General features: G+C 39.2%; 6 protein-coding genes across 8 annotated transcripts; 3 read left to right on the top strand and 3 right to left on the bottom strand.

The window, feature by feature from the left end:
- Window positions 1-3,925: 3,925 nt before the first annotated feature.
- Window positions 3,926-6,030, bottom strand: LOC139741152 (uncharacterized). Its single transcript, XM_071651740.1, has 2 exons — window positions 5,364-6,030; window positions 3,926-4,225 (listed from the first exon to the last, which is right to left on the bottom strand). The coding sequence occupies exons 1-2, from the start codon at window positions 5,551-5,553 to the stop codon at window positions 4,023-4,025; spliced, it is 393 nt and encodes a 130-aa protein (XP_071507841.1). The 5' UTR covers window positions 5,554-6,030; the 3' UTR covers window positions 3,926-4,022.
- A 3,777-nt stretch (window positions 6,031-9,807) lies between these two features.
- On the top strand, window positions 9,808-23,684 carry LOC139741127 (spliceosome RNA helicase DDX39B). Its single transcript, XM_071651713.1, has 10 exons — window positions 9,808-9,849; window positions 10,677-10,931; window positions 11,420-11,547; window positions 12,092-12,368; window positions 13,681-13,799; window positions 17,204-17,335; window positions 18,425-18,534; window positions 19,329-19,473; window positions 20,330-20,477; window positions 20,864-23,684. The coding sequence occupies exons 2-10, from the start codon at window positions 10,718-10,720 to the stop codon at window positions 20,875-20,877; spliced, it is 1,287 nt and encodes a 428-aa protein (XP_071507814.1). The 5' UTR covers window positions 9,808-9,849; window positions 10,677-10,717; the 3' UTR covers window positions 20,878-23,684.
- A 3,357-nt stretch (window positions 23,685-27,041) lies between these two features.
- Window positions 27,042-37,321, bottom strand: LOC139741139 (uncharacterized). The gene is made up of 3 exons (XM_071651725.1): window positions 36,864-37,321; window positions 32,129-32,277; window positions 27,042-31,837 (listed from the first exon to the last, which is right to left on the bottom strand). Exons 1-3 carry the CDS (start codon window positions 37,319-37,321, stop codon window positions 27,042-27,044), a joined length of 5,403 nt encoding a protein of 1,800 aa, XP_071507826.1.
- A 3,221-nt stretch (window positions 37,322-40,542) lies between these two features.
- On the bottom strand, window positions 40,543-46,351 carry LOC139741151 (prostaglandin E synthase 2-like). The gene is made up of 5 exons (XM_071651739.1): window positions 45,803-46,351; window positions 43,587-43,777; window positions 42,790-42,990; window positions 42,259-42,373; window positions 40,543-41,489 (listed from the first exon to the last, which is right to left on the bottom strand). The coding sequence occupies exons 1-5, from the start codon at window positions 46,349-46,351 to the stop codon at window positions 41,361-41,363; spliced, it is 1,185 nt and encodes a 394-aa protein (XP_071507840.1). The 3' UTR covers window positions 40,543-41,360.
- Window positions 46,352-46,933: 582 nt separating this feature from the next.
- LOC139741153 (transmembrane protein 268-like) lies at window positions 46,934-78,667 on the top strand. Of its 3 annotated transcripts, none has more exons than XM_071651743.1 (11): window positions 46,934-47,040; window positions 51,500-51,547; window positions 61,975-62,586; window positions 63,438-63,482; window positions 68,888-69,000; window positions 69,977-70,246; window positions 71,911-72,021; window positions 74,295-74,330; window positions 75,062-75,127; window positions 76,545-76,676; window positions 78,154-78,667. In XM_071651743.1, the coding sequence occupies exons 1-11, from the start codon at window positions 46,989-46,991 to the stop codon at window positions 78,307-78,309; spliced, it is 1,641 nt and encodes a 546-aa protein (XP_071507844.1). In that variant the 5' UTR covers window positions 46,934-46,988; the 3' UTR covers window positions 78,310-78,667. The 3 variants fall into 3 exon arrangements, with proteins under 3 accessions (XP_071507844.1, XP_071507842.1, XP_071507845.1); XM_071651741.1 differs by having other exon boundaries at window positions 51,497-51,547; XM_071651744.1 differs by lacking the exon at window positions 51,500-51,547.
- A 19,308-nt stretch (window positions 78,668-97,975) lies between these two features.
- LOC139741149 (metal-response element-binding transcription factor 2-like) lies at window positions 97,976-113,051 on the top strand. The gene is made up of 15 exons (XM_071651738.1): window positions 97,976-98,057; window positions 99,257-99,685; window positions 100,389-100,566; window positions 101,257-101,360; window positions 102,914-102,944; window positions 103,424-103,464; window positions 104,008-104,084; window positions 104,700-104,752; window positions 105,338-105,380; window positions 106,084-106,152; window positions 107,332-107,455; window positions 109,842-109,909; window positions 110,319-110,492; window positions 111,613-111,724; window positions 112,361-113,051. The coding sequence occupies exons 2-15, from the start codon at window positions 99,260-99,262 to the stop codon at window positions 112,940-112,942; spliced, it is 2,082 nt and encodes a 693-aa protein (XP_071507839.1). The 5' UTR covers window positions 97,976-98,057; window positions 99,257-99,259; the 3' UTR covers window positions 112,943-113,051.
- The last annotated feature ends 2,554 nt before the right edge of the window (window positions 113,052-115,605 follow it).

The raw sequence follows: 115,605 nt of genomic DNA, 5'->3' as shown, positions 1-115,605 counted from the left end.
TTCACCCGAGTATCGCAAGTTCACCTTCCATGCATTCTAGTAGACTTACCTGAGAACACTGGAAACTTGTCATGGGGGTTAGCTTTGAGAGCTGGGGGCATGGTGTCCATTTGCATATTCCATCACACTGGTAAAAATATCTGCCAAGTACACTGAACTTTATAGAATATTGGACTATGCTCTATCTCTTCTGGTTGTAAATATTGTTGGGGGAATAGGGGCCCCCAGGGGCCCCCAAGGGGAGCATGGTGCCCTGTTGAACAAATTGAGATCTTAATCCCTTGGCATGCTACCTGCCAAGTTTGGTGAATATTCATCGAGGGGTGTTCAAGAAGATTTTCAAGAAGAATATGAACATGTACAATTTTAAGTCCCCATTTGGACCCATCCCACCCCACTGGGTTCGGGGGGGGGGGGGGGGGGGGGGCAACCTTGATTCTGCCATAAACAAACTTGAAACAACAGTCACCAATATACTGAGTTATTGTATTAACTTAGCTCAATCACTACTGGTTCTAGAGAAAATCTGTAAAGATTCCGGGGGGGGGGGGGGGGGGGGGGGGGGGTTGGGCTACCTGCTAAGTTTGGTGAAAACTCATCATGAGATTTTCAAGAAAAAGATACCATGAACATTTACAATTTGGGCCCAGTGTAGGCCCCCTGCCCCCTGCCCCCCCCCCCCCCCCCCCCCTGCCCAGATGGAGCATGGTGCCCATATGATGGGATTGAGATTCTATCCCCCTAGAGATGCTACCTGCCAAGTTTGGTGAAAATTCACTATGGTTTTTATTTTCACGAAAAAGATGAAAATTTACAATTTGGGCCCAATGAAGGCCCCCTGCCCCCCCCCCCCCCAGGTAGAGCATGGTGCCCATATGATGGGATTGAGATTCTAATCCCCCCGGGTACAATTTGGGCCTCATTAGGACCCCTCCCCTGGGTCCCAAGGGGGGCACCCCTGATCCCGCCATGAACAAACTTGAAACTACAGTCATCAATGTACTAACTAATAGTATTAACTTAGCTCTATCACTTCTTGTTCTAGAGAAGAAGAGTTTTTAAGATTCCTTAATTTGGGGGGGGGGGGGCCCAGGTGGGGCATGGTGCCCATTTGAACAAATTGAGATCCTATCCCCCTAGGGATGCTACCTGCCAAGTTTGGTGAAAATCGGTCATGGGGTTCTCAAGAAGAAGATGAAAATATAAAAAGTTTACGCACGACGGACGACGCACGCCTGACGAAGAGCGATCGCAATAGCTCACTTGAGCCTTTGGCTCAGGTGAGCGAAAAACCAACAACCAAAATGCAGGGGCACAGAAGAGATTTAAATCAGGACTTGAATTCTACAAGAGAAAAGCATTGCCTCTATACTGTCTGGAAAGTCTGGAAAACAGTCTTGCATACAGAAAGGCTCATTCACCAAAATAAATAAATTCTCCAAAAGAAATTAAATACAAGCTGTAGTATGTATTATCATGTGTAGTGTAAATATACATGTCCTTTTCGTATTCTTTTTGTCATTCCTCTCCAGATTCTTTCATTATTCCTTGCCCATTCCTCTCCGTGAATGTCACTCTCTTTCTCCCCTACCCATTTTTTAATACTCTTTCTTTCTTTTACTGTGGAAATATTGGACAGGTACTGTATGCTTACACATCACTACAATGCAGTTATAACTCAATGTCACACAAATGGCACGGAAGTGAAGCAAAGGTCTCAGTAGCTGTCACACACACTTACTGATGAGCTGAGTAAGAGAATATTTGCTGAATTGTCGTGATACCATTTTAGAAATTATAAGGATACAGTTTAAACGGAGAATCCACCATATCAACACACATGAAGACAGTAAAGAGAAGACCAAAGACAAGTTCTTTTGTCTATTCTCTGATTATATTCAGCAATATAAGTTCTCCTGAATAGTACTGCATGATCACTAGTTCCTATGTATTGCAACAAAAATATCTCACATGAACAAATATTGGTCACCAAAAAAAAAATTGTATGAGAACAGAACTTCCTTTGTTATGTACCATATTGTATGTGGACAAGATATATCTATGCCACCTACATTTGTATGAGTGATTTATTGCATGGCCATAAAAAGTGAATAATTTTTCCAGTACAGACATCAGGTATTGATTCATTGCTTCAATATCATTGGAATGTCCACTTCATTATATATCACATATTCATATACTGCCCCGCAAGAATATTGTATTTACATGATTAAGAAGAAAACTACTCCAATAAAGTAAACACGTCTCCATGCTACTTACAAAGGAAGTTGTTTCGGCTTGTGAGAGCAGATGAGTAATTCACAGATTCACACACCACTCGACAGATTTCCTCTTCACTTCCTGAATTGTTACTCGGATCCAGACCAACACAGGAAGTGAAACCTCGTGGAATGAGAAACTATGACATCATCAAAGTTTGTGCTGTTAGCATGCCACATCAAATGGGCAACCCGACACTGTCATCTCTACTACATGTATTTGGTTATGATGTCATTTCAATTCTCCTTATATGCTTTAAGCGCGACGTTGCGCTATCATACTCCCTGTGGAAGAACATCAAAATCTGCAAGACTTTTCAAAACTGCTCAGTTTGTCTGGATGTCTAATCTTAAAAGTAAATATTGACAAAACAAAAAATCAGGACATTCTAAATTGTAATGAAACTTGATTCCCCCAACCTTCACTTATCTGTTTCACTACTGACACATTTGCACAGACCCCATAATGACAAAGTAGCTGGGATCGCCAATTTTACCTCAATGTCATTAGTGCCTTGCTGAAATTGTAATGAAAAAGAAACCAGCTAAACACAGCAATGGAAAATCAGGACCTCTGAATTCACCTCGTTAAAAGAGATACATTTGTACCTCATTGGTAATAAGCTCATTACAACAGGGTTTCCCTGTACTCGAGAAGAATTGGCAAAACATTTAGTTTTCTTAGTTTTTTTCCTTGGTTTCAAAAGAAAGATTATGACAAACTTAAAATGACTCATGAAGCATAATCAAGACTCACTTTTCATCGCTAAATTCCTCACTAGAAATCAAGTCAAATGTCAGGTTGAGGGCTCACACAGAATCTCTCACTCTAGTACAGTTTAGGAGGTATCCACTATTAAATCCTGTAGTGCGTCTTCGATCCGTTTCAAGTCAATGTAATAAGGCTACCTCCTCCACAGTCAAGGTAGGCCTGTCAAAGACTGACTGGTTAGGTCTTCTCTTCCGCCCAGTCGTCTCCAGCAACAGGGCTTTGTACATGGTCTGATACCGGCCTGTGCTACAGGGTAGGCCCTACACAAAGTGCTTGGGTCCCATTCTGGTAGTTAAGTCTGGGCTGCATGAAGCCAACAAGGGCTATAATGTGAGCTCATAGGGGGCTTATCATACACGATATGTAGAATAATGAGGGCACTAACAACACAAATTGTCCACACAGAAGCAACATTACAGAATGACAATGACTGTAATTTCATTGTTTGTTATCTTCCGCAATCTTGATACTTTGGCTCTGATTTGTACAGATATGACAATGCATACAGCACTTGCTTTTCCATCACAAAAGTCACAAATAAATGTATATCATATGGAAAACTAAAATGTTTGTTTTGTTGACCCCACTGCACATTCTAATAAAAGAGAAATCCATTTAAACGTACAGTTTTATACCTACATACTCTTTTGGTATGAGAGTTGAATCTCAACGATTTTGATGGCAAGTTGTTCAAATATGATATGCATCCCTACTTGCCATTTGGTTACATAAGATATCTTGACTCCCTTGAACCTTGTTGAACTTTACAGAAGTATTCCAGAGAGCAGTTTGTCTGCAAAGCTAAGCTGGGGTGATCTCATCGGGTCTTTCACTGTTGAGCACTTTGCAGGCACCTACAAGTACACCTGTAAGCCGGGGCTACAATTGTACATGGAGCAACAAGCAGTGGATATGATGACCCAGCCAGGAGGTTTCTTAGTGAAGTTGAGTTATGGTGGCCTCCTGGTCAGTCAGAGCACGGATGACCCTCCAGCTTGACTGTCCATGTCTGTTTGGTCATCTTCTGGTCCCCGTGCCGACACCAGCTCATTATAGTCCTGCCTACTGGCTGCCAGTAATGCTCTCAGCTTTACATTGAGGTCGTCATTCTTCTGTTCCAGTTCGTCAAGACATGAATTGATCTTGTCCATGGTTTCTTCCAGTGCTGTATATTCTGCAAAATAGGGGAAAATATCAGATTTTACTTATCATATTCTCTTAATTGAATTCTTTACTCACATATGTATAAGAAACCCAATAACCATGTATAAACATGGCATTTGCTGTGATTTGTTTCCCACTTCATTCACAGTCATTCAGTTTCTGAGAGCACATGGTGTGTAGTAATTTTCAATGAACATCTCTTAGTGGCACACACTTTGTCCATTATTGGAAAGATAACCACAGAGGGGCATAGAGAAGTGATATACAGTTGTATGCAACATGCTTACATGCAAGACAATAAGAAATAGGTCTTTGAGATATATTACACATGGTCTCTTACTCGCGTAAGGGCCAAGGCATCTGTTGCAAACAAATTAGATCAATCCAAAATATTCAAACCGACAGTAGTTGACCAACTTCATTGGAATGATCATTCACCTGAAGTCCAATGAAAGATTACACAGAAAGAGGATGAACGAGATTATAAGCGCTCGCAGAGTGCAGACCTTTGCCAAGCAGCTCATTTCCATCAAGATAGCATGTTGAAAATCATCCAATTTCCCAATACAATGGATAATGGAAGCTTTTTGTATACGTCAACAGCTTCCAGCTACGCGGTTCCTTTCCCGAGCACGAGCAGAGCATGCGCTTTAGACCACATACATGTACATATAATGTAAGCCTCAAATATGTGTAGCTTTAACTCATTATATCATTGACATTAAAACTCCCAATTGCATAAACCGTATCTGCCAAAACATTTAAAAATTCATTCAAAAATGCATAAAAATCACTACCAAAATTTAATCAGCTAGATTTTCTATTCCTTTGTGTCATTATAAACTTTTCCTGCAAATTTCAATCAAATCTGTTCACAACTTTTTAAGTCTTTTACATTTTGCAAACAGTGCAAACCACAACAACACTGATTAAAACATAACCCCCTCCTTCTTCCTCGTTGGAAGTACTGATCATGCATTCTTTTGCTTGATTAGGCCAAATCGTGATATCGGTCCCCTCTTGCTCTGCGTGTGCGTCTTCACTATGTGCAAAGTCTATGGACGGAGGTTGAAAACAGTCACCGGCTATGCCTGATGAAATGAATGGCGGTGAATGGAGTGGTGGACTATTTCATGATTTAAATTTACCTTCCAAAACCTCTTCACTGACATCTACTTCAATGTCATCATCATCATGAGCATGCTCATCTTGCTCCGACTGCAATTCATTGCCATGGTCATGGAGAACATGATTGGTGTGCGATTCGTCACTGTTTCCGTCTTCCCCATTATCGGGATCCTCCAGAGGTTCAGGATGGTTACTTTCACCATTTGCCATGATGAATGCCTGTGTCTTACACTCGACCTGACTGGCTTTTTGTACTGTGCGCAAGGTCTGTCTCTTGCCGAGACCGAGAAAAGGAAACGGCTGTTACAGTGTTAGTTGGCACGAGCTCCACAACATGCACGGTCACAGCTAACCGCAGCAGCGACCCCAATACGTATGTTACAGCGCCCCGCGCCGGGGTTAGGTCACAGCTCAAGATTAGGCCAAGGGAACTCCGAAGGAAGGTAGGCCACACAACAAATCTGACACTAACACTTTATTGAACGTGCGGGACTGTATGTCGTGCAACAGTCCGTGTCCCAATAGTCAAAGTGTTAGTAATCTCCAGATTCTAGGGTTGCTGACGTGACTGTAGTCCGTCAGAGTGTGTCCTTGGTCGTTCTTCGTACCCGTGTGTGATCAGAACGCTTCAGTTTGAGTTTGGCTGGTGGGTGGCGATGTGGCAAGAGTTTTACTTGTCGGTAGATCAGTCCATGACACTCCGATCAAACGATCGATCATCATTACATTGCACATCTAACACTGCACTGTATGCACACACGTACACTAGCACTCTCGCTTCTCGCGCACCGTACGATCTGGGATCTTTGGTAGTAAGTACCCAGAAGTAGTGGCGGTGCGGTGGTGGTGGTGGTAGTGGGGGCGGGGAGCTGCATGTGCCTCCCACTGCATTTTACAGCTGACAGCTCTATGGTGCCTCCCCGGTTTTTTTTTTCACCATACAAAGCAAAGGAATAGGTGTCATCACTTTGGGTCCCCCACTTTTTTTTTACCCTGTAAGTGCGTTTTAAGTGGCACTAGAGAAAGAAATCGATAGAAACCTTGAAGTGTGAGCGTGGTATAGGACCTATAACGGCTTTGTTTTTTCTCTGTTCCAAAGATCTACAGAGTTGAGCTTTTTGAGCTTGAAAGTTTAAAAAGTTTTTCTTTCTTTCTTTGCTTGTCAGCTGAAGAAACCTGGAAATGGCACCAGAAGCCTGAAGTGCCCCCCCCCCTCACTTTTGAAAACGTCCACACTGGGCATGCCACCAATGACCCTGGGTGACCCCCTGACAACTACTCCTGGACAATCATAACCATCACCCATGTTATTGCGAAAATGAAATGAGCTAGGTTCATTACTTCGAAGTATAAAAATTCTTATTCATTGACCCCGCCACAATTTCGAAGGTTCATTATTCTGAAGGTTCACAGAATTCTAAAATTGAATTAATGTTTGTTATTCCGAAGACTCGTTCATCCTAAAAATGGAAAAAAAAGAAGGTTTGTCAATCCAAAGATGCAGATATATCTAGGCCTAGGCTATAGTGTGTGAACTTGGGAATGGCAAACTTTATTTCAGTTCTGGACTAATGAACCTTCAGAAAAACAAACTGTATAAACACTAAGACTACTAGATCATGCATTGCTGTATTGTAGGCCTATAGGGCGGTGAGTTGGCTCAGTCGGTAGCGCGTCTGCCTCACGATCACGCGGCCCGGGTTCGAACCCGAGTCTGGACTGAGCAATGTTGTGTGTAAACATACCGTCCCCTCTAGCAAGAGGCAAAACACTCTGTCCCTCGGATAGGACATAAAATGGAGGTCCCGTGTATGAGAGAGTCACAGCTCATGCACGTAAAAGATCCCGCTTCATTCATTCATCGCAAAGAGCAGGGTGTCTAACCCGGTGAAGTGGTCCCACCCCACATCCAACTGGACCCCATGGAAGACCAGCTTAGTGTAGCTGAATATGGGCTATCCAGCCATCTTCACAGATGGAAAATGAACAACAACAACAACATACTCTCAAGGAAAATAAACAGGGTCCTACAATACTTGTACCCCCTTCCTTTCGGACAATTATCCCTAGGGATGATTGCCCCATGGACAATTACTTCATCCCCGAACAAATTACTATCCTGATGACCACCCATCACAATCTCCCCTATAATGGAGTATGGACGATACCTGCTCTCATCTAAATTATAAAAGAACATGCATGGGTATAGGTCCCAAAGGGTAAAAATCACTTCCTGAAACAATTCTTCCTAGGTACTGTCTCATTCACTTTTTGAAGCTTGAACCACGTACGTAACACATCAAATCATGTTATCCAAACATGTTAATTTTGTTCATAATGCCGATTAGATATTGCTCAAATAAATTAAGTTACAACGTTGTGGATCTGGGGGGCGTTTCATCAACGAGTTCGTCGGAGTTTTCACCGACGAATTTGCTATCAGCCAATCAGACGCAAGGATTTACACTGACAACTGTCAAAAGCTAATGAAATCCTTGGTCTGATTGGCTGATAGCAAATTTGTCGGTGAAAACTCCGACAAACTCATTGATGAAACGCCCCCCAGGGGGCTGAGCTTAAATATACACATTTCTCAGTTTGACCATGGATGTAAAAGGGTTACCTTTGGCGTGCATTTCATTATTTTTTAGGTGATCCGAGTATCCTCTCTTTCTTTGTTAGTTTTTCTACTTTTTATTTTCTTATGTTATTCATTGTTTTGAGCATTCTACCATCTCTTTTTTATCATTCCCTATACTATGCATCCATATCTCATTTGCCCATTTTATCTTTCCTTATGTATTTTTCTTCTTTCATCTTCTCTTTCAAATTTTCCCGGTCATTCTATTTGTCTTTTCCCCTTCATCTTACTTCCTATATACTCGTTCATATTTCATTATTTTACCACTTCCGGGTTTCATGAGCTAAGAAGCCAAAAAAAAAAAAAAAAAAAAAAACACGTCGGCTCATCTCTTCTCCCCGTCCACTTCCGAGTTTCTTCAGCTGACAAGCAAAAAAAAAAAAGTCCTCAGGTCATTCTCTCCCCTTTCTTCACCTGACAAGCAAAAAAAAAAAAAGATTTAGTGCCACTTATACGTACTTCCGGGTTAAAAAAAGTGTGGGGGGGGGGGGGGGGCCCAAAGTGATGACACCTTATGTATTCCTTTGTGTGGTACAGGGGAAACTCGGTATAACGAACACTGCTATAACGAGATATCGGTTATTACGAGGAAATTTTCCCGGTCCCAAATTTCCTTCCACACAAGTCTATGTAAAATGCTACTCTTATAGCGAGATCGGCTAATACGAAATAACTGCTATAACGAGGTAAATTTTGTGATTTCCAAACAAAGAAAAACATAGCCAATCAAACCTGATATAGCGAGGTAAAGCGAAATGTCTTCGGGTGAAGCTTTACTTCGCCTGTGCTATCATGTTCCGAGATTGTAAAGCTCTATGCGCCAAAAACTGTCTTGTACACACATATTTTCTTCAGTCCACTCTACAACTAGCACCGCATGTTGTACGTGTATGTGTGTGTGTGGGCGCACTGATACATGCAGAAAATGTGGTGGGACGGCCGTATACATGACATCATCATGACGTTTAGCAAGTGTGAGGCAATCTGATGCTGTGATTGGCTTTCTACGTAGGGAATTCCCCATCTTCACACACACGCAGTCATAATGTACATACAAAATGTGTCACACACACACACAGCATTGTGCAGACCATATTCAAGCTTTCCACACACAACACACACCCATACCGTAACCACACACCAATCCACAGACGATCTTCACACAATCGCAAGCAGTTTAGATTTACAAATTCAAACATCTACAATTGATAAGAAAAACATTCTTGATATCGGATTTCATTGGCGAAAAAACATCTTCTTACCCATAAAGGTGAGTAATTACCTCACACACATTACCAAGTTATCAGTATTGATTGAAAGATGATGGGTAGTCCCACATGTGCAAATTAATGTCTTTATGTTATGCCTTCTTTTATGCCTACTGATATAACGAGATATCGGCTATAACGAGGAAAACGACTCGGTCCCGACCATCTCGTTATATCGAGTTTCCACTGTACTACACATGTTGTACACTGTATTGAAGTACATGTAGTAGTCGTTGGGGGGGGGGGCACTGATACGCACGAGTCACGTTACTGACTGTATGTACAGCGTGGGAATTCCCACCTCACCTCCCCATGGTTTACGTCAACCGTACGTACCATACTAAGTACTCGTAGCCAGTACACAAATACATACAGTACGCTGTACTTACTACCAAAAACGCGCGCACGTAAACCGTATCTACTCAGTATGCTAACGGTAAGTACTACCGATCAAACATGCTGCAGCTAGCTACTGGCGTTGCTAGTATGCTGGATCGATCGCGTGCGATGCAGTGCGTGCGCGTGCGTGCGTCTACGTACGTCTCAATTTGGTTGCGTTTGAACAGCTTGAAGAGGGAAGAGAGACTGCTTGAAAACGTAAGTGAAATCCAACTAAATCGCAGATACAACTTATCATTCATCAAAAATATTGAATCATAAAGTACTTTATACATGTATCAAACTATTTCTTGTATTCAGAAGTCGATCGTGATCAATTAGATGCAATGAAAGGAAACTAAATGTTATGTGAAAAGCGTAGCTGATGACCAATCGCACGGACTACTACTATTGGTAGTCACGCAGTAGATGCTTTGTGCAAGATATTGGAAGAAGCAGCAGGCCTGTCCGTACTGTACTGATTAAATGTGTACCTTTTTTTCCCTTTTTCCTGTACTGACCGACAAATTGATATTTTGGGTGACAGATATTATATATACACATGTTTCAGCTTCTCTACGATGTCATTAAGATGCAACTGTAGCCGTGAATAATGAAATTATTGCGATAAACATTGCCGAGTGCAAGCAGAATACTTGAGTAAACGAATAGTGTACCACCACCAGTATAGGCTCCGGGACCGCTCGCTTCTCATAGTGTAGACCCTATGCAATATGCGTACGCATGCGCGTATGCCTGGTTATTTTTTTACTTTTTACAATTTACCTAACATAGGTTGGTTGGAGAGACAGCCCACTTTTAAGAAAACTTTAATTTCCCAGGCATTGGCTACTTCCCTTCAGTTTGCTTTCCATTGTTAAAATCTTTAGACTTTGTACTTTTTCAGGATTTTTTTGAATCATTGTCACAGTGTAGGCCTAAATAAAAATTATTTTTATGTTTAATTTTTGCTGAACAATATGAATTAAATTCAACTCAATACAGAATTACAATTTCTTATCTTTCTAACTTTTGTACTGTCACAGCACAGTTGTACTACAGGTCTACATCATCTCCATACATCAACATGGCTGACGACAACGATCAAGAACTGTTGGACTACGAAGATGATGAGGCACAGGAGACTGCCGATGCAGGTGGAGATGCAGCAGTCAAGCAGCAGAAGGAAGGCAAAGCCAAGGGATACGTATCCATCCACAGTTCCGGGTTCCGTGACTTCTTGCTCAAGCCCGAATTGCTGCGTGCTATTGTAGACTGTGGTTTTGAACATCCGTCAGAAGGTGAATAAGCCTGGCCGAGATGTGAAGTGTGCAATGTGTGTAGAGAGTCAGAACTGCAGCTGTAAACCCACATCCCAGCCAGCCTTTCACAAGCATCATTCACCTTTGTTGTTGTTGTTGTTGTTGTTGTTGCCATTTTTGCCATTGCCTTCCTTATCCAAGGATTTTATCGTAATACCCTGAGTAAGAGAGGGTTGTGTTGTCTGTCACATGTTCTATGAAATGTAAATCGAGTCATTTTCATTAAATTTTTAAGTTTCTGCCAGGTGAAGTATAAAGCAGATAGATACAATCTGTTGATAGGACCGATGGGAATGATAATTGTAGACTCCACTTGCTTGATTTTTGCAAGTTGAGATAAATATTTTGACGCCGGGAAGCCAACCTTAACTCTGAAAATCGTTACTCATGCTTTTTTCAGATAAATCATTTTGTGACTCCATGAAAGTCTAATGCTTAAACATGATATCTTGCTCTTTTATCCACAGTTCAGCATGAATGCATTCCCCAAGCCATTCTTGGTATGGATGTCTTGTGCCAGGCAAAGTCTGGTATGGGTAAGACTGCCGTCTTTGTTTTGGCCACCCTTCAGCAGCTAGACCCAGTTGATGGCCAGGTGAGAAGAACTTTTTTGACACTTGGTGTTTTTTGTACAGTGCACTCCCGTTAAAACGAACACAGTAATAACAAAATTACGGTTACAACGAAGTAAAAATTTAGGCTGCGTCATTATCCAGTCTAACAAAATTTTGATATAGGGCCTAACGAAAGAAAACTGCCTGTCCCGAGGACTTCGTTGTAACAGGAGTCCACTGTATTCCATTCATTATACAGACTCATTGAGAAGTTTTTTTTTTCAGTGTGTAGATGGATTTGGATTAACAAGTGCATTAAGAATGTCAATGTATAGGCATCTGAATTTATGCACAAGGTGGCCCAAGTAGGAACTAGGCATTTATTGGTTAACCCTACACCCAAGTAGATGCAATATTTACAAAGTGAATAGATGAACAAATTAGTGCTTCTGTGACTGTCTTTGCAAATTGTTTGTAATCATGAAACTTGTTCTTTGCATGGGTTTAAGACTAAGTGGGAATATGCCAGGAGGCAAGAATTCAGTTCAGACAAATGAGTAGATATTTCTCTTTTCTCTGCTGCAGGTCTCCGTGTTGGTGATGTGCCACACTCGTGAGCTGGCCTTCCAGATCGCCAAGGAGTATGAGCGCTTCAGCAAGTACATGCCCTCGGTGAAGGTGGGTGTGTTCTTCGGCGGCCTCAGCATCAAGAACGACGAGCAGACGATCAAGACCAACTGCCCCCACATCGTAGTGGGCACGCCGGGCCGCCTGCTGGCCCTAGGGCGCCAGAAGATCCTCAACCTGAAGCAGGTTAAGCACTTCATTCTTGATGAATGCGACAAGATGCTTGAACAGCTTGGTGAGTTTCTGATTTAAAATACTCAAAACAAGAACAATCTTTGTAATTCCATGTGTTCGGTGTAAAAGAGGCAAATTGACAGCTATGCCCTTAGCCTGTTAGTTCCGAGTATACCCAGGCAGCTGTTTTGGGGGAACGCATGCTATAGCAAGATCAAGTCCTTCTCAATGGGTTAATCATAGCAAAACCAATGTTATCATAAGTTCAGTTATAAAGAATCTGTGCCTCTAAGAGTCACCTGCACATGTCTTTATTTATGCTGTTTTTTAACTTTCCATACAGTCATGATGGATTAACCAAAAAATTGTAACAATGCTACAAAGTGTTCAGATGAAAATTACATTTGATATTGATCAGTCATGTGTTATGTACAGTTGGCAGCAAAATTACTCAACCCCCCACGCATTTTCGACATTTTGGCGATAAGAATAACATTGCAACTGCAGACTGTTACTAAATCATTCATGTAGTCAACAGATAGTTTATCACAATTGAATACCGAAACAAAAGTCAAGATTTACTTCATAGTCCATCCAAAATTGCAATCTTCAAACAAAAACCACGTTGCAAAATTATTCAACCCCCTATAAATACACATGGATAAATACACAAATAATGACAAATTAAAAGCCACATGCACATGTTCTGAGGTGAATGCCAAATTTTATTTATCGTCCATCCAAAATTGGAACATTTACATGCACAAAAACAGGTTACAGGTTGTAACGTTACTCAACCCACTAAGGTGTGTCTCTAGTACTTAGTGCAGCACCCATTTGCTGCAATGACCTGCTGTAGACGAGAGGTAAAGTCTCTCACAAGCTTCTGGCAGCGCTCCATGGGGATTTTGGCCCATTCCTCATTGGCAGTGGTCTCCAGGTCAGTAATGCTTGTAGGTCTACATGCTGTAACGTTACAACCTGTTTTTTGTGCATGTAGACGTTCTAATTTGGGATGGACGATAAATAAAATCTGGCATTCACCTCAGAACATGTGCATGTGGCTTTTCATTTGTTATTATTTGTGTATTCATCCATGTGTATATATCCAGGGGGTAAATAGTTTTGCAACGTGGTTTTTGTGTGAAAATTGCAATTTTGGATGGACTATGAAATAAATCTTGACTTTTGTTTCGATATTCAATTGTGATAAACTATCTGTTGACTACGTGAATGATTTAGTAACAGTCTGCAGTTGCAATGTTATTCTTTTCACCAAAATGTCGAAAATGCGTGGGGGGTTGAATAATTTTGCTGCCAACTGTATGTGTAGACATTAATTCCTTGCATATCTTTTTATTCTTTTGTCCTAGACATGAGACGGGATGTGCAGGAGATTTTCCGAATGACGCCCCACGAGAAGCAGGTCATGATGTTCAGCGCCACGCTCAGCAAGGAAGTGCGCCCCGTCTGCAAGAAGTTCATGCAAGATGTAAATATGCCACCTCCCCTCACTTCTCTCACCTCTACACTCGGCACGCCCCCAGTGGCAGAGCTGGCAGCTGACCTCCAGGTCTCGACTGCAGGCTGAGTCGCAGTGGAAGTGCACCTTGCTCTCAATTCCAGGCATCCTTCTGCCTTAGCTCCGTGAGCGGTGACATGGAGCGTCCCACAGGATGATCGTCTCGCTTCACTGGAGTGCTAGTCTAGCTCTCAACCTGTCATCACGGCTATCGTAGATAACACGAGCGCTTTCGTGTCACGCTGTGCCAGATCCTCGCATTTTTCGTCCGTACTATGGCATCTTATTCCGCATTCTAGGCTCTGTTGTCATTTGCGCGTCAGGTTTCACGTCTCTTCAGCATTTTCCAGTTTTAGGGTAAAGTTGTACAGAGGTCACACCATCACCATCTGTATCAGCGTGTTCAATATGTCACATCCTAGGAGCGGATATGTGCATGTGTGTGTGCATTCCGGCCCCACAAGTTGCTTTCCTCCTGGATCATTCAGTCCGTAAATAGCGCGTTCAGTAGCGTAGGATTGCAGCGTAAGAGAATCCAGCCCAGTTAGCTAGTAATAGGTCAGTCACAGCATGCTCTGTTCATCTCGCGTTTATGTTGCATAGAAAATGAGGATGGACTCTGCTTTAGGTCTTCACACACCAAGTTTTAGCAAGGACTCACATACCTCGCCATCAGAAATCAGAATGGAATGTGATAGGTCTACTTCAGCTTGAGTCAACGCGATTAGCTTGTCGTCCTTTTTGTCTGTTAGCTATCACACCAGAACTCTCGCACATGTATTCTCAAAATAGATCCTTCGTGATCAGTCTTCCGCGTATGTTTTCAGTGCGTTGAACTCTCCCGTGAAGTGAACAATAAGATGCCGCTAAGCAGAAAATGGTGGCAGATGGCAGCTTGTGTCCCTGCATTGCCCTGCCTCATCCAGCTGGACTCTCGTTCAAATGATCGGTGTTCAAATCAGAAATGGGAGCGTGGCCTTCTCAAGTCCGATCATGAAGTGTGAATGGCACTGGCAAATCTTGTGGCTGTGTGATATTCACAGAGCATGTGCACACTGTCAAAGCATTTTAGCTACTCTGTGACTGTGTGATTGTATCAATCATAAATTCTACTGATAATAGCTGACTTCATAGCATTATGAATCTCAAGGATTGCTGACTTTAATCTTTAAAGACAGACATATGGGCAGATTAGTTATTCAAATTCTAAAAAATCTTTAGCGTAAAGTGAAGTGTACAGTTTCGGTCGTCATTACTTCTTGATTTAAGCACAACTGTGTCCCACAGAGACTTATTCAAATGCTTACCATGGCTGAATGGCACATTAAGATGGCTGAATAGCAGAATAGATCAGATACAGCAATCAAGAAGAATCTCAAAAGAAAAGTGAATAAACTTGCTTGATTGTCATAAAATTGTGCATTTCTTGCCCATTGATCTTCTTGGCTCTGAGAAAAATGTTTGGATTCTGTGTCTGCAATATCTAGTCAGATGTACTGTTTCAAAGAATTTCCAAACAGGTAGCTTAAAGTGGTAGCAGTTTACCTTGATAATTGAAGAGTAACAAGTTTGCGTGATAACATATTTTTTCTTCACTTTATTTAGCATTTAAGGGGCAAGTAAGACTCACAGGTCAGTCATCAAAAAGCCCAGTCTGTGTTGTATACATTCTGTGATGGTCAGAATAAGTCTTGTTTTACCTTTGTCTGCAAAAGCTCCAGAAAACATTGGTTCTTTGTAATAAGAAATATGTGTCATTTGTTCAAAACTGATTGGAAACTCATTGAGTACCATAAAAATGAACGGCATATTTATTGTGTGTTCTGAGTGTCCCATAAACTTCCAAACAAAGGCTTGAATAGGATAGAAGATAGTTCAGTGCAGAGTACATGTCCTGCAAATTAATTTCAAAGCTGGGTTGAGAAAATTGGAAACAATTGCATCTAAGATTGCCAAGATCAGAACCCAGCCGTGTGCTGTATCAACGTTATGCTAAGTTGCCAAGTGAAAAAGATTCATATTCAACAGTTCTGTGGAGGAAGGGTGTAATTATAGTCAATAGGAAAATTGATTGATTGCGGGAAGAGGGAGGGGAGTGTTTGAAGAGTTGCTTCAGCTGTCAGAAGCATATTCTGTACATCACCATCGCATTTTTTTGTAAGGGAATTTGTTACCGGGTGTGGGTGGATGAAATATTTCAGTTAGTACCAAACTCATGGAGCTTTCTAATGGGTTCATAACCTGAACCTCGCGACAAAGAGTGAATGATTGCAATAGACATGAATGTCACTTTGTGAGGCATTTTGGCAATGGTAGATACAGCATGCTTCAAATAGGAACACAATATTGTAAAGCACAGGTTTGCCAGCTGCATTCCTCTCTCGATGATGGACTGCCAGTGTGTACGTGTGAAGCGAGGAAGTGCAACTTCCTGCGACTTTCTCACAAAAAGTACCACTACAAGTAATTTCCAGCAAGGAAATGTGTCTACTCCGCACAAATGTATCACCCAGCAATGAAGAAATCTGTCCAAAGCGATCCGAAAACTGGGACACTTCTTCACAGTCGTGAAATGAGGAGGACAGGGGATGTCGCTTCGTCGTCTCAAAAGTCTGGCTGAGGGATGCTTCCACGCGGGTACCTAGTGGCTCGTGGGAGAACGGAGGACTCTGTAGAGAGGCTGTAGCGGTGCACTCAACCAACCAGGCCTTTCCTTTGAGATGTGCCCTGGCCCGGTCCAGCCTGGCTCGGCTCTGCGACGAGCTCAGGACCTGCCCCTGGCGATGGTGGTGAACATCGCAGCATACAGAACTGTGCATTCTGCCTCGCATATCGTAGTGGTATCTGGGTGGCGTGAAGGGTTTGTTGGGGGGGGGGGGGGGATCCATTAAAAAAAAAAAGTGTAAGGTATTAACAGAATGGTTGGAATAGGGGAAGAAAGCATAGTCTATTAACCCCTTTGAAATTAACACAGCAGCAAATTCAAGCAGCTTGGCACATTGTTGGGACAGAAATTAGGGTGCTTGTGGTATTTTCTGGAATAGTTCATTGACATCAATTATGTCTCACCAATTTTTGCTTTGCTTCTGATAAGCATAATCCATTCATGTTTCCACATGAACAGTGCTTTACATGGAAGAACGAAACACCAAGCTGCAGTAGTGGGAGATAATACCCACATGTTTTCATAACATAATCTTCTTTTAGGTCATTTTAATTAGACACTCTTTCCCTCTGTTTTTGAGTACCAGTTTTGTTATTGAATGTCTCTAGTGCAGATCAGGGAATATGGGGATATCCAAGGCTGTAGTCCTTATGTGTGTTCAGTTTTGTTTGCATCAGACCCAAGCCTCTGTGTTACCCCCTATCTTTAGCCGATGGAAGTGTACGTCGACGATGAGACCAAGCTGACGCTCCACGGACTGCAGCAGTACTACGTCAAGCTGAAGGACAACGAGAAGAACAGGAAGCTCTTTGATCTCCTTGACATCTTGGAGTTCAACCAGGTCAGTGTGCTCACCCGGTCAGTTAGGATATCATGATTTACTAAGAACCAATGAACGTAACTAGTTTTGGAACTGTGCAGAAGGTCTCTTTCAGCAAAAGTAGAATTGTTTTCATTCATAAGTGGTGTAATTTTTGAACACTTTTGCGAAGTCGCATCATAAATCATTTCAGGTTTCAATGTTTCAGTAACAACAATATAATGTATGTACTCCGTTACAGTGCAATATCACATATTGGTTCATTAAAGTACTTCATATTTTTGTGTGTGATAATGACATACCCCAAATCTTGACCTCTGGCATTTATAGTTAAGAGGAATTGCAGTGCGCTGCAGTGTCAAGAGCAAGGTCAAACAGGGCTTATTAGGAGTGCAAATGCAGTATACAGATGGAAAATGGAAATGACAATTACCTCATCGGCAATTTGCAAGCTTCTCATTGTATGGGATCACAAACACCCAAGATTGTACATTCGGAGTACTGGAGAAGTCTTTGGCCATGTATCCAGTCACACCCATGAGTAGCATTGTGAAATGTTTGCCCCACCCCATTTCATCTTTACAAGGCTTTGGAATATGTGCAGAGTTTGACTTCCTTTGCTTGGGACAATTACATTTTTTTTTTTCATGCACAATTTTTCTGCATATCTTCTTTGTAGACGGGTTACTGATGTTTGTCCCTTCACTTACCTTTTGAGTGAACAATGGGGTTTAACAAATAATTTCACAATTAGACTGTATCTAGCAGACACAAAAGATGGTGCTGATGCTATCAGCATACTTTATTGTATGAGCAATTCCATGAAGGGTAGAAATTGCCTATCCGTCGATCATGTCCAGTCACAAGGAATTTGTTCACCTTAATCATTTGTCCAAACTGTCATAACTACCAATAAAGTGGAGCCATAATGTTAACTCATGTAATGTACATGTTGTACATATCCCTAAGTTCACTTCATGAAAAGTTTTCACCGACTTCGGAACTAGCCCAAGGAATCATGCCGCGTAGAACTCCATTCACGTCAAACGCAAACCAAGTGGATTTTGACAGACTTGATGGTTGATGATGAATTTACCTTCCACACCACAGGTGGTCATATTTGTGAAGAGTGTGCAGCGATGCATTGCCCTTTGCCAGCTGCTGGTAGACCAGAACTTCCCCGCCATCGGCATCCACAGAGCCATGCTTCAGGAGGAAAGGTTAGGAGGCATTCTTTGAGCAGTGATTCCCTAATCCCCTTGTTAAAATAAATTATTTGTTTGTTTGATTGTGTTCTTAGGGGGAAGGGGGAAATGGGGGGGGGGGGGGGGGTTAGCAGGGAGGGGAAAATTGGATGTACATTGTACTGATGAGGGCTCTGTTGCCCATATTAGAAACTTGTGCATAGTTTCTGGTTGAAGAGCGACAGTGACACAACTTTCTCTTGCTATATATTCTTTTTTACTCTGCCCAAAAGGGGTAGGGACATTGCTTTCCGTGCATGCTTTATTTTGAGGACAGTTTATATCAGACTTGGGGAAAATGGAGCAGTGAAATACGGTGATCTGATTCTGATATTGTGCTGCAAAAATTTTGAAAAAAATCATAACTTTCTATAAAAGATTTGTGGTGGAAGAATTGAAGAAGGATTCAAATGTTTAACTAAAAGTATGTCATGTTCATCTGAGAGGTTGCATGTATTTGCACACGATGTGGGATATACCCGAGATCTTTGCATGGCAATCTTCATACTTGTACACCTTGACGCAAATTACATCGCTTGTATGTAGAGCCCATTGTAAAATGCACATATGTGTCTCGCCACTGACAGATTATCAAAGAAAGTTTTATTACTGTAATGCTCATAACTGATAGATCAAGGTGGACCTTGCCCCGATTGTAACATTTTCTGCGCTTGTTTTGCCATTCATAGTTGAAGCTTGAAGACTGTGTCTAGTTGCGGGAGCTGTTATGCTTGCATTTAAACTTGTTGTTTGTACTTTAATTCCACCAGGTTATCGAGATACCAAGCCTTCAAGAACTTCCAGAAGCGCATCCTGGTTGCAACCAATCTCTTTGGACGAGGCATGGACATTGAGAGAGTCAACATTGTGTTCAACTATGACATGCCAGAAGATTCTGACACCTACCTTCACAGGGTATGTGAAATTGTCGACTTTTTCTCCCTGTCGCATATAGCCAATATCGAGCTATTTCACCTCGCAATACCGATATCTGATCGATCGCTTTTGGGACGTATACTTCGGGGTTTTGCGGTTTACCCACGTCACGTCCTTCATCTAAGGATATTTTCCATAATTGTGTCGTTTTGCATCATCAGCCCCGCATTTTACCCGCTTCGCAGAAGAATCCCATTTATCAAATGTAAAGTTTCAGATTAGAAAACAACTCTATTATTCACGAGATTATAAGACAGAATTTGATATGATCTATGAATACTAGTACTTTGTCGTTCAATGTGCGTAAAAGTGTACATTTACACATTGCCCGTTCGTAACCGAAGTTTATATCCCAAGAATTAAAGGTTAAAAAATTAGAGCGCCACACGCGTTCAAATTCGGAGAGATATATGCGATAGGGAGAATTTTGGCTAAGTGTAATCCTTATTAAGTCTTTGTAAACAGTCTGTCTTCTGGTGTGAATGTGTCACTTCCTATTGTAAGAATCCCAGTTAAAATCGCATTAGGAGAAAGCAGTAAACCAGAAACCAGGTTTTTTTGTGCAACCTTAGAAATTCATCCCCATTTGAATGTCACCAATTCATCTGACAAATATGGCCATCTTTAGTCGCACGACTGTCACTTGTGCATAGTCAGTCTGTTGTGTACCAATTAAAGTAACCTACTGTTTGTCTGTACATGCTGTGTACATGCTGCAAAAATGACTGCAGTTTCCTTCAGGTTTCATGTTACCCCATCAGTAAGTCGTGCGTCATTCATCATAATCCCAGTGATTGTGTTGCCTGTAACCAGTGTCTCAATCTCTATGATGCAGGTTGCGAGGGCGGGCCGTTTCGGCACCAAAGGTCTGGCCGTCACGTTTGTCTCAGATGAGGAAGATGCCAAGATCCTCAACGACGTCCAGGATCGGTTCGAGGTCAACATCGGGGAACTACCAGACGAAATCGACATAACCTCTTACAGTGAGTGGACTGCCCTTCCTGCTATTTATAACGTCTGTCTTTGCTTCCAGTCATGAACTGCTGAAGATGTCAGTAGAATTTCTGAGGAAAAGTCCTAAGAGGGTCTGAAATGAAGGGGAAAAAAAGAGATAAAGATTGCCATCTAATTTCAGGCCTTTATTGGGCCTTTCCAGCTCTGTTTTGAAAGTGGCAATATTTGTGTCAATGAAGATGTGTTGGTGTGTGTGCAAGATGATATTATATTAATTTTACAAATTTGTTTCCTGTTTAATCCCTCAGTACTTAATACAGCAAGGATGTGTTTACCATTTCTCATGTTGAGAAATCACAAGACTCACATATGCTGGCATCTTTTCCTTCTCATCTTCTTATCTTCCAATCTGCAGTTGAACAAGCATAGAGCTAGTTGGTCCCTGCAAGAAATTCTCCAAGCCATCAGGATCCGTACAGAATGGCTGGAGCCTCATCATCAGTGTTCACCCAGCAGCTCTTGTGTCTGCTGCGAGCATGGCGAGAAACTCTGTCCCAATGCATATTTATACTTCTGCGTGAAACAAGTGCCCCCCTTCATTTGCTGTTTGCATACATCTGTCAAAGAACTCTGCTCTTTGCCGTTCTGAGCTTCGTGAGGCCCAGCTGACAGTTGGAAGTCAGCAGCTAGACTGCTTGATGACATGCCCAAGAAATTTGACGTCAGAAATGGAAATGTACACACTGTAGTGATTTCACATTGCTCCTCAATTTCAGAAAGCCCTTGAATGTGCCAGAGACTGGGAACTTGTTCACCTACTAACACTAAGTAGTAGTCATACCCAAGTCAGTTCTGCTTGTTAGTCGGACTATTGTGCAAATTTCTTTTGCTGTCATGGATGGAGAAATACTTCTTACAAATGTTTAATTTTTTTTTTCGCTTCTGAGGTGCAGAAATTGTAAATGCCAATAATTGTAATGTAGATAGATTTGGGCGCTATTTTGTGTTTTGTTTCACTGTTATCTCGGTAGTAGATAAGTGCTTTTCTTCTCTGAATTTCAATTGTAGTAAAAGATATGTACAAATTACAGTTTAAATTCAATATTGCAAGACACAGTTGTGCGTCCAGTCCTGTGTGGATCTAGGTCTTTGCATGATTTGTTGTGCTATGAGAAATGACAAGTAAAACCTCAGTATGCTGGTAAAGCCCATTTATTGTCAGACCCAGGTACTCGCATCACCATACCTTTCAATCAAATGTGAAATTATGTATGCATTCTCATTGAATGTAGTGGGTGGAGCTAGATGAAATCTCAGCATTATCAAAGTGAAATAGAGGCTAATCCTTTTTGAGTACAGCCATCTATTACTGTTAGAAAGTTCTGAGGACTAAATGCAATCAAGAAATGTTATGTGAGGTTCTGCATCTAGTTTGTTCTGCAATGTAAGCAACCGCAGGTAAAACTTCAGGTACCGCAAGACATGAAATAAACTTATAAAGCCAATGAACTGATGGCTAGTCTTAACGTAACGAAAAGAGAAGAAAACAAATGTCTGCGTCATGAAAAGAAAAATAGATCTACATCTTGCTTTGTAATATTTAGTTGAATAGGTTCATTCCATTGGTGTTTCAGTTATGTGTGGGTTTTTTTTTTCTGTTGTTTCACTTTCATTCTTGTTACACTTGTTCTGGTGTGAATCACCCCATAACAGCCCTCAACTATGGCTCAGAAGAGTAAACAATGACTTAAATTTTCCCTTCATGGGCGGCTGTAGTTGTGAAAGAAGTTCACATTTATTGAGAAACTGCTCTGCAAGTCCAGAATGGACTGCAGAAGAGTGAGGAAGTAATCGGAAGAATGGATGCCTTCATTGTTTTTAAGTTGACCTTTCCACAGAGATGGTAGAAAGTGCAGGATATGAATGCGCTTGCACATTTGGAGATACCATTTTGTCCAGGGTGTTTGCTAGGTCCAGTATTTCGTCTAAAGAAAACTGACATTATGCGGAGGATGGCACTCAAATATTGTCAAGGAATCCAGTGTAGTGCTTGCAGTTTGTGATACTGTATTAAATCAAAATTGGACAAACCTCCTCCTCCCCAACATGCAAATTGTCCTATTGGGACTTGGAAATATTTATTGGCATGACAAATGATAATAAGAGTTTAATGTAAATTCCCGCAACGACTTTGTACAATGCATATTGTGATTATACCGGGACATCAGCAGTGTGAAAGTGTCCTGACTGCGGGTTTCCATCGTGCTTATTTTTGTTTGCGTTTTTAAATGCAAACTTTTCTTTTTTGCAGGGGGAAGGGAGGGGACAATTTTCATTCACATATGACATATGCTGTTCCCAGGCATCTCGTGTGCATTTTATGTGTGGCCTTAGAACCTTCCAGGAATCTGTAGAGATATTTTATGCCTCCATCTCCCATGTGGAAGCGTTAATGGCAATGTTAGTATGGTTGATCATTATATTGTGAATTGGAAAAAGATGTTCAAACTTTTTTGTTTGTTTTTTTGACTGCCACATACAAGTGATCATGACCACTAGTTTATAAACACAAAGTTTGCAGTCATGGTTGGTTGCAGCCCTTCTATTGCAAGCCATGTGAACCTCACGAAAGTTTTCCTCAAAGTGGTGTCTATTGCATGCAGCAAATGTGAGCTCAAACTACCTCCAGACCCAGGAAAAGATAAATAAATCATTCTTTTTACTCAAATCCTCTGGAGGCAACGGTTGGTTGCTTTGATGCTAGAAAATTATGGGTTAATAAATTTCGAGTGGTAAAATGAGTTTGATTCTGTTCCATTCCCTTCACACTTCTCACCTTCTGGTGTAAGCCCATTGTCAATGCCTCTCTTTTCATTTTGTTTTTCCTCCCCAACCCACCCCATCCCTCTCCCTCTCTTATAAAGAGGGCTCTGGTTTCTCTTCATACTGTCAGGAGATTTTGTGCCAAGATCTATTTCCTATTTTTCGGACCTTTCTGGTAGGGGGGAAGAAAGAAAGGTCTTTGGCCTCGAAACTTTTTTTTTGAGTTCACATTGCGTCATCTCACCCAAAAACTGCAGGCATTTTGAGTGGTCATGGAGATACAGGAATGTTGTCCTTTTGTAAATTTCCTCTCTTTTTTTTTTGTATGACACAAAGATTGATGTATGTAAAGACGTGTGCAGTACACTTTGTTGGAAATAAACATTATAATGACACGTCTCTTTTTGACTGAAGCAGAATTTTGAGATGACTCTTTTTGTTCTGTTTGGTGAATATTGATTTCCTTCTTGCCATCATATGCCCTACTAATGGCTGCGGCATTGATAGCATAAAACATCTGTGTATGGAATGTGGTTGATAAGCAAGTGGATTTTTTTATGGTACTAGTGTATTTACTGCAGCTGTGGAGGGAGTTATGTTTGAGTGTGCAAGTGTTTGTGTGTGCGAATGTCTTGTCGGTTTGTGTCTCTGTTTTGTGTGTTTATATGTGCATGCAGGAATACAGGCCATCTACACTAAGGCCCAAATTCACGAAGGTGGTACAAATGACACCATGGTTTCAACCATGGACAAAAACCATGGAGCGCCAAGTGTCGCATGGAATATTTTGTTACGAAATCAGTCATTTCGTCTATGAAATTATTATTTTGTAACAAAATGATAACATTTTGTAACTAAATGAACATTTCATCCACGAAATGATAATTTCGTTAAAGAAACGGTCAGTTTGTCAACAAAATGACCAATTTCGTAACGAAATATTTCGTGCAACACTTGGCGCTCCATGGTTTTTGTCCATGGTTTAAACCATGGTTTCATTTGTACCTTCGTGAATTCTGGCCAAAGTGTGTTGCAGGTTATTAGTGCTGCTGGTAATACATTGTACATTCACAGCTAGGTGATTATTATTATGTATACGATATATATATATATATATATATATATATATATCTTTTTTTTTATTATTATTATTTTTTTTTTACGTGTACATGTACATTGCATTTTCATTTTCTTTCCTAACTTCTCAGTGTTACAAAAGCCTAGTTACTCTGGAAGCCTGTAGCCATGTTGGAAACACATGCAAATTGTGTTTAATGAACTAAAGTAGTCTTCAGTCAAACAATACAGTACACTCCCGTTGTAATGAACATAGTTATAACGAAATTTCAGATACAACAAAGTAATATTCAGGTCCCAAAGTTATCATCCATGTATTTTTATACTTGATTTGTTCCACTATAAAGAAATTTCGATATAACAAAAGAAAACTGCTGGTCCTGAGTACTTTGTCGTAACAGCTGGGAGTCGCCTGTACTCCTTTCCATTAAAATCTTATTTTAAAAGTGTCTAGGGTACTGCAGTAACATGGGCCACATGTTGTAGTGGGCCACACGATGAACATGCCTTGTCCGCCTTGGACTACTTAACATAACAATGTCGGAATCTCGGAGCTTGGGTATTTGTTCCATGTTCATCGTGTCACTGCCAGCAACCAGGGACAGCCTGGTGGTAGTGTCGCTGCCCCGAAAGCAGTAGATGACAGGTTCGAGTCCCATTGGTTCCTTTTTTCCCGACATGTTTGTTAATTTACAGATCAGCAGTTGCGATCTTAACAAATTTTCATTTGTAGAGGGAGACAAACTGAAGAAACTCAAACCTGAGCCTTCACCCCTCTGAATAATATCTTTCTTTCATTTATCCTATGCCTTGTTCGCCTTGGACTACTTAACATAACAATGTCGGAATCTCGGAGCTTGGGTATTTGTTCCATGTTCATCGTGTCACTGCCGGCAACCAGGGACAGCCTGGTGGTACATGTAGTGTCACTGCCCGGAAAGCAGTAGATGACAGGTTCGAGTCCCACTGGTTCCTTTTTTCCGACACTAATTTACAGATCAGCAGTTGCGATCTTAACAAATTTTCATTTGTAGAGGGAGACAAACTGAAGAAACTCAAACCTGAGTGTAGCTTCACTACATTGGGTGGGATTCGTTCTTGTAAACGCACTGTTGCATCACCGGCACACGACCAGTCGTCAAGAAATAATGAAACACTGTCCAACTCGTTGTTTGCTTGAATCAATAATCCAGGCCTGTCCTGATTTAATGATCGATTCATCAAAACATTCCTTGAAGAATCACAACTGAACATAAATACACCAATGTGTATCACGACGTGAACTTAAGATTCGAACGTGGGATGAAGTGATGTGATGAAGTATAGTGTCGTAGAGAAGTGTCCTGAAAGTGTCTCGAAAGTGTCTCATGGGTGAAGTGGTTCATGGGTGAAGTGGTTCATGGGTGAAGTGTTGCAAGGAAGTGTCATGAAGATTTGAAGTGTCGGGGTGAAGTGGTTTACTGTAACAAAGGAATACATGTATAATACACTTTAATTACACTGTAAATCCCTACTGCAAATTGTGCATAAGCGTCGTTATAGCTCACCTTGTGTATACTTGACTAGTTACTAATAAGTATTAATTGATTATAGTGCAGTAATTAATGAACATAAACACAGCACTTGAACTGAATGATATTTACAATGTAATCGGACAAAGTCTTATAACTTCATCATTCTGAAGGGTTCACTTCATAACTTTCTACAATCATTATATAAACTACCTGTCTAGGTAACACGAACAAAGTGTTTATAATCATTGCATAATACAGTCATAACAATGCATGAAATTATGTGTGTGTGTGTGTGAATCTCCTTCAAATAACTGAGATTTTGACATACAAATTGCTGTAAAGCTTTACTACTACAACTGTACAACTGTACACACCTTTAATCACACCAAATTATAATGACAACAAACATTTCTTCTTATATCACAATTGAATCGGGACAATCATTGATGTGTGGCTGAAATAACAAGTATTAAGCTTCTATCTCAACTTACCAACTGTTTGAGAACCCCAGTCAGTTGTTGCCATACAGTCCCATACTGTATTTTGCAGCCTCCACTGCTTCGTTGGTTCTGACTGCCTTCTATCACCGATAGTTGCACAGTGAAGAAGTGTCAGAAGTGTTGCCTGTTTAAAACCAATTCTCCCTTTTCTCTATACAAATTATATAAAAAACCAGATTTCTAGAAGTGAAACTACTTGAAACAGTGCCGACAGTGGTGCTAAGTGCACTGGGTCGGGCAGATTCCCCTTAGTGATTCATCATCTTGACACGGTTAGTCCTCTTTTGACCTCTGTCATAACCCTTATGACCCACGTCTCTCTATGAATATATCTGAACTATATACATATCAGATCTCCTCTACTGACATCTCATTATTCTGAATGAGTGTAGGCATTATAAGTCAAATACAGAGGAAAAATCACACTTCTGCCGCTACATAACCGGCCCCAATGAGCTAACTTCTTCCAGTTGCTCATTCTCATGAATACTAATTCTAGCGGCAACGTTTAAAATTACAATCAACTTGAATCAAATAAGCACAAACATATTGCCTAATGAATGTACCATGTTATGCACTGAAAATCAAACAACAAATGTAACAATCAAAAGCCTTCACTGAAAGCTACGTATCGCGGCAGTCTCTGCTGTGACAATTGCAGAATCACATATTATTCTTATTACTCATTTGCTTCAAGCAGGCAGAGCTTCGAAATAGGACGTCGGTAGTGTTTTGCACCGACTCTAACCTCCACTTGCCTGACTAGACCGTTTTTGTCGGGGTAGGTGGACACAACTTTGCCCATAGGCCAGTGTCCACGAGAGCTGCTGTCATCTGCCAACAGCACTAAGTCACCAATGGCGAAGTTCCTTTTGGGTTTTGCCCATCTTTGGCGAACTTGTAGGAGCGGCAAGTATTCCTTTACCCATCGCTTCCAGAATTGATCTGCCAAGTGCTGGACCTGACGCCATCTCCTCCGATGGTAACTGTCCTCCTTCGAGAAAGCTCCTGGTGGAAGGGAGGGGTTCTGGCGCAACAGAAGCAGGTGGTTTGGTGTAAGTGGCTCATCGTCGTTCGAGTCCATACTCAATTGGGTGAGTGGCCGGGCGTTCAAGATGGCTTCAACCTCCGTCATCAACGTGGTGAGTGCCTCATCTGTTACCAACTGTTCTTTAAGGAGGCCTGCCAGGATTCTTCTCACAGCCCGTATGACCCTCTCCCAGACTCCCCCCATATGGCTGGCTCCTGGGGGGTTGAATTCCCATTCTATGCCCTTTTGTGTCAGAAACCTTCCGACCTTCTGGGAGTTTAATTGTGTGAGACTTTCTTTGAGCTCACGATACCCGCTCTTGAAGTTGGTACCATTGTCACTGTGGATTTTCTTTGGACGTCCTCGCCTATTGATAAACCTCCTCAGAGCATTTATAAATGAGTCCGTGTCCAATGAGTGCGCTACTTCGAGATGTACTGCTCTCGACGCCAAGCAGGTAAATATCCATCCGTATCGCTTCACCTGGCTTCTTCCTCTCTTGACCTGAAACGGCCCAAAGAAATCCACTCCCGTATTGGTGAAAGGTGGGGCGTTCGGGGTCACTCTTTCTCGTGGTAGATCGGCCATAAACTGTTCTCCTCTTGGGGAGTTTCGCCTTTTGCATTTGAAGCAGTTCCCGATCACCTTACGTACCGTTGCTCCTCCGCGAAGTATCCAGAATTTCTCTCTCAAGGCTGTCCAAGTCATTCCCGCCCCTGAGTGGCCTACTTCCTCATGGAAATGTGAGACTAACAAGTTTGTCACATGATGATCGTGTGGTAATATCAGTGGATGCTTCACATCATCTGAGAGTGGAGCCTTTGCGAGTCTCCCTCCCACTCTCAACACCCCATCATGCACAATGGGATTCAGTTTTGCAAGACGACTTGACCGCTGGAGTTTGACAGAGTCTGCCTTGCTCCTGACTCTCATCTCCTCAGGGAAAGCATGCCTTTGAACGTGCTTGACAATTTCAAGCTCTGCAACTTCCAGCTCCTTCGCTGTGAGGTCGTGTCTCATCTGTCTTGCCAGTGGGTTTCCTGACACCCGCATTCTCAGATATTCCTTGTACCGCAGTATCCACGCTACGCCTCTCTTCAGGCCATTCCATGTGGAATACCGTTCAGTGAGCTTCTGTACAGGATCAGCAGTTGTCAGGTTTACTAGACCCTTTTTGACTTCTGGGTCATTGAGAACTTCTCCGCTTGCTGCCAGGTCATCGTTTTCACCCAAGTCAGTTGGAGGTTGTGGCCAGCATTCTTGGGGTTTCTGTAGGAATTCTGGACCGCATATCCATCTACAGTCACTTGTCATCTCTCTGGCTTGAAGTCCTCTTGATCCATCGTCAGCCGGATTTGACTTGGTGTCCACGTGACGCCATTCAGATGGGTCAGATACACTTTGGATCTTTGTGATACGATTCGCAACGAATGTGTGGAATCTTCTACTCTCATTGCGTATGTACTTCAAAACTGAAGTAGAGTCTGTCCAGTATGTAGTGGTGGAAATCGGTAGCTTGAGTTCTGCTTTGACCACTTCCATCAATGAACATGCCAGTACTGCCGCCGACAATTCTAGTCGCGGTATTGTCATCGTCTTCAATGGACACAGTCTGGTCTTTCCCATGACGAAGGTGCACTTGATGCTTCCATCAGTAGACGTAGTGCGGAGATATACCGCTGCAGCATATCCACGCATAGATGCATCACAAAATGCATGAAGTTCGTACTGACTGACCTCCGACGTTGGTTTTAGACATCTGTCTATGGTGATGCGCTCCAGCTGGGGCAACTCTTCCAGCCACTGCTGCCATCGCATGCATTCAGAATCTCCTACTTCTTCATCCCATCCTAGACCTTTTGCACACATGTCTTGCAGCAGGATCTTGGCTACCAAGATGAATGGTGCTGCAAATCCGAGTGGATCATACAGAGAGCTTGTGATCGAGAGGATTCCACGCCTGGTTGCTGGCTTGTCCTTAACAGACACTCTGAAGCCAAATTGATCAGTTCCAACATTCCACAGTACTCCTAATGTGCGTTCAACAGGCATGTCATCGAGATGCAGATCTAGAATTGAGGTTGATCTTTCAGATACAGGGATAGTCTGGAGAACATCGTGATCATTACTCACCCATTTGGTGAGTCGAAATCCTCCCTTCGAGAGCAACTCTCGCAGGTCGGCGCATAGTTTCACTGCTTCTTCCTTAGTGCCAACTGATGTCAAACAGTCATCGACATAGAAATTTTCTTGTACGGCCTTGACAGCAGCCTCATTTTCGTCTGTTTGGTTGTCTTCTGCTGTCTTGCGTAGGGCATAACCCGCACAACTGGGGGATGAGGTGGCACCAAACAGGTGGACAAGCATCTTGTAGTGTTTCGGCTCCTTAGTGTAGTCTCCACCAGGCCACCACAAAAATCGAAGCGCTTCACAGTCTTCTGGCGTCACTCTTACCTGGTGAAACATGGCTTCTATGTCGGCGACTAAGGCTATCTTCTCTTGCCGGAACCTTGTCAGCACACCAACTAGGCTATTGGTGTAATCTGGTCCCTGCAAGAGTTGACTGTTGAGTGATATGCCCTTGTACTGCGCTGCGCAGTCGAATACCACCCGTGTTTTGTCTGGCTTTCTTGGATGAAGTACCGGATGGTGAGGCAAGTACCAAGTCTTATTGGTTCTATCGTTCCGCGAGTCTCCATCCTGTGGCTCTCCTTGGGCCGTCTTTTCCACTTCTTTGGCATAACCCTTATCCAAGTATCCCTCCATGGTAGCTGTGTACCTTTGGTGGAGCTGGGGATCCCTCTTTAATCTCCTTTTGAGATATTGCAGCCGTGCCTCTGCTTGTGTGAGGTTGTCTGGTAAGCATGGATTTTCATGCCTCCATGGAAGACCCAGCTGATAGTGGCCATCGACCTTGGTGATGGATTGGTCCATTTTAGATCTCGCTCGTTTGTCTTCGAGGGACTCTCCCACCTTGGCACCAAGTGTGGATCCCCCAAAGTCCATGTACCAAAATCGTTCCACCTGCTGCTGAAGTTGCTCATCTTTGTTGTGGACGAAATTCACCTTGAAGTCAGTTTTCCTCTTCGTATTGTTGGTAGGTCCGATCAAGGTCCAACCCAGTGGTGACCTTATGGCGTATGGATCTTTTCTTCCTCCGCGCCGTTCTTCCATGACCCAGAACGCTTCTGGGACGTCACCACCAATTAGCAGCATGACCTCATTATTTTCCATATTTGGGAGTTCTAGCCCCTTGAGATGTGGCCATCTCTCAACATCCTCGGCATGCGGCATGCTACTCTCCGATATTGGTAATTTTTTGACCGTCCAAACTGAGTCAAGTTGGATGAAGTCAGTTTTCCCAATTCCAGTAACAGTCATGTCGACTTCGACACTCATTACTTTGTGATTCTGTTGGTTGATTGTTGTTAGCTCAAGCTCCTTTGCCGACCCTTTGAGTCCTAGCTCCTTGACCAGCCTCTCATCGCACAGGGTGACATCACTTCCCTGGTCAAGAAGTGCACAGGTGGTCACTTCTTTCCCATTTCCGCGTACCTTGACTGGGAGCACCCGAAGACACACTTTGCCTTGTTTTATTGTTGAAAGATTCGTACCCTGAGGTTGAGGGTTATTGTTGCTGGCGCCGGCCCCAGTTTGGTTACTGACACTGCTACTGTCCCGTTGAAAGTGAAGGAGGGTGTGATGTTTCATGCCGCAGCCATCATTTTTACACCTTTGTGAAGACCTGCATTCACTCGCAATGTGAGACGGCTTCAGGCAGTTGTCACACAATCGTTTCCTCCTCACCTCTCGCAGCCTTTCCTTCGGCGTCTTGGCCAGGAAGTCCTTGCACTTGAACAGATCATGGTCCTGTAAACACAATGGGCATTTACGTCTAGGCCGCTCTGTGTTTTCTTTCGTTGGCTGGTTCTCTTCGCAGCCTTGAGTGGAGAAGGAAGTCAGTCTCTTACCACTAGAAGACCTTCCACCCTTCTTTGCTTGACTAACGTCTCTCGTGGACTTACCTATGTTCTGGCCATAGACATTGCTTGCTACTTGTGAATGCTGTTCTATGAACTCCGTCATGTGAGAGAAATTGGGTTCCACACGTGATCGTAGCATTGTCTGAGCACGCTTTGCCCAGTCCACTTGCATGTGAACTGGGAGAATTTGCTGTATCTTCAACAGAGTTTCACTGCTGTTCAAGTTTGCCGCGTGACCCATTTGTGTCAAGGTTATTTCACACTTGCGCATTTGACGAGCAAGCTCCACGAGCTTGGCTCCATCGTTTGGCCGAATTTGGTGCCTATCCAGCACTTCTCTCATCAATGCATTCGTGATCACGTGTGGTTGCCCGTATTGCTCTGCCAGTATCTCCCTGGCTTTCATGTAACCCATGTGAGGGTCCATCAACACACAACACTCAATGCTCTCCTTAGCTTTACCTTCACAAAATTGCACAAGATACATCAATTTCATGCGATCATCGGAAATCTTACTTGCTACATTGATGTCAAAGCTGTTCATGAAATTCCAATATTTGATTGGATCGCCATCGAATGTTATCATATCTGGTTTCGGCATATTCATACTCAACATCAACATATTACACAATTGTGTTGTAGAAACAGTTTCACCTGGTTTCTTGCTATCGAGAGTCTTCTTGTACATCTCACTCTCGACACGAACATTTTCATGTACTACTTGATTGTTAGGTAATTGTACTTCTACGTTACCAAATTCTACGTCTCTCTCTGCAGCGATGTTAGCTGGCTTGCCTTCGTCTGCAATTTCTTGTGCCCAGAATTCAGCTTCCAGGTCGGCATTCTCCTTCTCATTAACAATGTCCATCTCAGCCATGCGTGCTTCCAGTTCTAGCCTTTCTCTATTAACCGGGGGGCCAAAAGCTAAAAACAGAGGTCGAGTTGCACTCTCTCTACAAACTAAGTAGACCATGCTTATTTTCAAGTTTTCATTGTAACAAACAACATTCCACTGGTCTACCTCAAAAAATTTGTTGCGAAAGCCTCCAAATCCAAGATGGCGTCCAAGATGGCCGCCATATTTACTGAATTTGTTATTTAAATGATAGAATTTGACAGAAACATCAAATTTCAACAAATGTGATGTCATATGAAAGAGAATAACATTTTCTACAAGTTGATACCATTTTTGTGGGTTATTGTGATAACTGGATTGAGATTTTAAGGAAAAAACACTCATTTTTTTATATTTTTCTGAAAAAAGGAAAATCATGAAAATGCTCGATTCAGCATAAATCAGAGAAAGACTGAAGGATTATCTTGAAACGCTTCAAGAATTTTGTTTGACATATATTTAATATTTGGAGAAAATTAGGGGTCAGTACCATTTTTGGTTCAGGAGTTATAATGTCTCAAACTTGAAAACTCACTACGTAAGAATGGCCACTTTAGTTGTGACCAAGACCTTGTTGGTCATAAAAAAGTCTGCGCGCACCAAGACTACTACACGCACCACTGGCACTGGCGCTGGTAGCAGCACCAGTAGTGCGTGTAGTAGTCTTGGCAAATGCAGACTTTTTCTTTGACAAACAAGGGTTTGTGCCTGCAAACTAACTTTTCATATCAAGTGGTAGCTCAGGTGATACTGATCGCTATTATTTCAAAGTGGATTGTTCTGAAGCAGATAAGATGAAGCAAACAAAATTTCAAATAGAGATAATAGCTTGAAACTTGGCACCAATCTTGTTATAGCTAGTTTAAGACACTATTTAGATCAACCGCTCAAAAAAAAATCAAGATGACAGCCATCAAAGTTGACATAGTGTATTGCGCCAAATTAAATGTATTATTTCGATTTTGATACAATTATGTCTGTTGTGATATCTTAAACCGTCTTAGGTTTTTATGGACACATTTTTAAAACCAGTGATATTCTACTCTCCGAAAAAGAAAAAACAAATCGAGTGGAAGTTTTTACTTTTGATGTGAGGAGTGAATAACAGAAAACGGTGAATTTAGAGTGAAATTGGAGTGACTTTTGAGTGAAAATGTTCATTTTCACTCATTTTAGAGTGACCTTAGGCAGGGCTCCACACTAACTTTTATTTTTGGTGGCCCAAAGGCAAATATCCGACCTTTTTTGGTGGCCCGATCAGGCCACCAAATTCTTCATTTCTGACATTTCGGTGGCCCGACGTGCGTTTTTGGTGGCCCCGGGCCACCGGACCAACGTTTGGTGTCGAGCCCTGCCTTTGAATAGGGATCACTCGTCACTCTTCGAGTGATCCCCGAGGTCACTCTAAAATAAATGAAAATGAACATTAATTTCACTCTCGAGTGATCCTGATATCTTATATGGGAAAGCATCTACCAATGGCATAAGTTCAGATCAATTGTGACACTATAACCCACATGAAATCAGTCCAAAAACAATGTAAGAAAAATCTCATAACAGTAAATACAGTTTCAGCATGCTTATTTGTAAATGTGAATATACAGCACGAATGATCAATTTGGAAAATTTTATTCGAACAATATACTGAAAAGTAATTTCGCACAACACATTTAAGAGCAAAGTTGAGAAATTGCCGCCATGTCGGATTTTTATTTATTTTTTTTTTTTTGGGGGGGGGGGTTCGGATCAGAAGGGCTTTCAAGGACATCTACGGATCAGACATTATTACACATATACCATCATCATTCACGTTTCTACAACAGCAGAGTAACATACAAGTAAAAAAGCATATCGTATCTTTGATACAGAAGCATTTCTTTTTTTTTCAAAGATTGGGCCTTACCCAAACACTGGAATGAGCTCCACCCCCCCCCCCCCAAAAAAAAAGACCCTCAATATGGTTTACACTAGTACAATATCGTTCGGATGTATAGAAACATGTAATAGACAGAAAGATAAGAAGATTAAAAATATATATCAAATTATAAGTTATAAGTTGAGATTTAACTTTGACGCAACACACTTAAGGTATTGTTTGCCATTGGGAGAGATATCACATTCGATTTATATGTGCAGGTTAGTTGTATTACAAAACATTCTACCATGTAAAAAAATCATAATAAAGCCTAAAACATACGGAGATATCACCATTTCTTTTCAAGAAACCATAACCATGATAACTGTTAACAATTTAGTATTTGAATTTGAATTTGAATTTGAATTTGAATTATATAAAAAAAAAACATTCTTGTCAGATCTATTTAGTACATCTAACAATATTTAGCATTAAATATACTGATTTAAGTTTGTACATTAGTCGTTCTATCCCTAACTCACAGTTTAGAACTATCAATAGCTTGAGGAATTAAGTAAAGCTGGGTTTTTGTTTTACGTGCACTAATGGGAAATAATGCCTTGAACGACAACCTCGATTAATTACCGCCATCTTGAATTTTGTGTGGATACTGTTTTTATCGCTAATTATTACACATTGGAAAAATTTGTGCCAAATTCCAAGCTCCTATCTCTTTTTGGAAAATACTTCCTGTTCAATCTTATCTGCCTCAGAACAATCTACTATGATGAAATGCTACAGTAATAGCGACCAGCGTCACCTACCACTTGGCATGAAAAGTTAGTTTGCATGCAGGTACTTGCAAGTCACTAGATCATTACAGTATTACATGTGACCATGTAAACACATTGTATGCAAAATTTATAATGCATGAATATAATTTTTTCAAGTTTTAGATGTTAACTTGTCAACAGTGTATGATATTGCCTGTAATTCCAGAAATATGAATTATGTCTCAATCTCAGTAAATCTCAATCTCAATCGCAGGTTTCAAAATAATTCTTCAGTTCTTCTTTGATAAATACTAAATCAGCATTTCTTCCTTTTTTCAACAGAATATAAAAATATGGATTCCCCCCCCCCAAAAAAAAAAGAGAAGCAAACAACCCCCCCCCCCAAATTTATCACAATACACAGCTAAAGTGGTATCAACTTTTAGGAAGTTTTGCTCTCCTTCATATGACATCAAATTTGTTGCAATCCGATGTCTCTATGAACAGATGAAATGTTAAATTCAATAAAAATGGCGGCCCTATTGGACCGCATCTGTACTTTGGAGGTTTTTGCAACAAATCTACTGAGGTGTACTTACGGAACATTGCTTAGTATGCTTAATATTATGTATGGTTTTGTTTATATAGAGAGTGGAACTCGAAAAGTGAGCACGATCTTGGATTTGACCCTCTGTGACGTCTTTGGGAACAGATGCGTGCAAATACATATTATGTAAAATGGAGAATTTCAAGTTTGAGACATTATAACTCCTGAACCAAATACAATACTGACCTCCAAATATCGATTATATGGGAAAGATTTTAATTTCTGCATGGTTTTCATAAACATTTTTAATTTAATTTTTTGTAACTATTTAGAGAAATATTCATGGTGCATTCTGAAAAATGTCTCCATAAAAACCTAACATGGTTTGAAATAGCATTAAAATGTTCAGAATATATAAAAACCATATAAATAGACACCAAAACAGACAAAATTGTATAAAAATCGAAATGATACATTTACTTTGGCGCAATACACTATGTCAGCTTTGATGGCCTGCAATCTTGAATTCTTTGAGTGATTGATCCAAATTTTGTTTTAAACTTTCTATAGCAAGGTTATTTCAAGCTTCTACCTCTATTTGAAAGATATTTTGTGCTTCATCTCATCTGCTTCAGAACAATCTACTTTGAAATAATAGCAATCAGCGTCACCTGAGCTACCACTTGGTATGAAAAGTTAGTTTGCAGGCACAAACCCTTGTTTGTCAAAGAAAAAGTCTGCGTTTGCCAAGACTACTACAGGCACCACTGGCACTGCAGTGCCAGTGGTGCGTGTAGTAGTCTTGGCGCGCGCAGGCTTTTTTTACGACCAAGAAAGTCTTGTCACAACTAAAGTGGCCATTTTTACACAGTGAGTTTTCAAGTTTGAGACATTATAACTCCTGAACCGAAAACGGTACTGACCCCTAATTTTCTCCAAATATTAATTATATGTCGACCAAAATTCTTGAGATGTTTCAAGATAATCCTTCAGTCTTTCTTTGATTTATGATGAATCAAGCATTTTCATGATTTTCCTTTTTTTAGAAAAATATCAAAAAATGAGTGTTTTTTCCTTAAAATCTCAATCCAGTTATCACAATAACCCACAAAAATGGTATCAACTTGTAGAAAATTTTATTCTCTTTCATATGACATCAAATTTGTTGAAATCTGATGTTTCAATCAAATTCTATCTTTCAAATAACAAATTCAGTAAATATGGCGGCCATCTTGGACGCCATCTTGGATTTGGAGGCTTTCGCAACAAATTTTTTGAGGTAGACCAGTGGAATGTTGTTTGTTACAACAAAAACTTGAAAATAAGCATGGTCTACTTAGTTTGTAGAGAGAGTGCAACTCACTCGTTAAGTAAGCGACTTTTGGGGGTTTGGCCCTCCGGTTATATCTAGTTTCTGCCTTTCCCTTAGCTGTTCAAGCTTCTTCTGCATGAGCCTCTGCTTTGCCCTGGCCTCGCGGAGCTTCATACTGCTTGTTGTCGAACTCGCAGTGCGGATGGAACGAGCTGATTGGTTCGACCTCACAGATCGGCGCCCATCGTCGTCGTCTCCACCATTCTGCTGTTTCGTCGCTTCCTCCATCCAGCCAGACAGCCGCTTCTGGAACTCCTCTTTATTAAGCCTGTACGACTCAAACTGCTGCATAGCATCCTGTAATTCATCTCCACTAAGCAGAGCAATGTATTGATGGTACTTGTTCTCATAAAGAAGAAACATTCCTTTCAGCTGATCATATTTGTGTTGCACGGCATCCTGATTTTCATAATTCACAAAGAGCTGCTCCAACTCTTTATACCTCCTTGTGAGGTTTCCTAGGTGACCGATACAAGACCGTTTCAGCGCGGTCACTTGCTCCATTGTTGTATCAACAGGGTTAGATTGTTCCATCTTAGTTGTAAGCGTTCAAAGCCAGTTGAAAACTTTAGTTCAAAGCACTTGTAAACTGAAATCCAAAATAGTTGTAAACTCAAATGTAGCTTCACTACATTGGGTGGGATTCGTTCTTGTAAACGCACTGTTGCATCACCGGCACACGACCAGTCGTCAAGAAATAATGAAACACTGTCCAACTCGTTGTTTGCTTGAATCAATAATCCAGGCCTGTCCTGATTTAATGATCGATTCATCAAAACATTCCTTGAAGAATCACAACTGAACATAAATACACCAATGTGTATCACGACGTGAACTTAAGATTCGAACGTGGGATGAAGTGATGTGATGAAGTATAGTGTCGTAGAGAAGTGTCCTGAAAGTGTCTCGAAAGTGTCTCATGGGTGAAGTGGTTCATGGGTGAAGTGGTTCATGGGTGAAGTGTTGCAAGGAAGTGTCATGAAGATTTGAAGTGTCGGGGTGAAGTGGTTTACTGTAACAAAGGAATACATGTATAATACACTTTAATTACACTGTAAATCCCTACTGCAAATTGTGCATAAGCGTCGTTATAGCTCACCTTGTGTATACTTGACTAGTTACTAATAAGTATTAATTGATTATAGTGCAGTAATTAATGAACATAAACACAGCACTTGAACTGAATGATATTTACAATGTAATCGGACAAAGTCTTATAACTTCATCATTCTGAAGGGTTCACTTCATAACTTTCTACAATCATTATATAAACTACCTGTCTAGGTAACACGAACAAAGTGTTTATAATCATTGCATAATACAGTCATAACAATGCATGAAATTATGTGTGTGTGTGTGTGAATCTCCTTCAAATAACTGAGATTTTGACATACAAATTGCTGTAAAGCTTTACTACTACAACTGTACAACTGTACACACCTTTAATCACACCAAATTATAATGACAACAAACATTTCTTCTTATATCACAATTGAATCGGGACAATCATTGATGTGTGGCTGAAATAACAAGTATTAAGCTTCTATCTCAACTTACCAACTGTTTGAGAACCCCAGTCAGTTGTTGCCATACAGTCCCATACTGTATTTTGCAGCCTCCACTGCTTCGTTGGTTCTGACTGCCTTCTATCACCGATAGTTGCACAGTGAAGAAGTGTCAGAAGTGTTGCCTGTTTAAAACCAATTCTCCCTTTTCTCTATACAAATTATATAAAAAACCAGATTTCTAGAAGTGAAACTACTTGAAACAGTGCCGACAGTGGTGCTAAGTGCACTGGGTCGGGCAGATTCCCCTTAGTGATTCATCATCTTGACACGGTTAGTCCTCTTTTGACCTCTGTCATAACCCTTATGACCCACGTCTCTCTATGAATATATCTGAACTATATACATATCAGATCTCCTCTACTGACATCTCATTATTCTGAATGAGTGTAGGCATTATAAGTCAAATACAGAGGAAAAATCACACTTCTGCCGCTACACTGAGAAAATATTTGTACAAGTTACTAATTTGATGAAAATAATGACATAGCAGAATATGATGTGTACCATGGTACAAAGTGAATGGCTATGGTCTACAACATCCATGTGACAGGGCTATCAAGCCCACTGGGTGTATATTAGACCCCCCAGTCATTGACTTTATCAGATTTCTAAAACCGAGACAGTTTTGTGAACACAAAAAGACATCAAACCAGTATTGTTTCACATTGTGTCATATCAATTTATTCAAGAAGTAGATGAAAAAAAAAAAAACAAAATTCACAGCAAAAATGTGAAAATTCCCTATTGCCACTTTCATGGGACAATCTTGTGTATCAAGTTATTGAAATTTACCTTGTATTCACAAATAGATTCACTAATAAACATTTTGTTTTTTCTGCTACTGGGTGTGAACAGGAAGTACCGTGCAGACAACATTTTGATGAGTCTGCTCACAGGCAAGAACACTGTCAAATTTCTTCGTCTTTCTCCTGAACAATTGTAATCTGCCACTTTCTTAGAGGAATATCTTAAGAGCTACTTAGGGGCAGGTAAGCTGCTTTATCAATTTATGGTGTACAATGTATTTCTTTTTTCCATGGGTAATATTTAAGAGCACCTTCACTTTCATATGTTTGCAACCATTACGTCAGATGCATATAATTTTTTGTTTTTTCTTGTTAAAAGACGTACACAGTACATGAAGAAAAGAAAAAAACAAATACAATTCACAAGAACTTCAATTAGGTTAACTAGTGCCAGAGCAACAGATCTACAGGATTTTACAAAAGCTATCTTGGCTTACAAGGCTCACTCCTTAAAAATGCATGTAATACACACATACACACACACTAGCAGGTCTATCTTCCAACCGTTAAGTACAACCTAATGATCTTCTCATAATTTCGTCTAAGCCATCACGATATGGCTGTTACGCATGTCCAGGTCTGATTTTCCATTGGTTAGGAGGAGTTTTCAAAGAGCAGAGACCATCTTTTACTCAATCGACCTGATATGACCACGAAAATATGTGTGTGTAATTGTGTAGGATTCAATATCTGCTGAAACTGCTATCCTCTGTGTTGTACCCCACCTAATACAAGGAATACAAACCTCCATGAGGAGCTATAGATTTACAGTACACGGATTTCCAGCTTGCACAAGGCTGAATGTATTAGAAAGGTTCAGTTGAAAAATCTATAAATGTGAAGACAGAGTGTGTAATAATCTTCCCACATCCACAGTACATTTGTACTGTATATCAAGAAACATTCCATTTTGCTGCAGCACCTACGTCAATTGTGTCACAACGATTACAAATTCTTTGGCTGGCTCAAGTAAAAGCAGTTCCCTGTCTATTCTACACACCACTTTTGTGTCATAATCTGTGGTTCCTATGATTCTGTTCAAAATCAATTCCCATTCTCTGAGGCAATGCAATATGACATCAGTCTTGACCAGAACCTGTAAATAGTAACTAGCTACATTGTATTTGCAAAGGCAGAGCATGTAACACACATGACTTTCAAGCAAAAGAAAATAAGAAAACTCCAAACTTACTGAGAGCACCTCATGATGCAAACTTTACGATGCAACTTATAGACCATCCACTACCCGTATCAGCAAAATCAAACATAACTTCAATGACATGATACACACGACAAGTCGGAAAGCACTGCTTGAAATGGGTTAAACATCTCTGGTATAAATTGTGACAAGCGAGGATAGCTTTGGGTATTCATTTTGCTAAAACAAAAAGTACAAAAACTGGCCAAAACTTAAATCCACATGTGGTTGCTATTGTTGTAGTCAGGGATAAATACAGGAGATAAAAGTATTGGCATGTCATAATGTAAATCTTTCAGTCTTTGATAAAACGACACTTATTTGGAAGATCATACATGAAATACACTCATTCAGTGCAACACTTCACATGAAATACTACTGATGACATGACTTGTGTCTTTGAATATCAAATGAGTGCCTTGTCAAACGAGCAATTCATGGTCTGAGTGCAAATCAGTCTTGGCATCAGCACCTCAAAATTTTATGATATCCGAGAGGTGAATACATTGGAAGTGACAATGCAGGGAAGCTTTGTGAAAAGAAGTCTTTGAAGTATAACAACTTCTGAAGTGATTCAAGGGCAAAATCTCCCTCAGACACTACTTCTGATGACTACATACTCCTCTTGTGCTGCCCAACAACACAGTTTACATCCTACTTCAACAACTTTTTTTTTTCCTGTCAGGTCACTGTCTTTTCACATGCTGTATGCCTCAAATTCAATGTAGTATCAACATAACTGTTCATATATACTAATAAATACTTGCGGAGTTTTGAAATTTGATCCATCGGCACAAAGTGTATCAAGTTTAAATTCTGTTTACATCAACACACATTTTGTACTTTTAAACACTTGCCTGCAATCAAAGAGTGAGTCTCTTTGTCACTCACCAAATTTTAGTGGCAAAAAGAACACTGAGAGAATGTGTTTGCTAAAATATATTTTAGAATCGTCATCTCTGGATCAGCAGTCAACGTGCCCCGGCGTGCGAATTCACAGCTTTCCTCATGCGCTTGTACCACGGCCCGATTTTCGTCATGCTGCACATGTCGTTGAAGGCATCCAGACCTTCGATGGAACTCAGCACACCGTACACAGACTAGAAATGCAAAACAAAATGAACCAATCCTAGATATGTAATACAAATTTAATCGTTTGTTACTTGTATCATTCTCAACCTTTCCTGCAAGTTTCATCCCAATCCGTCAACTACTTTTTAAGTTATTTCGCACACGGACAAACAAACGAACACACAAACCAACGGTAACGAAAACATAACCTCCTCCCTTGGTGGAGGTAAATATAGGAGAAATGACAATTCATACAGAACTAATTGGGCTTTTGTTTTCACTGTATCTGATATGATTTATGTCAGTTCTGAGATAAGCAAATTGCCAATTCTGGTTATTCTCTTGTAGCATTGAGTTTGAGGTTCTATGGTTGCCTTCGTAATAGCAGCAAATTTATAGAAGAGTATTACGGCAAGGAGTGCCACATTCTATAACACATCATTCTAATTTTCATCTCAGCAGACCCAGTAAAAAGGAAATATAAAAATCCCCCTCATCAGGCATGTGAGCTTTAACACAATCATTAAAGCCTATGATACAATATTGTAAGGTTCAGTGTAATCCTATTGTTACCCTGTCCCAAAACACTCAAAATAATGAGATTTACTGGTATGACCCCTTCATAAAGCTACACAGGAGATTATTTTTAGACAGGGGCTTATAATAAGCTTTGTAATGAAATGTAGCCCTTGTCGTCACTGTGCTCATAAGTCTTTTGGTACTTGTAATGTGCAACTGAAACATGCAAAAGAAGAAGAGGTAACAAAACGATTTCAGAACATTTAACATTATTTTTACCAAGTCTGCTAAGTTGGGCTTGGCCCCGCCCATGAAGTCCTGGTCGCCGACGACGCCCATCCAGTCATTGGCTGCATCATACAGCGACTGACGAACGTCATCTTGGATGTTGTACCTGATAATAGATGTAAATGAGGGCAGACAGAAAGAAAGAAATGCACCTTAGGTACATGACACTTTCCACAACACGACACAACACAACGCAGTCACTGCTGTTGTTGTTTTGTTGTTGTAGACATCACAGACTTTGTCCCGAAACTCTTGTACTAGTTAGTATTCTGCAGACAGTGATTAGATTGTGTACTTATGTGTCTGTGTGTGTGTGGATGTGTGTTCATATTGTTTAACATCAATAGCGACAAAGCTACCAAAATGTAATACATCACAATTCATAAATTTCAGCTATTAATGATTATCAATGTCACTGCCACTTACTGACAATTCTCTACTCACTCTCAGAGTACAATCATGATCAAAGGTGAATACATTGGTCTCACCGACACAAAATCATTTGACTTTTCATCCCCTTACTTCTTCTTGAGCCGTTTGGACACAAAGAACATCCCCGCTGCCCCGATGTACTTGATGATGAACTGCTGCATGGTGCCAAAGTTGCCCTTGCTGGAAATGTAGTCAAAGGCCTGGACTGCCTCGGAAGGGGAGCGGTAGATGTTTGGGGGAAGGTTGTGCACCAGGACATCATCCACCCAAGCTCGCCACTTCATCTCGGCTCTGTTTCACACAAGAAGAACAGTTCATTCAGAGCTATCTCACTGGTGGGGAATGAAAACCTGAACAAACTCAGTTAAAACTTTCAAAGTATCATTTAAAGTAGTTTCTTTCTTCTGTAATCACATCTTTTGAGATTTCAAGAGTTGTTTCAAGACCTGTTCCATGGAGATGGAGTATGTATGCCACTACAAAGCAAAAATATCAAACTGCATCAACATTTCATATTTCATTAGAATATGAAACACTTTAACACATCAAATGAATGAATTAGGATGTTTCACTCAGGACACACATAATAAGAAAATTGCACCTTAATGCTGATCATCTTATCAAAACAAAATAGACCAAGTAACCTACCAACGCACCTTCTATACATAATCATATATAACCACTGCATTAGTACGCTCCCCCCTTATTTTTATTTGCCATAACCATTCAATACAGTGCATGGTATAGCTGAAATAATGACATGAATCTTGTTACTGTGCTATTTTCAAACCATAGAAAATAAACATAGCTGTCCAAAGTTATCAGCAGATGTATTCCGTGAATGTGACTACCATGCATTGTCATTTAAGAGGCATGTAAACTCTTACTTTTCAGCCTTGGTGAGGCCTGGCGTTCCAAGCATGATGTTGTATTTGTTGACAAACTCTGATACCTCTTTGCCCTTCTCGTTGGTGAAGGTCATTTTGGGGAAGTAGGAGACGAGGCGATGGAGGTCCTTCTCATCTGTCACCATGAACGACGTCAGGACACTGATGATCACCGAAGAATCATTCATTTGCTGGAGAGAGAGCAAAAAAATCCACAAAATGTCATCAATTGGCTCTAAGGCTAAACAACATTAACGTACAGTTCATCTCCTCCGATTTCTTTTTTTTTTTTAATGACAAGTATATGTCACTATAACTACACAGAAGAAGGAGCAAAACTCAGAAAATTATCACTGCCACAGTGATTATTGCAAAGTGAGCAATTCCTCTTTGAGGGATGGTATAGTTTTTCTTGAGATAAGGATTCAGATTATAACTTTTAGTGAGATAATTACAAACCACTTAAATATGAAATAATGAAAGGCATACAATTCTAAGAGGAATTCAAAGAAGTTTATTTTATGAAATATGGTTTTTGAAATGGCCGAGATATCCAGTCCGAATAGAAGGTGGGACCCACCTTTATTAGGACCACTTTGTTTTGTTTTGCTTTCGGATATCTCGGCCATTACAGAACAGATTTTTATCAAATAAACTCTGGGTTCCTTTTAGAATTCTATGCTTTTTATTATTTCATGTAAGTGGTTTCTATACCATCCCTTTTTACACTTTATGCAGCCCTGCAGGAAAGACTATGGTACAATACTGTGGAGTCATTTCCTGATCAAAATGTCAGTAAAAATTTTATAAAAATGTGAATGAAATTAGACAAGGGGTGAAGCATGGTAAAATCTGGTAGGAAAAAACAAACAAACATTGGCTACTTATAAATTAGGTCACTATGTGAAGTCAGGCTACCTAAAGAGGAAAGGATATTGCTCATTATTCACCATACCTTGCCCTACTGTAGGATGCATTGATTATGAGACAACAAAGAAAATGTACACAGAACAGGAAGCAGAATCATGAAATACATTGCCATAGCAGGTAGTGCTTAGTCTACACTTATTATAACTACACGCAGCCGCTGTCGCGAAGCGACGCGGCTGCACCTCCATTCCCTCGCAGACGTTGTCATTTTTCAGTGTGGTTGTGCGACTCCTTCATAAATATCTTTATTAATCCTGGAAAACTAAAATACAAGGAATTATCGTAATCTATGATAATCATTCAATAATCGGTACACGATTTTTTGTTTAATTACGTCAAAAACTCACCGAAATCTGTGGCTGAAATCAGGTCTGTAAACGTCCTTATTACTTCACACCTCATCTGCGTGTTATTTGAATGGCATTCACTCTCGTATACTACAACGTACAACGTAGGTAGTCGGAGAGCTAGAGGGCGCCTCTCCGACTACCTACGTTGTACGTTGTAGTATACGAGAGTGAATGCCATTCAAATAACACGCAGATGAGGAGTGAAGCAATGAGGACGTTTACAGACCTGATTTCAGCCACAGATTTCGGTGAGTTTTTGACGTAATTAAACAAAAAATCGCATACCGATTATTGAATGATTATCATAGATTACGATAATTCCTTGTATTTTAGTTTTCCACGATTAATAAAGATATTCATGAAGGAGTCGCACAACCACACTGAAAAATGACGTCTGCGAAGGAATGGAGGTGCAGCCGCTGTCCCTACAGCGGCTGCGTGTAGCTACACTTATTACAGGTTCACAGTCTAAAGCAAGTACATCAACAGTCATTTGATTAAGATACATGTAACACTTTAATAGACTTTTTTTTAAAGTTTCTCTTTTTCACATTTACTTTCTTCAGCCAAACAGTGAACATCTGCCTCTAGTCTTTTTAGGCTCCATTTCATTTAATCATGATGACGTCCCTTCTCTGACATCAATTCGCATGAATTTAACCCATTGAGGACGGTTTGATTTTGCTACAACACTCATTTCCCTCAAACACTAGCCCGAGTATACTTGGAAATCGTCCTCAACGGGTTAAAATTACTTGATTTGAAGGTAGATTTTGATCTACTTTTACTAAACCACGATTACTTAGCAGCATTTACACAACACCCTTTTTTAATGGCTGCTTTAAATAGGTACACTGAAACCTCCCCCCCAGCCCCTCCCCCCCCCCAAAAAAAAACAAAAAAACACCAGAGATATCAAAAGCCACTCAGACATACAATGTCCTCCTTGCCAGGTGATCTTTGCAGTAAAATTGGAACCTTCCTGTACTCCGAAAACTTGATTTCTTTCCTGAAGATTGGGTCCACCTCTACGATGGTGTATGGAACTCCGAAGTAATCGAGGTATGCTCGCAATTTGCAGCAGAATGGACACACTTGATACTGATACAGAGTAAGATTGAGTCTTTCCCCATCTTCATGGGATAAAACTCGTGGTCTCCGTTCCATTGGCTGCGATTCATCGCTGCAACGATTGTATGTCTCTTTACGCTGCTTGGCCTGCGGAGAGGGCAATCCCCATGGCTGCGATCCCGGGAAGCCAGCCCATCGCTGAGCAAGGTACGCCCCGCACATGAGACCCGACAAAGCACTCAATGAATTCAAAACAGCAAAGCGATTTCCTGAGATGAAACCGGGATCCCTGAATCGGGAGAAAAGTCTCGCGTCAATCCTTGCTGTTCTACTACAGCCTGCGGCATTTTGTAGGAATAATTTACCAGAAAACTGGCCATACCGCAAAATTGCGTAACGCATGGGCGCCGCCATTTTTATGTTGTAGCGCCATCTACAGGTACTTATTGCGCAACCTTAACCGCGGAGTGAAAACAACTCGTATAAAACTCCGAAATGAGGTAGGCCCACAGGTGCGGCAGCATAGAAGCACCTGCTAATGATACGGGACTGAGAAACATGACCATCGCATTTGTGTTGCAAGTTGCAACGCCCGAATGATGTGGCCGAGTGTCTTTAGTCCCACACGAATGCTGGAGTAGCCGAGTAGCCTGTACTAGCTCTAAAGCAAACAATTTTGCACCTGTAATAGCAGGAGACAGCGTCGTCGTCACCCTCTCTCGTTCGACAGGCGCCGCCACACGCTCCACAGATCAGTGAGATGGTATCCCCGCCCGTATCATCGACTGACGACTGTGGGAAGTCGCATGGCTTGTAAGTTGTAGTAGACTCTGATCTACACACGGATGTGAGACTGCTTGTATCAAAACATAGCCAACCGAACCTGGTGCATAGACTATTCTCGCCGCATAACCGCAGACGTCAAACATTTTATCACTCTTTGGTTTTGGATGAAAACTCGTGGTGAAGATCTCTATCTAACTCTGTGGAAGTATATATCATCAAACTGTGTCGTGACGGTGAACACATCAATACCATTTTCAGGTGAACAATGGACGGCACCATACCCTCTGAGTTTCCTGAAGGTGTCTTTATCGAGAATGGTAAGTTCTGAAACTGAATTCTGAGTTAGCAGGATGGACAATATACCAGTACATTACCACTAACGAGTCAGACTGTCTAGAATGCTAGTTTCAGTAGTATGTTGATCAAAAGATGGGTTTGTATCTTGTCTTGTCGTCGACTAGTCTAGACAGAAAGATCCGTACGTCTGGAGGAGTCTCTTATTTGTTGACGTTAAATTATTTTAAGTCAGAAGTCAGACACAGTCTCCGCGGAGCATATCCCCGACGATCAGATACAGACCGATCTTTCGGTCAAGTCGTCGACTCATCGGGGATGTGTATCACAGAGACTTTGATGGAGGAGAGCCGTAATAAGTACCAAAAAAAAAAAAAAAAAACTCCTCTTACATAAGTCTAGACAGACAGATTTTTCTGTCTGGGTAGTATGGAACCAGTTACTGCTGCCCTTACTTGGCTTGTCTTACTTAGATTCTACTTGTGCTACAGCTACAGTCAAAGGCATGTGACATTAATTTTGACAAAATGTGTAAAAATGTCATTGAGATTGAAGTTTTGATCAATGAACAGGTATTGCCCATGCGGAGCAGAGTTCCCACCCCACCTCCGTCCTGGGTAGGACCTAGAGTAGTCAACCCTGTTTGCGGCAGGGTCAGTTTCATTTATCAATAAAACAGCTAGAAGCTAATGAACATCACATGTGATATTAAAGTCCCACTTTAGAACACAACACAAGCAGGCAAGAGTTCCTTGCAAGTGTTCTCTATGGGAAGTGACACCTGATTGGGCCTTTTCATCAATGAATGAAACGGCCCCTGCTACAAATGGGCAGCCTGTAAAAAGCCTTCCACAAACAGGGTTTACTCTAGTACGTCATTGCTGGATTAAGGTAAAGTGAAGGCAAAGTAGCCTACTTTGTCAAGTAAGTATTCAATAACTATTCCATCAATGGATAGAGGCATGGCCATTATAAACATAGCCAACTGTAAACAGGGTTTTTAACTAACATTCTGTAAACAATATGGCTTTTCTCGTGGGGGAATTAGTTTACTGGTAAAGATCGCATACAATGGATGTAAGCTACTTAAGGCAGATTTAACTGCACATTTGCAAATGTTGCAGCGTACATTCAGTCTGACTGAGTCATATAATTTACAAGCTTTTAATTATTCTAGAACTTTTATTGATCTCTTGGTGGTCTGGGAGACTTAATGTTATTAATTGAGACCCTCGAAAAGAAGGGTGCCTGCAGCATCAGGCAAACAAACAAACAAAAAATATATTTAGGTGATCCAAGTATTAATTCTTATTCTGGTGTCGGGTCTCTGAGGTAAAAATGATTAAAATGATAATGATATTAATGTTTAGTTGGTAAGAGTTCCTTTTGAACCCCCTCCCCCTTAAAAGACAGATTAGCTGTATGGTAGTAATCATTATATATCTTATGGCTGAAAACAATTTTCCCAAACATGTATAGAGTCTATTCAGTTTTGACTTTATAAGGCTTACAAAGTTGGGATAAAAAGATTTGGATGTGCATGTCGGGTTCCAGAGTCCAAGGATACTGTAGCGAAAGATTTTGGGTTATAATTTTTTCTTTCATAATATTTGCCCCCCCCCCCCCCCCCCATTTTTTTTCTCCACCCCAATTAAAGGACTGGTACAGTTTTGGTTGAGTTGAGGATTCAGCTTGTAACTTTTTGTGACATACTAAGAAACCACAGTACATATGAAATGTTAAAGAGCATAATTCTAAGATAAATTCGAAGTTTTCTTGATGGAAAACGCTTTTGAAATGGCTGAGATATCAAAAAACAAACAAAACAAAGTAATCTTTAATAAAAGGTGGGTCCTGCCTTTTATTAGGATCCTTTTGTTTTGAATATATCTCAGCCATTTCAAAACCAACTGTCATCAAATAAACTTTGAATTTCTCTTAGAATTATATGGGTCTTTAACATTTCATAAGAAGTTTCTTATTATCTCAAAAAATTAACATCAAAAGAAGTTGGAAACCTGAAGCCCCATCTCAACCGAAACTGAACCATCCCTTAAAAAGTGTTGCACTATTTTAGAACATTTGTTGATATCATTCAAGAGAAGCAGTAATGACAAGCATGTTGGTTTTGTTAATTACTTATCATTAGTCTTAATCATTCTTAAAAGCAGTTCTCAATAAAAGTTTTTGTAGTAGTGGTGATAGTATGTGGAGCAGCAGTAATGACAAAATCTTTTTTCTTGAGTTGAATTAAAGCATCCACATTGTCTTTTGTGGAAATGTCAGATGAGACAATTTGTAGAAGAAAAAGACTTGTCAGTTCATTGTGGGGAATGGCAGCCCTGGCAGGAATGTGTTGCAACAGACTGTCCAACACTTAATGGCTATTCGCCTTGAACAGGATGTGATATAATGCATAAAGAGTTCCAAAGAAAATATCTACTTTCCGGTATTTAGTACCTAAATGTAGATAAAAATGTTCCTGACTTTTTTCTTTTTAAGAAAGCTCAGGAATTGATGAAGAGTTCATTTTGATTCCTATACTCGTGATGGATCTTTCACATTGTCTGTAAATTTACAGTGACAATAATGGCTTTTTTCACCGAGGATTACTGACACTCTTATGAAAATCCTTAGAAATTATTACAGATTTTAAGTCTTGAATGCACTTATTCGCTCAGAACCTACGTGTATTGTTCATTGCAGAAAATCAGTGCACCATACAGCTGTACACATATCTGAGTAAATTCCTAATCAGAATCGTGACGGTAGTATTTTTCCAAATGCTCATCTTGAATTTGGATACATTTTAGCACTCCCATGCCTTCTTCAAGGACGGCAATACCAATGATAAATACTGATCACTGTCTTTGGAAACTAAAAATTGATATTGTTGATCGATAGTTTGTTTCTTCTTTTGAACAGTGCACATAAAGTGCTAATGTTAGTGGCAATAGATTAGGACGGTGATGAGGAATATAAAGACTGAAAGTGTCCTATCTTATATTTCTTTCCGTAATTTCCCACAAAAGAAGGAATTTTGTTTCCTACATTTTTCCATTTTGCTCAGATATTAACACAACCCCGGCCCCAGCACTACTGGGTAATAAAGGGATCGTATAGTTTGGTTGTACATTTATCACTCCCATGCCTTCTTATAAATGTTTCCTCAGTGACAAGGACAGCAATACCAATGATGGATACTGATCACTGTCTTGGGAAACTAAAAATTGATATTGTTGAGGGATAGTTTGTTTCTTCTTTTGAACAGGGCACATAAAGTGTTAATGTTAGTGGCAATAGATTGGGATGGTGATGAGGAATATAAAGACTGAAAGTGTCCCATTTTATATTTCTTTTGGAACAGTAATTTCCCACGAAGAAGGAATTTTGTTTCCTACATTTTTCCATTTTGCTCAAAAATGTTAACACAACCCCACCCCCAGCACTACTGAGTATTGAGATATCCTATCACACTCTGTGAAGTGTATTAAGTACAGAAAGGGGTGTCATGGTTAACATCAAAGGAAAGCAAGCAGTGCAGTCTGCTGTACAGTGTTTCCACAGTGTAAAGGATTTTTATTGTGTGTGTACTACACAGCAAACAGCCAAGTCTCAAAGGTCGCAATAGGAACTCAAATGGGCACTATAATTCAGTAGTAAGCCTATCTTGTTCGCATTGTGCATACATGTTCAAAGGAATTGTACCGTTTGTGAGTGTATGTATAGTTTGTGTGTCTGTTTGTTTCTTTTCCTTTTTGTTTTAAGAACTGTGCATTTTTCCCCAACACAGGTGGTTGTGCTACAATCTTGTACTCCCTGCAAACAGGTCTTCTATGATTTGTGCAACATGCACTGATTCTTGACAAGAATGCATTTTTATCTTATATGCAAAAGCTATTCTATTGATTATCTCGCATGCACTGTGGTATTTTTATGATGTAGAATGTCTGCAATTCAACCCTCTTCGCCGAGAAAAGATGCCTAGTAAATACAAAAGTAAACAGTGAAAATAAACATTTGCCACTATAATACATCAATTGAAATGTCCACAAGGCTTTGCCAGGGTTTGAGAATGGTATGGCTTGCTATCTGTTCTGCATGAGTGCTTAAAATAGATGGTATTATACCTGAGCAAGGGTAGATACACAGTACACTGTACACAAAATACACTTTTATCTTCTTTCGAATAGAATTCTGTGTATTAAAAATGCTGTGTGCACAATGTGGGCTACACTATTTGATAGCAACAGCCAACAGATTTATGCAGAATGTATAGAAATTGATGTTTTCAAGGTGGAGTATTCTGCAAAGGTGACCTTGACTAAATTAACATTTGATTTGCGAAAATGAAGACCCAACAAATATGATGTACAGCTGTATGTACAGTAGTAGGCCTCTTGTGTAAAACACTGATTCAAAGAGATTGTAATTTGTCACATGACTTTTATCATTCTTTGATGCCACTTTTGTGATCAGCAGAAAAGGATGAAGATGAAGAAGCTTCAGTGACACCAGAACCAGAAAAAGGTAGAACCAAATGTGACCATGTTCCACTCATCCATGAAAATCACCAAAATCACCAAAATCATGTCATTATTTCTCACCCATGCCGAGTGTGGTTTTAGCAAAGAACATTCACGTAGGAGAGAAAGTAGCAAAGTTTTGCTCGTAATGGTTGATACTAAAATGTACCTGGGCAGTGGCATAGGATGCAAAGTTCTATATTGTCAATACCTTCGATAAAGGCAAGCTTATACTAGTATTAAAAATACACTTAATACCTGTAATGGAGAATGTACTCTTATGACACAAGGAAAGATTACCATGTACAGAAATATAGGTGTGTTCTACTCATTCGCTTCACTGACTTTCAAGAATTCGTGCAAAATTGGTAATGAAAAATTGACCCGATTTGTGCTTATTTACTATAACTTCTCCATATCATACAATTGTAGGTCAATAGAATATGCATTGGACCCCCAAATTATGTTAGTTACCCACGCCGATGAAAATCGGCAGGGGGTTATGTAAAGGGTTCCGTATGTTTGTTTGTTTGTTTGTTTGTTTGTTTGTTTGTGTACAAGATAACAAGAGAACGGGTAAACGGATTTGCACGAAATGTTCAGGGAATGTTTGGATATTGACAGGAAAGAATCGATTAGATTTTGGTGATAATCGGTTGACCCTTGCAAATTCTGTGTGACCTTGAAGTTTTGACCCCATGGTATAGTGACCATTCTGAAAATTTCCCGTTTCTCACTTTGCGATTTTCCGCTACCATACGAAGACATAAACTCCCCAACGATCCGACCTCGCTGCTCAAATGTTCGTAAGAATTCCGAAATTTACGTTTAGGCCTATTTGAGGGACTATGTCCTTCTAGATTTATGAAAGTTCGTTCTCCGTCATCACAAACTGGCCCGTATTTTGATGATTTTTCAAATTAACATTGATTGTTTTTTTCGTTGGAGGAGCATTTTGCTCGGTCGCAGTCACACTGCACGATATGCGCGCTCAATGTCAATGCGTGTGCAAGGCCGCTGAAAATGCATCGCGCTCTACACTGTTGGTGCAAAATTGCACCGGGGACGTTGCGGCGCTCGTTGGTGGCCGAATACTGGTGCAGTAGACATTTGCATTCAACCCTTGCATTGAATAATTCCCGTAGACACTAATCATAGGGGTTATTGCCTAGGGGGTACGTAAATTTTGTTTTTCTTTTTTGCTTTTGTGGATACCATCAAAGATCGTACACTCATACGACCTTTGATATTTGATGATTTTTCAAATTAACATTGATTGTTTTTTTCGTTGGAGGAGCATTTTGCTCGGTCGCAGTCACACTGCACGATATGCGTGCTCAATGTCAATGCGTGTGCAAGGCCGCTGAAAATGCATCGCGCTCTACACTGTTGGTGCAAAATTGCACCGGGGACGTTGCGGCGCTCGTTGGTGGCCGAATACTGGTGCAGTAGACATTTGCATTCAACCCTTGCATTGAATAATTCCCGTAGACACTAATCATAGGGGTAATTGCCTAGGGGGTACGTAAATTTTGTTTTTCTTTTTTGCTTTTGTGGATACCATCAAAGATCGTACACTCATACGACCTTTGATATCATCACACTCTCGGCTTGCTATAATCAAAATATCCCGCAAGAAAACGGCGTATTTCTCGATTTTTAGCGCTTTTTCCGCGACCCGTCGCGTAGACAATACTCTTAAAACTGGACTTAATTCGCGCGCGCTTGGAAAAGTTCCAATTCTGCACTTTTGACGGTGGAATTTGGGATTTTCGATGGATTTTTGGAGGAGACTTAAGGACTTTCCTGTACGTGAATGAGTGTTAATACCGTATGTGTAATTATGTGATTTGCGTGTGATGTGACTGTAGAACCAAAGATCGTACACTTCAGTGTACGATCTTTGGTAGAACTCACTGGCTGGTGATAAAGCACACTGGCAATTAAGTGGCCGAATTCTGGTAGATGACCGAATGCACATTATGTTTACCCCGACTTTGTACTTAGGCGTGGGTCTGCCGCCTTTGACGGCCCCTCTCTAGTTCTTTTTTGCTTTTGTGGATACAATCAAAGATCGTACACTCATACGACCTTTGATATTTGATGATTTTTCAAATTAACATTGATTGTTTTTTTCGTTGGAGGAGCATTTTGCTCGGTCGCAGTCACACTGCACGATATGCGTGCTCAATGTCAATGCGTGTGCAAGGCCGCTGAAAATGCATCGCGCTCTACACTGTTGGTGCAAAATTGCACCGGGGAAGTTGCGGCGCTCGTTGGTGGCCGAATACTGGTGCAGTAGACATTTGCATTCAACCCTTGCATTGAATAATTCCCGTAGACACTAATCATAGGGGTAATTGCCTAGGGGGTACGTAAATTTTGTTTTTCTTTTTTGCTTTTGTGGATACCATCAAAGATCGTACACTCATACGACCTTTGATATTTGATGATTTTTCAAATTAACATTGATTGTCTTTTTCGTTGGAGGAGCATTTTGCTCGGTCGCAGTCACACTGCACGATATGCGTGCTCAATGTCAATGCGTGTGCAAGGCCGCTGAAAATGCATCGCGCTCTACACTGTTGGTGCAAAATTGCACCGGGGACGTTGCGGCGCTCGTTGGTGGCCGAATACTGGTGCAGTAGACATTTGCATTCAACCCTTGCATTGAATAATTCCCGTAGGCACTAATCATAGGGGTAATTGCCTAGGGGGTACGTAAATTTTGTTTTTCTTTTTTGCTTTTGTGGATACCATCAAAGATCGTACACTCATACGACCTTTGATATCATCACACTCTCGGCTTGCTATAATCAAAATATCCCGCAAGAAAACGGCGTATTTCTCGATTTTTAGCTCTTTTTCCGCGACCCGTCGCGTAGACAATACTCTTAAAACTGGACTTAATTCGCGCGCGCTTGGAAAAGTTCCGATTCTGCACTTTTGACGGTGGAATTTGGGATTTTCGATGGATTTTTGGAGGAGACTTAAGGACTTTCCTGTACGTGAATGAGTGTTAATACCGTATGTGTAATTATGTGATTTGCGTGTGATGTGACTGTAGAACCAAAGATCGTACACTTCAGTGTACGATCTTTGGTAGAACTCACTGGCTGGTGATAAAGCACACTGGCAATTAAGTGGCCGAATTCTGGTAGATGACCGAATGCACATTATGTTTACCCCGACTTTGTACTTAGGCGTGGGTCTGCCGCCTTTGACGGCCCCTCTCTAGTTTGTGTTAAATTTATTAGCAAAAATATACTTGGTTGCAGACTGTGTGTTTGAAGTTATCATGCTGGTATTAGTGAAGCATAACAAACAAAACTAAGGAACAAAATTGGCAAACATGATCATCAAAAACATAAAGTCATTACTCCAGCCAAACATGAGCTCACCTACCCTCTTCCTTTAGATCCTCAGCTTCATTTTTCTCTCATACACCATTCCTGCCTCCCTCCCCCCCCCCCTCAAAAAAAACAAAACAACAACAACCAACCAAACAAACAAACCCTTCCCTTTGTACTGGTACAAAATAAATTTCCAGGCTAGGCCCATCCACACACAGAGGGTTGTGAGTTTTTTTGTCATGATGCAACATTGTTCACCTCGATGCAACATTGTTCACCTCCATTCAACATGGCCAAAAAACTCACTCGGCTCCAAGCAAAGCTTTTTCAATCTTCCTGAACTGTGCAATGACTGGAATATGAACTGGTTCATCCTCGCTCCATGCCTGATGTGATATGGGAGTCGTATACAACATGTATGGTTGGGGCACCACCTATCGGCAGGGCACCTTCCCATCGGCACCCTGCATATCATGGCTGTTTGCGTATAGAACGAAAAGGTACACGCGGGATTAAGTGTCATTAGCTATAAAGACAATAAAAACGAAGAAACGAAAATCAAACTCAAACAAACCAAGCTAAAAATTACACATCCGCTCAGTAACGAAGCATGGCTGTGAAATTCACGTGTATTACCTATGCTGTGAAATTCACGTGTATACCTATGGAGGGGAGGGGGTGCCGATCGCAAGGTTCCCTTTTTAGCTGCGCGAAGAAAACGGAACGCATGCACTAAAATTGCGCTATTTTAACACGGAGATTCATAATCAACAAGACGGTCACGACATTCAAAAATGCAGTATTTATGGCATATTTGAGGTAAGAATTAGGCGGATTTGTGTTATATTTTTAGAATAAACAAGCTACAGATCCTTAGGGTGATGATACGTGGTACCCCCAACCCTACTATGTGTTAGTGTGTGTAGTTGTGGGTGTGGGTGTGAGTGTGTAGTCCACACTCATTGCGACAGGCAATTATCACAAAGATTAAAACAAAATAAATCAAGATTCAACAGACTCTTAGTCTTACATGAGGAGATCAATATACTGTTAGTTGGTGATTTCTTTGTGTTTATATGCAAGAATGATACATTTTTGCATTGTGTTGTAAAAAGTGGTTTTTGACAGAATATATATAACATGCGAATGAGTCTACTGAACATGTGTGAAAAAAAAAATAAAAGCACAAACCCAATCCAAAACATCTGTGCAAGTGCTTATAACTCTGAATTACATTGTGCTCTGAAGCCATATGGCTGTTAACCTCCATTCCAGACTTACAGTATAATTTTTTGTGTACCCCTTCCTTCTTCAGGCAGGCTGAGGCAGAAAGAGATCAAAAGCCTCCTTTGCAAAACTCATAATGCCATCTTTTTAGCAAAAGACCGCAAGTAACAAATGAGAGTAAAACCAAAGGGTACCTGAGAAAAAATGAAAAGAATCTGTCATTGTATTGACATCAGTGCAATGATTTGATGTCTTGATAAAATAGGCCTACATATTTTTGCAGAATTTGATACTCCAGCAAAATGTGGTACATTCAATCAAGGAGCTTCAGAGTCATTAGTTCAATCTACTAACAACCCTTTAGTTTGATGACGTGTCACTTGCTTCCTTTTGCCAGAGTAAATGTACAATATAAAAGCACCTTGCATTTGAGAGCAACTTGTCTTGTAGTCTCCCTAGCTATGCCATATTATTATTATTATTATTATTATTATTATTATTATTATTATTATTATTATTATTATTATTATTATTATTATTATCATTATTATCATTATTGTTATTATTATGATTATTATTATTGTGATTATTATTATTATTATTATTATTATTATTATTGTGATTATCATTATCATTATTATTATTATTATTATTATTATCATCATTATTATTTGGTCATATAGAGATCTGAGAAATGGTGACTCTTATAAGTCCTGTTTTTAGTTGATGTCTGGAAGAGAGACTAAAGTTACTCCCAGTGCAGCTGAAGATACATTGTACATGTATTCCCTGTTGGCAAATTTGACCCCTCAGACATTCCTTAGTAATTGCTCCTGAGTAATTCAATTGTGGTCATTGTTTAGGAGTGAAAGTGAGTTTTTTTTTTTATAGATTTCATTCTCACATCCTCACACTACAGACATGCAAATCCATCAGAGTGTGTAAAAGTTGTTGCCTGCTGGTGAACTTTCCAGTTACAATGTATTTCTCCTGTACTCCTATTTCCACTGAGATGATTAGAACCAAGGAGGTATTAACCCATTGAGGACGGTTTGATTTTGCTACAACACACATTTCCCACAGACACCCGCCCGAGTATAATCGGGACTCGTCCTCAACGGGTTAATACCTCCTTGTTAGAACTGTATTTTTTTTTTTTTTTTTTTTTTTTTTTTAAGTACAATGAACTCTCAAATGCTACCATGAAACACGTAGTTACCATTAAAATGAAATACTTTTGGTAGAAAGGAAAGCACAAAATAAAGAGGTCTTGTGACAGCTTAGATCAGATATTATGGTTTATAAATGCAGGGAGGTGTGAGAGCCACACCCCCTAGTTTATGTATTCATTCAGCGTGCATTTATTTTCAACTTTTTTTAGCCATAATCAGTGTTTTGGAATGTGATTAGTGCAAAACATGATTGTGTCCTGACTCGACTGTACAAATACGCAGTCCATCAGATGTATAAATTGCAACATTTCAGTTTAATATCTTTCACGTTACCTGTGTCAACGATTCATGTGCCATCATTGCCCTTCCTTCATTTACATAACCTTATACATGTTCTGGTTATTTTTTAATCTGAGCTCTAAGGTCTTCTCAGTTTGATGTACTAATCTTAATTTCATCCATCACAGTGATGAAGCTTGCTATCAATCATAAGTACATTGAACAGGGTATGCACCCCCCCCCCCCAAAAAAAAAAAAAAGTGTGCTGGTAGGTACACATATATTGTATGTACACACATATAAAAAACTTTACTGTGTGCCAAGTTACATAATTTGTATATCATTTCCTATTGATGTTTCACTTATGGAGGCTAAAGCAAATACACAAGTTGTAAACTTGATTTTTGATCAGATGCTAACACTTTAAAATTCAAGCATTGATGAGCAGTTACTGTATTCGTGATAGGTGTTGCAAGTGTGCATCCACCCCTATTTTTATCATGTAGATACAAATTGTACAGGTATGTGCTTTGTGACAGTATACTCATATCCAATTTGCTGGTCTTAATGAAGTATTTACTACATAGGTTCTACTTGTTGAATCTTGATGACACGTGATTGTACAATGTGTAGATATACACAATTGTATATCGAGAGTAACATTCGCAGGAAAAATGCAACACAACATAATTATGTGACCCTGCACCACAAAACAAACAAAAAGTCGCCAGACATGGATTTTTAGTTAGGGGCAGATTCTAAAAGAGCAGACCCTAAGCTTTAAAATGATGTATTACTCAATTCAAATGGACTCTCCTAACCTATCTAAATGTTGGAAAGAAAGCACACACTCTGGAAAATTGTGAACTGAGAAAAGAGGCTCTGAGTAAAGGGTCTATTCAAGCGTTTAATCTTTTCCAAGCCACCCTAGCTGTGCCATGAAAGGGACAAAAAACACGGGAGCGATAACAATGAAGGAATTATCAGATTAAGCTTAAATTAGGGGTGATTTATTAACACATTTTGTCCATGATTAATGACAACTTTCAAAGCAGTAGCATTATCCTTTCAAAAGTTATTAGAGTTGAAAGTGAAGAGTGTGTACAGGATTTTTAAGAAATGAAAAGTGGACTCTATTAGAAACATCTAATCACACTGTAGTTCTACCATGTCTACAATAAAGTGTTTGAGAAAAACTGCTAAAAACACAGTTTCCTGTTTGTTTTATGATCCCAAACTTTAACATAATGTAGAAGAAGACTTGCTCTTTCCGAAAATATGAAAACCTCAATATTGGCAAGGTTGACCCATTTCACCTATTTTCAGTCCTCACACAAATTCACCGTGTGCGACTTTTTGTTTGTTTTGTGATGCACGGTCACATATATAATCAATACACTGTACATGTACTGAACTGCACATGTGAAATACCAAGAGGTTTGCATGTAACGTATACATTGTACATACGGTATGCTTCTGTGCTTGGGACACAGAAACCTGGTCTGTTTACACTGTAAATTTGAAGATACTCAATCTATCATCTGTGTTTGAAGACTACATTATACTGCCACACTATACTAGTCACATCATCCTCCCCCACAAAGATGCATTTCACATTGGATGTGTAGATGAATGAATTGTTGCTTCTTTTTTTTTCAGTGCTATTGATTATGTATGCGTACATTGTATTCAAGTTGTAATTATTTCTAAAGCTGATAGGACTACTCCTACTTTTGACATAATTTATATTATCAAGTGGTGATAAATGATGATGATGATGGTTGTTATCAACCTGATTTATATTCTTGGTGACCATTCATTCTTGTTATTTCCATTGAATGTCATCACTTTTTGTGCAATCAGTGTTGTTTGTCACCATAAATTGATAGAAGCAGTTTATTAGTCACATTCAGTGCACATTACACTGAATCATGTCTATGGAGTTGTATGAAACATTTGCTATCAAATGTTCTTCAGTGTCTTCCAGCTAGCAAAAAACACAAACAAAAACATACAACAAGAACAACTACAACAACAACAACAACAACAACAACAACAACAACAACAACAACAACAACAAAAATCAGTCACGTCAGCCAGGGGATACATACCTAAGTTGTGCTGTCACACTCTTGTCAATAGAGACCAATAAAGTCACAAGTGTCTTACAGCCCCCGCTTTTAGTACATATTATGGCAACACAATGTAAATTCTTTTACCATACAAAATGCACACTTCATCCAGGGAAGTGGTCTCTCTTCTACCTCCCTGCTTCATCCTTCCAGAGTGCAGGTGGAGCATTGTAAAGCTGTTTTGTTTTGTTTTTTCTCCAAGCTTGGATCATATATCACTGCAACACATATTCTACAGTATGAATAGAATATATTATCTCATTTGAAAGTACCAGCATATCATTTCAAGATTTACTGGAGTAGTCTATGAATTCACACCCTTTAACCATGCAAAGATTGCTTTTAATAGAACTTTTATTCATTGTTCACTTTCATAGCATTAGGATTTCCTCATTCATTTTTGTTGTTGTATTTTTGCCTGTGTATTGTATTTCAGGCTGTAGCTGGGGTCACAAAGAACATGCACACTGATTGTAGCATTATGTGATTTACTGTGTGATAAAATTGCAATACATGTACTATATTCTGTCGTTTACTATTCCATCCAGTTACACTGAAGAGAAAAAGTTCTGATAGTTGCCATTTCTGTAGATGACTGATAGTTCATAAGCAAAAGGATTAGATATCATAAAGAAATTGTTGAGTTCATGCCGTCTGTGTCATTTCTTTGCAAGATTTCTGCATCCACTCCCCATTTGATACATGTATGGTACATCACCAATATATGGATACTTATCTGGATACACATAATGCCCCACCACAATAAGAGCTACATTTCTTGTGGATTGAAGCGACAACAACAGCAAAAAAAGTCATGGTGTAAATTCATTCATTTCAGGCAGCATTACATTTGTGTGTCAACTCGATGAGATGGTGTAGATGTCTGTTGTCTTTGTACAGTTTATGACCCCTTTCTATTTTGATCTGATTTATGTACAAAGGGTTTTGTTGATCTACACATCAGAATACAAAGCAGGTCAGACAACCTGTGGTTGGACAGGAAGGACATGAGCAAGAAAATGCCACAAATCTAAGTTTTTGCTATGGCTAGTGCGCTTTGACTTTCGTCCATTGTTATGACTCGTTTGTAGATTGGAGCAAAGACCCGCCACAATATTTCACAGATTAGGGCTCCTGTCTTATCATATTCAGTTTCAAATGACATCTCAACTAGCCAGCCGTCTGATTGCACACAAGATTGATGTGTGTTCAAAGTCAATTGCATGCCTTGACATTTAAGATTTAGGAGGCTTTGGAAGTTCTGTGCGGACTTTAATACCGACACAAAAACTAACAGATGGCTTTAGAAGAATGTCATTTTATTGGTCGTTCAGCAGCATTAATCATTTCAGATCAACAAATATCCAGACATCTGGTGAATGTGGGTGTGTGTTTGTGTACACTGTGTGTACCGGTATTCATATTTCAGTGTTTGGAGCAGTCTACTCTGTGATATATCCTACTCCTACAATTGCATGTGTATGACAGTTTGGAAACTCTGCATTTCATTGTACTGTGAAAGTTATCTTTTGTGTAGAAGAAGAAAAGTGTTGCTATCCTCTAGATCACTCTTATTCTTGACGTACAGTGAGTGCAGCAGTGAAAACAAAGACAAGCAAAATTAAAAAAAAGGACAGTTTGGACGACTGCACTTTAGTTTTCCTTTCATGTCTTTTATATACAGTCATACATTGCACAGCTGCCAGTTTGATGTACCAAATATGCTTCACTGTATGATGCTGCTCTTTAATACACTTTGTATTTGTCTGAAGAAATGTCTTTTCATGTCTTATCTCATTGATTCATCAAAGCATCATTCCCTCTCCGTGAATGATACTGTGTTCAGCTCAGTGCAAGCACTACACTTATCAAATATTAGGGTCCATTCATACAGAACAAAACCAGAGAACCTAATCAATTAGGTTTGTACTGGAAATCCTCAGGTACCATAATACCCATGCCCATTTCAGTGTTAGTTGTGATTGCTTTTCATTCCTTCTATACTTGTCTTTTTTTTATTAATGTAATGTTAGAATGGAGAGATTCAGATATGAGCTTAACATTGTTCACTATGTAATTACTTACTGATCTATTTTGCGTTAGAGACAAATTAGACAGTTTGCCTCGTGATGCAATGGTTATATCTTCGGAAGTTTGTGTCAGGACATTGTTGCAGAAATGCCTGGTTTGCCTTCTATGTGCATTCTTATTTGCGTTGGACCTTAATCATTTTCTGCATTTGGTTCCTCACATCAATGATTTTTGCAGAAAAACTTTTGTACACCGAAGATGTCCAAACGTCTAGTTTCTTGGATGATTGGGACACGGAGGCTGACCAGGGAGGTCGGATGCTAGCCGCGGTAGACAGCGGCGATGACAAGTCCGTCGACAGTCTTCCATTCGTGCCAGATGAGGCCAGCTCCAACCAGACAGCAGCAGACGTCCCCGGGCGCACCCGAGAGGGAGGCATGGCGCCGTCGCTGGTCGGCGAGGAGACCAGCCACGCCTTCTTCTGCTTCGCCTGGGAGGACGACGAGTGGGCCATCAACGTCATCCGCAAGCTGGAGTCACCCGCCTACGGCTTCGGCTGCGAGAACGGCAACCACAAGTGGGACCCCGGCGTGGCGCGCATGGACAAGATCGTCAACATGATCTCGACGTCGAAGAAGCTGGTGCTGCTCATCTCGCCGGACTTCATGCATAGCCCCTGGTGCACCTACGAGAACCTGCGGGCCCTGCGCACCCACTACACCAACACCGCCAAGGTGGTGGTGGTCCTCCTCAGCGACATGGACCTACCGGACTTTCTGGAGGGCATCCCGACTATCAACGCTCTCTCCAGGAACTTTTGGCAACGCTTTGTCGCTGCACTACATCTCGGTGAGTGATGGTGCTCATCGAGGTTAAATTTAGATAATGATTTGCAGGTTCCTTTCAGATGGAAAATGTGCACCACAAATCGAGCAAATCAAGATTTGAAAACACCCCCAGACCTTGATTAACAAGTCAAGATTCTAGAATTGTTTTTACAGTAATTTGCCTCAAACGCAAAAAATAAAATATCTTGATTAGAATTATGATTCTTCTAATAGGGATTACAATCATGATTACAAGAGATTTTTCTACAGTCTGAAAGAGGGTAGAACTCACACCCAAGCAATGGATATGAACGGGCACTTGCCTTTTATATTGGATCCTTGCTCTGATGTCCAAGTGAGAGAAATATATCTTCTTTTAGAGCCCCAATGCAGTTTGCAGCCCTCTTAATCCATGATTACCGTAAGTAGATTATTGGTCACATTGATGCATTTGCCCGCTGATGTTACAGTAATGTGTTGACAGTCGCTGTGAATCAAGTCCGATAAAAGAATTAAGGATAGTATTGGAAACTTTTAGTCTTCACTTGATTGAGTTGTAGGTCTTGTTTTGCTTATATACTTAAAAAATGTAAAATAAATTGACATTGGAAAAAAAAATGAAATGTATGGGAACAAGACATAACCTGTCATGCTTCTAAATTGTAGTAAAAGTTGTTTGCGGCATGGTGATAACAAGACCGGTGATAACAAGACCATCAGAGTCATAAACATTGAATTTGCGTATGTCTAGACAGGTACTGTGTAATGTATTGCCAATGCAGTGTGACTAATGGTCTCTGCTGAATTACAGAGGGGATTTCAGCTTTTCTCATCTATTTTCAAAGTTGTTGTTTTGTTTCTCATGCTTCCCAGGTTCTAGTCTAAGTGCCCATGATGCGTCTGTGAACAACGTGCCTGGTAAGTTGACCTAATTCTGTTGTCGCCTTAAAGCACGGACAGAGGATAGGGGGAAAATACATCTAGAACAAGAGAGACTGGTTTTCTGTTAATTAAAGACAGAGCTACCAAGTCTCATGCATTCTGCTTGAGACTCAAGCATTTAGGGGCCATCTCACGATCTCACGCATGGCACCCATTTTTCTCACGCATCGGGCGAAGTCTGCAACTTGGGCCTATAATAATTAGCATAGCTCAAAAGATTAAAGTGATAGTTGCAATTGAAGGTATATTTCCCTTTTGTCTTTCAAAATAAGTAAAAAATAGTCACTTAAGTACTCAGTATGCACCTGATCGCACCATTAAGAGCTAAGAATTGAAAAAGCTCCCTACACCGTGGGAGGCCACAGGGCCAGGGGGGGGGGGGGGAAACCCCTCCCAGACCCTCGCTCGCGCGCACATTTGCACGCCGAGATGCCGAGTCATGAAAATCTCACTCATAAATTGTTTTTGAACTTGGCATCCCTGTAAAGATATGTGCAAGAATGATCTCATAGTACAGTCATGTGTGTGTGGAAAGTGTAGTGTAGACACAGAGACTGATGATATGCCAAATGCTGACAATCAAATATATCTGTTCCATTTTTTTATGCACACTGAATCATAAATACACTGATCCCAAGTATTCAAATTTATGTTGGTTATGCAAAGTATGCAAAGGTTTCTGCAAGGCGTTTTTGTTGTTGTTATAATTTCATACATAAAGATATTAAAATAAATCGACCATCCAGAATTTAGTCTTTTTAAAAAAATAGAATTAATAGATTCTTGTTACTAAAGCTGTACTGGGGCCTTACAGAAGACCCCCTCCCCCTCCAGTAAATTTCAACCATAAAACACAAGAATCTCATATCACAATGTGACAAACATGTATTCAAACTATAAACAGATGTAGCACTTAGAAAAGAAAAACATGTGTGCTGTGTTAGATCATTTTCCCAGCTTCTGCCAGACATGTTTCCCCCATCCAAACATTTAAAGGGTGCAGTATAGTTTTTGTTGTGATGGGGATTCAGATTTTTAAGTTTTTGAAATATGAAATATGAAATATTAAAGAGCATACAATTCTAACAGGTTTTCAAAGTTTGTTTGATGAAAATTGGTTTCAAAATAGCTGAGATATCCACAAATGAAGTAAAACAAAGTGGCCCTCATGAAAGGTGGGTCCCATCTTTTATTAGAACCTCTTTGTTTTGGGATATCTCAGCCATTTTAAACCAATTTTCATTAATAAACTGTGAATTCCTCTCAGAATTGATATTTCAAAAGCAGTTTCTCATTATGTAATAAAAGTTGGAAACCTGAAGCTCCATCTCAACCAAAACTGTACCATCCCTTTATTAGTTGCTGTGAGAAAGAGAGAGGTTTGTGTAAGTGTTGAATGCAGCTACCTCGTATTTGCTTTGTCCCATTTGGAAAAAAAAAACAACGACTTCAGTGGTGGAGAAATGTCAAGAGTGTTATGCAGGAAGAATGCAGCAGAAATGAGGACATGTGGGAAGGAAGTGGCTTTTCTCTGTCATTTATTCATTGCTCTTTTTTTTTTTTTCACATTGATTTTTCTTCAAAGCAGAATTGCTTCTGGTTGGAATGTTGAAGGAAAGTATGTAGAGTTCCCTGTGCCTTGCCGGAGGTTTCTCTTTTAGTGTGTCACGTCCCATCGAGTTTTGTTGAAGTTTATAGCTCTCTCTGCAAACGCAAGCCATTTGTACTTGATAATTTGAATATTTTATTTATTTATTTTTATGCCTCCGCCACGAAGTGGTGCCGGAGGCATTATGTTTTCGGGTTGTCCGTCCGTCCGTCCTTCCGTCCGTCCGTAATGAATTTTGTGGACAAGGTAACTATCAAAACCTGTTGAGGTATCCTAATGAAACTTGGCATGTATGTGTATTAGGGGGTGAAGTTGTGCCTATCAACTTTTGGATGCACATGGTCAAGGTCAAAGGTCAAAAGGTCAAGGTCAAATACATAAAATGTCACTATTTCCACCATATCTATTGAATGCCTGAAGATATTTTCTTGAAACTTAGTGTATACATGTATTACATAATTAAGATTCTCTGGTGAAAGTTTGGGTCATGAGGTCAAAGGTCAAAGGTCAAAAGGTCAGGGTCAAATACATAAAATTTCACTATTTCCACCATATCTATTGAATGCCTGAAGATATTTTCTTGAAACTTAGTGTATGCATGTATTACCCAATTAAGATTCTCTGGTGAAAGTTTGGGTCATGAGGTCAAAGGTCAAAGGTCAAAAGGTCAAGTAAAAATATTAAAACTTCTTTTTTTTCTCCGTACCTTGGAAAATTGTTCAAGGTATCTTCATGGAACATAGTATATACATGTACTGACTGCAAGTGATTATCTAGATAATGTAGGGTTCATGGGGTCAAAGGTTAGGGGTCAAAGGTCAAGTGCAACACCTCAAAATTTTACTATTTCCCTCATATTTATGCAATACCAGCAGGGTTATTTTTTTTTACACTTGGTGTATGCATGTGTAACCTATTAGAAATTCTCTGGAAAGTTTTTTTTTTAACTTCTTTTATTGCCTCAAAGGTCAAAAGGTCAAAGATCAAGTGAAAGTGCTGAACTAACTTTTTCCTTCATATCTCGGAAGTGGCTCAAGTTATCTTGAAACTTAGTACATATTATGCATGTTCTACCTGAAAGTGATAATCTTATGAATTTTAGGGTCAAGGGCCAGATGAAAATGGTAACAATTTAATATTTAATTCAGAAATTTCACTTTTTCTCCACACCTGTACCTTGAAAATTATTCAATGCCTAAATGTATGAATGGGTCAAAGTCAAGTTACAGTCCTTAAATCCCTAAATACATGCTCTCCTATTCATCCAATTAAACCTAGGTCAAGGAAGGTGAACATTCAACACATTTGTGACAAACTTGTCATTTCAATATTTTGCCAATTTTTTGAAAATGTAATCACACATTGTCCACATGTACTATCTAGACCTATTGGGAAAATCATGCATTATGGCGGAGGCATACCAGTCGCCAAAGCGGCATTTCTAGTTTTTATTTGTAATCTTTTGTCAGGGTAGCCCATTCACCAATACGTACAATCCATGGGGCCTTGAATGATATTTATGAACATTAAATGTACATTAAATAGCAATATGTATATGACTGAAGAAAACATGTACATATTATACATTGCAGAGAAATATAAAAACATATATTGATATGCCATAACATATGTATGAATCTGGCATTATGGTTAGAGCGATATGTATCAACATGCAGCTCACACCACAACCAGGTGTAGCAATGAGAATTCAGTCATTCCCTGAATCTTTTAATGTCTGTATTTTCAGGCATATTCTAGCTGATGTATGATGTATTTGACCATGCATCACAAAACCAACAAAAAGTGGTAGGCCCTGATTTTATGTGAGGACTGCTCAAAATAGGTGAAATGGGACAACCTTGTCAATCTTAAGTTTATTATGAATTCTGAAAGCACAATTCATCTTCTTCATGATTTTTAAATGTTGGGATCATAAAATGAATGGGAAATTGTGTTTGGAGCAGTTTTTGTAGAACACTATTTTGCAGAATAGTGCGATTAGGTATGTCTCTGAGGCTGCTGTTCATTTCAAATACCGTATACACACTCCTCACTTTCGACTCTGATAAATTTTGAAAGGACTATGCTACTGCATTCAAGGTTGGTATCAGTCATGAATATAATGTATTGAATGAGTGTGCAGAATTTCAACTTAATCTGATTACCTCTTCATTGTGGTTGCTGCCGAGTTTTATGTGCAGTTTTTGTTCCATTCGTTGCACAGAGTGCAGCACAGTGAGGTTAAGCACTTGAATATACCCTAAACTTCAAAGCCTCTTTTCTCATTGAACACTTTTGCAGAATGTATACTTTCTTTTCATTATTTATAAAAGTTAGGAAAGCCAATTTGTATTGAGCTATACATCATTTTAAAGCTTAGAGTCTGCTTTTGCAGAATCTGCCTAACTGAAAATCCTTGTCTGGCGACTTTTTGTTGATTTTGTGATGCAGGGTCTACAACTATGTTGCCCTTTTTCCACAACTTGAGTGTTATGTGCTATTAATGCTTGCTATAAAGCACTCAGATCAACTTTAACTTGCCATACCTTTTTTTTTCATGAGAATTCAATAATCCATCCAAATTGACCTAGTTGTATAAAGTTAGCAAGCCCACTCATGTCTAGCAATGCCTCAGACCAACAGGAAGGTTGTGGTGACACAATGGGTATTGGGAGGATTAAGTGATATTTCTGTTCATTTGCAATTGGTTTCCAGGCATCTGTGCCAAGTGGCCAAGAAAGCATTTCGGCATGAATTCATGCTAGGTGAATAAAGCACAGTAAGGGTTAGATTGACACATTGTAAAAGATTGTATGAACCCACTTTTGCCTGTGACCTCCTACAGTGTTGTTGCCTAGCTGTGAGCACTGCTGCCTTTTCAAGCCAGCAGGAATATTTCCAAAACTGAAAGTAAACATTCCATGGCTGTTGGTGAGGTAAACTTTACATCCCCAGCTCAGTGCAGTTTGCATAATGCAAATAGTTCCTGGCACATTTAGTTCCCGACTTTGGTCATTCATCAAACAGGAATATATACTTTGCTGAAGAATATGCAAATAGACAAAGTGGCATGTGCAGTGTACAACAAAGGCAGTGATAAACGATTCTGTCCGTCTGTCGGTCTGTCTATCTATCTATCTATCTATCTATCTATCTATCTATCTATCTATGTATCTATATATTTGTCTATCTATCTCTCTACCTATCTATATGTAGCTCTCTATCTGTCTATCTAGATCTATCTATCTATCAATTAATCTATCCATCTATCTACTGTCACTCTATCTGCCTATCTATCTATCTATCTATCTATCTATCTATCTATTTATTTATCAATCTGTTTATCTATCTATCTGTCTATCTGTCTGTCTATCTGTCTGTCTATCTGTCTGTCTATCTACCTACCTACCTATCAAGCGATATATCTATCTCTTTATCTATCTATCGATTGATCAATCAATCTATCTTTATAGCCCAAGTGGTATGTATGTATACTGTTTTACCGTGGCGGAATCAGAGAGGGGCGCACAGGGCGCATGCCCCCACTTTATTTTTTGTTAAAACAAAAGAAATAAAAAGGAAAAAATGGGTTAGGGGCCCATGCGCCCCCCTGTAATTTCATAAATGCGCCTCCCCTTTGCGGAATTCCTTGATCCTTCCCTGGTTTTTCATACTACTTGTAGTTTGGTTACTTTGATTTTAACAGTAACATTGATCAAGGGGTAGTCATCAATATTATTTGCGTCATTCCTATTGGTATCTTTGCATGCAGCTTTATATAACGGAGCCGAACTTGCAACGATCCGATCCCGTACTGAGTGCTGCTGTAAGGCCAGGTTTGACACCATTTACTGCCCAGATGAACTGGCAAGGAAAGGTGTACAGGTATGCACTCATTCTGGTTAGACTTTCTCATCAAAGACTGGAATATACATGTTAATGGTAGTTGTTCTTTTTACTTCCTATCTGTAGCAGTAAGTAGTTGCCATGCCCCCAGTAGTGTAGTTTGGGAGATCCATTAATATTTTCAAAAAGCTTGGGTTTTTGTTCTTGATAGTGAAATGTGCAAAATCAAGTATCTTATCATCCAAATAAGCGACCTGGAAACAAAGCCAGGTAAATATTGTTTTAAAAAAAAAAGAAGAAGCCCCCAAAACTACTCCAAAGCCGACATGGATATGAATGTGTAGGGTCTGTCTTTCCCATTCTGGTGTCCAATCAGGACTATACCTTGGCAGTAAAGTCATGATATGACTAAAGCCTGCAGCACACCACACGACCTGAGGTCATACGACCTTCCGACTTTCAGTTTGATGTCACCAAACGCCCGAGTGTCAGGTTGTAGGACTAGATCGCATGACCAGATCGGAAGGTTTTGGCATGTTGAATTTTTTTCAAGTGGTCATGCATTCATAGCTAGCTACTAGCTGCACACACACTGTTTGCTAAAGCATGTGGGAAGCAGGCTGCATGATCTAAGGTCAGGTTGCAGAGTGCGTAGTCAGGTCGCATGACCTAGGGGGTGTTTCATCAACGTTTGTCAGTGCTGACAACTTGAATCACCATAGTAACAGTCAGTGACGAGAGCATCTCAGCCAATCAAAACCAAGGATTTTGCTGAAATTGTCAATTGATTTCATCAACGTTTGTCAACACTGACAAACGTTGATGAAACACCCCCCTGGTCTCACGGTCGGAAGGTCGTATGACCTCAGGTTGTGTAGTGTGTGGCTGGCTTAAAATGTTGTAAATCAAAGTGAGGGTACAAACTTGTGAAGTTGCAGTGAGAAAATTTTCTTCCCAAGATCTTCGGGAAATTGTTCCTTGATGGAACTCCCTGTCGCTTGCCTCCCTCGTTCAGGTGCCCCAGCAGGACTACACCTCGGCGATCTCCACCATCTTGGAGGCCCCCAAGATGCGGTGGTACACGCTGTGGTACAGCCGCTTCTTCAGCTCCTCTGTCTGCGCCATCATCTCAGCCCTCATCATCGTCGGCGTCGTGGGCAACCTCAGCGACTTTCACCACCAGAGCGGCCCCCTCCACGTGGGTGCGGCCCTGGCCATCGCCATCGTCCTCTCCGCCGCGGTCGTCGGCCTTCTCCACCTCATCATCTTCTATGAGAAAAGGAAAGTGAGTTTTGTTTGTTTGTTTGTTTGTTTTTGTCTATGTTTACTGTGCCTATCAAAGACCCGGTAGCGTTTTGGACACATTGGTGGTTCAATTGATTTTAATCTTAATTGGGGTACATTCAACAACCATGAATAGCACCCAGGGCCACACGCACACTGGTAACGTTCAGCTTCAGCTGAGCCTGTGTAGAGATCAGTGGTAAAGCTTTACACAATTCATTATGGGGATTCTCCATTATATCTGTCCAGGACCAGCCTCTCCACTCTATGTTATACCCATGCTATCGGGTCTTTAATGAAGGGTTTCAAAAACACTGCAATTTTTTTTTTTCATTCAGCATTAAAGTCCATCTATTTTAATCCCACCCCCCCCCCCCCAAAAAAAAAAAGAAGAAGAAAAGAAATGAATAAATATAAAAAGAAAAAAAAAAACAAACGTAGCCAGTTGAACATTTTGAAGTGAAGTACACAGGAGAAATGGTATGACAATGCAATTCATCCATAAGACTTGAGGAGAGGACCTATCTTTGATACCATCAGACAGATGCCAAAATCATGCATCATATCAGATTTTTACTCATTTACATAGAGAGGCTTTTTGAAGTAGCATCAACAACTTGTGTGAATGCATACTGGAGGGCAATTCTTTGGCAAGATTGCGGACACAGATTTAGGTAACAAGTATTTGCTGTGTACTTGTTACTTTGCATCGATTACTAAATAGATGTAAATATGAGTACACTGCTGACAATATGTCATATAAATGCCTAATCTTCCAAATGGCAGACATAGCCTATTCCCCACAGGTACTTTGTCTTGAAGTTGACAGTTCCTCTGCGTCTGCAGATTAGTGTAGTGCAAGCTGAGGATTGTCTATAGCGAGGCAAGTGCCCTTCATTTTACTTGCAGATTTTGGTCTCTGCAGGCAAGGCAGTGTGTGGGATTACGGCCCCCTCAGACTGTATAAAATATACAGCGGCAGCATGCCCTGTGGTATCTGACCATCTGTAAACAAGGTCTTTGGCACATTCGGCAATGCCTTTTGGAAGGTTTGACAAGAATCCATGGTCTGCATGAGAAGTTGCAAAGAGGATAAATGGTTTCCATGACATATTGCTTGACAGTTTGTATGTTTTTGCAACTTTCAACATTTGTAACAAACTCTACACAGTTGCCCACCACCATGAAAATTAAATTTTGGGTTACCAATAAGACCCCCTTTCAGAATGTACAGATGCACATTTCCTATGGGTCTGCCATGATGCAACTGCTATTCAATTCAATTCAAATGATTTTATTTCCATATAAAGTAATACAGAGCAATATACATAACGCTTACATTAGTACATGATATTCTAAGGAACTTTGAATCACATAAGTTTCATCATAACATGATACAATATTATAATCATATCAACTTTGGTTTTCAGATGAATAAACAAGTAAGCAAGGGAATACAATCTTATTTTGTAACTCTATATGGAAAAGAGAAATCCACAAGAAAAGCACAGCTTGTAAAATTTGTGAATTACTCTAGGAGAAGAGGGCATCTCAAGATCCATCAAGGACTTCATGTATGAAATTTTGATATCCTGCGACTGCTATCATATTAATTACCTGCCTGATTGACAATGTGATGATTATTTGTTTTCTTTTTCCATTCAGCTGGATGGGCTAATTGAGTCGAACTTGTCGAGAGCCAACATGTACTTCAGTAAACACAATCTCCTGGTGGGAATGACTGACAGGTTCTCATGGTGCTGTAATAGAGCTGTGGTATCCTTTTGACAACTACATTTGATATAGAGATACACGCATGTCTGTAGCTTCAATTTTATCTATCTGTCCATCAATCTCTCTATCTTGCCATGTGTTTGCCTGTCTATCTTTCTATCTATCTATCCATCCATCTATTTATATCTCTTGAGTCTATCTATCTATCGATCTATCTATCTATCTATCCATCTATCTATCTGTCTATTTATCTATCCGTCTATCTATCTATCTTTCTTGTCCATCTGTCCACCTGTCTATTTATCTATCCATCTATCTTTCTGTCTTTCTACATGTGTATCTGCCTATTTGTCTATGTCTCAAGCTGTCTGCCTATCCATCTAACTCTCCATCTATCTATCAATCTATTTATTTATATTTATTTATCTATCTATTCTTTCCGTCTATCCACCTGTCTATCTATCAATCCATCCATCTATCCATCCATCCATCTATCTATCTATCTATCCATCTATCTGTCTATCTATCTATCTATCTCTCTATCTATCTATCTGTCTATCTATCTATCTGTCTGTCTATCTATGCTCTCCATCCATCCACCTGTATATGTATGTATATATGTATGTATGTATCTATCCATCTCTATATCTATCTAGCCATCTATCCACACTCCATCTTTCTACTTGTCTGTTTATCTATATCTCCTTCTGTCCACCCATTCATATATAGAAAGATAGACAGATATGTATATATATATATCTGTCCATCTTTCTATCTATCCCACTATGTATCTTCCCTTTCGTGATAGCCCTCTTGAGTGCACAAATACACGGTCATACAGTTTTCTTCATAGTTTGTCTGTCATACCCTGTCTTTATTGTAATAATGCAGAATAAATTACAGAAATAATAATAATAGCTATCATCCATCCATGTATCTGACTGTTTACCTTTAAAGGGGAAAATCCAGTCCAAACATAAGTTAGTCTGATAAGAAAGAGTAAAATATTACGAAGTCAACGGAAAAATTTTGATCTAAATCGGATGAAAAATAAGAAAGTTATGACATTTTGAAGTTTCGCTAATTTTTGAGGAAACCGTTCTTGAACAGTCAATATGAATATGCAAATGGCAAAGTGAGCATGTCATCCCCTCACAACTTGCCATATAGTTTTTACATAAAATTCTGAAATTTCTCCAGTTTTTCATTCAAACGCAATTATGCCCGAGGCTCAAATCCTTGTATATCTAACTGATCACTATTTTGAAGTTATTCAACCAGGGATAACATCATGTTTCAGACTTCAATGACAGAAACATTGAATTTTCGTCATTTTTTTTGTACATGATCAATATGGAAAATTGTGAGGTTATGGCATGGTCAGAAGATCACTCATTTGCACATTTGTATGCACTGTACAAGAACTGTTTTGCAGAAGTCAGCAAAACTTCAAAATTTCATAACTTCCTTATTTTTCATCCGATTTCAGTCAAATTTTTACCCCTGAACTCGTAAGATTTTACTCTTTTTTATCAGACTAACTTAATTTTGGACTGGATTTCCCCTTTAAGTCTATCCATATGTATAGATAGACATATGTATGTATGATGGTGATTTTATGAGAGTGCATGTACCCCCTGTGACCTTGCAGTGATGATTCTTTCCAAATGCTTGCTTGCAAAAAGTGTAAAGTGTGTGTTATGAGAACTATCGAGGTGAAAGATGAGTGTTTTAACTGTAATTCCAATCAGGTTTTGTTATTGTTTTTGTTTTCTAGTCCAGATATAGCAGATGGTGTATATTTGGATGAATCACAGGTGTAATGACTTGACCAATTGCCCATTCAGGGAGTACGTCCAAATGTCTGTGGTGCAGGTGGGAGATTTGGGGAAGGTTTTGTGTGCATGTGTGCATTTCTTGTGTATATGCATGTATCATGTATTGCCTTACTTTATTGACCAGATAAGAAAAATCATCTGATTTATAGTTGATACCACAATCAATTTTTATATTGTTTTTTTTTAATTATTACTGTATTATTATCATTATCATTATTATTATTATTATTATTATTATCATTATTATTGTTATTATTATCATTATTATTATTATCATTATTATTATTATTATTATTATTATTATTATTATTATTATTATTATTATTATTTTTATTATTATTATTATTATTATTATTATTATTATTATTATTATTATTATTTTTATTATTATTATTATTATTATTATTATTATTATTATTATTATTATTATTATTATTTCACAAGAGAGGATCTTATTCCTTGACTACAACTCTGCAGCTTCATTTTGTGTACTTTGATATTACAGAGTGCAGGGTAAGACAATGCTCTCATAAAGTTTCTTAAATTTCACATTTCACAAACTATGTGTTAGATATGGTAACTAGAACTAACCTCTGATCTGCTGTGCTTGACAGGAGTGTCTTGGAAGTTACGCAGTATTTTAGTATATTTCAAAATATTTATAGAATGGAATATGTACAATTCTAGATGTGCCTCTCATTAAAAAATTAGTACACTACAGAAGTGCATACCAAATACATGTACTTAGAAATTTCAGATTTGCTTTACAAGAGACCTACTTTATGTGGCAGTGTGAAGACCCAGAAGTTTTCAACATCATATAATTTTTTGGGTTTGAAAATGGTAATAAATTTCCTTGTAATGACTGCAGTTAAATAGGAAGTCTTGATTTTTGCATGTGCTTTAAGTGACAAAAGTGCCATTACAAAAAAGAATAAAAAGATGTCATGTACGAAAAGTACATCAACAATAAAATTCAAACAATTCAGACACATATTTTCTTGGTATGTTTTAATGTTATGATTGTTCTGTGACAGGACATTTGATTGTATGTTCCAAATGGCATTTTTTTCTGAAATAGAAATATCATAATATGTACTTTTTTTTGTGTGTGAATATTATACACATGACATGGATGATATATGTCCTAGTTGGAAAAAAAGTAATAAAAACATAGAATATGTAATTTCATGAAAATTGAATTAACATTGCTTTCTCTTGTTCTGTTCATATTTCATCCACAGAAAGAAATGATCAAGTTTTTAGGAGAGAATCGAAACAGCGGTGAAACAGATAGCAACGTAAACCAGGTGTGTATGTGTGTATACCAGAATGTTTATGTATGTTGTTTGGTGTGTTTATGTGGTGTGTTTGTTCATTTGTGTATATATGGGAAGGAATAACACTTCTCCTCAGCCATGGTACCTTAAAGAACAAGTTTACCGTAATATTCATCTGGATTGATTGAATACAGCAATATCAGCAGAACACATCAGTAACAGTTTGAGGAAAATCAGACAATCCATTCAAAAGTTATGATTTTTTTTTTAAGTTTCTGCGCTGTCACTGCTGGATGAGAAGACTACTGCAGTGTATGGTGTCACATGTGTAGAACGATATAATAAGGAAAATATGAAGAGAGAAAAAAAAGTACATATTCTCTTGACTTGTTACTGATGTATGTTAAGTGTAATATTATTTCCCCTGCCCTCTGAAAGAGGCAAATCAAATGCTCTTTTATTATGCAAAAAAAAAAGAGAAAGAACATATGTTGATTTTTCTCTATGTTTCTTTATATAATTCTACACATGTGACATCACAAGCTGTAGTAGTCTTCCCATCCAGCGATGACGGCATTGGAACTTAAAAAATTCACAACTTTGTAACGAATTGTCTGATTTCTATCAAACGTCCACTGATGTGTTCTACTCATATTTCTGCAATCTCTTAGTCTTTATGTAAATTAATGTGAACCTGTCCTTTCATCTCTGACAATCCAGAGGCAAACCAGTTACCCGTCGAACCTAGTAATGTTTAGTGAGGGCACTTTGTGTTGCAATTCAATGAGATAACATAAAGTCATAATCATTCAGTGGTCAAGTACTAATATTTGATTACCAAAGGTACTAGGTTGTCGCATATTAATATTCGTTCACAGTAAGCGCATCATGGATCCCATCTTAACTGAATGATTTATAGTGATTTCACCAGAAAGCTCTTGCACAGTTAAAGTAAAAAATAACCACCCTAAACATATTGCATTGATTCCCCTGGCTTTGATATGTCTACCTTTGCCACAGAGACAGCATGGTAGATCCTATACAGTCTATGTGCAGTAATGGTTGAAAAGTGGCATCATTTACAGACCACTTGTTTCAGACCAACATAGCCAAAATTTTACTATTCCATTTGAAACAGAAAATTGTTCTCGATGCATTGCTCCATGCATCTAAAGCTGTGTACCATTCAAGTGGCATAGAGACTACATGACCATCAGCAAGTTGTATAGGTTTGTGTTGTTATAGTCAGTCTTCGGCATACGAGAGTGAATTAAGATTTGTATAAAAAAAAAAACTTATTGTGCCGAGTTGGACATTTTATTTGCAGATACATGTTGCTATTAAGACTTGTATGAGGCTACGACCTTGTGTACTGTGCGAGTTACAATGCATTTATCTTTGATTCTTCTTCTTTTTTTTTTTTTTTTGTTCCCCCTACTCTGTTCAGAATACCTCCGTTAGTGTGGACTTAAACCAAGCCGGCGAGGCAGAAGACACAGTCAGACTCACTATCGACACCAGAATGAGAACATTGTCTCCTCAAACACTCATTGCAGACACAGACCCCAGGTCTATTCCTGTAAGTACATCCAATTCCTCATTTGTAGGGCGGGATTCTTTGAAAATCAGATACAAGGAAATTGTGGGTGGTTTTTGTGTATTTGTTTTTCCCAGGCAGGGTGCTACATAAGCACTTGCCCGATTGCCCGCGGCAAGTGAAAATCAAATTCTGGCAAGTGTTTTTGAACAATGAGAACAAATGCTTGCCCAAATTGGGCAAGCAAAAAGTTTTGAAGCCACAGGTCTGTTTTTTTTTTTTTGTTTCACTTATTCCCTCAACAAACCCACAAAGTCAACCACACAGAAGCCCAAAGATAATGGCTGTCTAGTGATGCAACACACTTTATATTTCATATCAGCAAGTTTCCGCCACTTATGTGAAGAAGCCTCAATGCGATGCAACAGCAGCACTTGATCAGACCAAGTTTGTTAACTCCATTATGCGTGCAAATCAATGTGTGCTGTATATTCAAATGATTGTGTTTTATTAAGCCCTTGACTTTACACATGATTTTCTATATTATTTCCTTATATTTTGGACTTTCTATTCGGGCAAGTTAAATTAATGTTCGGGCAAGTCTTTTGCAGCAAATTTGAAAATCTGCTTGCCCAACTGGGCAAGTGGTAAAATAAAGTTATGTAGCACCCTGCCAGGATGACTCAAACTCAAACTGATTTTCAGCCCATTTGTATCTGTATAGCTGGAAGAGTGTGGAGAAAGAACAGCATATTCGAATGCAAAATCACACCTCATTTAACTGCTGGTACTGACAGTCGGCATTCTTTCCACAACCATTATCATTGATTTGATGGCTGGGTGTTGTCAAAATGTTTGAGGAGGCTGATACTAGCTGTTAGCATACCCAACATGGTTATGAAATACAACGTAAAACAAAGCAAATGAAATAGAGTCCCACAGTGAACATATATTATGCTCTAAATAAATATAGTTCAGCTTCCATTAAAAAATTGGCAGAATACCATTGATGATGTGCCCACATTGCTTGTCATGGACAAATGTAGCATAATGGTCATAAGTAAAAATTTCAAAATTAATTCTTGAGGGTTTTTTTTTTCAGTTTTTTTTTCTTCATCCTTTTTATTTGAGAAGATGGCTGGATAGCCCATATTTAGGTAGCTGCACTGGCTAGTATTCCATGGGGTCCAGTTGGGTGTGAGGCTGACCCTTTCACCACATTATGCACCCTGCTCTTTGCAATAAATTGATGAAGCGGTATCTTTCATGTGCATCAGTTGTGACCCTCTCACACACGGGACCTCCATTTTCTGTCCTATCCTAGGAAGAGAGTGTTTTGCCTCTTACTAGTGTGGACAGTGTGATTTTACACAACATTTCTCAGCTAGAGTCAGAAATCGAACCAGGGTTGTATGGAAATGAAAAGTTTTGTCCTAATGATTGTCATCCTCAGAGTGTTTTGTAATGAAGGTGACGATGATTTGGTTAATTTTGGTTTTGTGTGTTCGTTAATTTTCAGGAGGAGTCTGAGATTTATCTCATGCAACACAGCTCGTCGTACGTTCGCAAACTACTCAGAAAGCAGTTAGTGGGACCACTGAGGAGACGCCACTGCCGGATAACAATGTGCCTCTGTCAGTACATTCAGAAAACAGTCTTCAACGTTTCTGTGTAGCATCTTTTATAATATTTCTTTCAAATTTTATGCCATTACATCTTCACTGCAAGAACTCGTGCTCCAACTCCTTGTCAGTACGCCACAACACAGATTGTAGTTGGTGGGACTGTTCAGAAATTCATATGTGTGATGTCATTGTGCCTTTAAATAGTACTCAGATACTATGTGTATGTGAAATGGTAACTGTCTTAGTTTGTCTCTTGTGAAGCACCAAGCAGTACTTAGTGACAGTATTGAAATAGGCCTACTTGAAAATATTCCCTTCTTTTTTACAGAACTATTCCTCAACACAGTAGTTATTGGTCATGGGCAGTATTTAGCCTGTTGTTGTTGTTGTTGTTGTTGTTGTTGTTGTTGTTGTTGTTGTTGTTGTTGTTGTTGTTGTTGTCGCCGTCGTCGTCGTCGTCGTCGTCGTCGTCGTTGTTGTTGTTGTCGTTGTTAATAATAAATAATATAGGCCTCAGACAGTGATCAGGTACTTTGTAACAGAGTCACAGATATGCAGTATGATGTTGGTTGGAAGATTCATAGGGTATCAGGGCTCGACACCAACTTTTTCTTTGAAGGCCTGTTTGGACCACCAATTTTTTTTCTTCAAATTTGAAATTTTGGTGACCCAAATGAGGAATATATTGGTCTGAGATAAAAGGAAACGTAACAATCCATTTTGAATTGTTGTTGCCCTACTGGGCCACCCAAAGATACCTTTTAAGGAAATTTGGTGGCTCGACATCAATTCTTGGTAGCGCCCAGCCACCGGGCCACCTCTAACGTCAAACCCTGGGGTGGTTTCACGATTGGCGTATATATGATCACTGTAACCTGAGTTGGATGGAAAAAAATGTTAGGACTCATATGACAGATGGAGAAACTCTCTCATACAAACATTCTTCCCCCGCTTTTTTTTTTCAGGACTTGTCACATGGGTGATATTGATCATAATCCCAGTGTCTTGGGTGAGATGATGATGATGATAACAGGTGCATGAACAATATAATAATGAAGATAGTAGTAGTAGTAGTAGTAGTAGCAGTAGTAGTAGTCTGCTTTCTTTCTCACAGGTACTCATGACAATGATTTAAACAATAATGATAATGAAATTATGTTAATTACTATCATTATCATTATTGTGAATGCTGAATACAGTAGATTTATAGGTGAATGGTTATGACTTTATAAAAGTTAGACATCATCTGCCTTATATTTTTCAGCTTTAAGCAAGAAGACCATAATTTCCAGAGAGCCCCAGCAGATTCGTCGTGTTTTCTTGTTCTAAGTAGTGATATGGGACAGCTTTGCGTAAGAAATGAAGGAAAATTGGAACATGTTAACGATCACAGATAATCTTTCCAGTGTTCTGCCCATGCCTATGAAGAGCATATGTGACCCGATACAACAAAAGGATCCGAAAGTCGGGAGCGGACATATTTCTGAAAATGACATGACCTTCTTCCCTTTCTCTTCCACTTTATTTTTATATATAACACGACTCCTAAAAGCACTTGGTTGCAGAGATATTGATGAATTTACTAGCGCATGTCAAGTGGGTTAGGAAATGAGCGTTTTGAGAAAACTGCCTTCAAAGTTTTCCTTCCGACGCTATCATGATCAAGGGGAGGCAAGACAGTTTTCACCTCTTGACAATAGAAGGTATGCTCCTAGCAACCTCCACGATGTTCATTCGAGCTGAGTGCCAGTGTCCTACGCACGACCAATCAGTAACCAGGATGCCACGTACTGACCAATAAGATCACTCCCTCATTGCTATGGGCATAGTCTAGCTGCAGTGCTTAATCCAAATCTTCGGACACATTTCTGTTACGTTGAAAGTAGGAAAATCATGGTCCAGAAAAACGCTAATTTCTTGCCTTTCATTTGATCATTTAGCTTCGAAATTTTGTCAGATGATAGACAATACATTAGACTACAAAATTATACCAACAACAGAAATCCAATCGTTTTGACCGATTTTGACGATCTGACTTCAAACTCGATTTTCTCGCTCAGCCGTTAGCGACTTCAGGATCCTTTTGTTGTGGCGGGTCACAAATATACTGTTAGTCTAGTAGGAGAAAGGGGTTCCCATGCACCCTATACATATATTTTTTAAATCCACTTCATCTAGACCAGTTTGGTGCCTAGATTTCAAAAATGCAATGTTAACAGGTCAAAGTGTGTCCCATAGTGGTAAAAAATCCGTTTCCATGGCTATGCATAGTGAAAATGTCAGTATCTCATAAAAATGTATGTAACCTTTGATGAAATTGTTCAATTATCATGGCTTTGGTCTCAAATTAAAGAAAATTAAATTATCTATATGATAATACCAATTATGTAGGGGGTTATACCAATCTTCATATTAATCTTGAGGCCAGAATACAATTTTTTCACATTTTTTAGCAAAAATGCAATATTACAATAAAACTTATCTCTAAATCATACCAAAACAAATTCAATTTGTTTGAATATTCTTCAAAATTATACTAAATATGTATGCAATACAGTGTGAAAATTTCATAGATATTGCTCAAATAATAAGAAAGTTACGTCCATCCAAAGTTGACATTGAAGCATGTCAAGAATTTGCAGGTGGGAGTGTGATGTACGCCCTCTATTTTTGAATGATCTCATTTAAACATTTCAGTCATCATAATTTGGTTCCAAATGCATGAGAATGAAGTTGGGAGTGATAATGTGGGTCATCTAGACCAGTTTTGTGTGTAGATTTAAAAAAATGCATTAACAGGTCAAAGAGTGTCTCATGGTGGTAAAAATCTGTTACCATGGCAACGCATGATAGAAATGTCAGAATCTCCTTGAAATGTATGTAATATTTGATACAATTGTTCAGTTATCATGATTTAAATGTCAAATTTAAATAAAGAGTATTAAATTCTCTGTATGATAATACCAATTATGACAGAATTTATACTAATCTTCATATCAATTTTGAGGTCAGAATATAATTGGCCATTTAAAAAAAATAAAAAATAAAAAAATGAAAAAATGCAGCTTTACAATACCAATCTATCTCTTAATCGGGCCGCGACACATTTGCTATATATTTGTCCAAAATTAGGCTTAGTATGTGTTACGTACAATGTGAAAATTCCATAGATATTGCTCAATACCAAGAGAGCTACAGCCATCAAAACTTGACTTTGAAGCATGTCCAGTGGTCAAGAATTTCCAGATGGATGTTGATGTTGAATATATTTCATTTAAGTTATTCAGTTATCACAATTTGGGCCCAAATTGATGAGAATGACGTTGGGTGTTATAAAGTGAATCCCAATGAAAGTCACACTAAATTTCATATTGATTTTAGAACAAATGTGTAATTTTTAGGGATTCCTCAACAAAAAGGGAGTGGAAGAGAGAAATTCCATCGCAACGCACATTGGTAGTACATGTGGAACTAAAATTATAGGTCGAATATAATCCTTCAAAAATGAATTTGTATCAAGTAAAACAGTAAAGAATTAAATGTAACAACAGCATATATACTGTTAAGATGACGTTCATCTGAATAATAAAGAATGCACAGGGCCTACTGTACAGTGTACCAGTTAAAGCCTCCTCACCCATTCTGATTTGGGTAGAATTGCCTTCTGTAAAACTGAAAGTAACATTTCCAGTACTTTGAAAATGTACTGCATCCTTAACTGGAAACCTGCTGTTATTCTCAGTTTAAAGGAACAAATTTCCTAATTAATTTCCCACTTAGTGTATTTGGGGATTCACGTTGCCACCATTCTTCACAATTCACTCTTGCTATTTAATCATCATCATCTGCTACGTCATCCCAGTCAATGTCCAGATCTCTGTCACTCAGTTCGTTCTGGTCTTCTTGCTCATCTATCGCCTTGGGCAACAAGTCAACTAGGGAGGGTGGGAGGATTGGGCCACAGGACCACGTTGGCTCCAACACGCCATTCTCTGTCTTTTCCCAGCCTTGTCCAGGGTTATGAGGTTTGGGACTGTGGTACATGGATTCTCCAGCTCTCTTGTAGTGGGCTAGGTGATGGTTTACTCACTGGATGTGTGGAATTCAAAAAAGATGTCAAGGCAAGGTGGAAGGCGTGCAAAGTCCACCCTTGACTTCGATGTTAATGACTCGTCTTCCCCTACCATCCACCTCAGCATAATTCCACGAAGGACATTGACCGACGTTTCCTTCTTGTTGCCATACATGCGACAGGTATACGCCTCAATGTCCTTGAGAGTATTTGGGTTGATGGACCAATTGTCCCCAAGCGTTCTGGAGAAGAAAAAAATGAGCAAACAGATAAGTACTGTAAGGCTAGAGCAGTACCATGATTAAGAACAAAATAAGGTACTGAACTGTTTAAAAATGATTGCAAATATGACATAATGTAAGATAGTTCATAGTTAGTTCCCAGGCAATTTTTCCCCAATTGACTTTTTAGTTGTAATATATTAGGCATTACACATTTTTCAAATCACGATATTGCAGAAGTTTGTCTGAAATAACAATCCATGGAATTCAGAATCCAACTAGAATAAGATTGTCTAAACTAGGTGACCAGAATTGCAAAAATGCTGTTACCATGGCAACGCATTGTCGGGTATAAATACAAAGATTGTCTTGCATGACTACACCTATAGATCATAGATACCAAATTTGAAATTAATTGCTTAAAAACTGTGGAAGTAGTTCGCTCGAAAAGGTTTTGATAAAATTGTGGTTACCATAGCAATGCGCTGTCTAACACAAAAATCATGTTTCATACATCTATACCTCAATGCCATAGTGCCTACGAAATTTAATTTCAGTTGCTTCCAATTTGTGGTAGTAGTTCACTCCACAAGATATTCAAGAAAACATGCAGTTACCATGGCAACGCATTGCATGGAAAGACGGCTGGACAACCCGAAACCATGTCGCTTCCCAGGGGCGGATCCAGGATTTTCAAAAAAGGGGAGGGGCACCAGTGGCAAAAAAAGGCAATACCAATGGCGACAGTTTCCTGCCTTCCCTTTTTTTCTGTGCCCATGCCAAGAAGATGGTGAGCAAAGGGGGGGGGGGATGGGGGACTGTGACAATTTTTGGGGGGAACAAACAAATTTTTCATGACATTGGTACTCATCCTCAAACTGGCTGAGAAGCAAAAAAAGTTTTTTTTTTTTGCTGCAGCAAAAAAAAAGGGGGGGTGGGCCGATTGCATTCCCCCCCCCCCCCCCCCCCCCCCCCCCCCCCCCCCGGATCCGCCACCTTCAGTGCAGAGGCATGAAAATATACCTCATGAAATATTGCAAATTTAGATAAAATTTGGGTGCTTCTGTTTACTTTTAGTTTTCACCATCAATTAATTACATATTACCAGACTCTACCATTACAGATCTATTGTAATGAATCCAACCCTACATGTAGAGTCTACAGAACTAAGGTCCACACCAAAAACTAGTATTATGTTACAGACAATATCATTCCATCAAACTAATCTTGTAATTTGTTACTTTCACACTCAGCAAAGTAACTATACAAATAACGATCTATTCATAGATGTTCTCTTTAATTATTAGTAAATTCAACTCAATTCAACACAGCACATCAACAAGTTCTGATTTCATGTCATACCTAAATCCTAACACATTTTTAAACACGTGGGACTGAAGTTCACTGAACATAAACTTGTAGTGGAAAAGCTTCAATAAATGAAGTTTTGTTGGTACTTTGCTTTCAGGCAAAAATAAATGTAATGTTGCAGAATGGTTTTAAAAACAAAAATATGACATAAAATGCAATCAGATACGTGCCAGAGGTTTGATTTATGGCTGATTACTTTGACTGATCTCAGGCTGATCCAAACAATAAAGCTTCTCACCAAAACTTTTGTCCTATCACAAGCAAGCTTGCTTATTTCTCCACAATAGAGGGCACGCATCATCATCCATCTGGAAATTCTTGACCAATTCTTGACAGGTGTCAATGTCAAATTTGGACGGCCGTAACTTTCTTGTTATTTGAGCAATATCTACGAAATTTTCACATTGTATTACATACATATTTGGTATAATTTTGAAGAATATTCAAACAAATTGAATTTGTTTTGGTATGATTTAGAGATAGATTAGTATTATGGTAAAAATGCATTTTTGCTTAAAAAATATGAAAAAAATTGAATTCTGGCCTCAAAATTAATATGAAGATCAGTATAACCCCCTACATAATTGGTATTATCATATAAATAATTAAATTTTCTTTAATAAAAGACCAAAGCCATGATAATTGAACAATTTTATCAAAGGTTACATGTATTTTTATGAGATACTGACATTTTCACCATGCGTTACCATGGAAATGGATTTTTGACCACTATGGGACACGCTTTGACCTGTTAACAATGCATTTTTGAAATCTACGCACAAAATTGGTCTAGATGAAGTAGATTTAAATAATATATGTATATGGTGCATGGGAACCCCCTTTCCGACTCAGCTATGTGTGAGAGGAAAAAGAAGTTTGAAAGAAAAAAAAGAGAGAGATAAATAGTCTTCTGATTTCATGAATACCAGTCCTGTCTTGAGAGAAAATATCTCTCACATACTTTCATCCTGCCACCGCTGGCAGCATTACAGTCGGTGAGAAACTTTGTCAAGCAATCGTCGACTTAACATTTGACCCACATTGTAACTCTACATTTGGGTCATAACAATCTTGTCATAATAATATTGATATGATGATAGAGGATTAACACACTTCATGAAGTCTGTTGTCAAGGCAGCTAGCTGACTTGGACACAAGTATTCTACCTGTTCTGCTTACATGGAATTTTGCTAGGAATGTATTCTGAACACTATTTGATTGCCAAGCCCATTTTACTTCCATGATGGGGTCATATTAGTCTTGCATTTTGATACATGGGTAACACTTGGTTTTGTGACGTATATTACCAAAGGAGCTAAGGGATGGCTACCAGGCAGCATCTGCTGGGGACGGTACTTGTCACAGCATTTTATCACCGAGAATATTCCATTTCCAACGAAGGAATCAGTATTCTAACAACCATTGGAACTTCTATCAAATGTTTTATTACTGTAGGTTAATTTTAGAATGTTGCAAGAATACTTTACACACCATATATTTAGCAAGTCTAATCTTTTACGTATCGGGACTTCGCAACAATTTCGCGAGTGATGAAATTCGCGATGGTTGAGTACAGCAATGGACGGAGAAATTGGAAAGTGCATGTTTATTGTATCTCTTCACACAGTAGGTGCCCATAGACTTTGGGCTACTAAAATGTATGACCACGCACCTTGTTCATGTACTTTTGTACTGTGTAAAAATACAAACAGTATCTGATTCAGAAACCTTACAAAAATAAGAACTCTGTGAAATGTACATTGTATAGCATATATAGCAGCATGGGGCTCACATAGGTTTGGAATTCTTAGATTGTAGTGATGGTGCCAAAGACGATATGAAATTTAAAATTGCAAGCAAGGAACTTCGTATCAGGATGCACGATGATTGCCTCACCTGTTACCCAATTTTCTCCATGTCACTCCGTCAGAGACAAGATGGGGGCAGATCAACTCTGTATAAAACTTCAAAGATAACCCTTAGAAACAGACATTCCCAAGAGACGAGTTTATCTGAAGTTTCTTCTTGTGTTGGACAATGTTGTGTGGCACGTGATAACATTGTCAAAAATCTCAAACAGAAATATAGTTGTTGTATTGGATCGTGCCCAAATATGATTCATTCCCATCTGCATTGTAAATATGACACATACGCTTTCCCTGACACGAGACAACGTTCTACTGGTTAAAAAGGGTTGCAACTACATCTTTTTCTATTGGTCCGAGTGTTCTGTTTGAATGATGGGTGTACTCTGAATAAAAGATATAATGATCTAATAATAAACATGTTTTTCAGAATCCTACATGCATGACACTTTTTCCCCCTCAGCCTGGGATATTGTATTATTCAGACGAACAGCTGTAATGGAGATCTGTGAACATTTATCAGTGAATAGAATATATAGTTCTCTCTTTTTGGTATTATATATATAATCTAACTATGGACACTGCAGCTGGTATCTGCCAGTACACTTGTATATATTTCACACAACTTTCAAATCACAGAAATACCGCCTACTTCAGCTGTACCAACCATTTTTGTAAAGTGTGTGTTATATCTTTGTCTCACATCATCTGCCATTTCCATGTGCAAATTGCAAGCTATACCTTCAGTCACCTCTGTATGGTCACATTAGCTTCCAGGTAGATATTAACAGTACTATGATATAATGTATTTGCAGATGTGTCATTTGCTACAGAATAAAAACCATGTATATTTGTGTTCATGTAGAGTTTGGGCAAAATTTACAGAGTTTCATTACGTCAAATCTTTGCATGGTCACAATGTATCTAGTTTTGGAGACTGATCAAATAAAGTTGATCACTTTTGATGATTTGATATATGCATTTTCAGAATATTTGTAAAAATGGAAAGGAAAAATAAAACAAAAACATAGATAGTCTACCTAAATTGCCAAATGTAGAAATGAAAATGATTGAATTTGACATTCAAGATGACTGCGTATTTAAGTACTTCTAGGTATGGTACAAAACCAAAGAGTGTGCATTGAATTCCACTATAATAGCATATGTTTCTCTGTACCATCAAAAAAGCCCTGCCCCTCCAGAAATTGGTATCAGTTGCTCAATATGGCAAATATTTTAATGTGCTTGCTGGGTCAAAAAGAGGATGTGGTAGCCTGTTTTGATGTCTCCAACCTGGGAGATGCATGTGACAGATTTCAGTGATGAATGCAACCAAACTCTTGCATTTAGGTATTAGCCTTTACATGCATGAACCTTCAATTTTCAATACAGATAACATGCAATGTCCATGGCAAGCCCAACAAAAAGTCTTCACATTTTAATAAGAACTTTCACTTCACACACAGGCTTTGCACAAGGCAAGCAAAAAAAAAAAATCACCTTTTTTATGATATTCAAATATATCCATCCAAAGAATGAAGAAATGATATGTAAGCCACATGAACGAATTGATTTTTTTACCATGTTTTCAACCAGAACACTGCCAAATATACACATATGCCTTTCATTGTCATGTTTAGCCCTCATTGTATTTGATGGAATTTGAGAATGGAATTTATTCTGGGGAAAACTGTTAAAAGCAATCACTTTCATGCTTACTCTATTCTAGGGCAAACACTTGTGATACGTCAGTGTATGATTTGCCTTTCCTAGTTGATGTTTTGCATGCTTGCACAACCATTGTAAGAAAGCATATAAAAACAAATATTGAAAGTCCACAGAAAACAACAACAACAACAACAATTCATTGTTTGAGTATGGATGCCCATCCCTAAAAAAAAAAAAATATATATCTATGCACTCATCTATTCTTTTTTGGCCAGGATTTGACAGGGAAAGCAGCAGTTTAAAATATTAATTGAGCAGTGCATCCACTCAAACTTCCAGAATCAGTCTGACCAATGTTTCCTGCTTCAATAGGCACGGTCAGACTGGCAAAAGATCGAGAAGTTTAAGATCGCGAAGTTTGGCCCATTCATGCGTGCGCAAGAAAGAGTGCGCCGTCCGATGGCTAGTGATTGTGATGTAACAATGCACATCTGTACATGACAATGGCCTTGCGCTTCAGAGACACCGCCCGCAAACAGATCGAGAAGTTTTGGGAGAAGTTTCGCGAGAAGTTTGCGGTCACACTGGCAAAACTTCGAGATCTTAAAGATCGCGATCTTTTGCCAGTCTGACCGCGCCTAATGTTTCTCTCTCAATGTTCTAAAAAGAGGAAAGATTGGGGTAGTACACCAATCTACTCAACTGTGAAATCTGGAGTTAGATGTTTTGTGCCCGTGGATTTTGTTGTTGTTGTTGGTTTTGTTTTTGTGGTGTTTATATTCTAAAAGGAAAAGTTCCCCTTCATATATGTGTCAATTAAGAGAATGGACCAATATCGATGGAACACATCAATGAAAATTTGAGGAAAATTTGACAGTCTGTTCAAAAGTTATGAATTGTTCAAGTTTCAGTGCCGCCATTGCTGGATGCGAAGACTACTACAGCTTGTGATGTCGCTCGTGTAGAACAATATAAAGAAAGTATAAAGAAAATTTAATGTATTTTCACTTTTCTTGCATAATAAAAGAGCACTTGACTTACCTCTTCCAGAAGGTGGGGGCAATAATATCACCCTTAACATACATCAGTTACAAGTCGAGGGAACGTGTTATTTCTAAACACACACACACACACACAAATTTTGTGAAATTTTCTTTGTATTTTTCATATATCTTTCTATGCATGTGACATCATAAGCTGTGGTAGCCTTCTCATCCAGCAGTTGCTGCGCAGAAACTTTTAAAAATTCATAACTTGTGAATGGATTGTCTGATTTACCTAAGACTTTCACTGATGAGTTCCACTACTGCATTCACTCAATCCACATATATGAAGGTGAACTTGTCCTTTCAGGGAATTAGGATGATTTTACCTGTGCATTCACTCTTCTCCTTTTTTAAATGTATATTGAACTCTGACAGATAGTTTTTCTAATGTTGCTAATATCTCCAGATTCACATGTAGATGGTGTTCACTCTATACCTTGATACCATGGAGACTATTGTCATGACTACAAACATGTGGTAAAGAAAATCCTTGCAACTGTTAAAAAGTTGGCATTCCATCCTGTTGTTGTTGTTGTTGTTTTCAACTATACTCAACTGCCACACTACTTATAAAATAGTATATATCAAAAAATCTACATGAATTATGTACTTTACTGCTTTAGACCAGAATCCTGTAACACATTTGCATGTGCACATTCTTTACAGTATAGTTTATGATATATGTATGGACTTTTATCAAAAATCATTTCAGAGATCTCAAAACTATCGGTGGAATATTGGTGAAATAGCTTAAAGTGCTGCAGAGAGTTCCTTTTCTATTCTATAAATCTGATATCTGTACCAAGAAAATTTCAGTCAGAATGTGTATCCGTTCAAATAATTTAGTATTTGTGTATATTTTGTCAAAGAATAGAATAACAGATGTATGCATATATCAGCAAAATTCTATGAGGTGAGTTAGCATCTTCATGTTAAAAGCATTGTATTCAGTTTTTTCTATCTTTCTGTTTTTTTTTTCTGTGTTTTTCTTGTGTTTTGTTTTTGCTTTTTTGCTCTGTGGTGCTTAATGAGAATAAGTGTAATTTCATGAAGCATTTTGATTCATCAGATATACATCAAAATATTTTGATATGGAGAAGTCTGGCGAATCTGTGACAGCATTCATTCCATTAACTGTAGATATGTTTTATGTTGGAATAATGTAAGTCTTAGATGTGTGTCTAACAAGTCAGAAGTAGTGACTGATATGACTTGTGTGCAGTTGAATTTACACAATTTTTTTCCCCCAGATATCAAAAAAGAAAGAAAACACATAAATGCTAACTGTTAATTTTTGCAATATTTTGTACTTTTTGTTGTTGTTTTTTTGTTAACCAAAAAAACTGAAGGACTCTTTGAAAGAATTGTCATTAAATTGTGTTACTACATAATTCTTTTGCCAGAAAGGTAAAAAGAAAAGATACTGTTTTCCACCAAAAAACATGCCTTTTCTGAAATGCCGTGGTTGCATCCAGAACGCATGCTATATTGCTGAGGGGAACATTGCAAGTTAGAATGTGGCTGTATTTCCCAGTGAACCTTTTCTGCTCTCCGGCAAAAGTATGAAGTATATGATCATCTACCGACCAAAAATTAAATAAGTACTACACCACATTTAGTGCAGTAAACGATAACATTTGAGGTTTTGTGTATATTTTGTCCATGCATATGTTTTCAAACTCTCCTTTGTCCAGTTGGTGCAACAATTTACTTTCTATGGCAATCTTAAGATAATGGAAAGTGAGAATTAAAAAGTTTGTCCGTCAGTCTGTGAAATTTAAGCTATCCTTTTCCAGGACTCATGATGTAAAATGTGTTACATGTATTGGATAAAAGGTTTTGGATACTGTTGTGAATGTTTCTCCATAAGTTATGCCATATTTTGTGCTACATAATGAGAGAGACGTATTTATGCTGTTTTGCGTTGCGTTTCTATCGATCAGTGTATATATACTTTGTGATTGAACAACTCATGTTTTGACTGTTTTTTGAAATTATTTCCATCCTATTTAGGTGAACACAATTCTCAGATATAATCAACGACTTCATTTTTATATTATATGTAGTGACTGCACTGTGTGCCTGTCGAATTCATGTGTGTTTAGAAACTTTTTTTTTTCTATTTTCTACTACAAATATCATATTATGCTTTTTTGTTGAAGACACGGTAATCTTGTCCTGGTTTTTTTTTCCTATGACGTAATAAGCATTGTCAAGCAACTCAAATATGAAAAAAAATATGAGGAATTTGTATTTTGTTCTACTGTTTAAGTTCTTATTGCTGTGATCATTCATTTTGTGAATGGCTAAATATACCACAGCCTCAATCTTATGTGTTCATTGTATTTAAGGGTCATGGGTTCATTATTAATAGCATTCTTTTTCACATTCATGTGTCATTCAAAAAAGTAACTGGTAGGTTGCCGTTGTGTACTGGTGATTTGGGATGGCCAGTTTTTTAGTCCCGCCCGATGCGTACATCCTGGGACAAGGTTTAATGGCCCACAGTAAATCTTGTTGATCCAGCTGTAAAGTTGATACCTAATGTACCTGGCATTGCACACCTGGCACACACGTAGTTGTATGAGTGTGTGTCTTGGCTAAGACTAACATCCCACCTGTTTTGTTTTGTTTTTGTTTTTGTTTTTGTTTTTGTTTTTGTTTTTGTTTTTGATAGAAACTGTACAAACTTGGTAGAATTCTACCGAGAAGTACTGCGTTTGTGGTTGGAATCCATGGCATTGATTTTGTTGTTGTCAGTTCAATGGTTATTATTACGCCCACCCTCCAAGCATTAAAAGCTGCATTGCATTCAATAATGGAAGGAAAAATGATGATCAGATTATGTGATCTGTTGCAAAACTGTCATTCTTTAAATGCCCTGATTGAAGAAACGGAAGAATTACAGAGAATGTGCCATGCTGGAAAGTCAAACATAAACAAACAAAAAAAATTGAGCTGACCTGCTGATGATTTGTTTTGAAAGGTCTGTGCATTCATTCCGTAAGTTATTGAGTGCTTGATATGTTGCCCTGTAGTGCTGTTTGACTTGAATCCAGGTAAAGACTAACTAGTAGTACCTCACAATTCTTTGCTACTATGTGTATACTACTACTACTGGCATCAAGATTTGCTGTTTTTGTCTGACCTTGGATGCTTTCATGGTAAAGTGTACTGGGCTTGATACTGGAGAGTAGTATTGATGTATAAAATGGATGTGACCCACAGTTTTTGTTGGTTGTTTCATCCACTAAAATCATTGTTTTATGGTGATAAGATTGTGAGGGAGGTTTACATGACATCAAAGCAGTGAGGAATGAATAAGGATGATAATAATTTTGTGAGATGTGCAGTTTGTTGAGGGCCGGAAAGATATTAACTCTTTCTGTACCAGGGACTTTGGACAGTTTGTACAATGCTATGGGGTTGTCTGTGCCAATTGGCACCTCAAAGCACACAAAGGGTTTAATGGTTTAATTGGTTTGTGATTGCCCTTCTGGGGTTTCAACAGTCAATATTCAGAGACTGAGCAAGAGTTTGCTGTTCATGAATGATTATGGTTGATTGTATTGACAAAAGTTGCCTTATGTTTGTATATATATGTATACGGTGGACATATTTTGAATGAGTTTCTGTCCAGATATTCTTTCTTGGCGTTGGGATACACATGTATGTATACATTGCAACATTTCTTCGCGTCCATGCAATAAAACGACCATTTATTACTTACGCCGCACTAAAGAACAGACTGGGATATGTGTTTCAGGCCTCACTTTTGTGAAAGATTTGCAATCATTGACACAGGCAGTAATTGGAGTTACCATGGCAACAACTGAAACACAATGATAGTTGGTGGTTGTCCAACTGTTACCATGGTAACTGCAAATATGTCAGCTATGATTGTTGTGTAAAAGGAAAACTGGATGTATTTGTGAGAAAGGTTGTAATTGGGTGGTAAAATAAATGCTACATATTTGAAGTTCAGTTTTGAAAAGGAGACCATTCCAAAAGGGAATCCATCAATTTGAGCTCTTCTCTTTAGAAGAGTGTGATCAATATCCCTTGTTGATTGAATGGATGACTTGTATATGAAAGACTCATTAGTAGAAATATCCCTTTAGGATGAAAGAATGATATAGAAGGTATTATAGAGGAGGCTCTTGATGGAATTTGAGATGAATGATGTAGGGAGGGATAGAAGGATGGTTAAGGGAAAGAATGTGGAAAGGAGCCTCTCCTTATGGAAGTTTTGATGAATAATAGAGGGAGGGATAGTAGGATGGCTGATAGAAGGAATGTGGAAAGAGGAGGCAGATGAATGAATGGCAGATGGAAAGAAAGTATATAGGATGAGTGATAGAGAGAATGTGGAAAGAGGAAGCTCTGGGTGGAGTGTGAGATAAATGATAAAGGATATATACACAAGATGGGTGATATAGAATGTAGCAGGAGGAGCCTACTAATGGAATTTGAGGTGAGTGATAGAAGAAGAGAAAAGATGAATAATAGAGAGAATGTCAAAATAGGTTGCTGATGGAGTGTGAGATGAGTGATGAGGGATGGAATTTGGGATGGATGGTATGAATGAATGAATGAATGAATGAATGAATGAATGAATGAATGAATGAATGAATGAATGAATGAATGATTTATTACCAAATTTTAAGTTCACGTTTACAATCACCATGAAGCTCCTTGCAATCACAGATAATTTATACAATCATTGGGAATACAATAATAATAATACAATTAACAGGAATACAAGACATGAAAGTATAGAATCAAACGTATCAACAATATAAATATGAAAGTACAAAACATATTTACAAATTTGGTAAAAGGGTCCAACAAATAGCAACGCTAGTGGACGTTGGCCTTTGAATACAGAAGAAGAATATATAAATTCAACAAGAAAATTATTTACATTATAAACAAATGTATTTACACTATGTACAAGATTAACATTTTGAAATTGATAAATGTACCTACATTACTTATATTACTAGAATTGAAGTTTTTGCTTTGTGGATTACAAAATAAACAAGTTTATTCTAATTATGTGTATTCTTCCAATAAATTCTTTTTGAAGACTTTACAATTTTTTTTTTTTTTTACGAGAGGATGTATAATGTAAATCAGTTGAAAGATTTTCCATATTCTAACACCTGAATATGCTATTGATCGCTTCCCTAATTCTGTTCTGACAGTTTTTAGTTTAAAATTGCACATTTCTTTGTTTCTTGTTTCATATGTCTGGTCAATATGAGAAAAATAATACGATGCTCTATGAAATAGGTTATCATTCAATAGATCATAGATAAATATTCCAATTAGGTATCTATATTCCTTAAATACATCCAGTAATGGTAGAGGAGAGGCGATAGGATGAATGTAGAAGAAAAGATGGATGGGTGATAGAGAGAAGAGCCTACTGATGGAGTTTGAGATGAATGATAGAGTAAGAGAAAGTAGGAAGAGTGGTAGAATGTGGAAAGGGGAGTCCCCGATATAATGGAATTTGAGACTCGGGATAATATAAAGGGAGAGATAGGATGGATAGATAGAATCATGTGGAAAGAGGAGTCTCCTGATAAAATTTGAGATGTTTGATGGAGGGAGAAATAGAGGAATAGGTGATAGAGAGAATGTGGAAAGAGGAGGCAGCTGATGGAATGTGAGATGAATGATGGAGGAGATGGTAGGATGAATGATAGCAGAGAGATAGTTGGGTGGATAGAGAGAATCTGGAAAGAAGAACCCACTGATGGAATTTGAGATGAATGATTAAGAGTAATAGAAAGTTATAGGAAGAGAGAAAGAATGTGGAAAGAAGAGCCTACCGATGAAATTTGGAGATGAGTGTCTAGAAGTTAAAGAGAAAGTTATAGGAAGAGTGACAGAATTTGGAAAGAAGAGCCTACTGATGGAATTTGAGACTCATGGGACTCATGATGATATAAAGGAAGAGATGGGATGGATAGATAGAATGTGGGAAAAGGAGTCTCTTGATAGAATTTGAGATGCATGACGGAGGGAGAGACAGAGGAATAGGTGATAGAATGTGTAAAGAGGAGGCAGATGATGTAATGTGAGATGAATGATATAGTGAGGGGGAGTAGGTTGTGTAAATGATTATAAGTGGAAAGAAAAAGCTCTGGATATAGAGTGTGAGATGTTATAGGATAGAATGATACACATGGTGGGTGATAGTAAGAACATGGAAAGAGGAGTCTACTGATGGAGTGTGGGATGAATGATAAGAGGAGGAAGTAGTCGGGTGGATGAGGAAGAGAATGTAGGAAGTTGAGTCTCCTATGAATGATAGAGTGAGAGATATTAGAATATGTGATAGAGAGAATGTGGAAAGAGGAGTCACTGATGGAATCTGAGATGAATGATAGGAGGAAGAGAAAGTTATAGGGCGAGTGTGAGAAAGTGGATAGAAGTGGCTCCCGAATGACAGAAGAGAAGATGAGAATGGAATAGCTGATAAAGGGGGACTAATATGATCGTATATGCAGGGATGCCAAGTTCAAAAAAAAATTTATGAGTGAGATTTTCATGACTCGGCATCTCGGCATGCGAATGTGCGCGCGAGCGAGGGTGTGGGAGGGGTTTTTTCCCCCTGTGGCCTCGCACGGTAGGGAGCTTTTTCAATTATTTTTAGCACTTAATGGTGCGATCAGGTGCATACTTAAGTGACTATTTTTTACTTATTTTGAAAGACAAAAGGGAAATATACCTTCATCTGCAACTATTACTTTAATCTTTTGAGCTATACTCATTATTATAGGCCCAAGTTGCAGACTTGGCCCGATGCGTGAGAAAAATGGGTGTCATGCGTGAGATCGTGAGATTGCCCCTAAATGCTTGAGTCTCACGCAGAATGCGTGAGACTTGGTAGCTCTGTATATGAAGGAAAGAAAATTGAGAGAACAGATGTTAAAGGAGGTGAGTAGAGTGGAAGAGATATCAAGAGAAAGAATGTGGGAGAGATAATGGCTCAGAGAAAATGTTGGAGAAATGTTTATATAGAGGAAAAGAAAGTAGTAAGACATATAAAAGAGAGATATTCGGAGTGAGTAATATAGAGGTATATAGATTATCAGATGTGGGATCATTGAGGGAGAGAATGTGCAAGGAGTGTGAGGGAGAGACTGGCGGGGTGAGATAATTATGTTATATGCCTCATAATTATGATTCTTATCACTGATTGGTCGAAAGTATAATCATGTGACATGGTGCAGTTCCGTCTATCATTGCCTCAGGGTTTTGACTCGGGCCTCGGGGTGATAATAGAAGGGTCGGTATGAAAAGCACCTTGGGAACCATCCTCATGAGCAGTCAAGATTTTGTATGCTGTGTGTCGGACATGAAATGGATTGTATTATCTTTATCACCGATGACAGTTATCAGTATATATGACCAATATCACAGGTCAAACCAAAAATTGACCAAACATCCATCAGAGATTTTATACAAATTCATTGAGAAAATGTGCCGCGTGTGATAACCTCCCTAAACACTTAAAGGGATGGTACAGTATTGGTGGAGATGAGAATTAGGCTTTTAACTTTTTGTGAGATAACAAGAAAACACTTATGAAATAGTACAGAGCATACCATTTTAAGAGGAATTCAAAGTTTATTTGATGAAAATCGGGTATGGCATGACTGAAACATCAAAAAACAAAGTAAAACAAAGCGATCGTAAAAAAGTGTGGGTCCCACACTTGTTAGAATCGCTCTGTTTTGGATATCTCAGCCATTTCAAAACCAATTTTCACCAAATAAACATTGAATTCCTCATGGAATTACATGTTCTTTCATATTTCATAAGAAGTTTCTCATTATCTCACCAAAAAATGTTAGAAACCTGAAATTAGGTCTCAACCACAACTATACGATCCCTTTAAAAGCGAAAGTTTGTCAGTACGAGAATTTAGATAATGTATTGTCAGGAGATTATTACAGAGAAGAAGAAGAAGAAGAAGAAGAAGAAGAAGAAGAAGAAGACGAAGAAGAAGAAGAAGAAGACGAAGAAGAAGAAGAAGAAGAAGAAGAAGAAGAAGAAGAAGAAGAAGAAGAAGAAGAAGAAGAAGAAGAAGAAGATGATGATGATGAAGAAGAAGGAGGAGAAGAAGAAAAGGAGGAGAAGAAGAGGAGGAGTGGAAGAAAAAGAAGAGGAAAATGAAGGAGCAGAAGAGAGAGGGAGAGGAGAGGGGAAGAGAATGAAATGATATAACAATAAGAAAAATTCGGGAAAATTCTGGTTCAATGATTTTTGCCTCATAGGAAAGAGACGTCCTGCTAGTATCTGACACAAGTCAACTTTTAGTGAAGAGTATTAAGTATTGGGCAGGCAATTAGTTTTGAATGAACCTGTCTTTGAAATCATAGGCGATAGCTTTATTTAACGAAGACGGGGCCGGAGGAAAAGATAGGAGTAAACAGACAAACAAACAATCAAACAAACATAACTCGATTTGATCATGCATTACGAGAAGTACATCAAAGGCATGTCCTGTAGGCCCTATAGTCTGGGCTCGACATTAGAGGTGGCACGATGGCCGGGGACCACTAGAATTTGACGTCGGGCCACCAAATTTTCGTAAAGGTTATCTGTTGGTGGTGGTTCGAGCAGGCAACAAAGATTCAAACTGAATTGTTATGTTTCCTTTTATCACGGGCCAATACATTTCTTATCCGGGTCACCAAAATGTCAAATTTACAAATGTTGGTGTCCCGAACGGGGCCACCAGAGAAAAAAAAAAAGTTAGTGTCATGCCATTTATTTGAAGATATTGTAGGATACCGGCACAAATCTAGCAATCTACCCATATGTAGCAAGTTCATGGCATCATCTACACCACTATACAAGTTCAACACCCATGTTGCTTTCATCACTACTAGTATGGAAATGTTCCCCACTTCTTCTTTTTCTTCTTCTTCTTCTCCTTCTTCTTCTTCTTCTTCTTCTTCTCCATCATCATCATCATCATCATCATCATCATCATCTTTTTTTTTCTTCTTCTTTTTCTTTTTCTTCTTCTCCGGCCTTCTTCTTCTTCTTCAACTTCTTTTTTCTTCTTACCCGCCTCCTCCTCCTCCTCCATCATCATCATCATCATCATCATCATTTTTCTTCTTCTTCTTTTTCTTCTTATTTCGATTGCAAACACTGAAAAGAGAAGTGTGAGAGAGCAAGAGAGGATAGGACATAATTACTGCGATTATGATGAGTGTGCAGAATGCGTATGCTCGGAATGTAAGATTAAACGCATAGTTATATCACAATATTGATCATGCTCGACCGAACATATCAGTGTCTAATCGTATATGGATAAGATATCATATGCCTCCCTCTCGATCTCTGCCTTGAGGTGGAGGTGTTCGCAGCAACCACGCACGATACCGGAAGTGTTATGTAAACTATAAACGAAGTGTTTTCGCGGGAAACGTGCTTGCGGAGGATGTGATCCCAGCATCTTCGACGTGAAAAGCAGGGCGTTTTGTTTCGGCATTCTCACCAAAAGTCTGCGATTTGTTAGACGGGGTAAGTACTGATGACGAAAAGCATTCTTTCCAGCTCACCATGATACAAAGAGGACTTTTGTCGTACAGAAAAATGTTCATTCGCAGTTTACTCTTTATTTAAATGGGCATGTTTCCCGGTCCCACACGTGTATTTTGATGCCGTGTTCCTGACCTTGCCATGTTGCCACCGAGCTATGAGCAAAGAAACCACTGGAATGGACGTTCCATTCAATTTATAGAACCTTAAACACATGAAAGAGTCTTTTACTACGACTATGATATACGGAAACATGAAATACACATTTCTCGATCCCTTAGGTTGACATGTTTGGCGCACGCAAGCACAATGTTCAGGAGAATGCACGATAATAATTGTGTCCATGCCATGGTCCATGCGTTGATGCACGCTGCGCGCTGATGATGCAAAAAGCGTAATAGTATCTACCTATGGATACCTATATGGAAGATTCTGAACGCAGGCTGAGCCTCTATATTCAGATCCAGGTTTGGTCCTTGAGATGAGCTGGGTCATGGCCAGGTGGAGTGGCTTTGAACTTAAATTTTATGGGTTCATTGTCCCAAAATTTATCCAAACCAACTTCAATGTAATGTAATATACCGTAATCGGCCATTGCAATGCAATGCATGTTCGTCCGTCTAGTATTAATACTATTATTATAAATCGGTATGTGCCATGTGTGGACAGCAATATAATGAAAATATAATGGGATTTCCATTAAAAATTCCATTTTCTAGCATGATTAAAGAGCACTTGCATGACGTACTAACTGCTTTCTGTCAGAAATATCACTGGCCTTGTCTTATGTGAAGCTAGTCTCACATGTTTAATTAGACTCCCCCACCACCCCTTCCCTCGTTTTTTTTTTCTTTTGTTTTGTTTTGTTGTTTGTTTGTTTTTTTTGCTTCTGATTATGGTCAGGACAAAACATGATAGGAATAGGACAAAAGAATTTTTTACTGGTATAGATTCAACCATTGCAGAAGCTATTCTCAACCACAGCCACTGCAATTGTAGCCAATATCATAAAGTTGCCACACAGCACAGAATGAAAGCAATGTTTATACTTTTATATAAATAGAATTAAAGAATCGGGTGAATTTGGGGCAGGCTTGTAAATTGCTGCCCATGCAAACATTTGAATTTGAATTCCACATGTCAAATTTAAATGATGATGGACCCTTTCTTGTCTGTTGCAGGAGATGGCAGCATCAACTCAGTTGGGGTCTGACTTGGCCAGTTGTTCATCTCAATTAACTCCCAAGCCCCCCAAGCCACCACCGAGCCAATCAGAAGAGCCAGAGAGTCCCCTCAAGACCAAGGCTTCACCCAAGCGCCCAATGAGAGAGGTGGTCAGTGCCAAACTCAACAACTCAATCTCTGCCAAATCGCCAGGCCGACAAGGGAACTCGCCGAAGAGACCGCGGAAGGAGGGAACAGGGAGAGTCGATGAGAGCACAGCCAACAAGGAGTGTGAGACACCGAAGTCTGAAAAGAAAGAGGCAGCGGCAGCCACGGAAGCTGTCACGGACGAATGCGAAGCGGCAAAGGGTCGCCAGTATTCAGAAGGACTTGATGTTTTGGCGAGGTGGAGCGATGGACTCTTTTATCTCGGAACAGTAACAAAGGTTGGGCAATAATCTTTCCACCTACAATTGTATACCATATTTATTGGGGGCAGAGAGTTGTTACACTTTGCAGGGAAAGTTTTTTGTGTGTCTCCCCCACCCCCAAGTGATTTACTGTACACTTCCCTGCTCATGTTAGCCTATGCACGGATGTACGTCCCCCCCCCCCCCCCCCCCCCCCCCACTATTACCCCAACATGCACAGTGCATCCAAGCATAAGCCAGCAAAGGTGGGGTAGTGGAGTGGTATGGTAAAATTAGTAGGGGGACATAAGGCAGGGCTGCACACTGACTCATTTTTTTACTGGTCCGACCTGTCTGTCAGACCAGACAGGTCGGACCAGTAAGTACCCAGTTTTTCTATTCTTTATTGGCCCATTCCTTATAAATGTTGCTGGTCCGACAGTGATTTTTACTGGTCAGGGACCGTCGGACCAGTGCCAGTGTGCAGCGTTGCATAAGGAAATCCTTTCCTTTGCAGAGCTACCATAGTGCTTGCTTGCTTGATAAATTAGACAATATTGAAAAAGCACTGTGGAATTTAACTCTGTTATGTACAAAACTGAAACTATCATTCTGCCAATTGCAATATTGAAGTGCTCATTTAATACTACCTTTGGATGTGATGCTTTAGTACTAAAAAAAAAATGTTTTTGTTTTGTTTGTCTGTTCGTTTTTTCCCGGTCCTACGCTGATTGGACAGGTGGATGCTGATCACGAGAAATGCATGGTATCCTTCGAGGACAACTCCGAGTTCTGGGTCCTGTACAAGGACCTGCAGAAAGCCCTCACGGACAGCGAGGACATTACCTGCTTCGTCTGCCACGATGGGACGTCAGAGCTGCCCAACGAGATCGTCATCTGCGACAGATGCGGACGAGGTGATATGCATACTTGTGTTGAGAAATCCTGTGCCTTCCTGATTAAGTCATGCCAGAGGCATTGTTCAATGCCAAGGGGTAGAACTTATTTTGTTATCACAGTTACAGATTTTGTGCAAATAGTAAAGTGTAATGTTGCAAGATTTCGCAGGAGGTAAAAGATGAGATGTTGTATTCTACAAAGGGAAGCTTCTCGTCTTTCCTATCTAATGATCATCTCATCTGTCGCTAATTGATTCAAAGTCAACTTCAAATCTTATTCCATTGAATTGATATATGTCTTTCATTATGTATTTTACCCAACACTTGTGGTCCAAGCCAAGGCACGAATACAACAACAAGCATTTTTCAGGGAAATGTAAATGGGAAACAGCAAGTTTTGATGAATAACCCAATTGAGTGATGTACATGGAAGCTGACTTCATTGTGCATTATCCAAAACTGCACAAGGGTGTTTGCATTCTTGATAGTGGAGCACGCAATGGTCTTTTTCAGCTCATGTCATGTGATGAAAAGTTGGCCAATTGGATAGCAAGAATCTTTATAGGAGTTGCACAGAATGTGCTATTTTAATCATTTTTTGATGGGTTTGGGTCCTGCTTTCTCTTTGCCAGGAGTGTGTATACAGGCCCTCTTGGTAGAATTTTTTTCACTTTGGTTCCATATCGTTGGTAACTCTTACCTTTCCAGGTTATCATCAGCAGTGTCATAGTCCTGCCATAGAGGGCGGCATTCTACAAAATGAGGACGAGCCGTGGCATTGTAGACCTTGTGTGTTTGTTAGTTCAGTCAAGGTACGTGCAGCATTGATCTTGTATGTCAAGTTGAAATATGCTATCAATATTTTAAATGGTGCTTTGAGTTAAACCATAAAAGTTCTTACAATCTAGAAGGAGATCTATGGATATCAAATCCACAGATCTTTTATGTGAAGTGTATGTACCCTTGTTTGTATGTATTGAATGGTTTCTTGTGATGCTGTTCTCATTAGACCATGATTATAACCCTTTTGTTCAATTCTGTCAGATGACTGTAATGATGAATTGGAAAACGGTAAAACATACTGTAGTTGCAGAGGGAAATCAAGTATAAATTGAAATGTAAAATATGTCGAAATAGAGCTTATGGAACTGGATTTTAAGTCTGTTGCTGTTTCCAGCCTGAGCCCTGCCCCCCCCCCCCCCCTTCCCATCCTGATCAAAATATTTTTGTGTTCACATCAATTTCCACGTGCCCACCCATTTATTCATGTGTACCATGTTACCATGGCACATGTAAGTGGGCATCTCATTGTTACAACCAATCTTGATGCACAAATATGTGACAGAGCCAAGTTGAATTTTTCTTCCATGGGAGTCGGGGTGGAGAGAGAAGTGTACGCGGTACATTAGATATCCTAAAGTGAGAAACTAGTATGGAAGGGACAATTCACAAATATCTAATATCACGATCTTTAGTTGAAAATTTATAGAGGGAAATCTAAATTTTTCAGTCTGCAGGGCTCAACACTAACCAAATTTTAAAAAAGGGCAAATTTGATGGCCCGCCTCGGGCCACCAAAATTTTTTTTAAAGTAGGGGTCTATGTCAATAAATTTGTAACTTTTTGCGCCGGAAATGCATAAATGCATGCAGTGAGTCTTGCTTTTTCTTTTGTAGGTTTGTTCTCCTCCTCTTCTTTTCTTTTGCTTGCTTTGCTTTTCTCTACCTATCTCTGATTATTGTTGACTCTCACTGTACCAGTTCGATATATGATTTTTCATTATTTTTTCTTATGTTTTGTGTATACAGTGTATTATTCTCTTATTGTATTGTAAATTCGGGACCCTGTGGAAGAACAGCCATATTTTGTAAATATGACTGAACGGGCAATCCCCCGTTTCTTCTGTTCGTATATGCAATGTATATATGCAACTTGTAATGTGTGTATGTTTTTATCTGAAGACGGAAATAAAAACAACAACAACAACAACTCATAAAAAAAGAAGGAATTTAATGGGTTTTTTTTTTTGGGGGGGGCACCAAATTTTTCGTAAAACAACAACAACAACTCATTAAAAAAAAAAAGAATTTTAATGTTTTTTTTTTTGGGGGGGGGCACCCAATTTTTCTCTTGGGCCACCCAAAATTTGAAATTGATGATTTCGGTGGCCCCATTGGGCCACCAAAAAAAAAAAAATTAGTGTGGAGCCCTGCAGTCTGTCTTGCGGCAGATGCATCCAAGTCAAATCATGTAACAGATTTCTTTTATAAATTCCTATGGTGTATAAAGGCTAACACCTTCCAGCGTGGACATTGGCTGATTTTCTATATTCATTACATTTCATTTTTGTTTCTTGTTATTTCAGGTGGGCGGAGCTCTTAAGAAAGGTCCAGCAGGTAATGGAAATGGCTTAAAGTTCTATGTGACAGTGTTGTTTATAAATTAGACCACAAAATGTTTTTCATCCTGCCAGTCATTTAACAATACAGTTCAAATATGCAAATTATCATGTGTGCATTCTGTCCACCATTGAGAGTTTTCAGTGCTGTTTAGGTGGCTGCCAACAGCGTTATTATGTCTTTGAGAGTGTGTAAAGTAATCAGTGTCTGACCTCTGCTTAAGAACAGGCTGACTGTTAACTCCACCAGTTTCTGGCAAAGTCTCCATGTACTTCCTCATCATTTTTCTGTTCTGATACCTTTCGTATTTATTGCTTGCACTGCAATAAATGTGCCATATTTTCGTGGTATGAGAGTCCAATGCAAATAGTGTACATAGAAATTCAAAAGCAGAAACAGACAATAGTAATGATCTGTTTTTGCTGGTTCTCATGTTGTGATTTGCTCCTCCCCTCCTTGACTTTCACATTTTGCAGCAAAAGCATTCCAAGAGGTGAAGAAGGCACTCCCGTACAAGGTAAGAGTACCATTAAAATGCAAGAGCATGATTAAAGACCTATCTTTGATATATTCCTAAATATTTCCTGTATCTTTGCTGGTGTTAGAGGGAATGATTTCATTCCTGTTCAAATAGTTATTACATTTTTTTTTTTTTGCCATTATATTCTAATATTCAGAATGTGTATTTACATTCAGTATATGAGTTATCCAACCATGTCCAGTATATTAAAGTGTATACCTGATGATGTCTGCTTATTTCAAGAACTACAGGTAATTCAACAATACTATAAATGAAGGAAAATTGTTGCTATGTGTGTACTGATGGGGACATTCATTGAGCCTCGTGATGTCATTAGATATGTTGTATGTATTTATTCACTTTTAAAGGTGTATCAAAAGACGATGGTGTTCCTGGAAACACCTAATTATTTTCTGGCCATGTTAGTTCTTCAACAGTATTGAGCATCTCACGATATTCACTTCTGTCCAAGTTTCTCCCATCTTCTAGATCTTGTGTAATAGATTCATCCATCTGTTTTTGTCTCAATCTGCATTACAGATAGAAAATCTCCACTGGGATTCCGGCCACAAGACCAACACAGAACAGTGCTACTGCTATTGTGGGGGTCCTGGAGAGTAAGTGTACAATGGCCTATCCATCATTCTCATTCATATAAAGTCAAATCCATTGAAACCCCCAAGGTTTTTGATCTATTTCGAGTGGATAGAAATTGTTTCTTGTTGAATAGTAAGTAAATTCAGTTTTTTTTAAAGTCTTCATTATTGTTTCTGTCAAATACTAGTACTGTAAACAATCTCATAGGAACAGCATTTTATTAAAATATACATATGCCAAGAACTGATTTACATGATGGTATTGTAGGCAATCCTTTCTATACCAAGCCCATTGCATTCCTTGATATCTTGTTATCATTATATATATCTAATTGCTGTAGAAAGGGTTTGACATGTGCAAGTTGGATTTGCCTCATGGTTGAACTCCAGGAAGTGGGTTGTTTTTTCAGTTGTTTCAGTCTTAACAGCACATCTAGTCACATCTAGTCACTCTGTCTCTCACATATATGAATGGACTCATTCAACCGTACTTGCTTTGTGAACCCCTCTCCTCAACACTGAACAGTATTAAATCGACATCTTTCTGAGATCTGTGATGTTGCTCTTTAAACCGGAGATTACTGCTTACCTGCTGAATAGAAATGAAATCTTTCCTTTGTCTTGTTTTCCATTCAGCTGGTACTTGAAGATGCTTCAGTGTTGCAGATGCCGACAGTGGTTTCATGAAGGTAATCAACTAAACCTGAGTCCCCAATTTGGAAATGGTCATTACAGGAATAGTGATGTAAAAGTAAAGTATTACTTAGCCCTGGGAGCCTCTTCTATTCTATATATTGCCCTCAGAGAGGGCTCGAAAATTATTTCAGACCCAGCAGTGGCCAGTCCATTGCGTGTAAGTATTTTGAAAGAAATGTGTGTTTTTGCTCCAACCGTAAAAGCTGTGGTGGGAAAGGCATGGCATCATACAGGGAAGACATTTGCAATATTGTACAATGAGGGTCTGTGTTAGATTTTTGATAATCGGAGTGCCTAAGACTGTACCCTGTAAACACTGCTGTAAGCTCACAATGACAATGAGATACTTATGAATTTGATTTTTTTATTTTGAAATTCCACAAGAAGATATGTTGCTGATGCAAAACAATTTAATTTGTGAATTATCTCCGAAGTTCATTCAGAACTTCCCGCACAATCTGTGTGCATGAAATGCTGACTTAACCCATGAAAAGGTGTCTGTATTCAAACTATACTGACCTAAAATGATGACAGTTGTTTGCTAGATTCCAACTCGCATGTATTTTTTCCTCCCACAGCATGTGTCCAGTGTATAGAGATCCCAATGATGTATGGTGATAGGTAAGAAAGAGTTATGTGAATCCTCCTAGACATTCTCTTTTCTTTAGTTAAGCATCTCCATATTCAGTCACGTACATGTGTCATATATGTATTTAGTCAGATTGTCACATACCAGTGACAGCGTCAAGACTCTAAATCTTATTTTCTTGTTCACTGGTATGATTTACAGCTCAGCCTTGGAATTATTTATTACCTTCGCCGAGAAAGGAGGTTATGTTTTCATCAGCGTTGGTTTGTTTGTTTGACTGTGTGCAAAATAACTTAAAAATGGATTTGGATGAAACTTATAGGAAACTTTGAGAATGACACAAGGAACAGATAATTAAATTTTGATAGTGATTTGGGAATTTTTATGGATTTTGTGAAGGATTTTCGATATTTTGGCAGGTAGAGTCAATGAACTTGGGAGTTCAAGCTGCGCATTTTTTGAGGTTTGCACACACTTAAGTGCATGCTTTTCTGTGCTGTGTAATAAGGCCAGTGCAATAAGGATTATTAGAATGACTAGTACCTATTCCTATGGATTTAAGGTGAATTTGAGGGCATCTGCATTGAATATCTAGCTAAAAAAGAAAGGGGGGGGGGGGGAGGAGAAAGCATACCTGCACATATATAATTTTGTGAATGAAAACACTTTGAATTGTAAGGCCGTTTAAAGCTATGACATCATTTTGTACTTCTTCCTTCTGTGTTTTCCTCACAGGTTCTATATATTTGTGTGTTCTGTGTGCAATCGAGGCCCCGAGTACCTCAAGAGGCTTCCCCTGAAATGGTGAGACATTAATCTTTGAATTTGGACATCCAGTGATGATAATGATGAGTGTAATGATGATGGTGATGATAATGGTGATGGTGGTGATGAGGGTGATAGTGGTGATGATGACGATGATAATGGTGATTGTGGTGATGTTGATAGTGATGGCGACGGTGATGGTGATGGTTGATGGTGATGGCGATGATGATGTTAGTGATGATGGCGATGATGATGATGATGAAGATGGTGGTGATGAAGATGGGATAATTGTATTATGATGGTGATGATGATGATGGTGGTGATGTTGATGGTGGTGGCAATGGTGATGGTAATGATGATGGTGACAGTGATAGTGATGGTGATGGTAATGATGATGGTGACGGTGATGGCGATGGCGATGGCGATGGGGGTGACGGTTACGGTGATGATGGTGATGTTGATGGCGATGATGTTAGTGATGATGGCGGTGATGTTGATGGCGATGATGTTAGTGATGATGGCGATGATGATGAAGATGGTGGTGATGATGATGATGATGAAGATGATGATGAAGGTGATGATGATCATGATGGTGATGTTGATGATAATGATTATGGAGATTATGATGATAATGACTGTGATGATGCAGTATTAGTGATAGTTTTTATTTGCATTGTTGCCATTAGACTTCTCTCTGAAGTCATGATGTTGTACTGTTAGCATCCATTAAACTCCCCGATACAACAAAAAGCACAGGCACTCTAAAAACTTCAGAGATGACCAGTGAACACATTACAGTGATAGATCATCTCTGTGATGTTAAAAGCAAACAATATTTTGAAGTTGTCAACAAAATAAAACTAAGTGAGGAAAATTGCAAAGGGCTTTGCTGGTAATTCCACATGAACACTATATACGTGTAATGAGAAGATCAATAAGACAGTCACAATTTTTCCTCTCTCTTTAAAGGTGTCGCTTTGCTCAGGTATTTAGTTATGGAGTGTGACGTAATAAGGACGATGTGAAAGGAAATATTTGCTTTCACTCAAATTATCATGTCAACAGCAAAACCTGACTTTCTCTTCACACCTCACCTTGTGATCTTCCACATTGTAAATGTAAATGACTTTATCATGACAGTGTTACATGTTTTATTGAGAATTACTTGATTGTGCATGCAATGTTTCATAATGAAAGATTGTTGTTCTAAATCTGCAGGGTGGATCTGGCACAGCTGGTGTTGTATAATCTAACCCTGCTGCACAAGAAGAAGTACTACGACTTTGAAGACGAGATCCTCCCCAACCTGACCCAGGAATGGAATAACTACCAGGTTCCCCATGTGAGTTTATAGAGACAAAATGCTGCTTCAATACTCTAAATTTTCACAGCTCATTTATAGCCTGAAATGTAGCTGTCCTGGGCCCTGCTTCGTAAAGCTGTTTGTGAAGTTATGCATGATTTTACGAACGACTGAAATATGAAGTGCCAATATGTGTGCCCATTTTTTTTTGTCCCCGCCGAACGAGTTCGAGCAGGGGACTATGAAACGGGCTCCGTACGTGTGTGTGTCCGTGTGTCCGTCCGTGTGTCTGTCCGTCCGTGTGTCCGTGTGTGCGTCCGTGTGTGATCAAAATCTTCAATTTGCTACTTCTCTGTCATTTATGAGCCAATTTTGATTCTGTTTGCTTTATATGATAGCACTACATGGGAGCTTTGAAACTTCTACACAGAATTTCAGTCGTGACCTTTGACCTTGACCTTTGACCTATATTGTACATTTTGCTACAAAATGCTACTCCTTCGCCATTTCTGACCCGATTTCGATTCCGTTTGCTTTATGTGATGGCACTAGGTGAGGGCTTCAAAACTTCTACACAGAATTTTGACCTTTGACTTCTTTGACCTTTGACCTTGATTTTTTGACCTACATTGTACATTTTGCTACAAAATGCTACTCCTTCGCCATTTCTAACCCGATTTCGATTCCGTTTGCTTTATGTGATGGCACTAGGTGAGGGCTTCAAAACTTCTACACAGAATTTTGACCTTTGACTTCTTTGACCTTTGACCTTGATTTTTTACCTATATTGTACATTTTGCTACGAAATGCTACTCCTTCGCCATTTTTAACCCGATTTCGATTCCGTTTGCTTTATATGATGGCACTAGTTGAGGGCTTCAAAACTTCTACACAGAATTTTGACCTTTGACTTCTTTGACCTTTGACCTTGATTTTTGACCTATATTGTGCATTTTCCTACAGAATGCTACTCCTTCGCCATTTCTAACCCGATTTCGATTCCGTTTGCTTTATGTGATAGCACTAGGTGAGGGCTTCAAAACTTCTACACAGAATTTTGACCTTTGTCTTCTTTGACCTTTGACCTTGATTTTTGACCTATATTGTACATTGGCTACAAAATGCTACTCCTTCGCCATTTCTAACCCAATTTCGATTCCATTTGCTTTATGTGATGGCACTAGGTGAGGGCTTCAAAACTTCTACACAGAATTTTGACCTTTGACTTCTTTGACCTTTGACCTTGATTTTTTACCTATATTGCACATTTTGTTACAAAATGCTACTTCCGGCGGGGACATATGTTACGCACCGCGTAATTTCTACTTTTCCTTGTTCCCCTTAGCTTTTAACAAAGTACAATTGTATGTCAATATTTCATTAACATTGGGGCAATAATACACTTTCAACTAAAGACGTGTCTTAACATGTAATAATAACCATTATCATCTGCAAATTTCAACTTTAGCTATTGAAATTAACAATGACTAGAAAACCCACTTGGCTTGCCATATTTAAGTCGTTCATAAAGTCATGCGTAATTTTACGAACAGCTTTATGAAACAGGGCCCTCATCATGTGATACTTTCTTATCCAATCAATTGAAACAAGATGATTTTGATAGGACTATCAAAGATCTTGGAAAGTTTAGGGGATTTAATGGATGATTCATGCTGTTAGTTGCTGTCATGGTTATTGGAAGCTACTGAACTCATGAAACCTTGGAAATTTGGAAACTTGAAACTTACTAGTGGAAAAATGAGCAAAGAAAATGGGGACGTGAAACTTGTCCAAATATGAAGCCTGCATTTTCTTGTAAACTGTACAAGTGTCTAAAATCTTTCCTCAATACTTGTCTGTCTTTCCAATTTGAGAGGTATATCGGGGATAGAGTTTTCTCCAGCTTCATACAAACAACTTGTGGCTTTCATGACATTGAAGAATTTTTGGTGAAGATTTGTATGCATTATTACTTGATGATTGTATGAAGCTGGAGAAAACTATATCCCCGATTTACCTCTCAAATTGGAAAGACAGACAAGTATTGAGGAAAGATTTTAGACACTTGTACAGTTTACAAGAAAATGCAGGCTTCATCTTTGGACAAGTTTCAAGTCCCCATTTTCTTTGCTCATTTTTCCACTAATAAGTTTCAAGTTTCCAAGTTTTCACGGAGGGTGTTGTACTGCAAGATTTTGCTCATGTATCTCAATATATCTCATAAACAGCTCATGGCTCCAAGGTCACTGAAGCAACTTGGAAGAAGATACCACATCTTTGGTTTATGATTTCACTGAGACTACATTACCATAAAATTTTTTTTTAAATTGAAGTATGTGAAATTCTGAATTCTTTATTCACATTCTTGCAATGGGATTTTGTTCGCATGTCCTTAACCGTATGAATATGTTAATGTTTTACGCAGCTCTCAGAAACAACTCGGTCGGAGAAGCAGGAGAGTATGCTGTCTGCCCTCCTGAGCTCTAAGATGAGGTGAGCCACTCTGATATATGTTAAGTGTTCCCTCCATCATGGTTGTCATGGAAACATAATTTTATATGCGATTGAAGAGGACCCTAAGCTTTTGGATGATGGAGATGGACAGGAATGAGAAAATAGGACGTCGTCTGTTTGTTCCATTTTCTTTTCATGTAGCTGCTCACTATGTCATTTCTTTCCCAATTAAAAAAGAAAATATATATCACTTTTAGAACTCTGAAGATAGCAGGAAAGCAATTCTTTTGCAAAAATCTAAGATATTTTGTGAACAATCAATGAGTGATCAATTTTCAGACCTGTTCAAAGTAAAGATTTAATGACTACTTGCAGCAAAGATTACAGTGCATTTCTCATATAATTTTGTGAAGAATTATGCTGTTTCCATGGTGCCCTCCCACCCCAGGTTTGCATGTGGCAAGGAAGTGAAGAAGAAGAAGAACCTATGGGGGTTGAGGGTACGCACTCCACCCGTCCCGCCCACCATAGTCCTGCCTGCTATTGGTCAGATAACCGATGAGGTCATGAATGACATGAAGATGAAAGGTCGGAAGGTCGTAACCTTTTTCCCAGTGCAGAGGTGAGCCATTCAGAGCTTGAAGTGTTATTTCATCTTGTTGGTGCAAGGTTGTTTCAGTAATTTCAAAACCTATTTGAAAATATTACAGAAAAATTATGTCTGCACAAGATTAGGAAGAACCTAGATTGATATTCATGGTGATATCTAATAGGTCACACTTCTGATCACAATAACTTTGCCATATATTGTCATCATAGAGGTGCTCTTTAATACAAGCATAGCATATTCTTGTAATGTTAGTTCTTCCTTTATAGTTCCATTATTATTTCATCTTGTATTCACGTTGGTTAGTGATGAATCCAAATCTTTTCTACCAAAGTCTTTGAATCTCTCCCATTAATGATACAGTGACCGAGTGGTTGCTTAGCCTTTTCTGTGCCGGAAACTTTTTACAGTGTGTACAACACTTTGGGGTTTTCTGTGCCAATCAGCACTCAAAGCACACAAAAGATTAAAAATTGCATTACAAAGACCTGTTGGCAATTTCCATGCTCTGGGGGGTGTTTCATCAACATTTGTCACTGCTGACAACTTGAATCACCATAGTAACAGTCAGTGACCAGAGCATCTCAGCCAATCAAAACCAAGGAGTTTGCTGAAATTAGCGCTGACAAACGTTGATGAAACACCCCCCTGATTGTAGCATCTTCAGTCGTTGAGTCCTTGAATGTCATTTTGACGGACTCAATGAACTCAGTAAGGTTAGCAGTAATGTCAAGGGAGATCAAAAGTCCAGAATTTGAATACTGTTAAGCAAGAAATATTTGCCGTTTGATATTTTTGCAAATTGAAGCTGTCAGCCTCTTTTTCATGGCGTGACATTTTCGCAAATTTCCACTGGCATCCAGTGCATTTTAGTGTAGACAAAAAAGTTCGCATGCATTAAAATTTTGGGCATCTTGGCTTTCGCAAAATTAAAATCCATATGAACATTTCTGGTGTTGCAGTACTACTAATGTACAGTGTAGAACAAGGTTAAGACAGTTTCTCTGTATATCATATACAGTCTCGTCACCAAATCTTCCTTTTTTTTCTACTCTCTCTTCTCTTTTTTGGAATACAGCAATGACAGAGACTCTTTCTCTTGTTGCTTGCCTTTTCACAAATTTTCATCTGACAGCTTGTCTCCCGTTCCGCTGGAGAGGAGGAGGAAGCAGAAGGGGCTCACCGCCGAGGAGATTGCAGCGAAATCGAAGAAGGCCCGGAAACTTCTCCTGGAGGCAACAAATAATGTGAGTAACCGCTACTCCAAGTTGGAAGGTCAGGCAACTGTGTTATTGAATGTGAACGAGCTAGAACATCAAACCTTGCCTGCTGATAACTGATGTCAGATGATCATGCCTGTATGCTGTACTCTGGATAGATCCAAACTGTTCAATTAATGTTCCCTGTTTCTAGTAGATGCAAAGGAAGAAGAGTTTTCCCTCTTGGCAAGGAAGCATTCTAAAGATATTCCCCCGATGTCCAGGTCTAGTTAATTTTACTCCATGATTTCTTATGCTGCTGTGAATACAACTGTAGGTCTCCACAACACACTTTCAGGATTTGTTTGAACAAATTATGTATCAAATGAATATATCTATATGATTTTTTTTTTCTGCACCCGCCAAGCTCCACCCCTTAAAGAATCTTTCTTGCCTCTCATGATGTCATCAGCAAAAGTCAGCTTGTAGAAGTAAACATAGTTCTAATTGTATTAAATTTAGGTTCTAATTCTTGTCTGATGATATTGTGACTCGAGTTAAGAATTTTTCTTGAGTTTTGTTTGTCTCCCCCTTTTGTTTTCTTCTGTCACTCCCGGCCATAATCTGATTTGAGTTAACTTGCATAACATGTCTCATTGTTTGCATTTCTTCTCTTTGTGACAGAAATTACCTCACCCACTCACAAGCCCCAATCAGTTGTACCGGGGCTATGCAGGGGGAGTGTGCTCATCATCCATAATCACCAGTGGGGGCTGTTCTGTGCTGGACATGATCCCCCCTCTGGAAATGGTCCCCCTGGGCAACAGCGTGGTCCCTTGCTCACCCAGCGTCCCGGAGGAGGGAATGTCATCAAAGAACGGGGCCGGGCAAGACAACGGCGCGGTCAACCAGTACGGCCGCCTGCTCTCGAGACAGTTGGAAGGGAAGAAGCGCAGGGGCCGGAAGAGGAAGCACAGACCCAGCGAGGACGCAGACGACCTCAGTTCGAGCGAAGTCAGCCAAGCGCCAGACATTCACAAACCGTGGCCGGAGAAGCCGCCTCAGGGGACCAGCCCCAGCAAGCTGCGGCTGAATGGCATGTCGGAAACGGCCAATTCGCTCTCCATTCTCCAGAAGTCTGTCTCATCGTACTTTGGCGCGGAGGGGCGGCTGGCTTGCGGGGAAGGCTACAAAGTGCTAGGGAAGCGAATCTGTGTCGACGGCAAGGTGCAGTATCTCATACAGTGGGAGGGATGTTCACCATGAAAAAACAGAAAAGGCCAAAACTCTCGTTTAAACATACTAGAGAGCAACACAGATAACATCAGTGTTGAAAATCACTTTTGTGTAGAACATCTGGAAATGTGAATGATAGTAAAAGGAGACTTGTTTGATTGAGAAGAGCAAGCAAAGGTCATTCGCATGTATGGAAGACACAAGCTCTGTCATTTAAGGGACCACTTCTGAGACATTACGTTTTATTGTGTCATTGTGTATCTTTATGTCATGATGTTACATAATCAAGTGTCCCGAGAGAACAGAAGGGAAAATTACTTACAGTCAATGGAACACCTGTGATAGTAATCTTGTCTCTTTGTTGGCATTGGGCAAAGACGCAGAATGTTCTGGAATATTTTCCAGGTACAGTGGAAGACGAGGAGATCAGCTGATGGTGAAACAGTATGAATTTCATCTCCCGCCTTTTTCTGTCCACTTGCAATTGTGATGTATCATTGGTCTTGGATCTTTTAGCATGAAGATTAACAGAAAACTGGGTTCTGGAGAGAGGTTCATTTCTGGGAAAGTGGTTTGCAGGAATTTTGACTGAAAAACTGAAAGTATCGAGTCATCTATCTGTATTGTCTCATATACATCATGTATCCTAATCATATTGTATGACTGTTTACTTTCACACCGTGTTAAAAATTGTGTTTGTGTCAGGTGCCGGTAATAACCGGAGCAACTGTAGTCTTTGATTTTTATATGACGCCCTGCTTGTTTTGTTTGTTTGTGTTCTGATGTACCTTAATCAGCAAATTCAAAACTTGGTTACTGAATAGATCAAGATCCGGTGTCGAAACGTGTATTGAAGTGGGCACAGTCATTTTAAAGGCTTCACACACATCCCCAGTAAGCAACATTTTACATTTTGTCCCGGTCAGGAAAATCTGATGTAGATGTATTGTGTTATGAGCATATCACGTCTAAATTTCAGTTTTCTAGCTGACAACTTTTAGTTGAGGGAAATATTGATGAGTGAAATTGTAAGTGTAATACCCTTTGAGGGAATGCTATTCATGTAGTATAAAGAGGTACACAATACCAGTACATCAGTAAAACAGAGGGATTGCCTAACTGGCTTGTCACAGATCCTTGTGACGTTGCCCATTTCAGTTTTTCTCCACTGGTACACATTTCTGTGAATGCGCTGAAATATCTTGGGGTAGTTGTAATAGTCTACTGTCCAGACTTCCTTTTAGCTGGCGTGCCTTCGATATCAAGAAGTTAGAATTAAGCTGTTGATTACTGTTCTCAGATAATCACAAAAAGAATGTACACAATGTGTGTCTGAATTCTTGCAATTTTGATGTGCTTTTTTCTTGTTTTTTTTTTTTTTTAACACATTGGCCCGAATTCACGAAGGTGGTACAAATGAAACCATGGTTTAAACCATGGACAAAAACCATGGAGCGCCAAGTGTCGCACGGAATATTTGGTTACAAAATTGGTCATTTTGTTGACAAAATGACCGTTTCATTAACGAAATAATGATTTCGTTGACGAAATGTTCATTTAGTTACAAAGTGTTGTCATTTTGTTACAAAAAAGTCATTTCATCGACGAAATGACTGATTTCGTAACGAAATATTCCATGCGACACTTGGCGCTCCATGGTTTTTGTCCATGGTTTAAACCATGGTTTCATTTGTACCACCTTCGTGAATTCGGGCCATTGAAAGGGGTAACATTGTACGAGCCAGTAATCATAGAATGTGAAGAACCAGACACATTCACAAGGCGCGCTGTTTTCTTGATGTTCTGATGGCGTATCGGCATTGATGCGATAAAAATCAGAGCTGGTATAAAGACCACTTTTTGTCCCACTTTCATGTAATGTCAACCCATGTGTCACACAAGTTATCTGTTCTCTCCTTTCCAAATTTGCTTCACCTCGGTCGACTTCCAGGCACACTTTTTTATCACGATCACAATTAAATTTATGTTCTGGGTCTAGCTTGAAAATAGCCTCCCGAGGGTGCAACTTCGTGATTTCTAGCAACCCTAGAGCATCTCAAGGAATGGCTCTGTGGACTTGTATTTTGCACAAACGTTGCAGTATTGAGTTATTTGCGTTTTTGTGTAGCTATCTTGTGTTTTCAAGATTTAAATATCTGTTAAGTATTTCATTGTGTCTGCAGCCCTAGTCACATACTTTTTTTGTTTCTGAGGAATCAAACAATCTGTTCTGTTATTGTGACTATCATGTACTCTCATAATCCTTCCTGTGCTGGTAAGGACCTTAGACAGTGTGTACAATGCTATGGGGTATTCTGTGCCAATTAGCACTCATTGCACTGGCAAAGGGTTAGTAGAACAAAGATGAAGTGTTGTGCATTTTTCCTCAAAGTTGAGTTTTGGAAGTTGACAGTGTAACCGAAATTTCCTTCCCCCCTCCCCCCTCTCTCTTTTAACGTCAAACACAGTGTAGTTTTTAAGTTTGTGAGTCCATTTTTGCTTAAAACAAGCAGTATGTTACAGCCAAACCTTACACTTATGACAGTGAAAAAATGGACAACTACTAGTACTTGAAAATATGATTATTTATTACATAGTGCCATGAATTTAAGTCCTCTTTGTGTAATGGATGTGATTGGGCGACTGTACTTATACACATGGTGTAGTACAAATAAAACTAGAACAAAACATCA

This window comes from Diadema antillarum, unplaced genomic scaffold (genome assembly GCF_040938485.1).
Source record: "Diadema antillarum isolate AM-2024a unplaced genomic scaffold, OU_Dant_1.0 seq00000906_RagTag, whole genome shotgun sequence".
Lineage (NCBI taxonomy): Eukaryota > Metazoa > Echinodermata > Echinoidea > Diadematoida > Diadematidae > Diadema > Diadema antillarum.
This window is presented reverse-complemented; position numbering and strand designations above follow the sequence as displayed.

Coding starts and splice junctions, on each gene's coding strand:
- LOC139741152 (XM_071651740.1), bottom strand. CDS start 5,553: ATGGCAAATGGTGAAAGTAACCATCCTGAACCTCTGGAGGATCCCGAT. Junction 4,226..5,363: donor CAGTGAAGAGGTTTTGGAAG/GTAAATTTAAAT, acceptor CCTATTTTGCAG/AATATACAGCACTGGAAGAA.
- LOC139741127 (XM_071651713.1), top strand. CDS start 10,718: ATGGCTGACGACAACGATCAAGAACTGTTGGACTACGAAGATGATGAG. Junction 11,548..12,091: donor TAGACCCAGTTGATGGCCAG/GTGAGAAGAACT, acceptor TCTCTGCTGCAG/GTCTCCGTGTTGGTGATGTG. Junction 12,369..13,680: donor CAAGATGCTTGAACAGCTTG/GTGAGTTTCTGA, acceptor CTTTTGTCCTAG/ACATGAGACGGGATGTGCAG.
- LOC139741139 (XM_071651725.1), bottom strand. CDS start 37,321: ATGGAGCAAGTGACCGCGCTGAAACGGTCTTGTATCGGTCACCTAGGA. Junction 32,278..36,863: donor CTTGAACAGCTAAGGGAAAG/GCAGAAACTAGA, acceptor CCCGGTTAATAG/AGAAAGGCTAGAACTGGAAG. Junction 31,838..32,128: donor AGAGAGAGACGTAGAATTTG/GTAACGTAGAAG, acceptor AATTTTGTGAAG/GTAAAGCTAAGGAGAGCATT.
- LOC139741151 (XM_071651739.1), bottom strand. CDS start 46,351: ATGGCGGCGCCCATGCGTTACGCAATTTTGCGGTATGGCCAGTTTTCT. Junction 42,374..42,789: donor TCCAAACGGCTCAAGAAGAA/GTAAGGGGATGA, acceptor ATCTATTATCAG/GTACAACATCCAAGATGACG. Junction 41,490..42,258: donor AGCCCAACTTAGCAGACTTG/GTAAAAATAATG, acceptor TTGCATTTCTAG/TCTGTGTACGGTGTGCTGAG.
- LOC139741153 (XM_071651741.1), top strand. CDS start 46,989: ATGGACGGCACCATACCCTCTGAGTTTCCTGAAGGTGTCTTTATCGAG. Junction 75,128..76,544: donor CAGATAGCAACGTAAACCAG/GTGTGTATGTGT, acceptor TACTCTGTTCAG/AATACCTCCGTTAGTGTGGA. Junction 76,677..78,153: donor CAGACCCCAGGTCTATTCCT/GTAAGTACATCC, acceptor GTTAATTTTCAG/GAGGAGTCTGAGATTTATCT.
- LOC139741149 (XM_071651738.1), top strand. CDS start 99,260: ATGGCAGCATCAACTCAGTTGGGGTCTGACTTGGCCAGTTGTTCATCT. Junction 105,381..106,083: donor CCAATGATGTATGGTGATAG/GTAAGAAAGAGT, acceptor TTTTCCTCACAG/GTTCTATATATTTGTGTGTT. Junction 106,153..107,331: donor AAGAGGCTTCCCCTGAAATG/GTGAGACATTAA, acceptor CTAAATCTGCAG/GGTGGATCTGGCACAGCTGG.